This window comes from Symphalangus syndactylus, chromosome 3 (genome assembly GCF_028878055.3).
Source record: "Symphalangus syndactylus isolate Jambi chromosome 3, NHGRI_mSymSyn1-v2.1_pri, whole genome shotgun sequence".
Classification (NCBI taxonomy): domain Eukaryota; kingdom Metazoa; phylum Chordata; class Mammalia; order Primates; family Hylobatidae; genus Symphalangus; species Symphalangus syndactylus.
In genome coordinates, this window is record NC_072425.2 from 9479987 (window position 1) to 9622277 (window position 142291).

Below are 142291 nucleotides of genomic sequence, written 5' to 3' on the forward strand. Positions count from 1 at the left end.
GGGCACCAGAGTGCTGTTTAGGAGAACGGGGGCCATGTGGTGGGGAGGCCCTGCCACCGCCTGCCTGCTGCCACCTTCACTTCTGGGGGTTTAGGAAGTTATGACTAGGGTAGTTACAGTGCTTTCTGGAGTGGGCAGCCACCTGGCAAAGTGATGACGGGGAGACCATGGGCTGCCCTCCAGAGCCCGAGGTTGGCCAGGACTTGGCCCTCCCTCCTCACAAGGAATCCAAGTCAGTCCTCTCAGCCCCACGGAGGTCGGGGAAGGTGTCCCGTTATCTCTTTTGCAGATAGGGACCCGCTCAGGGACACCAGGTCAGGGAGAGGCAGAGTTAGGCCTGGACCCAGCCTGTGGCACTCGAGGGCCCGCCCGGGACCTCCAGGTACACAGACCCTGCCTCACCTTGTGACCCTTCTCTGCAAAAGCTGACCCCGTCTGGGTGGGCCCAGCAGCCTCCCGAGGCCTAGAGCCAGTAGCCTCCCGAGGCCAGTCTATTGGAGCTGACAGCTCCTCCTGCAGGCTGAGGCTGGGAGGTGGATGCCCTGACCGCAGGCCTTAGCATGGATCCATGGGCCCCTCAGAGACTCCCAGTGCCACTGGGTGCAGCTGCCAGCAAGGTGGTTCTTCAAAAAGCCTCCCCTGAGTGATCTGGGTGGGGGTGGTGGCTTTCGAGTGTTGGGGAGACGCTCAATTAACCTGCAATGACGCCCAGAGTCAGGCTGCTCAGCACGTGTCACTCCTTGAATCTAAATTAATCAGAATTCAATACAATTAGAAATTCGGCTTCTCGGCTGCGCTGACATTTCAAGGGCTCAAAGGCCACATGTGGCTCGTGGCCGTCCTATTGGATGGCAGAGACCTAGAGCGTTTCTGTCACTGCAGAGAGCTCTGTTGGAAGCACTGGCTCTGGTGGCTAAGGCCTACGTCAATAGACTCGTGCCAGAAGCGGGCCTGGGAGGCTGCAATTGGAGTCAGACAATGCTTGGGACGGGTCCGGCTCCACGCTGCCTCTGGCTATGTCACCTCAGTCCAGTGCCTGGAACCCTCTGAGTCTTGGTTTCCTCATCTGTGACGGGGAGAACAGCAGTGTCTTTTTCTTCACGTCGCCACTTTTCAAGTCAGCTGCCACCCAGTCTCCATCACCATCCTTCAGGCCATCTTCCCCTTCCCCCTGCCACCCGAGAGGGGCTGCTATTCTTCCTCTTCTACAGATGAAGAAACCGAGGCTCAGAGAGGTTGAGGGACTTGCCCAAGGGCAGGCAGCTATTGCTGGCGAGCAGAACCCACCTGAATTTGAGGCTCATGTGGCCAGACCTCACCAGCAGAGCCCAGGGTATGATCAGCCACATGGTACAGAGCCTCCCTCTCTGAGCTGGCATCCGGCTTCCTGCTGTCCACCCTGACCCCTTTCCTCCCTGCTTCCTCCCCTTTGCCCACCCTGACCCCTCCCTACTGCCCACCCTGACCCCACCCCTCCCCGCTTCCTCCCCACCGTCCACCCTGACCCCTTTCCTCCCTGCTTCCTCCCCACCGTCCACCCTGACCCCTTTCCTCCCCGCTTCCTCCCCACTGCCCTTTATGCACATGAGGATGGCAACGCTCTCTCTTTTCATGTCTGCCTCTGGGTGAGTGCGGCAGTCCAGGTGGCATCTCCTTGCAGGTCCGATCCCCGCTTTCCCACCTGCGGAACCACTCAGCCCCGAAGCCTCCAGGGCATGCTCTCTGCTCCCAGAGCCGCGGGTGCGGGGCTGAGCTCCTGTCGTTGCTCCCGTGCCCAGCCAGACCCATCATGGCTGCAGGTGGGCAGAGGCTGGCAGATTGCATTTCACAGGCCCCAGGATTTCACGGGACCCTCTGTGGAATTCTGCCACAGCCCTACAGATTTCATGGGACACTTTGCCATCAGCCAGCCCCTGGAATTTCATGAAGCACCCCACAGAATCTCACCCGACATCGGTGAAATTTCACGGGGCACCCGAACACATTCCCCCAGTCGTTGTTTTGGTATGGGTGGCTCTGAGGCCGTTCCCCTGTGAAGCCAGGGAGTCGGGTTATCCGGAGGCGAAAGATGCCGACGATACCCGGAAGTTCTATCACTCGTTCCACACGAGACAGGGAAGTGAGTCTGCTGGGAGGCGGAGCTCCCCCGTGAAACGTTCAGCCCATGCGTGACCCTGGAAATGCCATCACCAGGGTTTGGACGAGGGACAGAAGGGGGCACTTGTCTCTCAAGGACTTGGCAACTCGGGGCTTCCAGGCTCAGGGCGCCTCCGCCACGGCCACAGGGACTCTTGGGGCCTGTCCCGGGGCCACAGACACAGCTCTGAGTGGCCTTCTTCCCATTTGCTTGGATCCCCCTGATGGCTCTGGCCCTGGGGAAGCAGCGAGGGCCGACTGCCCCGGCTTTGTCCCCTTGCTGTCCCATTGTCTGAACGCCCCCAGGCAGGCCCACACCTCAGCTGCCTCAGCGGTTCGCCAGCTCTTCCCACCTCTCTGAGCCTCAGCTTCCTCACCTGTAAAGTGGGCATGAGGATGGCCGGGAACTTGAGTGTTGCTGTGAGAGTCAGTTTAGATATTCTCTGTCCACCAGGCTTGTTCTTCACGCCTCCTTCTTGTCAGGACACACTTGGAACAAGAGGACCAAGGTGTTTTCTTTTTCTTTCCTTTTTTCTTTTTTTTTGTTTGAGATGGAGTCTTGCTCTGTCGCCTAGGCTGGAGTGTAGTGGCTTGATCTCGGCTCACTGCAACCTCCGCCTCCCGGGTTCAAGCAATTGTCTTGCCTCAGCCTCCCGAGTAGCTGGGATTACAGATGTGTGTCACCACGCCCAGCTAATTTTTGTATTTTTAGTAGAGATGAGGTTTCACCGTGTTAGCCAGGATGGTCTCGATCTCCTGACTTCGTGATCCGCCCGCCTCGGCCTCCCAACGTGCTGGGATTACAGGCATGAGCCACCGTGCCTGGTGGACCGAGGTGTTTTCTGTGCTGTGTGCATTCGAAGCAGGCTGGATGGTGGCCTGTTGGAAGACGTCCTTTGTGCCAGCCACTCAAGGCCGTTTTGGGCTCTCATCTCTGAGGGCTCCGGACACTTGGCTGATTTCCAATGATGTTCATGAAGGTCCTTGATGTTGCTGATCATGTACCATGCAGTCGTTGGTCAGTTACAGTGCTTCCTGATGCCCCTGAAATGTGGGTCAGCTGTAGCTGTCTGTGACGTGGCATGCCCGCTGCTTCAGTTAGCTGCTTTTCTAGAAGCTAGAATTCAAAGTGAGTGTAGGAATTTGATTTTACACACCCTGAAAACGAACAAATAAATCAAGATTGTGGGGGTGGGGGACCATCTGTGGTTATGGAGCAAACGTGTGCAGTTGACAAAACATAACTAGGGGATGGCGGGGGTCTGGAAAATGAACTTGAGAAGCAGTGATGGGGCGTTTGGAAGATCAGCAGCCGGCTCCAAGTTTTCTGCTTTCTAGGGGGTTAGCCCAGTTAAAGAGTCTTGTTTCACATCCAGCAGGGAGTGAAGGCCCTTCCCACCCCAGCCCCACACCAGCCCCCACTGACTTCTCTGCAGACTTCTTCAATCCGTGGCCTAGGGACACACGTCCCCATCCCAGGCTCTCGGATGTGTGCTTGAGATGTTCCCACAGCACCAGGGCCATCCCCTTTCTCATCTGTGTCCTCCCCACTCTCCTACGATTGTGTCAAGTCCATCTCCCAGGAGGCTGCGATGGAAGCCCTGGCTGGTCTGGTGAAGGCGGGGGCCAGGCATATCCTGTTCCCCTTGGGTCCCCAACATGTGGTGGATGCTCCGGGGACGTTGGTGGTGAAAATGGGGGACAGGCATATCCTGTTCCCCTTGGGTCCCCAACATGTGGTGGATGCTCCGGGGACGTTGGTGGTGAAAATGGGGGACAGGCATATCCTGTTCCCCTTGGGCCCCCAACATGTGGTGGATGCTCCGGGGACGTTGGTGGTGAAAATGGGGGACAGGCATATCCTGTTCCCCTTGAGCCCCCAACATGTGGTGGATGCTCCGGGGACGTTGGTGGTGAAAATGGGGGACAGGCATATCCTGTTCCCCTTGAGCCCCCAACATGTGGTGGATGCTCCGGGGATGTTGGTGGTGAAAATGGGGGACAGGCATATCCTGTTCCCTTTGGGCCCCCAACATGTGGTGGATGCTCCGGGGATGTTGGTGGTGAAAATGGGGGACAGGCATATCCTGTTCCCCTTGGGTCCCAGCACGTGGTGGGTGCTCCAGGGATGTCGGTGGAGTGGATGTTGACGTCCATGGCGAAATCGTGCAGGAAAGTAGCAACAGGCTGTTGAAATACGTGCAAATAAGAACAGTTTCTAACTGTCTTGAAACGTGCTTTTCCATGAATCCCAGCCAAGAGATTTAGTGGGTTTTAAGCATTGATTTCTGACAGTGTTTTTCACTGGATAACACGGCAATGTGGGAGCCTTTCACCCCGGTAACGTAAAATGCAATTTTTAAGCCAATAGCACAATTGAAAAACCCTCTCTGAAGTAATCAAGAGCGGCGACAGCCTTTTTTTACTCACTGGAAGGTTGTCATGTTGACTCTGAGGGACTTGAGCAAAAACGCCTGCACTGGCGGCTCAGGAGGGAAGTGACGAACAGGATCAGCTCCAGCATCGATTGTTCAGAGGGAGAAAAACTCCACGCTCCTGCTGCAGGAATCAGGCAAGATGAGGACTTCTGTGGCCAGAGGCACTCACTGCAGCTGCTACATCCGCGGTGACTCCCCAGCTCTGGTCTGAGCGAGGAGCCCATTCCAGGCTTCCAGGGGCCTTGCTCTTAGCAGAGTTGGCTCTGGCCACAGTTGTTTGTTTTACTATGAGGTCAAACAGATCGAATCCTCCAAACACCCGGATGCCGCCTCAGACTGCTGCACGCTTTCAGCCAGGTCAGGGATCCCCAGGCAATGGTTTAGGGGCGGGGCTCTCCCTGCTGACCTCCAGGGCTTGATTTGGGGTCAGGCAGTGATTTGGGGCTGGGGGGTTCAAGGCACTTGTGTCTGGGCATCCAAAGGGGATGTGTCTTGTTCCCAGAGCGTTTTTCTTTTTGCTTGCCCTGCGTGGGACAAACCCTGCCATGACAAACGCAGCCACAGGAAGGCAGTTTCTGAGCGCCGAGGGCCTGGTCATGATGTCTTCCTACCAGGGCCCCTTGCTGGTGTTTCTTTGGCCCCTGTCCCCACAGCTGTGATTTTATGAAAGCGCCACTTCTGCTGGGCAGGGTCAGGGGGAGGCGGATGTGACTTGGGAAGCAGAGGTCAGAGTCAGAAAGGAACTGAAGATGCTGCCAGCTTTGAGGACGGAGGAAGGGGCCTTGAGCCAAGGAATGCAGGCACCTCCAGAACTGGGGAAGGCGGGATTCAAATTCTCCCCGAAGGCCTCGGAGGGAGTGCCTGGATTTAGCCTCGCCCTCTTCTCTGTAATGTGACCACTGTGTGCTGTTTGAAGCCACCAGGTGTTGGGACCTGTTGCAGCTGCAATGGGAGCAGGAGGAGGGGGATCCGGGGGTCCGGAGCGCACCAGGAGGGAGGGGTGTCACGTGACACGGAGGGTGGTGGGGCCAGATCCTTGGACCTCGTCAGATGTTTCTGAGCAGCAAGTGGCCTGATACAGATTGAAGGACAGAGGGCCGGTTTGCTGACTACACATGGCAAGAGTGGAAGCAGGGGGCCGATGGTGCCACGGCTCTGCCCAGGAAAAGGGGACGCTGGCGGCCTGGCCAAGGGGCTGTGGTGGGCTGGTGTGTGACGTGTTTTAAAGGCCTAGCTCCGAGGGCACCTTGACCAATTGTCTGTGCGGCAGGAGGTTGGAGGGGTTGGGAGGTTTCTATAAGGACTCCCAGCCCTTTGACGTGAGCATCCCAGTGATGGGACACTAAGGCGTGAAAGAGCACGACTGAGTGTGGCTATGGGGTTGCAGGAGGATCCACGGGTTCTGCCTTGTTCCCGTCACGGAGGCACCTGGGGCGTTCTCAGGTGGAGGCCTCCAGGAGGAGCGAGGGGCTGAGGAAGCCTGGGCTAGGGACATTTTTAGTTTAGGGAGCCTTTAACAAATAGGTTGTATTTGAAGAGGCGGGAACAGGTGAGGTGTCCAGGGAGAGAGAATGGCTGAAGGCAGAGCCCTGGAGGCTGCCTTTGTTAGGGAGGCCAGGGAGGGAGGAGGAGCCAGCCAGGGGACTTAGAAGGGGCCACCACTGAAATAAGAGAGAAACCCAGAGAGTTGGGACAAATGCCTTCTGGTCCCCAATACAGCTGTGACGCCAAGTCCCCTCCCTCCAGAGCTGAGACGGTCTCTGGCATGATGCATTGTGTTTTCCAGGCTTCACCTGCCAGGACATCTGGCTGGGAGCTATGTCCTCACCCAGAAGTGGTGCTCCAAGCCAGTTAAGCCAGCAGTTCTGGGCTTTCCATGAAAGCGCTGGAAGTGTGTGTTCTGGCAACGCTGTCACTGCTAAGTCGTGTCTGGGAGAACAAGTCCTGGTACTTCCTCCTCAGGCCTGCAGGAAGGCCACTGGCTGGTCTCACCTACTGCCAAGCGCAGATGGCGGCTTACACCCTTCACCCACCATGAACAGTGAGAAGGGGCGTTGCCCATGGTGAAGGCTCCCACTCTGGATGGCATGCCAGGGTCCCCGGGGGACCAGGCTTGCTCCTCTTTCCAGTTTTGAAATCCTTGCTTCTCCTGGTTATTTCCTCCATGAGCCTGCAAGTATCTGAGGGGAGGGCCCTGGCCCAGAGGAGGACACAGGGAGGTGGATCCAGGGGACGGAGAAGCAGGAAATGGAGCTACCAGTTTTTTGACCCTTGCTGTGTGCAGGACGCTGATGGCCGTTCCCCTGGACTCTATCCCTGCAGGCTCAGGACAGCTGGAGGACGGGCACATTGCTCTTCCCCCGCTTTGCAGATGAGGACATGGAAAGAGGAAAGAGGTGGCTTGGCCAAGCCCACACGGCCAGCCTGTGGTGGAGGTGGGCGCAGACGCCAGGCTGTCCCGTCCAAACCCTGAGTGAGGCTCTGTGGAGGCAGACGTGGAGGGTGGGTAAGTGCAGGACCCGCAGAGCAGAGGAAAAGGAAACAAGATGGCTTTCTGCCAGCGTTCACTCTGTCCAGGAACGTTAGTCAGGGTTTTCCAGAGAAGCGAGAGAAGCAGAATCACAGGAGATGTATAAAGGAGACTGACTGATGTGGGACTCTGCTCCTGTGACTCTGGAGGCTGAGAGGCCCCACCCTGGGCTGCCCGCAGGCTGGAGGCCCGAGAAAGCTGGGGTCCAGTTTCAGTCCGAGTCCCAAAGCCCCACCCAGAAGCCGAGGAGCCAATAGCACCAGCCCCAGCCCAGGGGCTGTACAAGAGCAGTGTCCCAGACCAGCCAGCAGGCAGGAGGAGAGCGCGCACGTTCCTCCTGCCCCAGCCGTTTTGCTCTATTCAGGCCCTCGCGGACTGGATGAGGCCCACCCGTACTAGGGAGGCAAGTGGCTTTACTGAGTCCACAGGCGCAGATGCCAGCCCCATCTGAAAACGCCCCACAGGCGCACTCAGAAACCACGTTTAACCTGGGCACCTTGTGGTCAGCCAAATTGACATAAAATTAACCATCACGCCAGGGCAGCCACTGGCCTTGTCCCTGCACAGGGCTTCACAAGCCTTTGTCTGGCTGGGCTAGGTGCTCCAGCCCACAGGCATTAGTAGGCATCTACATGGACCAACCCCTTTGTTTGTGGGTGTGTATATGGACCAGTTTCTTTGTTTGTGGGTGTGTACATGGACCAGCGCCTTTGTTCGTAAACATGTATCTGGACCAGCCCCTTTGTGGGTGTGTACATGGACCAGCCACTTTGTTCATGCCTGTGTGTATGGACCAACCCCTTTGTTTGTGGGTGTGTAAATGGACCAGCCCCTTTGTTCATGGGTGTGTACATGGACCAGCCCCTTTATTTGTGGGCATATATATGGACCAACCCCTGTGACTGTGCACTATGGGTCATTCACTCATTGGTTGCTCAGAGGCAGCCTCTCACACCCTGCTAGCCTCCTGCCACGTGCTCTGTCCCCAGGCTGTGCGGCTCAGAGATGAATCTAATACAAGCTTCCGTCGGGCAGCAGCCCTGAGTCCGTCCCAGCTCTCACCAGCCCTCTTCCCCAGCACCTGCCCCTGGCCAGGGCCATGGATGATCTGTCTTCTCTACTCTACTTTTAGAGAGCAAGACCCATGGTCCTCCCACCTTAGGGTCCCCAGTGTCCAGTATTGTGCTTGGCACAGAGTAGATGTCATTCATTCATTCATTCAACAAGTTGAGGGTCTACCATGTGCAACACACATCTATGAGATAAATAATTAAAGAAACAAATTAATGTTTGAGAAACAAAATCTAAGTCAGGTTTTTCTTCCCACCCTGACCAATCTGGGTGACCTTGAGCAAGGCTGGGCCTCAGTTTCCCTTCTGGAAACGAATGGGTTTGGACTGATGAGTCTCATGATCCTTCCTGCTGTGCCATTTTGGGAGTGCCCAAAGCACAGACGCAGGAGCAGATACCAAGGTTTCCTGGGGGGGGTGGCGGTTGGATTAGATTTCAGGGCTCCTGCCTCTCTGAGCCTCAGTTTCTCCATCTGCGACATTGAGTCCATCACGGTGCCCCCTCCCCGGGCCCTGGAGGAGTGGCTGCGGAGACCATATCCCTGTGTCACCATCGCTGGTCCTCACAGCTGTTCTCAGGAGCCACCCTGGGAGGCTCAGGCAGTTCCCCGCCAGATGGCTCCTGTCATCATCAGACAGACTTCCGACGTCCTTCTGGCACCCCGCAACCCTCCCCAGCCCCGCACTTCCTGAGGGCTCTTTCCTACCCAGCATCTCTTTAAATATTTAAGCCGGAGTGATGCAATGCTCAGGCTCTGATGGCCTGGTCTGGTGCTCACAGCACAGCAGCGGGCTTTCAAGGCTTCATTTTCATATTTTGTTGGAAGAAAATTGACCCAGAGAGAAAGCTGAAGCTTTTAAGGCATTAAGATGCTGAGAGAAGCTTGGATAGACCCAGCATGAATTACACTTAAGGGGAAAAAAATGTTTGCTCTCCGAGCCTCCCGGCCAGGTGCCGCCCCCGGCGCAGCTGCTGAGGCAGGACTGTGGACCCAGCTCTTCTGCAGTGAGTGCATTATAGCCTGCGATTCAGGGCTGTGATGGATCAGGGCTGCCTCGGGCCAAATGGATCCCTAATTGGAGAAGGTGAGAGTGTGGATAGCACTTTGCAGGCCGCATCTCTGCAGAGGCTGCTGGGACCATGGGCTGTCCAGGTCCTTGTGTGTTTTCTCACCAAGGTCGGGGAGGACGGGAAGAGGGCAGGCGTGTTGGATGGTGGCTGCAGGTCCAGGGGGCCTGACTTCTGGAGGGAAAGAGGGAGCTTTCTTCAGGAGAGAGCCTGGCTCTGAGGAAGGTCCCTGCCTGCCCCTTGTCTTCGATGGAATAAGATATGTGTGGCTGCTCTGCAGGCTGCGAGGCAGCTCCTGGCTCTGCCAGGCCCGGCCACTCTCCAGGCATGTGCCTCAGGACAAAAACATCATCTGCCTGCAATGCAATGTCTGCCCTGCCCACCCCACTGCAGCATGATGGGGCCCAGAGTAGCTCGGAAGTCAAAGGATGGGGCTGACCTTGGGGTATGTCCCATTTCTGCTTCCTCCCACCAGCCCTGGGACCCTAGCAGGCTGCTTAAGCTCCCCGATCTTGTTGTTTCATAGGTAAAACGGGGATAATGATGATGGTTATTTTGTAACATTACTGAAATTCCATGAGCTAATTCACATCCGTCAGCACAGTGCCTGGCACAAAGAAACCACGCGGAAGTTACGGCCATGAAATGTGCCAGTGAAATGTTGCTCCATAAAAACACAGGCTGGCACATGCTGCTGGAGATGAAGATGCTTCAGAGCCTTCCTCGAACCAGAAGGAGAGACCAAAGGTGATCACACCCAACCCATCCCCAGCAAGGACATGCCTTCTAATTTGGGATTATTTAAGAAGGTTCAGAGTCAAGATCGAACCTTGCTTAGCAACTAATTTCTCAAGACATTGCCAACTCATTATGCCAACAAGTTTAATGGGATAATAGAAAAAAAAAACCCAGAGAGCAAAATGATCCCCCCCCCAAAGCACTTAATGTCTACTTGAACCACAAGTCCCTTAAGTGCTAATTTCCATACAATTCTTATCTGTTAATTCAGAAAGTCCTAGAGCTGCATGGAGTTCTTTGCAAGCCCATAAAGGAGGGCTTTTCTAGCAACACGTGGTTGGACTATCTCGTACCCCTGGACGTGCCTGACATTCAACAGAGTGGCATGTCTTTAAACGTCTTCCACGCTGTCTGAGAATGGAACCTTCCCGCCCGAGCCAAGCGCGCCAGTGATGCTGGACTATGCCAGGCTCCGGGGGGCCCGTGCACATGGGATGATGCGGAGAGGCCTCTGGCCAGCAGCGTGACGGTTTCTCAGCATCGACACCTTGGCGGCAGCCCTGCTTTTTCTGGTTGTTAATGAGATGGTTGGTTTGGCCTGTAAGCGAATTGTACAGCTAACTAATGTGTCTGTAGCTTGGAATTATTTATTGCCTGTGATTGCTCTGCCTCAGTTTTCAATACATAATTCATATTTTGGGGAGTTGTTTTTTGTTTTTTGAATTCAGGGCTGGGAGGAAAAAGCAAACCTAGAGTTGAGGCTCTGTGTGAATGTTCTGAGCAGGGGGTGGCTGATGAAGTGTTTGGGGCTGCAGGCTGTCTACTGTCCAAACTGGGGAGTGGTGCTGGCTGGAGGGGCCACGGGGGCTTGAGAGAAACTTCTGGAGCTCACAGTCCAGCGCTCAGTTTCTCAGGAGCGCACTCTGTGTCTCTGGAGGTGAGCTTGCCCTTCCTGATTCTCCTAAACCTTCTGCCTCCCAGCTGGGACCCCTCCCTCCACGAGCAGACAACAGGCCTGCCGAGCAGTGCGGGTCTCAGCAGGGAGGAAAATGAGTCCTAAAGCAGGAGAAACTGCGGTGAGACTCACTGCTGGGCCTGGAGACAAGAGCAGGGCTGGGGGCCCTCTGGTTCTCGCAGGCCTCCCTTGCTCTGAAACGGCTCTACCCGAAGCCAGCGGCAGGTCTTATAATCCAGTCATTATAAAGTGATCACCGTGGGCAAAAATGCTCCAAAGAGCAAATATAATAAGAAAGGAGGCTTTGAACCAAATCGTTACCAAGAGATCAAGCAAAATTGGTTTGGGAGGTTTTCTAGAGGAGGGCAGCGTTTGGCTCACCCTCAATGATAAAAGCCACCAGGGCCCAGCCGCTGCTTCAGGTCTCGGCTGTAAATATCTGCTTCTGTCGTTTGCATTCATTTTCGTGAAACCTCAGCCTCAGAAGGACAGCGGATGCCACAATAGCTCAGCGAGGATGCGAACAATGATATTAGGGATGAAAAGGATGTGTTCTGGGCGGTGAAGGATTGGGGTGAGCGGGGAACAGAGTGCACGGAATACTAAAGCCTCGCCATGCCGGAGCCACACACAGATGAGTAATGCGAGAGGCCACATCAGATTCCATCAAGACATCTTAATCTCAGCTCATTTTTCTCCTGCAGGCGAGATGAGCCAGGAGGTGGCGGGGCAGGAGAAAATGGGAGTAATCCTTTAAAGCAAGGTGTGTGTGCAGGTGCACGTGTGAGCATGTGTGCATGTAATATGTGCAGGTGTACACTCTGTGCATATGTGGTCATATGCATATGTGCATGTGTGTACGGTGCATATGTGGGCATGTGTGTGGTGTGTGCACTGTGTGCATATGTGGGCATGTGTGTAGTGTGTGCATGCGTGCATTATGTGTGTGGCATGAGCATCTGTGTGGTAGGTGCATGTGCGCATACGTGGGCATGTGTGTGGTGTGTGCATGTGTGCATATGTGGACATGTGTGTGGTGTGTGCACTGTGTGCATATGTGGGCATGTGTATGGTGTGTGCACTGTGTGCCTATGTGGACATGTGTGGTGTGTCCATGTGTGCATATTTGGGCTTGTGTGTGGCGTGTGCACTGTGTGTATGTGGACATGTGTGTGTGGTGTATGCATGTGGGCACTGTGTGTGCATGTGGATGTGTGTGGTGTGTGCATGTGTGCACTGTGTGCATATGTGGGCATGTGTGTGGGGTGTGTAGGTATGCACTGTGTGTGTATGTGGGCTTGTGTGTTGCATGCATATGTGCACTGTGTGTATATGTGGACATTTGTATACTGTGCATGTATGTGGGCATGTATGTGGCATCATGTGCATGCATACCCTGTGTGCATATGTGGGCATGTGTGTGGTGTGGGCATATGTGTGGTGTGTGCACGTGTGCACTGTGTGTGTATGTGGGCATATGTGATGCATGCATGTGTGCACTGTGTATGTGGGCACGTGTGTGGAGTGGGTATTGTGTGGAGTGGGCATGTGTGGTGTGTGCATGTGTGCAGTTAGTTTTTATTAGAAAATTATATGTTTTTAAAATTAGCTTGAGAGTTTGGCTAAATGAACTGTGTGTATGTGGGCATATGTGTGGGCAGTGTGAACAGGGGTACAGGCATGGATGCATGGTGTATGTGCATGTGAGCATGTGTGTGTTGTGTGTGATGCGTGTGATGTTGCTAAGATAATGGAAGGAGACACCCATGCATTTTAAGGATGCTGCCCTAGGACTCTGTCCCATGGGGGCACCCAGGGCCCTACCTGATCCAGCAGACACCTAAATTGTCAGCCCGGGTCAGCCAGTTGCTTTCAGTTACAGATGGGCTTTGGTTTCCACACAGGAGGCGATAGATAATGTGCCCAGAAAGGGACTTCCTTGCACAGGGGCCCTGGTTCCCCAGCAGCCCTGGAGTTGTAGAGCCTGTTTGTGCCCAGGTCTGAGGATGCGTGTGGCCTTCCCATGGTGTCTGAGCCTTGAGGAGGGAGCATCACTCCTGGGCATCAGGGGATCACCCCTTCCTCTGGTCTGGATCAGGGCCTCTCAGCCTTGGCACTGCTGCCTTTCAGGTTGGATGAGTCATTGCCCAGGAGTGTCCTGTGCGTGGTAGGCTGGCCAGAAGCATCCAGTCCACTAGAGGCCAGGGCACTCCCCCGTTGTTACAACAAAAAAATACCTCCACAAATGACCGACTGTCCCCTTGGAGGAGCCCGCTGGTCGGGACATGCCCCTGTTCAGCCTCAGGCCCCAGGCACAGGGCTCTCTTAGTGAGGGGCAGGGAGCTGGGTTTGTCTTTGCTAGAGGGGAACATGCAGGCTATCCGGGTCTCCAGCTCTGTGCTGGAAGTCACCTTGGAGGCTGTGGGTGACCCCAGAGCCAGTAAAGCCAGGCCCAGCCCTAGGAACCCAGGACCGCGGGAGGGCAGGGTCCCCACTCATTGTTTGGACATCAGTGCTGTCTCCTCCATCCCAGAGGCCAATTTTTGTCCCAGTCTGGCCTATCCTGGAGGGCGGAGCAGCCCCATCCTCTGTGCCAGCTCTAAGGCTTCTGTGCCCAGGGCCCTCTGTCCCTATTCTGAATCTCTCAAGGCCTTAGCTGCTGTCTACTTGAGTCATTCCAAGGGCCAGCAGAAAGAATGCTGGCTCGGAGCAGCCCACAGGGGTTTGGGGATGTGTCCACATGTGGGCCACAGTGGCTTCCACACAGCTCAGGGCTGGATACCATAGTGGAGAGAGTCGTAATGAGTGTCCTGATTCAAAGCAAAGAATATGACGATGCCCCAATGAGATACAGTATCCAGTGCACCCCGTCTTGTGGGAGGACTCCGAAGAAGAAAGTCTGCACTCTCATCCAGGCTGGCGTTGACTCCGAATTTTCCTGTCCCCGTCTCTACAGCCAAGACAGAAAAGGCCTGGTTCCTGGGCCACCCCGAGACGTTATCCCGAGCCCTGGAAGCTCTGTGTGGCTGGCCCAGCAGTTGCAGCCTCACTGGGCAACGAGTGCTGAGCCCTGTGCTAACTCTGTGACGCTGCACGGGAAGGCCGGCCACGCTGAGAGGCAAGGAGTTCACCGGAGAAATGCCGGCTCCAAGTCTTTACAATTTGCTTTGCTGCTAATTCCCCTTAGAGTGCAGAGGATCCAAGCAAAGATGTCAGTAGTTAATTCAATAATTAAAAACAAACACTGCTTTATTTGAAAAGACTCTGTCCTTCCTGGTTCTGGAGCCGGGATTGAGGCTGGGCGACAGTCAGAGGGGGGCTGTACCCAAAGATGCCAGCTAAGCGCTTGCTTCTAGTGAAAAGTTTATTTCAACGGGAGGGGGCGGGGCAGCAACTGGGCTCCTAATACGAAGGAGGAGAGGATGAGGCGAGACCGAGGGGCCCTAGGTTGCATTGCTCTTATGAAATTACCGCTTGATACTGGACTCTGTGTCTGCTAATGGGGTCCCAAAGGGTAAGAACTGTGGATCTGAACCTGGAAGAGGGGTTCTTCCTGCGTCCCTGAGAGCCCCCCGCCCAGAGGCCAAGTGCAGCTCCCAGACAGCTTTTCTAGAGCAAGCTGAATCTCACGATGCTGCCCTAGGGGTGTGGCTTACCCACTCATTACTCAGGGCACAGGGCCCCTCGTCTGGCCACACAGGAAGTCCCTTTCTGGGCACATTATCTGTCGTCTCCTGTGTGGAAACCAAAGTCCATCTGTAACTGAAGGCAACTGGCTAAGACAATTCCAAAGGGGCAACGTGAGCAGTGCAGGCCGTGCTCGGGCCTCATACGGAAGAGTTCTCAGCGGCGTTTAAAGCCTTCATGGAATTGGCATGCCGTCATCCAAAGTCCGATCCACTTTTCTTGAATTAGCCCCAAGCTGTGATTACGCCACGTCTCCTCACATGGTTATCAATGCGGATGCTTGGGCAGGCGCCTGCCAACTGTGTCTGATGAGCCATTTCAGGAGCCCCAGAGGACCCGGTGGCAGAGCCAGGGAGGGAGGGGTGATGGGGAAGGAAGGTGGTTGGTCCTCACGGTTCTGGAAATGTAACCCTCGTCCTGCAGGAAGGCGTGGATAATTCACTTGCTGCCTCCAGAGGCCTCGCCTCTAAGGAGGCCTCTGGGGCATGTCAGGGTGTTGGGGGAATCTGAGAGGACCCAGACTTGCGCTCCCGGCTGCATTGCTGCCTTTCTGTGCAGCTCTGGGAGACCTGCTGACCTCTCTAAGTTAGAAAATGCACTTTGCAGAGCGGGGACAGCGAGAGACAATACATGAGGCTGTACTTTGACAGCTGTAACGTGCACTCAAAGTGTCTGTTCCTGGTGGCAAAACCCAGTGGGTGCAGTGGGAAAGGCGCCAGCTAGAGCCAGGGGTCAGGATTTCAGGTCACCCTCCATTGTGAGTCCAAGAACACGCACGTGACTTGAGGGACCTCAACTGCTGTCCACAAAGTGGGTTCCTGAGGCTCCTGCGGCTCCCAGGGCAGGACAGGGCATGGGGGAAAGGGGGACAGGGGAGTGACAGGAGCCAGGAGGACATGAGGGAGCAGACGTCCTCCCAGGGGCTGCTCGAAGGCCCTGCTGCTGGCTGTGACTCCGCATGGGCCAAGGGCACAGCCGTCTTTGCTCAGGGAAGCCCTCACGCTGGCTGTGCCCCACCCTGGATGGGGGGAATCGGTTATGTTATTGGTAATTGGCCGCCATTTGATTGAGCAGTGAGCGTCTTGGGGAATGAGCTTATCATTCCGTTGTTCATATAACCAGTGTTTATGAAATCTCAACTCTATAAAATGTCCTGTGCTCAGAGCCAGAGTGGGAGCAGGACAGGACAAGAGGGAAGCTGCGTGCTGCACGGGCTGAGATAGACAGGAGACAAGCTCAAGGTTGAGCATCAGAATTCAAGAGAGTGAGCATGCTTGGAGGCCAGGAGAGAGGCCGAGTGAGCTCTGGGAGGAGTGAGGATTCCAACCCGGAGAGGCTTCCAGGAGAAGGCAGCCTGGGAGGGTGGATGAGACTGGGAGATGCACTCCTCCCTTTTACAGTGGAGGAAGGGAAGACCCTGCCTCTCCACACAGCCATGAAGATACACATGCATGTATGTGTCTGTATGTGTACACATGCACTTGTGTGCAGGTGGGTGTGTATGCAAGCATGTGCGTGTCCACACGTGTGTGTATGGAGGGAAGCAGTCACAGCTCCTGGCTGTGTTCTACTTTGCATACCCATGACCCCCTCACCAGCAGCCTCCTGGCCTGGGGAACGAGAGGGGTGACGGTACAAAGCCATCTGATGTTTGCCCAGTGCTCGTGGGCTGGCGTCTGCCTTCTGCTGGTGAGAAGCTGATGGGAGGTAAGTTGGAGCCTCAGCAAACCGTGGGTCATCCCGGCATTATTCAAGGTAAGCCCTGTCTGATGGGTCCTCACGCCATAGCCGGTATTTTAATTCATTGAGGAGATAGAGGCATTTCATAATTTAGCATGTTGTGAGTGTTGGAAGTAGGGGTGCCTCATTTCAGGGCCCCATTCTCCTCCACCCTTCTCCCTCCTTCCGGAGGACTTGTGGGGGAAGGGTTTGTCACAACATCGTGGAACAGGATGAGAATTTTCTGAGCGTGGCGGGCCGGGGGACAGGCCTGAGAGACAGTTTAGCGTCTGATCATCTTTTCCGGGGTCTGTGCCAGTTGGCGCGAATCACGCGGCAGCCCTCCCACACTGGGGTGGTGAATTCTGTGTCAACTTGCCTGGGCCGTGAGGCCCCGGGGGCTTACCTTGGGTGTTTCTGGGTAAGATTAACATTGGAATGGCGGGTCGAGGAGCGTGGATACCCTCTGCCATGTGAGTGGCCTCTGGTTTGTTTCACTAAACCCCAAGCTGGAGTCACCCCAAAAACGGCAGCAGGGAAGTTTCCATGAGAGAGTGCCCTGAACCATCCCACAAAGGGGCCTGTTGACACCCCAAAGAAAGAAGCCCTAAGTGAGCACCAGGGTGATCAGCCCAAGACATCTGTTAGGAGAGCTCACAGCTCGCGTGCAGAGGGCTGCAGCACCCCGAGACCGACAGGCAGAGGAAGGGAGGTTCCACCCATGCCTGTCCACAGCCAGGGGTCAGGTGCAGCGTTCATGGCACCCACGCCTGCCCACAGCGAGCGGTGAGGTGCAGCGTTCATGGCACCCATGCCTGCCCACAGCGAGGGGTCAGGGTGTGGCGTTCATGGCACCCACGCCTGTCCACAGCGAGGGGTCAGGGTGTGGCGTTCATGGCACCCACGCCTGCCCACAGCGAGGGGTCAGGGTGTGGCGTTCATGGCACCCACGCCTGCCCACAGCGAGGGGTGAGGTGTGGTGTTCATGGCACCCATGCCTGCCCACAGCGAGGGGTGAGGTGTAGTGGTCATGGGGAGATTTGAGGAATTGGCTCAGGGCTAGGGCTGGTTTCTTTCGGTGTTTTGGGCAATGACCCAGCTACCTTTATTAGTGCCTGGGAATGCTCAAGGCCTGGGTTTGGGTTCAAGCTTGCTGGGAAAACCTGCAGAGTGGTCAAGGCACTCTGATCTTGGGTCAGAACACAAAGAGAAGGCAGGGGACCCTGCGGCCTGAAGAGAACAAACAGGACGAGTAAGGGGAGCTGCCCCTGCCTGCCCTGCCTGCCGTGCCTGCCTGGCTGCTGGAGCTGGGGCGTCCGTCTTTTCCCACCTTTGGGCATCAGGCTGAAGCTGCACCATTGGGTCTCCTGGTCTCCAGCTTCGCTGGCTGCAGATCTCAAGTCTCCTCGAGCTCCATAATCCCGTGAGCAGCTCCTAATCCTGAGTCTCCTCCTCTATGTGGGAACACATGTCCTGTTGGTTCTGTTTCTCGAGGGACCCCTAATAAAGACACTCAAGGACAGTTCCCTGGACCTAGGACTGCTCCCTTGCATGCCCATCCAGGCGGCAGTGCTGTGCCAAGCCTGGGCCAATGACCCACAGAGAACAGGGAGATGAAGCCCTTCCTGGGGAGCTGGCCGTCCTGGTGGACACTGGGCAGGTCATTAGGACAGGACGAGGGGAAGTGCAGGATCCATCTGGGGTGGCAGGAGAGGACAGGGATGGGGAGAGGGCAGGGAGGGGGAGAGAGAAGGGAGGGGGAGAGGGCAGGGAGGGGGAGAGAGTAGGGAGGGGGAGAGGGCAGGGAGGGGGAGAGGGCAGGGAAGGGGAGAGGACAGGGAGGGGGAGAGGTCAGGGAGGGGGAGAGGGCAGGGAGGGGGAGAGAGCAGGGAGGGGGAGAGGGCAGGGAGGGGGTAAGGGAAAGAGGGGAGAAGGCAGGGGGGGAGGGGGGAGACAAGGGAAGGGGAGGGGGCAGGGAGGGGCAGAGGAGAGGGAGGAGAGGGAGGAGGGGGAGGGATGGGAAGGGGAGGGGGGAAGCAAGGGAAGGGGAGGGGGAGGGATGGTGGAGGGGGAGGGAGAGGGAGATGGCAGGGAAGGAGTAACGGAAAGAGGGGAGAGGGCAGGAGGGGGAGAGAGAAGGGAGGGGGTGAGGGGTGGGGTAGGGTAGAGGGTAGGGGGAGGGAGCAGGGAGGGGCGAGGAAGGACCTTGGGGCTGTGTGGATCTGAGTAGAAGAGCTACACATCTCCAGGCCAGACGGTGAACCAGGATGGCGAGCTCTTTGCCTCAGCTGCTGGGAGGGCCAGAGTAGGCTACCCACAGGAAGTGGAGGGCACTGCCAAGGCCACCTGTGCAATGCCAGAGAGTGCCAACTGTGGACGGCAGCAACAGGGTCCCAGTGAGGGCCAGCGCCGCTGACTGCGTCTGAGTTTCAGGTTTCACCCTCAGTACAGCCCAGCGAGGCGGGTTCTGGAGAGGAAACCGTGATCTGCCCCAGCACACACTTGGTAGGCTCAGGCTTGAGGGGTTCATCTCCTGTGCCGCTGAAAGAAACTAACACGAAGCTGGTGAGGTAAAGCCACAGAAATGCACTCTCTGGGTTCTGGGGGGCAGAGTCAGGCATCCAGGCTGACAGGGCCACGCTCCCCATGGAGGCTCCCGGGCGAGGACCCTGCCTGCTTCTTCCTGGTGGCCCAGGTGCTCCTGGCTGGGGCCGCGTGCTCCCGTCTTCACAGACAGCATCTTCAGTCTCTCGGCTGTCTCCATGTTGTGCTACCCGAGTGTCAAATCTCTTGCTCCCTGCACACCCTGTCCTGCCCCGAGCCGGGCCCAGCCCGTGGGGACTCCTCTGAGATTCCTCCTGCCTCCCTGGGGCAGAGGCCTCCGCTTCCTCCCGACCTTTGTGCACTTGCTTTCTACCTTTTATGGGGCGTGACAAGCTGCAATCGCAGGCTGCTGTGGCGTGGGACTGTGTGCAGGCCTCCATGGAGCTCTGTTCCACATGCCCCGTCCCGTGGGGTTGCCGACACTGGCAACTGAGCCCGGTGCTCTGAAGGCAGGGAGCAGGACATGGCTCCTTTGTCGTGACCGGCAGGGATGTTTCTCGGGTGATTACAGGCCCTCTGGAAGCCTCACTAGGAGTGTGGGGGTTCCCGAGGGAAGCCTGGCCTCTGTCACAGGCAGCAGGGCCCAGGCAGCCCCGCTCCATCATCCTGCAGCCAGAAGCCTGGAGCACGCTGGAACACAGCCGTCACTTACAGCATTCGTGAGGACAGCACGGCTCCTGGGCCCCTTCCTAGCTCCTTGACAGCCGCTCTCTGTCTGCGCTTCTCTCCTGCTATCCCTGTCCCCACTGGTTTCGTCCCCAAGGAAGAAGGGTCTGTGGGCCCAGCAGTCCAGGAAAACCAAGTCGTCTAAGGGAGGATTCGGTTCAGGAAACACTAGCTCCTAATGACTCACGGTGCCGCTGATGGCTTTACCTGAGCTAATGATTTCCCCCACACTTTCCGAGGACGCCTGGCTTTCAGCCTGGAGGCCGTGGGTGACTCAGCAGAAGAGGCACCTCTGTATCCCTAAATACTTACGGTTGCCCAGCACGTATATAGGGGTTGCCAGGGGGTGCCCCACTGGCTCGTGATGTTAGAGGGACCTGGAGAGGTAGACATGCAGAGACACAGAGATGCAGACACAAGCAGACATACACAGACACACATAACACACATAGACACACTCAGAGAAGCATGAAGAGAAACATGCAGAGGCATAGACACATGCACACACACAGACATGCAGAGAGACACACAGACATACACAGACACACAGACATGCAGGGAGACACACAGACATACACAGACACACAGACATGCAGAGAGGCACACAGACATGCAGAGAGGCACACAGACATACACAGACACACAGACATGCAGAGAGGCACACGGACATACACAGACACACAGACATGCAGAGAGGCACATAGACATACACAGACACACAGAGAAACACAAACACACAGACACATAGAGAAACACACAGACACACAGACACACGCAGACACACACAGAGAAATATGCAGACACACAGACACAAGCAGACACACACGGAGAAACACAGACACACAAACACACACAGACACATGCACACAAGCAGACACACAGAGACACACACAGACACACAGAGACACAGATGTACAGAGACAGACACACACACATATAGACACAGACACACACAGAGACAGACACACACAGACCTGCACAGACACACAGACACACAAGCATACACAGACACACAGAGATACACACACAGATACACAGACACACAGATACAGATGCACATACAGAGACACACATACACACGAACACACAGACACAGAAACAGAGACAGACACATAGAGACACACACAGATACACATACACATACATAGACACACACAGACATAGACAGAGACACAAACAGAAATACACAGACACCGAGGCACACACACACACAGAGACACACACAGACACATAGGCACACACATGCACACATATACACAGAGGCACACATGCAGAGGCACACAGACACACACACGCATATACGTGCAGAGATGCACACAGACATACAGAGAGTCAGACGCACAGACACACATTGGCTCACAGAGATATAGATAGAGGCACAGGCACACACACTTGCTCACATGCACACACACAAAGACACACATGCTCCCGCCACCGCTGAGAAAATAAAGTTGCCCAGTGCACGTGTGGAAAGGGGCTGCTGGAATGGCTGTACCTCCCGTCCTGCTTCCCAGTCCTCGGTCTGCTGGGACAGCTTTGCCTCCCACCCTGCTTCCCAGTCCTCCGTCCCTGTTCCCTTTCTTATTTTCATTAACCTTTTTATTTTGAGGTAGTTGTCGATTCACATGCAGTTTGAAGGAATAGTACAGAGAGGCCCCTTGCAGCCTTTACTCCGTCCCCCCCCCCGGGGGTAGTGTCTTGTGGAAGCCCGGGACGGCATCAGGACCAGCTGTTGGCACTGACATGGTGGACACGCAGACACCCATGCCCTGAGGACCCCTGCTGCCCTTCCATACCCACACCCGCCTCCCTCCGCCTCGCCCCTCCTTGGCCCCTGGCCCCCACCAATTGGTGCTCCATCTCTGCAATTTTGTCATGTCAAAAGTGTTCTATAAATGGGCTCGTCCAGGATGCAGCCCTTGGGGACCAGCTCTCCCTCATCCAGCCTGACTCTCTGGAGATGCGTCCAAGTGTTGCCTGTGTCAACGGCTGGCTCCTTTCCATCGCCAAGCAGGATTGTGCACCAACACGTGTGCGTGGCTTTTGTGTGAACATACGTTTTCATTTCTCTGGGATAAAAGTTCCAGAGTATAATTGCTGGGTCATATCGCAGCTGCAGGGTCAGTTTTTACAGGAACTGCCAAGCTGTTTTCCAGAGCGGCTGGGTTCCCATCCACACCCACCGGCAACGGCGGCGTGCCCCAGTTTCCCTGCCCCCTCGAAGCGTTTGGAGCTGTCACGATGCTTATTTTGGGAGCTTTGATAGGCGTGTGTACTTATTCTTCCCTCCTCTCTCCAGGCTTCAGTTTCCTCTACTGTGACATAGTGACATGACTCACCCTGACCAACTCAGGGAGCTTTCACGGAGCCCGTGGTGGCCGTGTCAGGAAGAGTTTCATGCTTTGTAATAGTACTATGTAGGGCTGGGTGCGGTGGCTCACACCTGTAATCCCAGCACTTTGGGAGGCCAAGGCGGGGGGATCATGAGGTCAAGAGATCGAGACCATCCTGGCCAACATGGTGAAGACCCATCTCTACTAAAAATACAAAATTTAGCTGGGAGTGGTGGCACGTGCCTGTAGTCCCAGCTATTTGGGAGGCTGAGGCAGGAGAATTGCTTGAACCCGGGAGGCAGAGCTTGCAGTGAGCCAAGATCATGCCACTGCACTCCAGCTTGGCAACAGAGCGAGACTCTGTCTCAAAAAAAAAAAAAAAAAAAGAAAAAGAAAAAAGAAAAAAAAGTACTGTGGAGATAAGAACTTGTTATTATTCCAAGAACCAACAAGCTAGAAATTTGGAAACACAGGTTTTTTATCTTTCCTTCTTCATTTGGTCATTTAATCCCACAGAACCCATAAGGAGAGGCTTCCAGAATGGTTGCTTTGTATCTGGACTCGAACACACCACACCCAGCCTCTCCTGGGGAAAGCAAGGCAGGCACTGGAGGCACTTTTACAGGGGGGGAAACTGAGGCTGGGAGAGGTAGCGTGGGCTGGCTGAGCACTTCTTCCATCCCTGTTCATGCTGACGAGCACACAGAGGCCCATTTCAGCTCCACGTGGCCTGTGCACACCGCCAGGCAGAGGCGACGCCACCAGCACCTGCCCCACGGCTCCCGGGGAGGAGTGTTCCACATACAGTCGGCACCACCGCCGTCGCCCCGTGCAGTGGGCACCACCGAGGTCGCCCCGTGCAGTCGGCACCACCGAGGTCGCCCCATTCAGTTGGCATCACCGCCGTCACCCTCCGACACAAGGCCTTTCTCCGACCATTTTGCAGATGAGAAATTGCAGGCAGAGCAGCTGGTGGGGATGGGGCGGGGAAGTGAGATCCCAACACCGGTTTTTCTGGCCCCAAACTGCTTGCTTCTTCCTTTTTCCACTTCAGAGCTTGGCCCTATAGGTCCTCAACAAATACTTCTGGGCCGGGCAGGGTTGCTCACGCCTGTAATCCCAGCACTTTGGGAGGCTGAGGTGGGTGGATCACTTGAGGTCAGGAGTTTGAGAACAATCTGACTAACATGGTGAAACCCCATCTCTACTAAAAATACAAAAAGGAGCCGGGCGTAGTGTCAGCACCTGTAATCCCAGCTACTTAGGAGGCTGAAGCCGGAGAATGGCTTGAACTCGGGATGCAGAGGTTGCAGTGAGCAGAGATCGCGCCATTGCACTCCAGCCTGGGCAACAGAGTGAGATTCTGTCTCAAAAAAAACCCCAGAAAACTTCTGGAAATGATATTAATTAGACTTCCGTTTGGTTCAAGCTGTCAGAGGCACCGTCTACTTTGGCAGCCAGAGAGGTCACAGGCCCTGGAATCACGTGGCTGGGGGGACCAGGAGAAGAGGCTGTGTGTGCTGGTGGAGGGGGTGGCTGCTGGGGCCTGGGTGGAGGTGCAGAAGCCAGGATTAAATGGGGCTGAACACATTGCTGCTTATTTGAGCCAAATGAGGAATTTCAAAAGAATTCCGATGCCTGGCCTGGCCCATCCCCTGGGAGGTGCTCTGAGGGGCTTGGATGGAAGTTGTCTCTGGGAGTTTTCAAGGCTCCTGAGGCCATGCTGAGATACAGCCAGGGAGGGGCCACGCTGGACCAGGGGAGGCCAGGGCTGCGGCTTGTCCAGCTCTATCCTGGTCAGGACAGGGCTGCTGAATCCCTCCCGCTTCTCCCAGGGTGGCCAGCTGTGCCCCTGCCATGTTCCTTGCCTGCACCCAGGGAGGCTGGCAGCAGAGTGGTCCCGTGCCAGATCCGTGCCTCCCAGACTGAAGCCTCATACTACCTGTCCTGCAGCCAGCTCTCCCCAGGGCCTAGGCCGCTCAGGAAGGGCACCAAGCCTTTGTGCATATCCCTGGGATGCAACTAGCTGGAGGGAGCCCTTGGCTGCTGGGAGAACAGCCTCTGCTCACCGCCTGCCCTCCCTATGCTGTGGGGCATCACGGAGCACTAAGGGCTGCTGCAGCACTTGGCTGTCAGGGCCGCTGAAGGACCAGGGTGGACCGGGGGACAAAGGCCCTTCCCTTCAGGGAGGCTCCCAGCAGGTCCCCCCCATTCCCGCATAGAGTCGTTGGAGTCCCTGGCTGGGCATCAGGGCAACACAATGCACCCACCACTGTGTGGGGCTCTGAGAACCCATACGGTGGAGGTGCCATGAGCCAGGAGCCAGGAAACCTCCAGCCCCGCCTTCTGTCAGAGGGTGGACGAGCTGCCAGTGGTTGGTGGGGGGTGCAGAGAGACATAAAGAGACACAGAGGCAGAGATAGAGAGGGAGAAAGGGAGAGGAAGGGAGGGGAGGGAGCCAGCTTATAAGCGAGACAGAATGACACTGGCCTTGGCATGGGGGAGGGAAGACACTTTTACAAAGAGGATTTAGACCCCATCATTGTCACCAATGTCACTTGCCGACTCTGCGTGGACCACGTGCGCGTGCCAGGCTGGGCTGGGGCGTAGGGGTCCCACCGAGAATGGGATGTCCAAGGTCCCCACTCACAAAGCTCATGCTCTAGCAAGTGTGCAGGGCGAGGGGAGCTGATAATTAACATGCAAATGGGAAAACTCAACTCGAATCGCCGCAATGCAGAGAACTCTGCCAACGCGAGGCTGAGCGCACAGGGCTGCATTGTCAGGGCAGGAGTCTCCAAGGAGGAGCCATCTGAGCAGCATCGTGAATGTCAAGGAGACAGTTAAAGCTGGGGAGGCGCGCCCTGGGCACAGAGGGTCCTGAGCGAAAACACTCCAAGGGGCTGCCCAGCCCTGCAGGGACAGAGAGGAGCCCAGGGAGGTCTGTGCAGGCCGGAGGTGGGGACTGCGCCCAGGTGGAGAGGAGGCAGAGGGCAGGAGGGGACGGAGCAGGACTTCGGACAGCTGTGCCGGGGCTGGGTCGGGGAGGGGAAGATTGAAGGACAAGGCCTGATGTTGAATTGTGTCGCTAAGTGGAGGGCAGAGCCTCCCACCCAGGTGGGGAGCATGGGGGCAGCAAGGAACCAGGAGGGGTCAGGAGATCTGTTTTGGCCACACGGAATTCATGCAGATGCATGAATTCAGGTGGAATCTTCCAGTAGGATCCAGACACCACACACCTGGAGTCCAGTGGAGGAGTCAGTGCATAGAGAGGCTGTTTCAGGCTGAGGGCCAGATCCTGCCCTGAGGAGAGAATGTGGAGGGGGCAGAGAAAGGTCCAGGACCCAGGGGCCTCTGCAATGGAGGATGGGGAGAGGGGCAGCGGGAGGGAGGGGATGCAGGGGCCACAGACACGGTGGCCATGTAGAGGGAGGGGCGTGTGAGTGTGGGGTCCAAAGGGCAAAGAGACAGATGGAGGGTGGACCATGGCGGGCACTGCAAGAGGCCAGGGAGGACGTGGACAGGGGTGCGGACTTGGTCCTGGTAAACGCTGCTGTTCCTGCTCCTGGCAGAGGCGTCCCGCTGGAGGTGGGAGGAGACAGGCTGGGGTGTGCAGAGGCAGGCGGAAGGTGTGAGCCACAGGAGGCTACGGTGAAGCCGTGTAGTGGCTTCCAGACGAGGCATGGGGTGGGGATGGGCAGCAGGTGGAGCCAGCACCCTTGGCCACCCCCAGGGCACCCCCAGCACCGTGGGCAGTTCTGCCCCTGCTGAAGCCTCTCTGCTCAGAGGCCCCAGGCTCTGCTGACAAGCGCCCGGCCGTGCTGCCCTCTGAGGGACAATTTACATGCAAAGTTCACAGAGGCCTGGGAGGGTCCCGGGGAACTGGTCTAAGGTGGTAACTGGCCTGGTTCCTTACACTTTACTGATGCTGGCCCTTTGGGCCTCACCCTCCACCTTGCTCATATTTCCGGGAGTCACCCCCATCTTGCTCATATTTCCGGGAGTCACCCCCCATCTTGCTCATATTTCCGGGAGTCACCCCCACCTTGCTCATATTTCCGGGAGTCACCCCCATCTTGCTCATATTTCCGGGAGTCACCCCTCAGCAGGTTCCCCACACCCACGTCTTTGTTTCCAGGTCCAAGGAGACAAGGCCTCTCTTGGGAGCGCGGAGGGTGCTGCCGGGTGATGAGAAGGATTGATCGGAGGCCTCTGATGAATCCCTTTCTGCTCTAGCCTGGCTGAGCAGGCAGGCGGCCCTGGGGCTGCACCTCCCACCCCAGGAGAGTGCACCCCAGCACCTGTAAGCACAGAGAGGCTTGCGGCCAGGGTGACTGGCTCCATGGAGGAACCTGAGAGTGAGTCTGCTGGCTCCAAAAGGCGCCAGAGCAAAGGGGCTGGGGCTACCATGGAACCCTGTGTGCAGGGAGGAAGGGGAAGCTGCGGCGACCTCAGCCCCCCATAACCCGAGGGGCAAGTGGAGGGGTGGGCCTGCGCTCTGGGCAGGTGGGGCATTCTCTGGAGCCTTCCTGGGCCCCTGCAGTGTGGGGTGTGGCCACGGTCCGCAGGAAGATGGATGGCCGAGGCATGCCGGGCCACTGGGGTGCTCTGCATTCCTGCTGCCTCGAGCTGGACAGGCCGGCCCTCATGTCTGATCCTGATTTCCAGGCCAGTGGGCAGGGCCTCCTTTGCTAAAAGATTAACTCTCTAATTGTCTGGAAGTCCAGACAGTGGCCCAGCCCTGCAGAGGGGACCGGAGAGATGACGCCGTCCAGGGGTTGACAACCATTTTCCCTTTCAGGTAGTTCCTTGCCCCATTTTCCTCCCCACTGGCTGGGTCCCACCGGCATTGCACCCTTGGGTCTGCTATTGAAGTACAGGGCAGCAGACACCAGGATGAGGACAGCTGTGTGCAGACTGCTCCCTCCATGCCTGGCCCCTGGGCACCAGCTGAGCCCAACAGATGGGCGGTGGTCTGGGTGGGATCTGTGGAAGTGGACAGCTGTCACTTACGGCCGCGTCCCCTGGGCATCCTCTCAGCCATCCTGGTGCTTCCCGCCACCATGAATTCTGCCCTCTGAGGTGAAATATAATCACGATAATTACGAAGCTTCCCTCACAGCTGAGGTGTAGGCATGAGACCTGGTTGTCAGCTGTCCCCGTGACAGTCTTGGGTATGAAAGGGAGCGGTTTGCTGCAGTGGCACGCATGGGGAACCTGACTTGGGGTCACCCCGGCCACAGTGGAGGCAGCAGGTGCTGGGACTGTCCTGGGGGAGGCTGGCATCTCCTGGCTACACGGGACACTCCAGCTCCTTGTGCCCATGAGACATCCCCCCCGTCCCAGAAATAATTTAAGCCATCCAGAGTCCTCTAATCAATCCCTTTCTGCTCACACTAGCTGGAAAAGCTTCAGTTGGTTCTCGATCAGCAGTGTTGACCCTTTGGGGAGTTAATTTCCTAAATGATTGCAGGCCACAAGTGCTCCAGGAAATGGGAATGGGTCCTCACCCTGGCAGGCGTCGAAAGAAAGCATTGGTGGACCAAAGAGGCAGTGGTCGTCCCCCGGATCCATGCTCCCTCCTTCCTGATGCAAGGCTGGGCAGCACCCCCCACACGCCATGCGGTGGGCATGGCTGTGATTCCGCCTCCTGGGCTTTTGCAGGCTCAGGCCGTAAATGGTGGTGGTGGCGGTGGCGGTGGCGGTGGCGGTAGTGCTCCCTCACGCCCTCATCTTATCTTACGGCGATCCCACTGTGGCCAGGCAGATGACACGGGAGCTGAGGGCTGCCCGACAGCATGGCAGCAGGAGGCTGGGCCCTGAGCGGCCTCTCCCTCAGAGTGGCACCTGCTGGAGAGGGGCAGAGTTTCAACTCCTCTGCTGCTGGCTGTTTTTGTTACTTGGCCTTTTATGCCGACTGCTGCAGACAGGAAGAGGAGCATGAGGGCCTGGAGGCTGGAGCCAAAGGATGAAGTAGATGTCCCCTTCCCCATCCCACCCCTGCCCCCAGACCAAGCATCAGGGGTGAGTCAGAGGCCATCAGCCAGGCCCCCCACCTCCCATTCCCCACCCCCAGTCTGGGCTGCTTGCCTTGGGAGCGCTGCTTTGCCTGGAGAGACAGCCCTGCCTGAGGCTTGAATGACACACACATCCTCCCTCCCCAAGCCTGGGTCAGTACCAGGTCTGCTTGGCCTTCTGTGATCCCCCACTAGGCCCAGGCCTGGCTCTCCCTTGTGCTGTGGCTTCGGGAGACTGGGAGTGACCAGGTGAGGGCAGGGCTTCAGATCAGGGTGTTAATTTCCTGCCTGTAGGCTGCCATGCCGAATCACCACAACCTTGGTGATTTAAAACCACACCGTTGGCCGGGCGCGGTGGCTCACGCTTGTAATCCCAGCACTTTGGGAGGCCGAGGCGGGTGGATCACGAGGTCAGGAGATCGAGACCACGATGAAACCCCGTCTCTACTAAAAAAAATACAAAAAATTAGCCGGGCGTGGTGGCGGGCGCCTGTAGTCCCAGCTACTCGGCGAGGCTGAGGCAGGAGAATGGCGTGAACCCGGGAGGCGGAGCTTGCAGTGAGCCGAGATCGCACCACTGCACTCCAGCCTGGGTGACAGAGCAAGACTCCGTCTCTAAAAAAAAAAAAAAAAAAAGCAAAAAAAAAAAACCCACAGCGTTTACTCCTTCGCAGCCCTGGCAGCCAGAAGCCTGGGACCCAGGTGTGGGCCGGCCACGCTCTCCCAGATTTCCTGCTCCTCCAGCTCCAGCAGCTCCCAGGCACTCCCTGGTGTGGGGCCTCGTCCCTCCAGCCTCTGCCTTTGTGCTCCTGTTTCTCTTCCTCTGTCTGTCTCTAGCCTGTGCTCCCTCTTTCTTAGGAGGCATTTGGAGCCCCCTGGATAATCCAGATGAGGGCTGCCTCTCTGAAGACCTCTGACCTAATCACAGCGCTCACTGTGTGAGGTGACATGAGGTTTGGGTCCGGGATCAGCACATGACGATGCCTTTGGGGTCATCCTTCTGGGCAGCCCCCTGGGGAGCTCTTCCTCCCCAGTCACCTGCGGGATAATTAGGGACTGGGGAGCCCTTGGTGAGCCTGTGTCCGTGAGCACGGGGACAGGAAGAAGGCGGCTTTCTGAGGGTGTCTGTGGTCCATGTTGCCGCTGCTGTAGGGAGGACAGGCCCAGCGGAGCAGCTGATGGACTAAAAACTGCCCATCTTTGATCAGAGGGATCGTGGATTTTTGCAACTTTCCTGGCCAGACTTCGTCAAAGCCCTGCCGGCCTGCTGGACACTGATTGATCAAAGATTGATCAAACAGCTGCTCCCCTCACTGAGGGCAGATGCTTGCTTCAAGGATCAAACAGCCTGGCTCTGCCAGGCACCGCCCAGCAGCAGAAGGTGGTGCTTTAAGTCTGCACAGCCCTCCAACTTTGGATGTTTCTTAGACCACTGGGGATGCAAGTCTTCTAGTCCTTTCTATTCAGACTAGCACTGATGGTGAAGGAGCTGAGGCCAGGGTTGGCCATGTGGGGGCGTAGGTGAGCGTGCGCCTGTGTTGTGTACGTGTGCATCTGTGTCACGCGCACGTAGGTGTGCATAGGCAGGTATGTGACCGCACGTGTGAAAGCGTGCATGTTCAAATGTGTATGCGTGTGTGTGCAAGACGGGCACATGCGTGTCACGGGTGCATCGGCAGGTGCACAGGCATGTGTGGGTGTCTAGGAATGCGTGTGAAGTGTGCTGTTCTGTGTGCACATTTGCGTGTCCATGCATGAGCTATTTTCCGTGTGTGCGTGTGTGTGCACCCGGGCTGTGGGTACGTGAACAGCTGTGAATGAAACTCCACAGGAAGTGGGCAATAAGACTTCTCATGTATTGGGATTCGGTTCCACACCACTTGGAGCACTGCACTGCCCTCTGACGCAGAGCCCAGGACCATGCCACTATGGGAAATTGTGTGGCACTGACAATTCAATGTGGCACTTAGAAAAGTGGCCTGAGATACTCAGCTAAGTGTCTTGAGGGGACAGTGCCGTTTCCCTGATTAAAGAATTGGCTCATTTCCTGCACCACAAGGCTGTGAGAGGAGAAATGCAGGGCTTCCCTTCCCTGTAGAACGCCCTCCTGGCCCCCAACTGCTGTCTTGGCTGAGCACAGGGACCCCATGGGGACAGATCTGTCATCTGAGGGGTCCCCTCACTTGCTGTGACAGCTGGCCCAGATCTGCGGGGCACATTTTGTTTGCTTTGCCAAAAGTCATCACCAAGAGGAAGGTCGTCTCTGTAGAGCCCCGGTGACTGGCTGGCCCCACATTGGAAGAGGCCCCGGATGACACAGATTTAGCCCCCATAGTCAAAACTGGTCCAGCCCCCCTGCCATCACCAACCTCCCAGAGCGGGGGCACAGGCTTGCTCCTTCTGGAGTGAGGAGGCCCTGTGGGGTCCTGTCCAGTGGATGCTTGGCCAGTGCCATCTGGACCCCCACTTCTTGCTGTGCAGGCTGAGGTCTGTCCTGCTTCCCAAATAGCTGCAGGGAAGTTAACCCCCTGAGCCTCAGTTGGCAGGTGAACATGAGTGGTGCTGGGATGTTGTCTCGCTTTGACTCATGAGGTTTCGAGGATCAAATGAGAGCTTATGGAGCACCTACCGCATGCCTGGCACTTGCGGGGAGCTCTCTGCCCAGATGGCCATGTGACCCACCGTCAGGCCAGCTGAGTCCCACTGCACCTGTCAGGCTGCTAAGTAGATGAGAGAGATTCAAATCCAGCTCTCTCTGGCAGCCCCTCCAGTGCTATCCAGCCTGGCTGAGAACACTCACCCTCAGCTGAGGTGCTGGAAGAACCCACGGGCTAGCTGGGTGCAGCCCGGCCCTCCCCGAATCTGGCGGAAGGCTTCCAGTGTCCTGCTGACCTGCGGCAGGGGGCCAGAGTGAGCACGGCACCTCCTTTATGGGCTCCACCCTGCTTCCTGGGAGAGGACCGTGGAGCCGAGATTGCAGGTCCCCCAGGGTCCCCTGAGGCTGTCAGATGGCTGTCCTGGAGTTTCACGAGGTGGCTCATCCTTACTTATGCTGGGTTGGGACAGTCTCCCTTCTTGAGCAGCCTCCAGACAGGCTCCTCTGAGCCATTTTTCAACTAAGCCTAGCCTTGGGCCTTGTCATTAGGAGTCCTATTTTATTTTATTTTATTTTATTTATTTTTAAATTTAATTTTATTTTTTGAGATGGAGTCTCTCTCTGTCACCCAGGCTGGAGTGCAGTGGTGTGATCTCGGCTCACTGCAAGCTCTGCCTCCCGGGTTCGTGCCATTCTCCTGCCTCAGCCTCCCGAGTAGCTGGGACTACAGGTGCCCGCCACCACGCCCGGCTAATTTTCTTATATTTTTAGTAGAGACGGGGTTTCACCATGTTAGCCAGGATGGTCTCGATCTCCTGACCTCGTGATTCGCCCACCTCAGCCTCCCAAAGTGCTGGGATTACAGGCGTGAGCCACTACGCCCGGCCAAGGAGTCCAATTTTAGCAAGAATCCTGCCATGTCAGTTAGAGAGGATCCCCACCCTCAGTATCTGATCACCCTTGATATTGGACCAATTCCTCATCCCCCACCATCCCCAGCGATGTCTGATCACCCTGGCCGGCCTCTGCCAAGAATCTTGCTGGCTCAGTTGAGCCAGAGCCCCCAGGACTCCTGATGCCCCTCAGAGTCATTTTCCACCCACTGGCCCCTGGCTCCTCGGCTGTAAATCCCCACCGGTCCTTGTATCCTGAGCGGAGCCCAGTTCTCCATGGAGCTCTGTTTCCCTCTGTTGTAATAGTGCCTGATTCCAACCTGCTTTTCCAGCCTTCGCTCTGATTCCAACCTGCTCCTCCGGCCTTCACTCTGATTCTCACCTGCTTCTCTGGCCTTCGCTCTGATTCTCACCTGCCTCTCTGGCCTTCACTCTGTCCTGCTCGGCTCTTTGGGAGCTGAGCCGGTGTCTTTGGATGCAATGCACAGGGCGGCTGGGAGCCCCTGCCCTGGGAATGCCGCACATGCGTTTCCACTCCGGCAGCCTTGTCTTCCACAACTGATGTTGGCCAGGCAGTGGAGCCGCCCACCCCACCCAGGGCGATCCACCTGGCAGCTGGTTTGGAGCCTTTGGGGTGGGGAGGGGAGACAGTAAAGTTAAGTGGCTGCCCGCACTCCTGCCCCAGTGGGTCGTGTAGCAAACAGGACCTGGGCATCGTCAGGGCAGTGAGGGCCAAGGGGAAGCAGGATCCATAAGCTCCTCTCCTCTTCCCTCTCCTTCCCTCCCCCTCTCCCTCCCCTCATGTCACTTCCCTTCCCTTCTCTCCCCAGGGCCCCAAGAATGGCCCCAGTGTGTCTCCCTCAGCCTTCCTTCCTGGGCCTTCCTGGGCCGCTGCCTCTTCTGGAAGCTGAGCCTTCCAGCCTTGGGAGATGCACTGTGGATGTCCACTTCAGTAGACACTTAGGCAGGGCAGAGTGAGGCTGGGTGGCATCAAGGAGGGCGAGGGAAGGGCTTTCTGGAGGCTCAGGGAGCCATGACTGCCCAGGCCTCATCCTCTTTGACAAGGACATTGTCCGAAGGTGGCCCTGAGGCAGGGGCCAGACACAGCGGTGGCTGCTGTTTGCGAGGCTCGGCTCCAAGCAGGAACGAGCCTCTTGGTTGAGGGGATTCGTGTTGGAGGGTCAGGCTCTGAAGCCACTGCCAAGGTCCAAGGCTGGTTCAGCTGCTTACAACCTTGGGAAATGACTGCGCTTCTCCATGACTGAGTCTCTGCGTCTGTAAAGTGGGGTAATAGCAAACCCTTCCTCACAGCACTGTGATGGGGATAGGAGGAAGGAAGGCCTGTGGTGCCCTCAAGGGCTGGCACGGGGTGGTGGCCACCCTGGAATGCTCGACAAGGATTCTCGTCAGTTTCTCTTCAGCGCTAGTGGCTTCGGCTCCTGGTGGGGTGCCCGAGGCCCTCAGGGTAGTGTGGCCACTCCGGGAGCACTCATGGAGCACCTGCCACCCTGGAGTTTGGGGCTGCCTCTAGGACTGACCATGGCCACTGCCTGGGGTAGCAGCCTATTGCTCCTGCCATAGGTAGAGAAAATAGCATGGGCCTCCTGCATTGGCATCCACCAGAGAAAGGGACCCTTTTGTCCCTTGGTGGTGGTCCGTCTCCTGCCTCGCCCTGAAGCCCTTGCTCCCCAGCGAGGGCTTGGCTGGTGCTCCCCTCTGAACAGCCCCAGGGTTGGAACAGCCTCCCTCCACGGTCTTTTAGAGTCCATGGGGGTGGACTCCGTCCTCAGAAGTGCTTGGGGCCTTGCCTCCTGTCTTAGCTCCTCCCACTGGGGTTTTCTGCCAGCCTCCACATAGCTCCTGTTACCCAGCCTTTGTTGCCCAATGCGGGCCCCATAGGATGGGAATCCAACAGCTGGCTTCTGGAGAAGGGAGAGGCGGAGTGGCCGGGACCCACGGGGCATCTGCAGTGCACATGTGTGCCTGTGGACATCCTGAGGCCTGGGATCCATTCCCGACAGCCAGGTCAGGAACATGCCTAGAAGCCTGGTTTGATGAATTTCCAACATGCCAACCCCAGATGGAGCAAAGGGAGGGTTTGCGGAGGCACTGGCTGAACTATTTGTGTTTATCTCCACAATGATCTTGTGGTTGGGGACAGCGTGGGAGACCTGTCACTCCTGCGTTCTGTGTTCCTCTCTTCTTCTCCATTTAATCATCATCTGACCCTCTAGGAGGTTGGTTCCTGCATTCCAGGATGGATGAACCACAACAAAGAAACCTTAACAGCTCCTCCCTTGCCTGGCCGGGTGGCCCTTCACGGCAACATCCACCCTGCACCGGTGTCCCGGGGCCTGGGAGTGAGCCCGCTGCAGCCCACAGGCTCCTCCCCAGGCACATGGGGACGAGGGCTCAGAACCTGGCACTGCCGACCGCTTTATCAGGGCTCCATGTGGTGGAGCAGGGCCAATCTGGCCTGGGGTTGGTGTCACTGATGGCCCTCAGGTCGGACGGCACCTGTGCCAGGGGCTGTAGACGGACGGTCCCAGCGTGCCCTACACACCCCTGCACCAGGAGGCACCTTAGCATGTGGCACCTCCCAGCACACCGTGCCTGGCAGGAGGCTCTGAGAAAGTCAGGCCCCTGACATCCTGGCCCAGAGGCTACCCCAGAGAAACCCAGTCCTGCAGGGTTCATTCCGGCATAACTCCAGCTCTTGACCAGACTTCCCTGACACCAGGAAGGGAGCACGTAGCACCCATCAACTCTCCTTAAACCCCCTCCTCTTCCTCCACTCCCCTTAGGGGCGATGCCTGATGGCTTTCGTCTGCCCCAGGCTTCTTGAAATCAACACAAAACAAGCCTGCTTCTCCCCGTCCCTAACTTCTCCCCAGCCTCTAACTTCTCCCCACTCCCTAGCCCTGGGGTTTCTCATCCTTGTTAATATTCCTTCCCTTCTGCTAAGTCTGTTTCAAAAATGGAAAAAAACAAAACAAAACAAAACAAATAGGCCTGCCAGCCATGGAAACCCCCTTGGAGGGTGGGGAGAGGAACACACACAGCAGCCCGCTCCAGTCTCCTGAAGACCCGGGGGAAGCCAGTGAAGGGCGCGCTGCTGGGGATTTGGGTGAGTTGTTGCTGCAGGATGAGGGGTGATGCTGGGGCTCCGCTGGGACGTGTCAGGACTCAGGGGGGCCGGGGCTGGCAGCCCCAGGGCTTCTCCATCACCCGAGGCCTGTGGAGCTTCACGTGTCTCCGGGATTCCTCTCCCTCCTCCTTCCTCTCTTGCCCCCCTCTCCTCTCTTTCCTGCCTCCCCTCCTCCTCCTCCTCCTGGTCTCTCCTCTCTCTCCTGCTCCTTGTCCTCCCCTCTTCCTCCTCTCTTGCATGTGGCCCGCACACCTCTCCTGGCTTCTCTCTTGCCCCTGACCTCTCAGGTCCCACGCCTGCCTTTACCATCCCATAGTCACGCTTCTCTTGCCCATACTCTGGGAGGAGAGGCTCCAGCCAGGCCAGCCCAGGCTTCCAGGGCTCCGTGGTGGGTCTGTACCCACTCTTGGGCCTCCCCGTTTGCTCATAGCGGGTGGGGGAGGATGAGCAGAAGGAAGGAGGGAGAACAGATGTTTGCCTCCTGCCAACCAAGCCTCCTGTTCACCTGAGAGGAGTGCTTCAGAGATCTGAGCGTCCCCAGCCACCCCCGGAATAGACACCAGCTCCATTGTGCTTCTCCTTGAACTTCGTGGCCACCCTGAGTCCCCACACCAAGAACACCCAGCCCCAGCTCCATACCTCCCACCTAGTTCCTGTCCTCCTGGGCCTCATGGTAGGGCCCGATTCTCCATGCAACCCATGCCCCAAAGCGTTCACCGGCCCCCATGGCCCTGTTCAGTGTGTCCTCTGTGAAGGCAGCTTCCAGATGTCTGTCCCAGCCCTGTCCTCCTGCTGCCTCAGCGATGTTCCCTAAGACCATTGATTATCCGCTTATTCATTTACCCTGGGAGATGGAACATCGGGGACGCACTGCTCCTCTCCTGCTCACACAGAACTTGAGGACAGAGGCTCTGTCCAGCATCTGAAGACCCAGCAAAGCCCAGCTCTGCCAGCAGCTTGCCAGGACCTGAGAAAGCCCCTCTCTCCCTAGACCTCAGTTTCCCCAGATGTACATGGAGGGATTGGGCTAAATGAGCTCAGCAGATCTCATGGCCCCGATCCTGGCAGGTTGGTGACTGGCTGCCCTGTCCCCAGCCCTGTGGGGATTCAAGGTGTGAGCCTTAGTGGGGGGGGGGTACACAGGGGCCCCCAAATTCGTGTCTATCCAGAGCCTCAGAATGAGACCTTATTTGGAAACAGAGTATTTGTGGATACAATTAGGTGAGCACCTCCAGCTGGAAGCATCCTGGATTCCGAGTGGGCCCCAAATCCAATGACTGCTGGAACAGACGCCAGAGCCACAAGGAGAAGCGGCCACGCAGAGAAGGAGGCAGAGGTTGGAGTGAAGCGGCCACAGGCCAGGGCGCGCCTGGGCCACCAGAAGCAGGACGAATAGAGGAAGGTCCTCCCCTAGAGACTTTGGGAGAGCTGTGGCCCTGATGACACCTTGGTTGTGGACTGCTGGCCCCCAGGATTGTGCAGATACGTTTCTGTTGTTTTCAGCCACACAGTTTGTGGTGCTTCGCTCCAGCAGCCACGGAACATGGATCTGAGCCCCGAGAGATTCCTGGACGTGGGAGACCCACCCTTGTTCCTTGGTGGTTGGTGAGGGCTGCAGGATTGGGGCTTCTGATGTTATTGTCCTCGGGACAGACTCCCTGGGCAGGATCACGGAGGGGGCAGACTGAGCTGGGACAAGGGGCATTCGGGCCTTGGGCAGCAGGGCAGGCCCTAGAGAGGCAGTCAAGTCATCACAGTGATTTCCCTGAACGGGGAATGTTTCTTTCCAGGCTCAGTGCCCTGGTGGCCTCAGGGAAGTGGAGAAAAGAGAGGGGCGCCAGGGTTACGATTTTCAGCTTATTGAGGTCCGATGTGAATGGCATGCAAGCCTGTGGCTGGGGCCAGCCAGTGCCACCTTCTGAGCATGTTCTGAGTGTTGACTCTGCGCCGGGCATGGGAGATGAGGCTCCGGCTCTGTGGAGCTGCATCTGGCTGGGGAGAGATGGACAAGAGACAGCAAACACCCCTGCGCCGGGCTTCACATGCTGAACCCAGGAGCAGATGGTGTGACTTGGGCAAAGGGCTCACAAGAAGGCCCCACCGGGCACCCCCGAGTGTCCCCAGAGCCTCGGCGTGTGCTGGGCACTGTTCCCAGAGCTGCCCCGAGCCAACCGCACAGTCACCACACCTCCCTTTGGAGCAGACATTTGGCAGACAAGCAGGCAGAGCGCAGGGTTAGAGTGATCACTGCTCCGGCAGGAAGCAAGGGGACCCAGGCTGGCCCGAGCGCGTCCTCCCACCTGCCTCTCTGCCAGCTGCTGCCAAGCTTCAGAAATGATCCTGGAATTCAGCTCCATCGGGGCTTTGCCTGGAGGGGCCATGGTCTAGTGAGCATTCATATTAATAGTACTCATTAATATTAATCAGGCCAAATGTGATGCATCTCATTTTGTTCTCACAACCACCCCAGGTACCACCTGTGACTCAGATTAGGAGACCAAGGCTCAGAGAAGCCGAACAGCCTGCCTACCTCACGCAGGGCGGGGAGTGGGGGCAGCGCCAGAGTCCAGAGTCTTGACCATGTGGTCCAAGGCTCTGATTGTCACCTGGACACGGTGCTGTCACCTGGACACGGCGCTGTCCCGAAGGCGCTGAGGCAACAGTGCCCGCACCCGACGCTCGAGCTCACTTCACGCTGCCAGAGGTGCAAGAGCCTGGGGTGAAGACCCGCTGGTGAGCAGGGACCACGGCACCTGGCCTGCTGGGCTGGGTGTCGGTGCTCCCCAAAGCTCCAGGCAGGCCATCCATCACCCGCCGGGAGGCCAGCTGAGCCACGTGGTGCCACTCGCTGGCTGGGGGCTCACAGCCAGGCAGCAGAGCAGGGGACTCGGGAACCTGGGCAAAAAGAACCTCCAATCAGGGAAAGATTGCTTCCTAACAGCTAATAGTCCATTTTGAAACCAAAAAAGTGTTTTCCCCTTTATTCCAGCACAGGAGAAATGGTTAGACACACTGGCAGAATTACAGCAACTCTTTAGATCCCAGAGGGAAGAAAAACCCCATTGCTATAAAATAAAACCACACTCAGCCCAGATCCTCGGTGAGTCACGACTCGGGAGGCGGGAGCTGAAACCCCCACCACGCGCCGGGGCCCCAGCCTTCCCCAGCAGAGCTGCCCACCAGGCAGGGTCTAGACAGGGTGGTGGATGGCAGCCGCCCACTGCCCTAGACCCATTGGAGTCAAAGTGCAGCTACAGCCAAGAAGAAGCTGCTAAGTCGGTCCCGGAGACCGGCCTGGGGGAGGGGAGCCCATGATCTGTTTGCCCGGATGCTGAGGCATGATCCGGGGCACTGCCCATCCAGCTGGTGCTGCACACACTTGGGCTGCTAGGAGACCGGGTGGAGAGGCAGCTGGAGCCAGAATGCGGTGTGCAAATGGAACATTGTGCCACCTAAATGCTGAGCCACATGGGTGGCAGGAAGGGAGACCCACAGGTGCAGGGGTCTGCATCACTGTCCAGGCTCAGACCCTGGTGAAAGAAGGTGCCTGGTTTTGCTGGAGCAACAGGAAGTGAATAGGGGCCGTGCCGGAAGCTGTGCCCACGGGCTCTGACCTTTGGGAGGGGTCGCAGCTCCCAGATTCCCAGGCTGTCTCAGGAGGTCCTGTGGAGGTTGAGACTGGCATTGGGGATCCCAAAGACGAATGTCTGTGGGTGCAGGGAGCGCGGTTTTGGGCTGCGAACAGGGCCTCCCTTATCAGAGATGGGCCATGAACACTCAGCTTGGAGTGGCTGGAAAAAGTCATCTGGGAAGGCTCACTGGCTGTCTCTGGAGGGAGTGAGCCGTGTGTCACTACAGGTATTCAAATGAACACAGTGATTGCAGTGGATCGTATACGAGTTATAGGAAGGGAGAGCTGCAGGGGACCTCAGGGATCATTCCATCTAATGCTGTTTCCTCTGAGGAGGAATTGCCCCAAGACCCCAGCTCAGTGCTGCAGGGTCATGGCTAAGATGCCGGCGTCCAGACCTGCAGCCCAGGGGCCTTCCAGATGCCCCTCCCGCCCTTCTACAGTGCTGCCTGCGCTGCCAGGGCAGGCATGGGGGCTGCCCTGGTCCCCCTCGTGCACATTTGGGCTGCTCTGCTGACCATAGATGGGCCTTGGGTCCCGAAAAAGCCCCCAAGATCATCTCTCCGGAGACTATGTTTCTGACAGCAGCTGAAATCTCACAACTTTCACTGGACACCTGCTGCCTGCCGGGCTGGAGCCAGGCCCCTTGCTCTGCTATCTCAGTCTCCTTCCAAGGCGGGAAGAAATGGAAACTCGGAGAGCCCAGGGCCACCCCCAGGGCGAGCCGCGGGGCTGGGATTTCCTCTGGGACCCGACTGACACTGGCGCAGCTTGAGCCCTCCACACTCATCACCAACTGCCAGCTTCTGATGTCCAAGGGAGGAGACAGTAGCCAGCAGGCAGGGACAGCAGAGGTCGCAAGGGCCCCGGGGCAGGGGCACAGATGGCCTGTGGGGCAAGGTGAGAGGCCAGGGGAGTGGTGCCCTGAGACCTGCGCAGGGGTTACCCAGGTTAGAGTCAGGAGTGATTCACACAGGGCGAAGGTTGAACAAATGAATGAATGAACGGCCAGGATGCAGGGGACAGCGGAGAGGCTGGAAAGGAGGTGAGGGCTGGGCAGTGGCTGGCGGAGCAGTGGATGAGGGTGGAGCCTGGGCACGCTCTGGAGGAGGAGGTGGGAAGTCACACAGGCTGCCCTGAGGCTGCGGGGAAGGAGCCATGCTCAGGCCATGCTTCAGGGAGAGGCCTGCCTGGGTGGCCATGGAGGGGACAGTGAAGAGGACAATGAAGAAAGGCCACCAGGCACTGGTCTGGCGGTCAGGGGAGCCTGAGCCAAGGTGTGGCAGAGGCGCCAGAGAGGTGGTGTGAAGGCAGGTCGGGGGCCTGGGGTCGGGGAGCAGGCAGCAGGAATGGGGAGGGCGGATTGGCCCAGGACACACACCAGACATTGGGGGTTCAGAAGGGGCACTCAGGGTGGGAAGCAACCTCTCCCACCCCCTCACATTAATCTCCACGCTTTTCCTCTAAGTGCCAAACTTCCCTGGCAAAGGCCCCAGCAGCCCTGGTAGCCTCTTCCTCGCCTGTGGCTGCCCGATGGCTCCTCCTGCAGGCCTGGGCTTGCTGGGTTGCAGGGTCAGGGGAACCATCCTGGCATGTCTCAAACCTGTGCAGCTTCATGGCACATGCCAGGAGAAGCTCTGTAAAATTCACGGGCTGGCTCCTCTTGGAGCATCAGGAGAAGCAAACAGAGAGGCAGGCCAGGCATTGAAACCACCAGCAGGCATCGCTCATCTCCCACAAATGTGCAGACAGCAGCTGTCACGCTGCAGAGAGTGATGGGCGATTTGTCGGTGGGAACCAGAATGAACTTGGATTTGTCCTTGAGAATCGTCTCACCCAGAGCCCTCAGGATGGTTGGCTCTTGGCCGGCTCAAACTCAGGGGCAGGGCAGCCACAGGCCATGGCCCGCACCCTGCCAGGAAGCCTGAGGTTTCCTCGTTTATCAGTCCACAAGGTGCTCAGCCCTTGCATATGGATTTGGCTGCGGCTAATGTATCTGCTGCACTCTTGGTTGAGTGGATCTCCCGATTTCCAAGTGAATTGCAACCTCTTATTTTTATAACATGAAAAAAAGCCCACCCTGGGCTTAGCGGCCTTTACATCCCCTCCCCCAGCCTGCTGGTCCTTTCCTTCTGACCCGGTTGGGGGCCTGCTGCCTGGTGGCAGGCTGGGCTCTTCTTCAGGAGAGCATCCAATCATCTCCATGCAGGAGCTGCCCTGGAGAGAGCCATAGAAGGCATTAAAGCAGAGATTCAGTGCCGACTTGGCAGGCTTGAAAATAAAATGGATCAGAGTGATCTCATGCTGGAAACTTTATGAAACAAGCTCTTCCCCGCCAGGGTTTATTGGGCACCTCCCGTGCGCCAGGCGGTGTCTCATCCTCACAGCCTCTCCCAGGCCTGACGACTGCTGCCCCTGTTTCAGCAAGAAGAATGTGGAGGCTGATGCCTTGTCCATAGCTGGATGGTAGCCAGGGAAGAGTGCGCCTGGCCCCAGCCCTGTAGACACCCAACTCTGAGGTCCTTTTACTAGGCTGATGGAGGTTTAGAAGAGATGACCTTGAACACCCTTGAGGTCATGAAATAAAGGGAGGGATCTAGAAAGCCGAAGAAAAGGAGAACCACTCCAAGGACCCTGGAAGCTTTAAAATGGACCCTCCGAGGCATGGCCAAAGGATTTTATTTCACACGCTTTCTTTATCTCTGGTGAATCTACCATCAATACTCCTGCTAACTAACCTTTCTGAATCACACCAGTTCCCAGTCGCCCACGAGGATGAAGGCCTTGGGAATAGTTGGACATTGGGATGGAGCAGAGATGGACATTGGGAGTGACTTTCAGCAGAGGGGTGGTCTGGGGGCTCCTGCCGGACGGACAAGCGGCTCCCCACTCTGGGGCCCCACGTTGCCAGGTGGGGGTGGTTGACTGGAGGCCGCTCTGACAGCCTGAGCCCGGCTTTATATTTAGGTTGAGTAGGTGGCTGCCTACTTGGTGTGATTTCACAGGCTCTTCAGGGCCTCTTCCAAACCCCAAAATACCTCCTCCACCTGCTTCCTGGTGCTGGAGCTTCTCTGATAAGAGAACAGCTTCCTGTTCCTAAGTTAGAAAGAAAGCTGGCTTGCCCCTTTGTGTGGGAGCCAGCACTGATCTAAGTGAGCTCCCCAGCGAGCAGCAGGTGCAACATAGTTTTGGGGGCTGAGAAGGCCACTTAAGGCCTTGTCCAGAAAGGCATTGCAGAGTCCCCTCCTGGTCCTCTGTCTCCAGGGAATGCGTAGGAACTCATGGCAGTTGATTCTTGACCCTTGCAGAGCCAGGCTGTCTCCCAAATGCAAGGTTTGATGCATCCCTGCCTCTAATGATGCCGCCTTCCAGCCTGAGAGGCCAAGGACACTGACAGTCTTATACATACACCATCACACATCAGGACATGCTGAGAGAGGAAAGAAGAATGTGCCACAAGGCATGGCCTATCAGATGAGGGCATTTGAGCTGAGGCTTTCTTGGGTGAATAGGAGTTCACTAGACAACTAATGGGCGAGAGGTTTCCACGCGGTGGGAACGGCGTGTGGGATGGCTTAGGCAGGAAGGGGCTGGCACGTTAAAGGGCACCATGGAAGCAAAGGGGTCCAGGCATTGAGGGGGGAAAGCTGGGAGATGGGGCAGAGAGAGGCAGATGGGAGCCAACCTGTACTCACAGTGGGGCCACACGCAGCAGCATGGCAGCTAATGACACTGGGCGTCTGTTAGGAATGCGCTCAAGGCCCCACCCAGGGCCCAAGCTCCAGGAGATCCCCAGGTGGATGGCCTGCTCTGAGAGCTTGAGAGCTGCCACCAGGTTGGGCAGAAAACTGGGCCTTCCAGCCTGGGTGAGTGGGTCCACTGGCTGAACAGCCACGTGCCTGAGCTCTGGGGACATGGCAGGTCCAGCTCCCATTGGCTTTCCTCACCCTTCAGGGCCCACAGGCCAGGGGAGCTCAGCACCCAGGGTGGTCAGTGCTCAGCAGAGGATCTGTACTTGTACTTTGATTATACCTGAGAGCATTTCAAGGACAAGGGACACACCTTTGGCCTCTGTGTATCCTTCAGAGAACCTGACACAGTTCTGGGCTCAACAAACACAACGAGGATGGATTGCAGTGCAGAAGCAACCCAGGCCCCGCACCCGTGAGGCCGCCTGCCGACCTGCGTCCCTGCATCCCTGTCCACCTGCTTTGCTTTTAAAAATATGTTTCAGATCATTAGGGCAAAAATGTTCAAAGCAGAGTAAAAACTCATTAATTCAGCCCCAGTTATTCGGGAATCTAGAATACACAGGTTCTGAGCATCTGGTTTGATGAACACATTTACAATGTAAAAAACTGAGAGTTCTTAGTTTTCTTGAACCAGCTACTGATTCCACCTGCTAACCTTTTGGGGTAAAAGACTGTGGATTTGCTGGAAAACATGTTCTCGTGGTAAAGGATTGGTGACTCTGCCTTCTGAGGCACTCGCGTGATCTGCTAAGGCGTGATCAGAGGCTGCAGCTGTTCAGAGCTGCCCTGGGCTCCCGTGTGGGACCTCAGACTGTGCCATTTCCCTGCAGTGGCCTCTGCTTATGGGCATCGTTAAAGAAAACATTAACCTGACACTTGTTAAAACGGCAAGGAATTGGGAGGCCGAGGCTGTTGGATTACCTGAGGTCAGGAGTTTAAGACCAGCCTGGCTAACATGGTGAAACCCTGTCTCTACTAAAAATACAAAAAAAATTAGCCAGGCATGGTGGTGCATGCCTATAGTCCCAGCTACTTGGGAGGCTGAGGCAGGAGAACTGCTTGAACCCTGGTGGCAGAGGTTGCACTGAGCCAGGATTGCAATATCGCACTCCAGCCTGAGTGACAGAGCGAGACTCTGTCTCAAAAAAAAAAAAAAAAAAAAAAAAAAAGGCAAGGAAGACTTTATTCAGGACTATTGCAATAGGTGTCAAGACAATCGAATCGCAATGGGGGAGAGAAACCAGGCTCAACTCTGAATGCCACAGGGCGGCTGGGATGCGCAGGCATTGAGTGGAGCAAGGGCTGGGTGGAAAGTTATGAAGAAGAGCCAAGTTAGACACCAAAGACTGGGGGTTATTGCTACAGGCAGGTCAAGGACTTTGATATCCAGGATAGAGGATGAGGAGCTGGAGCCAACAACCAGGGTGAGGGCTTAGCCCAGGAGGGTTCTTGGGCTATCAAGGGTGGGGGGACTTTTGCTAAGCAAACCTAGGGAGTTTTGCTAAAACCGGACTATGTGGCCGAAGATGAGGCCCATGAGTGAGGCCTCAAAAAGTAGGCTCAGGGGAGGCTGGCTGAGGTTTGGTCAGGGAGCGGGGGTCTTTGTCCTTGTCCTGGGAAGCTGGGAGGAAGAGTGAAACACGTAACGGGGTGCAGTCCTGGGGAGGCCTCCAAAATAATCGGCAGGTGGTGGGGGCCCAGCGGCCACAGCTGCAGGCTATGGAGCTGGAGATCTGGATAGAAGCCAGTTCTGCCACCCACCATGTGAGTCCCCTCTAACCTCAGGCCCTTGTCTATGGAGTGGGGACAAGAATTGCATCCTCAGGAAACTGGGGAAAAGCTTGGCACTGCAGAGGGCAAACAATATACTTCATTTGCCCTTAATGTTATTATTACACAAGCAGTGAACACACACATTTTTATTCTGAAATATTCAAGTAAATGTCTATAGAATAAAATTTGGGCTCTCTTTCCTTTGTGACTTGCTCCACATTAACCCCTGGTAAGCATATCATACGCAGCAGCATTGGGCATCATCGTTATCATCATCAAGATTATTTCAATCGAGTGGGATCAGATTCAGCACAGCCCAGCCTCATTAATAGGGCTCAGAAGTCTCTGCATGTCAGTGTGGTTGGTAAGTTCTATTCATTCTTCTTCCTTTTATTTTTATTTTTTTTTGACACAGGGTCTCACTCTGTCACCCAGGCTGGAGTGCAGTGCACAGCTCACTGCAGCCTCAACCTCCCAGGCTCAAGTGATCCTCCTGCCTCAGTCTCCTGTGTAGCTGGGACTACAGGCATGCATCACCATGCCTGGCTAGTTTTTGCATTTTTAGTAGAGACGTGTTTCACCATGTTTCCCAGGCTGGTCTCGAACTCCTAGGCTCAAGGGATCTGCCTGCCTCAGCCTCCCAAAGTGCTGGGATTATAGGCGTGAGCCACAGCACTGGCCTCATTCTTCTTAATGTGAAGCAGCTTTTGTATTTTTATGGACTGGTTCCCTTATTGATGGGCATGTGGTTCATCTAGTTTTTCACTTTTTCAAATAATGCTGCAAATAACATGCTTGGATCGCCAGTGTAGTAGAGAATCTTGCCTCCACACTCCCAAATCTGTCCACACCCTCATCCCCAGAAGCTGTGACTATGTCGCCCTGCATAGTGAAAGGGACTTGGTAAATGCAATTAGGGGTCCAGACCCTGAGATAGAAGATGATCCTGGATCAACTGGTGGGCCCTTGAAAGCGTTGCTGTAAGACCTGCCAGCACTGTGATTTTAGACTTCTGATCTTCAGAGCTGTAAGAGAACGAATTTGTTCTTTTTAAAGCCACTCAGTTTGTGGAGATTTGTTACAGTGGCAATGGGAGACGAATGCACTCATCTTTGTGCACCTGGCTGGCTGCTGCTATAGACTAGAGTCCTAGACATGAATTTGCCCCATTGAAGGGTGTGCTCACTGTTCATTTCTATTGACACCGTGAAGTTGTTCAATAAATACGCTTTGCACGTGGACACTTCCATCATGTGGGGCAACCCTGGTTTGTTGCTTCCCCACCCTGGAGCCAGGACTGGATGTTTTTCACTACTTAAAATTTTCGTTGGCTGGGTGCAGTGACTCACGCCTGTAATCCCAGCACTTTGGGAGGCCCAGGCAGGTGGATTGCTTAACTCAGAAGTTCAAGTCCATCCTGGGCAACAGAGCTAAACCCCATCTCTACAAAAAATAAAAAATTAGCCAGGTGTGGTGTTGCGGACCTGTAGTCCCAGCTACTCAGGAGGCTGAGGTGGGAGAATCACTTGAGACCAGGAGGTGGAGGCTGCAGTGAGCCAAGATCATGCTACTGCACTTCAACCTGGGCAACACAGCAAGACACTGTCTCAAAAAAAAAATTGAAAATTTGGAGACAAAATATTATATCACTACTTTAATTTGAATTTATTTGAATTACTCTAATTGCATGCCCCCTACACCCTCAGTTGCTTGCTATGACCTCTGGTTATTTTTCTGTTGGGTTTGTCATAATGTTTTTCTTTGCTTGCAAAGGCTCTTCATATTTTCTATGAATGATAAGAATCCTTTGTTTATTTTAAGGATTGCAAATATGTTCTCCCAGTCTATTACTTGTCTTTTGAATTTTAGAAATAGTGCCTTTGGTCAAACAGAAGCTATAAAAACAGTTTTACGACTAAAAGACATTAGTTGTTTTCTTCATGGCTTCTGGGTTTCAGTTTACTTCATGTTTCCCTCTCCCAGAGAATATGAAAATGTGCTTCTTTATTTTCCTCCAAAACTTTTGTAGTCTATTAAAATACTGAACTCTTTAATTCTTCTGCTTTTTTGTGAACAGCGTGAGGTAGGGATCGAATTATTTTCTTCATGCAAGCTCCTTCTGTCTCCATGCCATTTGCTGAAAAGGTTTTGCCATTGGATTTACTGCATCTTTTTCTAAAATCAGTGGCCATATCTGTTTGGGTCTATGTCTGAGGTTCCTGTTCTGTCCCATTAATCCATGTCTATCTTTGTACTGGTTACTCATTGTCTTGAGTACTGTAATGTAATAAGTCTTGAAGTTAGGTCATGTAAGTCCTCTATCTTTGATTTTTTTCCCTAAAATTGTTTTTGCTATTCCAGGTCCTTTGCTTTTCTAAATAAATTTTAGAATATGTTTGTCAAATCCCATGAAAAAGTCTATCAGGATTTTGATTGGAATTGCACTGAAAGTATATATCAATTAGGGAAAAACTGATAACAACATTGAGTCTTCTAATTCATGACCATGGGATATCTATCTATGTATCTGTGTATCTACCTATTTATCTATCATCTATCTATCTATCTATCTATCTATCTATCTATCGATCTATCATTTATTATCTAATATCTTTCAGCTTTTTTTATCACTTTCAGTATGTAAGAATTGAACATATTTTGTTAAATTTATTCCCAACTATTTCATTGATGTTCTTTTAAATGATACTTTAAAAAATGTAATTTCTGATTATTATTATTGTTTCTAGCATATAGAAATACAATTGATTTTTATATATTGACTGTTATGGACTGAATTGTGGCTCCTCCAAAATTTATATATTGAAGTCCTAACCCCCAGATCCTCAGAATGTGGTTGTAAAGATAGGGGCTGTAAGGAGGTAATTAAGTAAAAATGAAGTCATTACAGTAGGTCCTAATTCAGCATTACTGTTGTTCTTATGATAAGAGAAAATGTAGACACACAGGTACAGAGAGAAGGCCATGTGAAAACACAAGAAGAATATGGCCATCTACAAGCCAAGGAGACAGCCTCAAATGACACCAAGCCTGCTGACACTTTGATCTTGGACCATGAGAAAATGAATTTATCTTGTTTAAGCTGCCCAGCTTGCAGCCCTTTGTTGAGGCAGCCCTGGCAAACTTGTGTCCTGGGAATTTGTTAAATTCACTTATTAGAGATAGTAGCTTTAAAAATAATCCTTAGGGTTTTCTACCCAGACAATCCTTTTGCTGTCTGTGAATAGAGACAATTCTACTTTTTCCTTTCTAATCTGTGTACATTTTATTTCTTGTTCCTGCCTTCTTGCACTGGCTAGGACCTCCAATACAATGTTGAATGAAAGGGATGAGAATGGACACTCTTGCTTCATTCTCAATCTTTGGGTCAAAGCAGTCCTTCACCATTAAGTATGATGTCAGCTGCATGCTTTTCAAGATGTCCTTTATCAGGTTGAGGGAGCCACCTTCTATTCCTAGCTGGCTAATAATTTTAATCATGAATAGATGTTAGATTTTTGTCAAAAGATTTTCCTGCATCTATCAAGATACTCATTTTTTTGTTGTTAATGTGATAAATTACATTGATTGATTTGCAAATGTTAAACCAACCCTGCATTCCTGGATAAAACCTTGGTCGTGGTGTGCATTATCCTTTTTATATATTGTGAGTTTCAATTTGCTAATATTTTATTGAGGATTTTTGCATCTATGTTCATAAGGGATATTGGCCTATAGTTTTCTTTTCTCATAATTTCTTCAGTTTTGGCATCAGGGAAATGCTGGCTTCATAGAATAAGGTGGGAAATTCTCCCTCCTGTTCTGTTTTCTGGATGAGTTGGTGTGGAATTGGTGTTAATCTGATAGAATTCACCAGTGGAACTATCTGATCATTGAGGGTTTGTGTGTATGTGTGGAGAGAATTTTAATTACAAATTCAATTTATTTAATAGATATCATTCTCTAAGTCTTCCCAAGTGAACTTTGGCAGCCTGTGACTTTCCAAGACTTTTGATATGTTGCATTTTTAATTTCCATTTAACTGAAAGTATCTTCTAATTTATCTCGCAATTTCTTCCTTTTCCCATCTAGAAATGTGTTGTTTAATTTCCAAATATTTGAGAATTTTCCAAATAGCTTCTCTTAATGATTCCTAATTTACATCTGTTGTGGTCAAAACACATTTTTATGACTTCAATCTTTTTAAAGCATTGAGGCTTTTTCTATGGAATAGAATACAGTTTGGTGGATGTTCTTTGTGTGCCTGTAAAAAATGTGTATTCTACTCTTGCTGGGTCAAATGTTCCAGAAATGTCAAGTAGGTTAAATTGGTTGATAGTGTTGTTCAAGTCTTCTATGTCTTAAATGACTTTCTGTCTACTTATTCTATCAATTATTTAGAAAGTGTTGTTAAAATCTCCAACTATAGTGTGGATTTGTCTATTTCTCCTTTTGGTTCTACCAGCTTTTGCTTCATGTACCTTGGAGATCGCTTATTAAATGCACACACATTTCAGATTGTTATGTCCTCTTGAGGAGTTGTCCCCTTTATCATTATAAATGACCCTCTTTATCCCTGATAAGATACTTTGCTATGGAATACATTGTGTCCAATGTTAAAAAGAGCACTCCAGCTTTTCTTTCATTAGAATTTTCATGGGTATATCATATTGCATCTTTTAACTTTTAACATCTTTGTGTCTTAAATTTAGGGTGTGTTTCTTATAATAGAACATGGTTGAATCTCACTTGTTTTTGTTGAATCTGACCATCTTATACCTTTTAATTGAAATGTTTAGATTATTTACATTTAATATAAATACAAATATGATTGTGTTTAAATCTATCATCGTGCTATTTGTTTTCTGTTTGGCTCATCTGTTCTTTTTAATCTTCTGGATTAATTGAATATAGACTTGATTGAATAGAGACTCTATTTGGTCTCTATTATTGGGTTTTTTTTTTTGTGGTTACTCCGAGGTTTACAATAAACATCTTTAACGTATCACATTCTAGCTAAAGATGTCACACCACTTCATGTGTAGTGAAAGTTTACTCCACGTATGGTGTAAGTTTCCTTGTTCTCATTCTTTATCGGGTTGTTGCCATGCATTTTATGGCAACACATATGAGAAGTCCCACAATACTTTGTATTTACTTTGTTTTAGACAATTATCTTAAATAAATTTTAAGATAATACGTATCATCACTTATTTACCCACGTATTCATTATTTCTGGCCCCATTCCTTTCTTTGTCAAGTTCTAAATTTGTAACTGGTATCATTTTCTTCTGCCTGAAATATGTCCTTTAACACTACTCACAGAGTTGCTGTCATGGTGGGCTCCCCCGGCTTTTGTATGTCTGAACACAGCTTTACTTCACTCACATTATGGAAATGTATTTTACTGGGCACCTATTTCTACAACTCTTGTGTTGACAGATTTTAAAATCCCAGTGCTTTAAACTGGTTCCTCTGTTGTCTTCGGGCCTGCAATGTTTCTTACAAGAAATCAAATTTCACTCTTTCTTTGATCTTCTGTGTATAATATCCTTTCCCCCTGGCTGCTTTAATATTTCCTCTTTATCGTGAGTTTTCAGCCGTTGGCTGGTTTGCAGCTCTGTGGTGTGGTATTCTCACATTTCTTCTGTTTGGGTTTTATTGAGCTTCTTGGATTTGTGTGTTTATAGTTTGTATCGAACGTGGAAAAATTTTTATCTTTGCTTCTTCAAATATGATTTCCGTGTCCATCCCAACCCCTGCCTTTGTTTGGGGCTCCAATTCCAGATGCTAGGACTCTTCATGTTGTCCCAGAATTTATGATGATTGGTTCATTTTTTTCAATATTTTTCTCTGTGTTTTATTTAGAATAGTTTTTATTACTATATCCTCAAATTCATTAATCTTTTGTCCTATAATGTCTGTGTTAGAACTCATTTAGTATTTTTTCATTTCAAATGTTGATTTGAATCCCTAGAAGTTTTATTTGGATCTTTTTTATATTTTTAATTTCTCTCCTGATCACGTTCACACTTTCCTCTATTTTCTTGAATATGAAATGTACTAATAATGGTGTTTTTAATGTCCTCATCTGAAAATTCTGTGGTATTTCTGGGTCTGTTTCTATTGATTTATTTTTCTCTAATTATGATTGCATATTTTGCTTCTTTGCACGCCTGGTCATTTTTTGATACCAGAGATTATTAATTTTACATTGTTTGGGGCTGAATATTTTTGTGTCTTGAAAAATATTTCGGGGCTGTATCCTGGGACACAGTAACATTGGAATTAGTTTGATGTATTTGAAGTTTTCTTTTTAGTGATGTCCACAATGATCTTTTGGTCTGGGGCTAATTTGAGCCCACTTCTGAGGTGGGCACCCCGTTGAGTCCCTCTCCCAGTGTCCGCTGTGCCAGGACGTCTCTCCACTCTGCCTGCAGGGGACATGAGCTATTCCCGATCTCCCATGTGAGCTCTGGGGATGGTTCTGTCTGCTACTCGGTGTGGTCTCTCCCTGGCCCCGCAGCCTGCTCAGGGGCATGCACAGCCAGTTGCTCCCAGGGCCTCTCTGCAGCCTCTGGAGCGCAGGAAAGCTTCCTCCTGTCCAGCAACCAGCACTTTGAATGCCTGCACCTTGGAGTCCCTGAACCCTGGGCTGTGGCTCCTCCAGGCAGTGGGACCGGGGCTCATCTGAAAACTCTCTCCAGGCATGAGGGGGCTCCTGCAGGGCTCACCCGTCTGCTGCCTGCTCTCTGGGATCAATGTTGTGTGCTGCTTGTTGCATAAATTGTCTGAAAACCACTGCTTCATATACTTCCCCGGTTGTTTTAGCTGCTTAAGGCAAGAGCATTAATCCTGTCTCTGTTATTCTATCATGGCTGGAAGTGAAAGAAAGTTCAGATTTATTGTTCCGAAATCAGTTTCTCTCTGATGGAATTTTGGGAGGGAAGAAAAGTACATGCATTTGCTCAGCCCATCATCTCAATTAAAACCTTTACATTTTCATGAAGAACCCCCAGCAGATTGGCGGTGACCCCTCCAATCGCTTCAGACTCTGTTGCTTGTCACCCCAAATGCTTTGTGATGTGGGGTAGGAGGGGCGTTTTCCAGCCAGTGCATTAGGAGTGGCTGGGGCCTTGCACACCGATGGGTGGCTGTCACGCTGGGGAGAGATGAGTCCCGCTGATGTGTGACACACGGAGCTCCTGTCCCATGGTCTGTCCCTCGCAGATGGTGAGTCCCCTAAGGACAGGGCTTGGGACCTCTGAGTATAGCCCCTGCGCAGAGGGGGCTGGCGGCACATGCCTGTGGAGTGAACAGATAAGGTGAGACAGCCTTGCTGGTCTGCACCTTCTATTCCCCTGAAGCATGGCACCACTCAGGCAGTGCAGACGCTTCACACTTCTCCAGGGAGGGAGAGAATCTGGATGAGCAAAGCTGCGGCTTATGTCATTGTGTCTCCCTGGGCATCCACTCCAGGGGCCTGTGGGGTCTCAGGGTGACTTATCCATGTCACCTGCTCACAGTGACATGGATGGCCTGCAAGGAAGATGCCCCTTGGTGGCTGCGTGTCAGGGGAGGATACGGCAGAAGCTGAGTCGTGGTGCATCTTTGAAGGCCCAGAGAGTGCTCTACCTGCCTCTGGTCCCATCCTGGGATTCCTGGGGAAAAAAAAATGCCTGGAGTTGGGCCGAGCCATGGGCATCCACACAGGGGCACGCGTTCACTTCCAGTGCCTTCCTCCCAGCCCGTGGCCAGGAGGCCCTGGTAAACATTCCCACTGCCTGCTCCTGGTTTACACAAGGGAAACCACTTGAGTTGACTCTGAGAGGCACGGGGAAGCAGAGACCCAGATGAACTGAGAGAACAAACCCTGAGGGTATCGGGGACAGCACACTAGCAGAGAGTGGTTCTGGGGCGGAAGTGAGCTGTGCAGCTGGAAGGGAGCAACGTGGCTGCAAGACCAGGGTATGCACAGGGTGGGAGGGAGGTGGCCCCAAGTCAAATGTCAGTTCACAACAGCCGGGAGGGGTCCCAATCTCCCAAGGGACCTGAGGACAGGAAAGGACAGAAAGGGACCAGACATGACTCTGGAGAGGGGCTGGCAGAGGGAAAGAGAGCAATGACAGCTTCATGTTCACTCACTTTGCCCAGCTTAACCTCAAGATGAAGACAGGTGGAGGGATGGTGCTCCTGGGACGCAGACCTGGGTCTGCCTCTCCCTCTGTGGGACCTGGGGCCTCCCACCTGCCCCGTCTACCCTCGTTTGCCCATCTGGAGCCAGGAATGCCAGCACGCAGACTCTTGAGGGGTTAGAGGCAGTGGGGCGCCCACACGGTCTGTCCTCTTTCAGCAGCTGCTATGGCCCCAGGCTCCTCATCCCGCAGGGAATGGGACCAGAGGCTCCACATGGGGCTCCTCGTCATGCCTGTGCCCCTGCTCGTCTCTGTAGTCAGGACACCCTGCTCCTCCCAGGGCAGAGTGGCTGCTGTCATATCCAAGGTGGCATTGGCTCCTGCAAGGGCTCACGGGGAAACTGAGGCCACCCAAGACCTGCCTGGAGCTCATTGCTTCTCTGGCTTGGTGGACCCTAGGGGTCCTCGGGCTTTGCCTCTCTGGAGCAGCAGAGCAGAGCAGAGCAGAGCCCCAGCTGGTGGGGGCACCTGTGGCAGAGGAGGCGGGCTGCCTGCGCCACCCAGCAGGCCGGCGTGGAGTCCAGCACCCAGCAGGCTGGTATGGAATCCAGGCCCGTGGGTGCTTTTTCCTGAACTCTGTATTAGAGGATGACACCGAACAGCTGAATGGCTGGAAATAGTATCCAGTTGCACAGTGGGGTTTGCTCGTACTTTCGGCCACGCTACCTGGTGGCTGTCGGAGGCAGGCCCAGAGGTGGCCCTATGAGTGCTTGATGCTGCAGGAGCCCCACCTGAAACACGGGGACCCGGCTGGCCTCCTGCAGGTGACAGCAAAGCCCAGGCTCGTGATTTTAGGTCCCCCACTGTGTGCCAGGGTGGGACCCCAGCCTGGAGCCCCCAACAGTTGCTGAGTCACTATTGCTTGGCCACGATGGATCCCTGCGTCCCTGGCTGTCCTCCCTGCCCAGAGGAGAGGAGCAAGTCTCAGTTCCTTTCTGAGTTATTCTCTATCTGCCCACCCTCCCCATGCACCTTGTCTTCCCACCCACTCTGTCCTGTAAAGAATCCGTCGGTCCCGAGGGTGAAGGTTGATGATCTTCAGAATTGCACAAGGAGATGACAGGTGCACTTTCTCCTAGAAAAGAAAAGGGAAAGCACCTCCTCTGCTCTCTGGCTCCTTTTCAGAGTGGGCCTGCCCGCTTCGAAGGCATCTTCCCTCCCTCCCCTGGCCGACCCCACAGCGGGGAGAAGGAAAAAGCCTTTCCTTTCGATGTGCTGTTTGCTACCCTGTCTTCTTTATGAAGAAGAATTCTAAAAGGTCAGGGAAGACAGGTGCTGACTGCTCAGCTCCCTGTCTTGGGAGCAGTTAGTGGGTGACCTCCTTCGACAGTGGGGCTGGGGCCCTCCAGACTGCTGTGAGCATGACATTGGACTCCTGGCTGGACCCCTGCACACTCGCGCCCACCAGGCTTCCTGTTGCCCATCACCCTGCACCATTCTGCCTTCCTCACCAACCACCCATGCTCACGGCTGCCTCAGGGCCTTTGCACAGCTGGGCTTTTGGTCGACATGCCGTGCCCCCAGTACCCTCATGGTTTGCTCTTCCCTGTCACTGGGGTCTCCCCTTAATTGCCCCTCTCCTGACCGCCCTGTCTCATCTGCAGCCCCTGCCCCATGGGAGGCGAGGGAGCCCCTGCTGCACGGGCCACGCCCCCTCTGCCTGCACGCTGCTCTCACCCTGGCTGCCCTGCTGGGGTGTCAGCACTGATGGGGGGATGTTCAGGTGGGGGATTGAGTGGACAGGGGCAGGGCTGAGGGAGGACAGGCGGAGAGGGGGTCGTAGGGCAGAGCCCGCCTTGGCCTTTCCTTCTCTGAGGGTGGATGCTGTGTTGCCCGTTCTCTGACACTCAGGTGCAGTGCCCAGCCTCCGTTCTTTGCAGAGTGAGAAAGTGGGCTGCAAATTGCCCTGAGAGGACACGTGAGCGCAGGGAGGCTCTGCAGCTGTTGTGGCTCCCACTTCCCTCCTGGGGGGCCCCAGAGGTCCCAGAGCCTGGGCCAGGAGGCTGCAGACAGCCATATGCCTCTTGTCTTATGTCTGCCCTGCTGTGTCTCTGGCTGACTCTCAGTGGATTTTCGGGGCCTTGGGCCTTGCCACGCTCCCAACAAACTCAGCTGACAGTGCAGACGCAACATCAGGCATCATCAGATGCTCTGGGTCCGTGTAGGGGCCAGTGGGGGTCAGCTTGGGGCTGTGGGCCATGGGCTGCTTGAGGCTGGGAGGCTGTGGGACCCACAGACTCCCTTTCCTGCCCTGATCTTGGCTGGATCCTGCAGGTTGAAGCCCCTTCTGTTGGCTGTGGGCAGAGCTGCCGAGGCAGATTCTTCCCCACCAAATGCAGCCTGTTCCCAGGATCGTGGCCCCAAACTGGAGAAGCTTCAAAGAGAACGAAGGAGGCACCACTGTCCAGATCCCTGGCCCAGGGAGGAGGAGGCACCAGTGGGTGGGCAGCAGGGCTGGGATAGCACCCCAGCCTCACGACCCTTGCACAGGCTGAGCCAGAGAGCCATGCAGAAGCCTCGTGGGTCCAAATTTGGGTTGATGGGAAGAGGCAGGCGTGGGTGGTTGGTGAGGAAGGCAGAGTAGTGCAGGGTTATGGGCAACAGGAAGCCTGGTGGGAGCAAGGGCAGGCCTGGAGAGCCTGGGCTTCACCACCATCCCACAGGGCAGTAGAGGAGACTGAGGCCCAGGACACAGAGCAGGTCAGAGGCCCAGTCACACTAGAACTCGGGACATCGCCCTCTAGGACACAGGGGGCTCTGGTGGGGACCAGGAGCTGCAGGAGGATGGTAGAGAATCTTGAACCCAGCCCGAAGGCCAAGTGGTCTAGGGAAGGAGGTGGTTCTGCAGGAGAGAGAGGACAGCATGTGTGTGTGTGTGTGTGTGAATGTGCATGAGTGTGTGTGAGTGTGCATTGGTGTGTGAATGTGTGTGCATTGGTGTGTGAATGTGTGTGGGTGTTCATTGGTGTGTGTGAATGTGTGTGCATGTGAGTGTGCATTGGTGTGTGTGAATGTGTGTGCATTGATGTGTGTGAATGGGTGTGAGTGTGCATTGGTGTGTGTGATTGTGTGAATGCATGTGAGTGTGCATGTGTGTGAGCATGGGTGTGGATGTGTGTGAGTGTGTAGGTGTGCATGTGGGTATGCATTTGTGTGTGCATGTGAATGTGTGTGAGTGTACATCTGTGAGTGTGCATGTGTGCATGTGAGTGAGCATGAGTGTGTATATGAATGTGTGTGACTGTTCAGAAGTGTGAGAATCTGTGTGAATGTGTGTGTACGCCTGTGAGTGTGCATGTGTGTGAGTGCATGTATTGTGTGTGAATGTGTGTGAATGTATATGGGTGTGCATGTGTGTGAGTGTGAACGTGGATGTGATTGTGTGAGTGCATATGTGTACGTGTGTGTATGTACGTGTGTATGTGAGTATACATGACTGTGCATGTGTGTGAGCACGTGTGGGTATCTGTGTATGCATGTGAAGATGTGTGGGTGTGCATGTGAGTGTATGTGTGTGCATGTGACTGTGTGAGTGCATGTGTGAATGTGTGTGACTGAGTGCATGTGGATGTGTAAGCATGTGTGTGAGTGTGCATATGAGTGTGCATGTGTTTGTGAGTGTGTGTGAGTGCATGTGTGTGAGCATGTATGCATGTGGATGTGCATGAGTGTGCATGTGTGTATGTGTGTGAGCACATAAGAGTGTGTGAGCATGTGTGCATGTGTGAGCGTGCATATGAGTGTTGTGTGTGTGTATGTGGGTGTGAGCATGTGTGTGTGAGTATGCATGAGTATGTGCATGTGTGTGAGTGCGTGTAGATGTGTGAGCGTGTGTGTGGGTGAGTGTGCATATGAGTGTGTGTATGAGTGTATGTGAGCATGTGTGGGTGTGTGAGCACGTGTGCATGTCAGTGTGCGTGTGTGAGAGTATATGTGGGTGTGTGAGCATGCGTGTGTGGGTGAGTGTGCATATAAGAGTGTGTGTGTGTGTGTGAGTGCACGTGGGTGTGGGTGTGCATGTGAGCGTGCCAGGCCCCCGGAGGTGTGTAGAAGGCCTTGTCAGCCAGCAGCTGCCGTTTCCCTTCCTGCAGAGCTCACCCTGCGGCTCCACCTCCTTCTTTCCGCTGTAAACCAAGCTCGAGGGGCCCAAGCCTCGTGGGGGTGCATGGGCTGAGGCGTGAGGAAGAGCAGGTGTGCCCACCCAGCGCCTGCCCATTGCCGCCCTGCTCCTTTCTATAAATTGCACGACGCCGTGTCTGACAGCATCCTTGAGGGACCAGGCTCCTGACTGCAGAGGGGGCTGGAGCCCATTATGCCCGAGCTGATGCAGGAATAATGAGGGGAAGACGCCGTAATAGGAAAGTCTGTATCTAATAAAGGGAAATTTATTCAGTGCGCTCCAGAGGAGCTGGGCGCCGGCTGGTCTTAAAACAAAACCACCGCCTGCCAGCCTGCACCGTTTGCTCCCTGACAAAGGCTGCGGTGGCTAGAGAGGACAGGTGGGGACGCAGCTCCCTGGGGGCTTGAATTAAGCAGATCCTGGGCCTGGCTCATGCCTGAAACGGGGCTAGGGACCACTGCAGGGCTAGAGCAGGGCCGGAGGCAAAAGGCATCAGGCGCTGTCCTCAGAGTGGGGGCTCAGCAGGGAGTGGGGTTCTGCCAGCAGGAGGCAGGAACAGAGTGGGCTCATGGACATGTGGGTTCTGGGGTAAGCCCCGCCCCTGAGTGCGAGCCCCACTAGGCTAGTCTGCAGCTGCAGGACCACCATGTGGACTGCGAATAGGGTGGATAAATATTGCCCCCAGGGTTTTTGTAAGAAGAGCAGGAATACCTTACTGCTAACTCTGAGGGCCTCTGCTCATGTTTCCTTCTCTGTGGCTGGCCCCCCTTGGAGTCGTGCAACACAGCAGCCGCTGACAGGGAAGGGCTCCCCACATGCCTCCATGCCCCTGGCTGTTGAATCCGGCAGAGCAATGACATTTAGTGCTACCTGTGCCAAGCACCCAGGGAGTGTGAGTTGGCTCAACCTGACAGTCTGGCCTGTGATCTGGGGCCTGGCCACTGTGCTCCCCCTTGGGAAGGGTGGGGAGTATGATCTGGACAAGTAGCTGGGGCCTGGCCACCATGCTCCCCCTTGGGAAGGGTTGGGGAATATGATCTGGACAGGTAGCAGTCACATGCTGGCTTTGTAGGATATTTAAGGCCGTGTTCTAAGAGACAGGATGGAGACCTGCTAGTGTGGGCAGAGGGCATCAGAAAGTCCCACGCCTGGAGCCAGGGTGCCCATAGGTGGGTGGGAGGCCTGGGGTGCCCAAGACAGGCAGACACAGCCCAGGACCAGAGGGTGCCCTCAGGACCAGTGTGTCCTGCTCCTGGGGTAGAGCCATCAGGGTATGCCGTCCTGAAGGCGGGAACTGTGGCTTGGCCCTTCCACACCCAGAATCTTCTCCGTAGCCTGGTTGCCGCTTCGTCGCTTAGTTACAAGCCCTGATGAGGAAAGAACCTCCTCCTGGGGCCCAGCTCACGCTGGAAGAGCCCAGAAGGCCTGTTCATGTCTCCCCTCAGGAGACTTTCAGAGAAGGGTTGCACCCCTGAAGCCCCCCTGGGGTGGCTCCTTCATTAGTGTCTCCCTGCTTGCTTGGGTGCTGCACCGCCCTCCAGCCTGCCCCCCATGCCTGCTCCCCCACCCCCACTCCTACCCCCGGAGTTACAGGAATAATCTTTCAAACGAGCACCCCTCCCTCTTACTCCCCTGCTCTTCCAACACCTTCTGTGGCTTCCCATTGTTTCAGGGTAAAGCCCACGGACGCTGGCCCTCCTGCACACGCCCTTCTCTGTGTCCTGTCCACCTCTGGCTCTCCTGCACACACCCTTCTCGTGTCCTGTCCACCTCTGGCCCTCCTGCACACGCCCTTCTCTGTGTCCTGTCCACCTCTGGCTCTCCTGCACACGCCCTTCTCTGCGTCCTGTCCATGCTGGCCCTTCTGCACACACCCTTCTCTGCGTCCTGTCCACCTCTGGCCACAGTCACTCTGCCCGAGGGCCCCAGCTGGACTCTGGGTTCCCAGCAAACAGGGCCCCTGCTTTCCTACCTGGGTGTCTCTCACAGGGCCCACACCTCAGAGGGGCTTGAGGCAGATTTGCTGAATGAATGAAAATGCAAATCACAGACACAGCGCCTGCGTTTTCGCCAGGGATGAGAAATTGCAGCCTCGGCAGGCAGGGCTTGGAGACGGCTTTTTCTCTTCTTGCAGTTTGGGCTCTGGAATCCTTGCCTAAGGGGCCTCAAGCCAAGGCCTGCCTTCAGGAGGTCCCCGGGTTGGGGTAGGGGCCTGTTGCTATTGGCTGCTTCCTTCACTCACCAAATGGAGGGAAGTCTGACTCGGCGACCCCAGCCCACAGCGGATGTGGCCCCCAGACCCCAGCAGCCACCCAGACCCTCCCTCCCCTAGCGCCTTCTGCCACGCTTTGCCACCCAGGAGCTTGTACTCATCCCACTGTGGCATAGTGAGGAGGGCCCCGTGTCAGGGAGCAGTTAGATCACGTGCGGCTCAGACGGAGGCCCCTGCTTCCAATAAGTGGATGGATGGATGTGAGCCTCTGGATGGCCGCGTGCTGTGCGCGCAGACGCATACGTGTTGTAATCTATTTCCAAAACATGACCCCAGCCATCTCACAGGGAACATCAATGAATATTTACTACCTTGTTTTTTTTTTTCCTAAAAAAAAATGTAATTTCACTGTCTGGTTATTAAATCTATTTTTATTGCTACAAAAATGCCTCCTATCCATTAAGATGAGGAAGCCTGGTGCTGGGGACGATTGTGTTTCAGGGCTGCTGTGCCTTTCCTTCTGGGAGGAGGGGAGGCTGGGTCCTTGCTGCATTTCTGGGGCCCTTTGCTCTGTGACTGCCAGAGATGCAGCTTCTCAGCTGAGCTGTGGTGGATGGGGTGCCTGGGCTGAGCCGCCTCAGCGCCGGAAGCCCCTGCTAAGCCAGGCCTCGCCTCCCTATCAGCACAGACGCTAACTTGTTTCCTGTCTCAGGCCAGTGGCCCCCAGGGGCCCAGTACTGTGGCTGGAACCTCGCTCCCTGCAGGAGGCCTGGCCCTGTGGGAGTCAGGGCTACTCAGGCGCACCCTGTGGCGGTAACCTAGGAGACAGCCTGACTCCCAGGCTGCTGTGGAGTGAGGGCTGGAATGGGGCATCTCCCCTGGGAATGCCCACCTCATGCCCGCAGGAGAGGGGGCAGGATGGGAAGGACTCGTCAAGTCAGCCCCTCTGCCACCTCTGCTGGTGGCTGGTGGCCCCGCATCTGCTCCCTGCGAGCTGCTGGTGCCTCAGGGCTGTCGGCATCCCACCAAACATCAGGCTCAGGGCTCTCCCGGGGAAGGTCTGGCTTTCTCCTCCAAGCCTAGTTCCAGGGTCAGCATTGTAAGGCCCAGGGCCGAAGCTCCTGCGTCCCAACTGGGGAAGGGAGAGCACAGCCCAGGGCCGTGTAAGGACAGTCCGATGCCCACAGACTCCCCGGGCTCTGGCTCCAGGGCCCCCCACATATGGAGTGAGACCCGGTCCCAGCAGCCGTGAGTGTGTCTGGAGGGAGCAGGGTGCCTCCTCTAAAGTCCTCCCTCGCCTCCCAGGGCAGGAATGCTTGTGTCACACAGGCCAGGTGGGTTTCAAACAATAGGTATAAGAATAGCAATATTTATTGAGGCTTCCTCAGTGCGTTTCCACCTACTGATTCAGTTCTCACACTCACTCTGGGCGGGAGGAGATATTGTTATTTCCGGGCTCAGAGAGGTCAGGGATGTGGCCCAAGGGGCAACAGCCAACAAGGGGCAGAGCTGGGATTTGACCCCAGACCACATGTTTCCAGGGTCTTGACTGTCCATAGCTGGAGCCACTGTCCCCGCTGGACCTGTGCCAAGCCAGGAGTGACCGGGGCCCTTCCACAGGGATTTCATTAACCCACAAGGTCACCCTTGGAGGCTGAGTCACAATCTCCACTTGGAGACACACTGAGGGTCTGTAACATGGCTGCAGCCACAGGCACGCCATCTTTGGGCACCTAACATCCGTCCTTCCTCAGCAGGCCTGGCTGTCCTAACAGAGGCCAGATCTTCACTGGCCTCGAGGCCCGTACCATCACTGCCCACCACAGCCCTGGCCATTCTCCCACGCTTGTGGTCCCCCAGTGGTCCGGGTGCCCTCCTGCTGTGGCCTTCGCAGACACCGTACCCACCCCAGCTCACCTGCCCGGGATCTCCCGCTGTGTCTTCTCAGCTCAGCACCTCTTGCGGATTTCAGTTCCAAGGCGCCTTCCTGCATTGCCTTTCGGGGGCGGGCCGCATCCCACACAGGAAGCCCCAGGCCTCCCTCCGGCGTGTGGGTGCCTGGAGTGCTTTCCAGCACCAGGGTGGGCTCCCGGCAGGCCCAGGGCCGTCCTGCTCGAGTTACAGCTCCCACGTCTCTGCCCCGCCTGGCACCATTCCTCTTCCCCGGGAGAATGCACGGAAGCCAGGTACCAGCTCAGGACAGCACCTCCTCTGCCAGCCCGCGAGAGAGCTGTGCTTCTCGTTTTAGATACAAAGCCAGGTCCAGAGAGGGTTGGAGACTTGCTGGTGGCCTCACAGCTCATAGAGGCTGAGCCAGGTTGACCCAGGTCCACGAGGTGTTGGACTGGGGCTCCGGACATCACCTTCCGGCTCAGACACCTCGCGTCTGTACCCTGTGGACTGAGCAACAAGGGGAAACAGAGGCAGTAGATCCTCCTCCTTCCTTACTTGCAGCAGGTGATGGGATTTGGGTCCAGTGGTGCTGGATCTGGGCCAGCTGCGGATTTGCTCCCCACCGTTCTATCAGTAGCCCATAAGAGGGGCCCGTGGAGGCAGCTAAGATCACCCCCAGCAGCCCTGCTGTCCACCTGCCCTCACCTCCAGCTCTGCCCCCCAGGTGGACCTTCCAGACCCAGGAATGATTCTGGCTGTGACCTTCAGGATGCCCTGGTCAGAGCATGGGGAACTGGCATCCAATGGCAGACAGGGGCCAGCTCAGGACCCTCAGGCACTGGGACGGTCACTCCTGAGGGTGGGTCAGAGGGCCTGTGTCTCAGTACTGTCCCCCCTTCCCCACAGAGGCTGAAATCTGCAGGGAATCCACCCTGTTTCATGGCTTTTCTGCTCCCATATGCCATGCGCAGAGTGTGGACATCAGTCTGTGGGACCTGGGCTCTCTCCAGTCACTCACGGCAGCAGATGGGGAAGTCATTCATTCATTCACTCACTCATTCATTCCCGAGGGCCAACTTCACACTTCCCAGTGTGGTGCGGCACCACCCTGTGGGTAGGCGGTGAATGTTCCATGGATGCCGACTTACTGAGCTTCAGGCTGGTTTTGTTTTCTAAGTTCTAGGTGTGGCAGTGAAAGGAGCCCCTTTCCCGTGGTTTTGGGCCTGGATGTCGGGCAGAGGAGGGGTGCTGGGGTGCTGCCAGGCCTGGGTGAGGGGGCAGCTGGAACAGCGTGGGGACTCAGCCTGGGTCCTGGGGCCAGCAGTCTGCCTTGCCATTTCCCCGTCGTGTGGCCTCCAGCTTTTCTGGCTCCCGGTCTCTGAGCCTGGGTTTCCTGATCACGGGATGGGACCACTGCATCTTCTCGGTGGGTGTGAAAAACAGGACAGGTTACTGGAGGGGGATGCTGAGCCGAGACCTGGGCATCTTTGATTGCTCCACAATGAACAAGGCCACGTACCCTAGGCCTGGGAAGGACTCGGGAGCCCTCGGTGTCCCAGGCTGGCCTCTAACCAGTGGCCCAGAAATGATGAATAATTAGGAATCTTTGACAGACTCGACCTCTCTCTCTGATTTTCTTCCTCTGAGGTCTGGGTTATTTGGGCTTGACATCAAACCACACATTTTCCTTTTTTTTTTTTTTTTTTTGAGACAGAGTCTCACTCCGTCACCCAGGCTGGAGTGCAGTGGCGCAGTCTCAGCTCACTGCAAGCTCCTCCTCCTGGGTTCACGCCATTCTCCTGACTCAGCCTCCCGAGTAGCTGGGACTACGGGTACCTGCCACACGTCCGGCTAATTTTTTGTATTTTTAGTAGAGATGGGGTTTCACCGTGTTAGCCAGGATGGTCTCGATCTCCTGATCTCGTGATCCACCCGCTTTGGCATCCCAAAGTGCTGGGATTACAGGCGTGAGCCACCGCGCCCGGCCACATTTTCTTATTTCGTAAACACAGGGGCCAGGGAAGTTTGTTAATTCCCCCCTTTACTCATTCAACAAAGCAACTTCGAATCTCCGCCGGGATGTGTGGGCATGGCGGTAGAAGCCGGGAACACAGTGGTGGATGAAAGGGGCAGGATTCCTGCCTGCTGGCGTCCCCAGGTTTGAGGAAAAACAGGCAAGGGGCAGAAGCACACAGACTTTTTTCGTGGCCATGCTGAGAAGGGGCAGTCCTTGCAGCTGTGAGTGAGAGCTGAGAAGGAATCCAAGAGATGGAACCATCCTGGGCTGGGGAGCTTTTCCAGCCAGACTGCGAATCAGAGCCACGCACTGACTGCCTGGAAGAGGAAGCTCCAGAGGCACAGCGAGGGTGAGAGCCAGGGCCTGAGAATGCCCCCACTCCACAGCCCACACCACGACTGCTCAGCCGGTTTCTCTGGGTCACAGCCAAATGACAAAACCAGATCATGTGGTCTTAAATTAAATTTCCCCTTAAAACAAAAGCACTCCCAGGGGAGCTATCTTTGCTTCCCTCGGATTCTAAGCATGGAGGCAAAACACACATTTTGGGAAATTAGCTCTTAGCTGGGCTGCAGCCGCTGATCCTGCTCATGCCCAGCTTTGCCCAGGGCCAAGGGCGGTGCCACTTACCGAGTGTCCACGGACTCCTCTCTCCCAGCTGTCCCGGGCAGGGCGCCTGCAGTGTGGCCAGACCATGACCAGTCACTATAATACATTACAGTCTATTCCATGATTTGCCAATCTATGTGAAGAGCAGTACTGTCAATCACTGTTTTTAATAATGAATGATTATCACACTGGGAAGTCACATGCGTGTCAAATAGCATATGCGGTTCCCCCTTCAGATGCCTCACACAGCATCACCTGGCATGGAACTGCAGCCCCCTCGGTCACCGTAGTAACCACCCCCCACAGGAGTCAGGCAGAACTTGGTCCCCTTTTAACTCTTCGAAGCAGGTTACTGTCCATGACTACACTGTCCTTTCTTGGCCCAGGAATGGGGCTGACACCATAACCCTGAATTCCCACTTGGTCGCTTGAGCCGCAGAGCCTTGGAGCTGCTCCAAGGCCAGAGCCCCTGTGGAGTGAGCTTCCACCTCCTTCAGGTCCCCAGGAAGTAGGTGTTGCCATCTGGGTCTAAGTTCCCTGGATGATCCTGGAGGAGGAGGGGCCTGGGAGTGCCAGCTGAGAGCCAGGTTATATTTAGGGGAGGGGACAGGCCGGTTGGGGCAGATCAGTCGTTAAACCACCTGAGAGCAGGTAAGAGTCATCAGGTAACTGGAAGCCACTGGGAAGGCAGATCTAATCCCTGGCGAGGGCTCCAACCCATCTGCCCAGGGCAGCCCGGCCCCTGCAGCAGAACTGGCCCCAGCTGAGGTCACTGGGCCCCACTCACATCTCCCCTGAATAACCATCCCGGGTTACAGGTACCTTTCCCCGACGTCCAAGGCCTCTCTTCACAGTATCCCAGAAACTAGGTTTATACGGGCAATGAAAGAAAAGGAAGACAGAGGTGGAAGGAGGAGGGGAGGAAAGAAGGGAGAGAGGGAGGGAGGGAGGCTGGGAGAAGGGAGCTGAGATGAGAGGGGAGGAGCCAGGACACACCAGAAAACAAGGTCGCATTTGTGAGTTTTCACAGGGTTCATCTAAAATATAGTCAGGGAGCGGGAAAGAAATCAAAACACGAAAACTTCCTCGACAGCTTCTTTTGTGCCAAGCAGAAAGTATTTTCAGAGCTCATCCGGGCATCCTGGCATTTCATTATGGCTGTGGGGTAATTAACGTCTGGCGGTGGGGTGGGATTGCTGACGGCTAAGTATCAGATTTCAGTTTCAACGTGTTAGGTTTGCCTGTAATGTTTTTGAATTTGTATTTTAGACGCTGGCAGGTTTATAAGGGCTTCGAGTCTCGCACGCGCCGACTTTGCCACGCTGCACGGGGAAGGGAGTAATTTCTGTTGGTAGCTGACAGCACCTCTGAATGATGCTTTACAAGCCTGGAAGTGTAGGGCCTGGCTACGTCTCATGAACAGATAGGAGCAGAGTTAAGTGCTTTTGCTAAAGCCTGAGGTCCTGCCAAGAGCAGGCAGCCCCGGAAGGCACGCGCCGCCCTTCGAGTCGTGCGTGTTTGGGGAAATTTTTAGGCCATTGGAAAGGCCGTCCGTACCTTATCACGTTTTCCTCCTTGTCTTCTGTGTGTTGATTCCAATGTGTCCCACGTTTCAGTGCTTTTTCTCTCTGTTGTGAAATGTCACTGGAAAACCAGGCTCCAGATGCACCCCCTTCCCCCTCCTCACTCACACTCACTCTCCTTCCCCCGAGGGCTGCCAGATTTAGCAAGAACGAAACAAAACAATGCCAAACAATGCTGGATGCCCAGTTATATTCGCATTTCAGAGAAACAACACATATATTTTTGTACAACTATGTCCCGTGCAATATTTGGGACAAACTTACATCAACACAATGATTTGTTGTTTATTTGAACTTCAGACTCCACAGGGCGTCAGGCCATACATCTGGCAACCCCACTCCCAGCCCACAACCCCCCAACACAGTCTAGGATCCTATTAAGCCACTGCATCTTGCTGGCTACCTACAAGCATGGGCAGCAATGGCTTCTTCCCCAGACCCTGACATGGGGCTCCTGGGGCCCAAGGGAAGGGAACCTGGAATCAGGCAGAGCCTGTGTGCAGAGTGCTGTCCCGGGGTCAGAGCACCAGTTTCAGTAGCTTCTGAAAAGGGTCTGTGGCTCACAAGAAGAATAACCACAGGGAAGGCTGAGGATGACCAGGGTGTGGACAGGTGGACAGTGGCCTGAGGTCCCCGCACCACCTTGGCCCTACTCCTTAGGCCACATTGTAGGAGAGGCCTGAGGGCAAGCACATCAGGCACTTGGCCTCCTAAACCCAGCGGCAACATTCTTGCGGAGTTTGACATGGGGGCCGTATTCCCTGCTTGGGGCTACCCTGTCCCTATTAAAAGGTCTGAGCCGGGGGCTCCAGCACCCAGGAGATCAGTAGGTCTGAGACCATCATTCCCGATGGGGAAACTGAGGCCAGAGCAGGGAGCCTGACACGTGTGTGTGGGAGGGGAGTGTGAGTGGACAGCAGATCTCTGGCCCTGGCGGACCAGGACCCGCCAAGGTGGAGAGTCCCGTCCAGCCGGGCTTCGGTGCCATCCTCAGTAACCACAGGGGGAAGGCCCAGGCTGGGGAAATCCAACACCTGGGGCCCGTGCTGGGCTCTCAGCCGAGCGCCAAGGGTGCCGTGGCTCCCGGGTTCTCTCCCTCTCCTCTCTGGCCACTCCCTTCCATCACAGAGAGCTTGGTACCTGTGTGTAGGAAGCTTCATTCAGACTCAGATGGAGCTGGGTTCAAGCCCAGGCTTTGGTGCTACTGTGCGTATCCTGCGGCTGCTGCACTAACCCTCACCAGGTTCAGAGCTGAAAACGATGCAGACGTGCCGTCTCACAGCTCTGCAGGACAGAAGTCCAAAATAAACCGCACTGGGCTGCAGTACAGGTGTCCACAGGGCTGGCTCCTTCTAGAGGCTCAGGGGAGGGTCCGCTTCCAGCTTCCAGAGGCTGCCTGCAACCCTTGCTCCTCACGCTGCTGTCTCCCTGACACTCCCTGGCCTGCCTCCCTCCTCTACTCTTAAGGACTCTTATGATCCCACTGGGCCCACGTTATCTCTCTCAAGGTCAACTGATTAGCGACCTTCATTCCATCTGGAAACATAACTCCCCCTTACCATGTAAAGTAAAATACCCACAGGGTCCCGATATTAGAATATGAGGTTGCTGTGGGTGATTTTTTCTGTTGCTCACGGGTCAGTGCTACCAGTAGGTCAGTGTTTTGCTTTTGTTTTTGTTTTGAGATGGAGTCTCGCTCTGTCGCCCAGGCTGGAGTGCAGTGGCGCAATCTCGGCTCACTGCAAGCTCCATCTCCCGTATCCACACCATTCTCCTGCCTCAGCATCCCTAGTAGCTGGGACTACAGGCGCCCGCCACCATGCCCGGCTAATTTTTTGTATTTTTAGTAGAGACGGGGTTTCACTGTGTTAGCCAGGATGGTCTCGATCTCCTGACCTCATGATCCGCCTGCCTTGGCCTCCCAAAATGTTGGGGTTACAGGCGTGAGCCACCACACCCGGCCAGTAGGTCAGTGTTTAACCTCTTAGAGCCTCAGTTTCCAATTCTGTAGAATGGGGGCAGGGTGATACCCACCCAGCAGGATTCTGGGGTCAGTGGGAACAAGACTGGAAGTCAGGCACACAGCTGCTGGCCTGGAAAAGGTGCTGGATCCAGGGAAGTCACTGCGAATGGCAACAGGAATGCTGGGAGGCCAGGGCCTGCTGCTCGTGGCAATCGGCTGGTATTGGAGAGGGAGTGCATGTTTTGGGGTGAGGAAAGGGCCATTGGAGGACGCTGGAGCCCCCAGACCTGCATTCAGTTCTACACTTGGAATGGGGGTGGGGGGAGTTTATGTTTTTTCAGGGCCCAAATGATCAGGCCAAAGGCTCCAATGTCCTCTCCTCCTGGCTTCATCCCACATGTCAATCAAAGGCCCTTTTTACTTGCCCCAGAAGACATTTAGCTCTCCAGAGTGGCAATGCACCCGGTGGCCCCAGGCTTCCTCCCACCCCCAGATGCTGCCCAGATCTGAACGTCCCCAGCGGGCAGCTCACCCGTCAGTGCTGCTGATTCTATTTGTCAGGGGCAAAATGGCCTCAGCACGTTCGCTGACCGCCAGTGACTCCCAGCAGTACTCAGAGCCCTTTGCCCCGGGGGGCTTCCAAAGCTCTAAATAGCTGCTCATTCTTCTGGGAAGCGGAGCCGGGTGAGGGTGCTTGTCTGTGCAGCTGCAGGCCTGCCCTATTCCCCGCCTGCAGTGGGCCCTGGACCAGCACCTTCCTCTGGGACCACGCAACTCTCCAGGCCTGTTCATCCATCCTAGCGAGCCCCTATTTTGTGCCAGAAAGCATGCTAGGCACTAGACATCGAACCCCGGCAGCCTCAGCATGCCCTGGCCCCGCTAATGCAGGCTACCGTGGGGGCCACTGCAGAGCTGTTTTTTTGTTGTTTTTTGGTTTTTTGAGACGGAGTCTCGCTTTGTCGCCCAGGCTGGAGTGCAGTGGCGCGATCTCGTCTGACTGCAACCTCCGCCTCCCGGGTTCAAGCCATTCTCCTGAGTAGCTGGGTTTACAGGCGCCCACCACCATGCCTGGCTAATTTTCGTATTTTTAATAGAGAAAAGGTTTCACCATGTTGGCCAGGCTGGTTGCGAACTCCTGACCTCAAATGATTTGCCCGCCCTGGCTTCCCAAAGTGCTGAGATTACAGGCGTGAGCAAACATGCCCAGCCAGGAGGGGGTTTATTTGTTGCTGCTCAGGAGGGATTTGCAGCGGCTGCATGGAGTATTCTGAGGGAGAGTGTTGGTGCTGGAATCACATGGATATATTTGTGGGGCCTGATGGATGCGGGGGCACTTTCTATCTGGGGACAAAAGGCCACGTTTACTATTGAAGGTGGAACTTGACTTTCCCCAGGAATGTGGACAGTGGCTTCCCAGCCCTGGCAGGAAGAAGTCGAAACTCCTTAATTTACCACCCAAATGTCTCTGCTGCCTGACCCAACTTCTCTTTCCACCCTAACCTGGAATTTCTCCCCTTCCAACTCTTGTTCTTCACCCAGCTGCCCTCCCCTCCATCCCTTGCCCATGCTCCTGGCTCTGTTCCCTGAATGGAGGCAGGAGGTCTCTGCTCACTGCAAAGCTCGTTCAGGACCCATTCCATGTCAGTCAGCATCCCATCGGGAGGCAGGTGGCTCACTCAAATCCCTGCAAGGGGCAGGCCTGGAAAGGGACCATTGCAGACCCTTGGGAGGCAGAAAGGGACACGCACAGGAGAGTGCAGGGACCCAGGTCAGCAGCAGCCGAGCTGTCACCACCCCTAACCAAAGGCACAAGGCAGGGGGCACCCCCAGGACCTGGGAAGGAACACGGAGAGCTGTCTGCCTAGACAGGGCCACTGACCTGAGGGACAGACCCATGGTGTCCCACAGGGAGGGCTCAGGGGTGACGCTTCCTGACCCTGCTCTCCTCCCTCCCTCCAGTCTCCAGCCTGAACTCCCCATTGGCCAAATACAACTAGAAACCAGTGGACTCAGGGTCAAGGTCTGTCCAGGCCTGGTGCCACTCAGCACAGCTTCCTCCACCAAACAGAGGCAGCTCATTCTCCAACAAAAGTGACATGTCCTTCCAGAAAGGGCACTTGGGTCCCCAAACAGTTTGTTTTCTACAGCAACTTGCAGCCTCAGCCAGGGCCCTCCCCACCTCAAAGCCTGTATTTGGAGAAGACATTCTGTCATTCACCATGCATAAAAAGCTGTGGCTAGGCCACACAGAGACAGTGCCTATGTCCTCAAGGATTCTCCAGTCAATGATTTTTCAGAATCAAAAACATTCAGGCTGCATTTCCTCCGGGAGTCCCTGCCCTTGAGGTCCCCAGGCCACGTCATGTGCCTGCACACAGCATGTGTGGGATGCATCGGTGGATGCCTTTTCTGAAGCTGTGAGTCTTTAGGGTTGTCCTCCCTCCACGATCCTGTCCACACAGCTGAGGGTACTTTTGGAGCTCCTCTGACAGCATCTCACATCCAGCAGGGCTCTGAGTCAAAAGCAGGAACACCACCTGCAGCAAACACACACAGAGGAACCAATTGAGGGGATGCTGAGGGCTCCCAGAAAACGAGGGAGTCCAGACAACCAGGCTGGACGTAGCTGCAGTCGGGACTGGTGCTTAAGTCTGCTGAAGTGCCAGCTTGCAAAGGTTAGTCTTCTCACACTGTTATGGGATCTTCAGAGTGTCAATTTTCTGGCCAGAAACCTCTGTGGCCAGTGGTGCCTTTGCCCAAGTGCTTATCCTGCTTCCAGGAAGAATGAGGTACACAGACAAGTGGAGAGTGAGCAAGACAAAGAGGAACTTTATGAGTGTTAGAACAGCTCAGAGGTGACCCACAGTGGGTAGTACTTTCTGCAGGCAGGTCATCCTGTTGAGTGTTCAGCTTTCAGCAGAAAGAAAGGAGGCTGTGGAGAAGGTAGCTCCTCTCTGCAGCTGGTCGTCCTGGTGTCTGCCCACCTCCTAGCAAAGAGGAGGCCCTGGAGTGGGTTGCTCCTCTCTGCAGCTGGCATTCCCGATGTCTCTGTGGGTCTTGAAGCTCTCGGCAGAGGGTAGCTCTTCTCTGCAGCTGGTCATTTCAACGTCTGCTCAGCTCCGGCTGAGCCCAGGGCTTTTATGGGCCTCAGAGGGGAGGAAGTGTGTGCTGATTGGTCAATGAGCAGCCATAGGTGGGCCCAGAAAAAGCACCACAAGTTCCCACTGTAGCTTGTGGGACTGGAAGCCCAGCCCCCAGCCTTCAGGCCCTCCCTGGCCTGAAGGTGGGGTCTCACCAGGCAGCTGCCCCCTTCTGCCCAAGAATCTGTCTGCCTCCCTCTGCTGTTTATGGTGCCCGGAATTAGCCCTGACTTTGCTCCAAAATCAGAGCAGGCACCGACAGAAGGAAGAAGCCAGGCAGTGAGAGCAGACACTTCTGAACCTGTGAGGGCTGGGGGGGGCCTTCCTGGGCCCCCAAGAGTGCAGGGATACCCAGGGCCTGCAGCTGCACCCAGGGGGGCTCCTGTGGAGTGGGAGGCCTGGGTCTGCAGCCTTGGTTTGGGCAGCTGCAGCTGCATTGGGGAGGGCAGAGCTCCTGCCTGCTCCCCTGCCTCCCAAGAGCACAGGGAGGCTCAGATCTGCAGCCACAACTTGGGTGGTTGCAGCCTCACCCAAGAGGATGGGGCTCCTGCCTGCTCGGTGGGGTGTGCAGTCCCAGCCACACCTCCCTGCTGCAGCTGGCATGACACTGAGCTCCAGATGCTGGCATTGGAACTGCTGTTCCTGCTGCTGCCCTGTTGTAAAAACTGGGTTCTGCACTGCCTCTCACTATGATTGGAAACCTGGTGTGGGAGCTTCCAATTGGTGACATCTGGGTCATGTGACTCACCCTGGCTGCAAGGGAAGCCAGGCATAGAATAGCTGACATTTTCAGTTCCTTTGATGGAGGGAAGGGCTCAGAGGATGGGTGACCAAAGTGGTGGGTTGGCTCTTTGCATTGACTGCTGCCTAACACCTTGTCTACCTTACTTCTAGGCTCCTTCCCATGTGCAGAGCCTGGAGAACCACTGGCATCCCCAGACTTCCTCACAGTGTGGGGGTTCTGTGTGGGGAAGGCCTGGCAGTCAGGTATCCTTGCAGGAGACTGGGGAAGAGGCCACACTTCTGTGGCTGCCTTGGTTTCTGCCAGCAAGCATGGTGGCACAGGCATTTCGTCTGGGGTCTTAGGGTCCCATTACTATCTTTGTAAACAGGCAGATGTAGGCACCCCTTCTGTTATTGTTGATCAGAGAAGATGCAGCAAGGCCAGTAGCTGGCAGAAGGAAGTCATTTTCTTCTCCAGTTGACTCCAGAATGTGAAGTCTTCCTAGCAACGTGGTGATGTGCGTCCAGAGCCCAAGATTTCCTGATTGCACCAGGGACGGTAGCTCTGTGGTGTGACATTGGGAGTGACCCTTGAAACTTGGCCTATAGTTCTTTTCTCAAGCAGTGCCCCTGCCCCTGTGATTATCGTAGCCATCAGTGCCCCACCATAAACATTTTCCTGCAGTAACAACTGGAGTGGATTCTGTTTTCTGCAATGGAATCCTGGCCAGTGCAGCTGCTGAAAAATGAGAAAGGTCACTTTTTTGTCCATCCAACACCCTTCATCCATATTTACTCTCAACCTAAATTATGAATACATGGCAATTCACCAAAGATATTGAGTTTATGTGTAAGTGTGCAGGGGCTTTCAAATCTGAGCTGCGCAGGCTATGGGGACCACCAGCATGTCCAAAGAGGCTGAGACAAGGCAAAGCTCCTAACGGCAGATGAGAGAACCACACTTCACCTGCTTTGAAGCAAAGAGAACCCCGGCTGCAGGGTCTTATTGCAGGAGTTGACATCAGTTCGTGCGTGGAGACAGCTTGTCAGGCAGAGGTTCTTGTGCATCTGGCCAGCTGTCCTCATGACTCATGTAACAAGCTGCAAGTTGGAAAGTCCTTGGGAAAAGCTCGTGCTACAGGAATATGTGCATAAGAGCCCTTCAGAGAGCGTTTGTGATGGCTCCTATCACAGGGATGTGTGCAGAGAGTGGGGGCCTTCTTAATCTCCTATTTTGTTTGGGTTTGACCCTAGTGACTCCATCTTGATTCTGATGATTTTCACATGGTGTTCTATAAGAATATTCCCTTGAAACCCCATGCAAACCACTTAGTCCTCCCCAGGAGGAGTTCTTAAATCTCATCAGCCACTGCTTCCCACTCCAGTCCTGTCCTCTTCTCAGTCCCCCACAACTACTGACTTGTTACATAATGCCCACCATTGGCACACGCTTTGTAATATATTGGTGGGATAAGGGCATGAATGGGAATGGCAGTGAGGAGGTGCGTAGGGGTCTGGTGGTGCAGTGCTTGGGTGAGGCTGTGCTGGTGTCTAGGACTTCGCTCCTCTGCCACCCTAGTAGGCCCCTCTGCCCTCAGCTAGCAGCTCATCTGGTGAGATTCTTTGTGTCTGTAGGGGAGATTCCACATAATCACTTCCAAGGGCTCAAAGCTGCACCCTAGGAGGACCCTAGCCCCCCTTGAAGAGCCTGCCTGAGAAATTCAAGGCTGCCAAGAGAATTTCCTATTTGTTTCAGCCAACACCTGAAGGCAGGACCCGTCTCCCAGCCTCTGAGGGCCGGCAGGGGCCTGACTCTGACAAGCACCAGTTAGCAAATCCAGATGGGCTTCCTACGGACCAGTCCCCCTTCCTGCTTTTAGTAATTTTTCGCTGACTCTCCTGAGCTCACCCCCTCTCTACTCCCTCGTTCTTTCTTTCAAACGGCAGCTCGCCTCTATGCAAATGGAAGTTGAGTTCCATTCACGCTGCCATCTTCGCTATTGCAATAGCTATTACTCATTGAAATCTGTCCTGACCACTCCAGTGTCTGGCTTTATCTTTGACACCATGCTGCAACTCTAGTTACCTTGAACTTTCAGACTCAGTCACCCAGCATGTATCTTCCCTTTGCTCATTTGCATGGCAGCATAGAGAATCTGAAATGGCCTTTGTGGCCCCTCAATGGAAGTGCTAGGTTCTAGTATCCCCAAACCAGCAGATAGCAGAGGCCTGAGGATGGGAAGCAAAGCTTTTACAGGTGGATGATTGTGTGTGGCTCCGACTTCCAGGTCTTGGTTATCTGTCCTTGTGTCCCGAATACCACATTATGAGCTGCTGGTAAGAGGCATAGGTTACATGCTACAGAAGCATATCCCGTCTGACTAGAACTTATCACCCAGTAGGGCCCCAGAATAATGAGTCTTCAATACACAATTCCTTTTCCTCTGCAGTTGGCTGCATAAGCCCCTTGCCTGACTTCAGTCACTGCAAAGCATTGCCTGGAGAGGCCTAAGGCTGTCGGTAGGTTTAGGTGGCTAATGGAAGCTAGGGAGAGAAAATCCAAATCCTCCAGTGTATTAGTCAGGGTTCTTCAGGGGGACAGAGCTAGAGGAATGTATGTATGTATGTATGTATGTATGTATCTATCTATCTATCTATCTATCTATGTATCTATCTATGTATCTATGTATCTATCATCTATCTCTATGTATCTATCTATCTATCATCTATCCATCTATCTATTTATCTATCCATTATCTATCTCTATGTATCTATCAATGTATCTATCTATCTATCTATCTATCTATCTATGTATCTATCCATCTATCTATGTATCTATCATCTATCCATCTATCATCTATGTATCTATTTATCTATGTGTCTATCTATCTATGTATCTCTATCTATGTATCTATCTATCTATGTGTCTATGTATCTATGTATCTATGTATGTATCTATGTATCTATGCATCTAGGTATCTATCTATGTATCTATGTATTTATCATCTATCTATCATCTATCTCTATGTATCTATCATCTATCCATCTATCTATCCATCTATTATCTATCTATCTCTATCTATGTATCTATGTGTCTGTCTATCTATCTATCTATCTATCTATCTATCTATCTATCTATCTATCTCTCTACCTACCTACCTACCTACCTACCTACCTACCTACCTACCTATCAATCAGAGTCTATTAGCTCACATGATTACAAGACGAAGGCCCATGATAGGCCATCTGCAAGCTGGGGAAGAGAAAGGCTGGCAGTGGCTCAGCCTGAGTCTGGAAGCCTCAAACTAGGGAAGCGACAGTGCAGCCTTCAGTCTGTGGTTGAAGACCTGAGAGCCTCCTGCAAGCCACTGGTGCAAGTCCAAGAGTCCAAAGGCTGAAAAACCTAGGGTTTGATGTCCAAGGGCTGGAGGAGTGGAAGGAAGTATCCAGCACGGGGGAAAGAAACAAACCAGAAGACCCAGCAAGCCAGCTCATCCCACCTTCTTCTGCCTGCTTTGTTCCAGCCACGCTGGCAGCCAATGGGATGGTGCCCACTCACAATGAGGGTGGGTCTTCCTCTCCCTTTCCCACCAATTCCGATGTCCATCTCCTCTGGCAACACCCTCACAGACATACCCAGAAACAATATTTTCCCAGCCATCTAGGCATCCCTTTATCCAATCGAGTTGACGCTTCATATGAACCATCACACCCACACACGCCCCGTCCACAGAGGGCAAGTTGAGGCCACTCCATTAAAAGGGGTGCCTGTTGGCCGGGCGCATAATCACGCCTGTAATCCCGGCACTTTGGGAGGGCGAGGCAGGCAGATCACGAGATCAAGAGATCGAAACCATCCTGGCAAACATGGTGAAACCCCACCTCTACTAAAAATACAAAAATTAGCCAGGCATGGTGGCGCATGCCTGTAGTCCCAGCTATTCGGGAGGCTGAGGCAGGAGAATCGCTTGAACCCAGGAGGCAGAGATTGCAGTGAGCCGACAGCGCCACTGCACTCCAGCCTGGCGACAGAACGAGAGTCCGTTTCAAAAAAAAAAGCCGGGGGTGCCTGTCATCAGACCACACCCCCCGGGTGGCAACAGTTTGGGAGGCTATGTCAGTTTTGGAGGGCTGCTTTAAAAACTAACACAAAGTGGGTGACTTAAACCATGACATGTATCTCCTCATAGTTCTGGAGGCTCCAAGTCCAAGATCAGGGTGTTGACAGGGCAGGTTCCTTCCGAGGCTGTGAGGGACCATCTGCCCCAGGCATCTCCCCTGCTCCTGGGGGTCCTGTTGCTGCCTCTGGTGCCCTCGGCTTGCAGGAGCATCACCCGATACCTCCAGGAAGAAATAGCTCTGCTGACACCTTGAGTTGGGTCTTGTGGGCCTCTAAGCAGAGAGACGAGCCAAGCCCCATGGACTTCTGACCTGCACGGCAGTGGGATGACGCATGCTGGATTTGTGGCAATTTGTTACGGCAGCAATAGAAAATGAATACCGTCCTTTGTGGCTACCCTGAAGCGCCCTGGAAATATGTTCAAGTATTCTGTGGGTTCTCAGAGCAGAGTGAGACCTTAGAAGCCACGTCATACGATCTCGGCACGGTCACTTCCCCATGGCAGGGTAGCACGCTGGTGAAGAGCACAAGCTTTGGAATTAGATAAATTTGAGTACTGGTTCTGGCACCTCACTCACTATCTGCGTGGCCTTGGTGACTTTCCAAAATGCTCCATGCCTCAGTTTCCCCATCTGCAAAATAGGAACAGTCACAGCAGCTGAAGATTCAAGAAGGTGATGCACATTAGTGTATGTAGCATAGGGCCTGGCCCCAGGAATGCTTGGTGAACGACAGTGGTTATCATCGTTACAGCATCTCTGAGAGGTGGTTGTCTGGTCTGCTGAATCACCTCCAAACCCAGAAAGCTCACTCTCTTATGAAATGACCAAGGTAAAAACCTCTGTCCCCACCTGGTCTATGAAGATGCAGGGATGCGTTTCAGGGGAACAAGGTGCCAGGCCTGGCTTTGGCACAGACTCACAAGTTGGGCAGGCCACACACCACCTCCCCACTGCTGGACCTCAGTTTCTCCATGTGTGAAACAAGAAGGTTGGATTTAGTTTCTTTTTCTAGTTTTGAGATTTCATGAGTCTGTGAATTCAGGACAGAGCTGCACTGTTGCTCTCGTATGTAATTATTTTTTCTCAGGATTACACATTCTTGAATAAAAATGAAATAAGGCCTTCAGAATAAGTGATGAAATACTTTTTGACCTAACATTAATATGCCACATGGAAGGCAGGAGAATGAATCAGTAAGATTAAAGATGTGGAGGCCCTAGAATAACCATGGGGCTGGGGAAAGACAGCAGGGGTGGGGGGATGGTGGCCATGTATATTTATTTGCTCTGACATTAGTGTGTTAAGCCGGTGCATATGTAACTTCTCATACAAAGCAGCACCCGTGGAATATTCCCCTGCTTGCCTATGCTGCTCTCGTCATCAGAGTCTTTCTCATTTCCAGTGCTGGTGCTGAGCTCCCCCAAATCCAGCCCAGCAGCTTGGGCAAGGCATACCTGTGGCAGATCCATCCTTCTTGGAAGACCTAATTTGGGAGGAGGAGGTGGGCTCTCTTAGTGGAGACTGATGGGGAGGGAGGAAGGAAACCAGGCTGGGCTTGGAAGGCAAAGCTGGAGGGATAAGGGACGCTCTGCCCCTGCCCCCCAACAGCTACAGAGCAGGGTCCTGGTCTGCAGAGGACCAGGGATGAGCCGGACAGACTCCACCCTGGGGAGAGAGGGAGTGGCACCTGTCATTCTCGTCAGCGAGATCGATGCCCTGGGGGAGGCATGTGGTGGTGGGGGTGGGGTCTCTGCCTCCAGAGAGTCAGGCCACGCAGGAGGCAGGAGTCACTTGCAAGCTGAGCCCTCTTCCCATCTTGCGAGATGGCCTGGTGTTCTCCACGGTCCTCACAGCTGAGCATCTCCTGGGCTTCAGGCCCTGGAGTCCCCCACAAGGCTGGCTCACCTAAAACCTGCAGCAGGTTCCCTGAGACAGAGTGGCACAGGGCGTTTGTGCTGGGGGAGAGGACTTGGAGCAAAGGTGCCAATCAGCTAATGGACCTTCCAGGCCCCAGCTCAGAAGCCTCAGCCTCACCTTGTCCAGACCAGCATAGTCAGGGGCTCATTTTAACAAGCTGTCCCCAGGAGACGGGTGTGCACCATCAAGCTTGCAGATGCCCTGCCCTCCATCTGAGAACTTCAGACCCTGGACCCCTGAACCCATGTGGTGGAGACCGCTGCCTGCCTTGGCTGACCCCATTCCCATTCCCTCAGGTGCTCAGAGAAATCCCCTGCCTGGCTGGTGCCCCCAGGTCCTCAGGCTCCAGGTCACCTGACACTGACTGAAGACAGACCCTCCTTGAGGTCCAGTCAGAATCAGAGGACTTAGCCAGGCTCTTGGAGCTATGCCAGGTGGGATTCCAGAACCAGGAAGGGGAGAGGAGGGCTCCCTGGGCCCGACAGTCCCAGGGGAATGAAACTCACTCCTGTCCAGGGGCTCTCATTCTGTCCAGTGAAGGCAGAGGCCGCAGCGTGGGTGAGTAAGGATGAGGGTCCCACAAGTACAGGTGAGAGAAGGGGCAGGTGAGAGAGGCCTCGGGCAGGTGCAGGCAACAGAGGCCTTGGGCAGGTGACCCTGGTTCCAGCTTCCCGGGGCTTACCAGCTCTTTCTGGAGGGCATGATCTCACTGCCTCCAGCAGCCTCTCCCAGTGCCAGGCATCAGCGGGCTCCCTGGGCAGGTCATGAGCAGGGCTGGTTAAAGCTGACACGAATATTTAATAACCAGGTGCCACCGTGGGATGACACATGTGTGGCGCTCTGCTCCAATGCAGTTTCACATCTGACAAGTGTATTACAGATTTGAAAGAAACTGAAAACCAAAACTGGCAGCCCGCTTTTTATACTGAAGATGTTAGGCTCCAAACACCAGCGCAGGAAGCACCACAGCCCGGCTGGGACTGCTGACTGGCTTGACGGTGAGCTTCTGGCAGCTGCTACCGGGCTGGTCCACCCCACAATCATTACTCAGGAGCCTGTACGTGTGTGTGTGTGTGCATCACCTACACATGCGCACACACACACACACACACACCCCAATGCTTGGAACCTGAGTTCTCCCCTGTCCCATTCCTTGGCTCAGCTGAGCTAGGCTGGTTTCTCCCCTCCCCACTTTTTTTGTTGTCATCAGGAAGCGAATAGACACGAGTTCTATACAGCCACACCTGGAATACTATGCAGCCTCGAACATGCATGCACTAGCAATTCACCTGTCCACATGGAACAATCTCAAAACTCACTACTAAGTGACAGTGAAGCAGCAGAGTACACAGAGCCATGTATTTCTACAGAGTTTCAAACACAGAAAAATCACTTCTTAGGGACACAATCACCCATAGGAAAACCATCAAGAAACGCATGGGCCAGCCTGACTCCACACGCTGGATCACAGTCACATGCATGGGGTTGGGCTCCCCCAACTTTCATTTTAAGCAAAAACAATCCCAATATTAGAGTAGGTTAAAAACAATACTGGGAACCAGATCAAATAATATAAAAAATCAGAGCAGTTTTGTTTCTTGGTTTTATCCAAATCCATCACGCACGTAAATAAAATGTGAGACAGCATTAAGGCAACGGGTTTAAGTCTTTGTGGAGAAATGGGACAGGCCTAAGGAGCAGAGTCAAAGCCCCAGGCTGAACTGTGTGAACCAGAGTGGGGGGCTACCTGCGGATCTGGGTTCTCCAAGAGTGGGTTGCCTGCTTGTGAACCAGAGTGGGGGGCTACCTGCGGATCTGGGTTCTCCAAGAGTGGGTTGCCCGCTTGTGAACCAGAGTGGGGGGCTACCTGCGGATCTGGGTTCTCCAAGAGTGGGTTGCCCGCTTGTGAACAAGAGTCGGGGGCTACCTGCGGATCTGGGTTCTCCAAGAGTGGATTGCCCGCTTGTGAACCAGAGTGGGGGGCTACTTGCGGATCTGGGTTCTCCAAGAGTGGGTTGCCTGCTTGTGAACCAGAGTCGGGGGCTACCTGCGGATCTGGATTCTCCAAGAGTGGGTCGCCCACTTGTGAACAAGAGTTGGGGGCTACCTGCGGATCTGGGTTCTCCAAGAGTGGGTTGCCCGCTCTGCCAAATGGGGCCTCCGCATCACCGTTGCCCACACATTGCTTTTCTCCAGAGTCCCCTAGATCTGGAGTGAGTGCCAATGACATGATTTCTTTCACCTCCATGGCTGATAGCTGATATGGTTTGGCTGTGTCCCCACCCAAATCTCATCTTGAATTGTGGCTCCCATAATCCCCATGTGTTGTGGGAGGGACCCACTGGGAGGGAATTGAATCATGGGGGTGGGTCTTTCCCGTGCTGTTCTCATGATACTTAATAAGTCTCATGAGATCTGATGGTTTGATAAAGGGCAGTTCACCTGCACATGCTCTCTCTTGCCTGCCACCATGTAAGATGTGACTTTGCTCCTCCTTCACCTTCCGTCATGATTGTGAGGCCTCCCCAGCCATGTGGAATGGTGAGTCCATTAAACCTTTTTCTTTATAAATTCTCCAGTCCAATAAGTCTTTATCAGCAGTGCAAGAATGGACTACTACAATGGCAGAAGAGCTTGCCAGCCCAGGCAGGAGCAGAGGCTTGGTCTAAGGCCCAGGGCTGGGCAGGGGCTTGTGGAGGAGTCAAGAGAGGCCAGCTGCTGCCGTCTGCACACGGCCCAGTTCCCATCCTCAGGCTGCAGCGCCCCTCATTGCTACTCCCTCTGGAATCTGTCTGGTTGGGGTTACTGGTTGAGTTAGTGCCCTCACCTGGCCAGAGGTGAGCACATGGGCCCAGCTGACCATATTCTCCTCCCAGAGCCTGAGCTTGAGAGGACAGACACAAGGGTCAGACGTGGCTGGAGAAGAGACGTCCTGGCAGTGACCCCTCCTCTGGAGAATTTGAGTGGTGGTCCCAGGACCCCTGGAGCTGCTCCAGGGTCTGTCCTTGTTGAGTCCCGCTCTTCAGTGTCGGCAGGGACACTGTGAACTGCTCATGTCCTCCAGTAAGCCCATCGTCCTTCGCTATTGTTGCTTAGGTTGTGCGGCTTAAGCTAGTCAATGTCAGCTTGTATTGCTTACAGCCCAGGAGCTGTGTGGAGGAGGCGTCTGCTGTCCTTGCTGGGCTCAGCAAGAATGAGTGGCCGATTGCTTAGTGATGTCTGTCCTGTGTACAGCATAAGAAGAGAGGACTGGAGCCAAATTCGGCTGTCCACCTTCATCCCTTCCGTCTTTATTCCACACTCTGCCAGCCTTCCTTGGTCTAGCAGGCATGGGGACTCTCTAGCCTTTTAGGAAGACCAGCTGCAAAACCTCTCCTTGCCATTCAAGACAGGTCTGATGGAAGTCCTTACCGACGTCCAATCTATGCCACACCTAAGCAGCTCTCGAAAATCAGCCTTCTTGTCCCTGTCAACAGAACATGCTGGAAGATGGATCTAAGAGGCTGATTTCACTAACTCCCAGGCATGCTAAGTCTCCTAGGGCTGACTTCCTTTCTCCCGGGTACCCTCCCCAGGGGGGAAAATCCATGGTCTGGGTGGGGAAGGGGGTGATTAACCCTCCCCAGTGCTGCAGCTATGGCCACACGAATTCCCCAGGCACCTCCCTCGCCTCTGCGAAGGGAGAAGAAAGCCCCATATCTGCCCTTGAAGGATGTGGTGGCGCCTCTGGGCTGTGGAGCTGCACCTGTCGGATGATGAATGCCTCCTTCAGTCTGGTGCTTTCGGCTTTCTGCATGGAAGCCAAGACACATGTAAGAGCCCTTTAAGGACACTCATTTACATGACAAGTACACAGATTACAAACCATCGTATTTCACCGGTTTCCAGCCAGCCAGCCTGGAGACCTGCCCCTCTCCAGACCCTTCTGCCATTAATCTTGGGCTGAACGAGCCAGTGAGGCGGGGCAGATTGCATTTGCTCTCCCATGATGTGCCCGAAGCCAGACTGAAGAGTGGCTCGTCTAGCATTTTTCATTTTCCACCTAACAGTTTCAATATTTTAACAAATCCAAGTGCTGTATACACGAAGGGGTGGCTTCCAAGAGGCGGCTGCATTCACCATGCTTCTGCCATGGGTCATTAATTGAGTGGCCTGTGAGTTATGGACTGCAGTGGCTCTGAGCCCTGGCTTGCTCTCCCTTTGGTGCTGGGCGGTCTGCAGGTTCCTGTGAGGTGTAGGGATCAGGGTATCTGGAGGCCTAAGAGCCCAGGGGTCTGTATGTCAAAGCGGGACCCTCGATGGGGGTTCTGGCTGCAGGACCACCTATTCACCCAGTTAGTCCTTACCCACTCACAGTTTGCAGCTTGCAGGGCTCAGGGTGACGCTCAGAGGGACACAGTCACAGGAGACACCATCTCCACCCTGGAGGAGTTACTCAAAACAGACGTGAAGCCGGCCGTTAAGTGACAGGGCAGAAGCTCTGAAGGAAGAGGCCCAGGATCCACTTTTAGGGAGGTGGGGAGGGAGGCCAGGCAAGCCTGTGAGGATGGCTCTTGCCTCTCCCTGCCTGCAGGTAGGGGCTCAGAGCAGTGGCTGCAAGGGGTGCAGCTGCGATTTAAACCTCCGTGCGGTGCACCCACACCCAGGTTCGGGTGCCTGCACCACCCGGTATGTGTCAGCCAGGCGGGGGCTGAGTAGGCTTCCTGGGGAATGGGCTAAGGTGGTGTTCGGAGGATGAAGAGGTGTCGATGAAAGGGAGAAAGAGTAAAAGCATCCCGGTGGGAGGGTGCAACGTAGCTTGAGCCAGGTGGCTTCAAGAACCTTCCAGAAGTTTGATTTGGCTGGAGACAATTCCCTCTCCTTCGCAGAGTAAGAAAGTGAGGCTGTGCTCTCTGTGCATGGGAAAGAGAAAGAGCAGAGAAGTCGTTGCCTGAGCCCCCGAGTCAGTTGCTGCTGTGAGTGGGTGCTGGCCCTGCACCGTGTAAAACCTGCAGGTCCGTCCTCCACAAGGAGGGAACCCGTACAGCTCTTAGTACACAGAACACAGCCCAGCTCAGGGACGCGACGTGGCTCAACAGGGCCCTGGCCGTTGCCTCTCCTACTGCCCAGGATCAGACCCCAACCCGGCTTTCTAAAAAGTAGACCGGATGGCACATACTACTGTTATCTTCACAGGGAGGTGGGGTCTTGCAGAGGGGAGAAAAGACTTTGACAAACACAGACGGGAAAAGAAGAAACTGGTCATGTGCTCCCTGCAGATGAGCACAGTGGTTTCCACCACAGATGGGGAAACGGAGGCATGAAAAGGGAAGCTGGCAGCCTTAGATCACCAGGTAAGCCAGAGAAACCTTGCAGTCTGGGCCTTTCCTTGACTGGTCTGAGAAACATGGACAGGCTGGGGAAGGGACAGCTCAGGCTGCCTTCCTGGGATATCCCCAGCTTCACAGTGTCTTCAAGCTCAGCCTCCCTGGCCATGCGCGAGTCTAACTCCTCATCTGTGAGTTTGAAGGGGCAACTCCACCTGCTCCCTCCGAGAGAGAATGCAGTTGCATTCCATTTGTTTTTATTTCATGTTAGTCATTTATTTAAAAATTGCTTCCAGGAAACATATAAGCAAGACTCCGTGTCCACAATATTTTCCATCTTTTGTGGGATGTCAGGGATGAACTCAAACAGTGACTCAGTATCCAAATGTCACAATTGGCTGGGGAAACGCTTTCCATATGAACAGACATGTGAGTCCAAACTGCGAACACGGAGGAGACATCTGTGCCTGGGGAAATGCAGAAAGGCAGCCTTGTTTATGTTTACACTGGGCAATTGCCTTCCCCTGAAATGCTGGGTTTAAATCCTGAATTAAAACATTTCTCCCACTTTAGGGTTATTAATAAGCAAATGCTGAATTTCCCAAAGTCTGTTTTGTGGGACTATCTCAGGGGGACATTCACAGCTGCACAGGTGGTTGGAAGTGCCCACTGCCAAGGACTCCCTCTGTCTGGGCGCAGGTGAGGGGGCATGCTTCACTGCTGGGGGGTGGGCACGACTTTGTGCTTTGCTTTGGCAATTCAGATATGGGAAAGAAAAATGGGAAGGGGAAATGGGAAGGGGAAAAGGGAAAGAGATATGGGAAGGGGAAATGGGAGGGGAAACAGGGAGGGGAAATGGGAGGGGAAACGGGAGGGGAAATGGGAGGGGAAACGGGGAGGGGAAATGGGAAGGGGAAGAGGGAAGGGGAAATGGGAGGGGAAATGGGAGGGGGAAATGGGAGGGGAAATGGGGATGGGAAATGGGAAGGGGAAATGGGAGGGGAAATGCAGAGGAGAAATGGGAGGGGAAACTGGGAGGGGAATGGGAAGGGAAATGGGAGGGGAAATGGGAAGGGGAAATGGGAAGACGAATGGGAAGGGGAAATGGGAAGGGGAAGAGGGAAGAGGAAATGGGAAGAGGAAGAGGGAAGGGGAAATGGGAAGGTGAATGGAAGCAGAAATGGGAAGGGGAAATAGGAGGGGAAATGGGAAGGGGAAATGGGAGGGGGAAATGGGAGGGGAAATGGGAAGGGGAAATGGGAGGGGGAAATGGGAGGGGAAATGGGAGGGGGAAATGGGAGGGGAAATGGGAGGGGAAATGGGAAGGGGAAATGGGAAGGGGAAATGGGAGGGGAAATGGGAAGGGAAAGAGGGAAGGGGAAACGGGAAGGGGAAACAGGAAGGGAAATGGGAAGGGGAAATGGGAAGGGGAAGAGGGAAGAGGAAATGGGAAGAGGAAGAGGGAAGGGGAAATGGGAAGGTGAATGGAAGCAGAAATGGGAAGGGGAAATAGGAGGGGAAATAGGAAGGGGAAATGGGAGGGGGAAATGGGAGGGGAAATGGGAAGGGGAAATGGGAGGGGGAAAAGGAGGGGAAATGGGAGGGGGAAATGGGAGGGGAAATGGGAGGGGAAATGGGAAGGGGAAATGGGAAGGGGAAATGGGAGGGGGAAATGGGAGGGGAAATGGGAAGGGAAAGAGGGAAGGGGAAACAGGAAGGGGAAACGGGAAGGGAAATGGGAAGGGGAAGAGGGAAGGGGAATGGGAAGGGGAAGAGGGAAGGGGAATGGGAAGGGGAAGAGGGAAGGGGAACAGGAAGCGGAATGGGAAGGGGAAGAGGGAAGGGGAAATGGGAAAGTGAATGGAAGCGGAAACGGGAAGGGGAAATAGGAGGGGAAATGGGAAGGGGAAATGGGAAGGGAAATGGGAAGGGGAAGAGGGAAGGGGAAATGGGAAGGGGAAATGGGAGGGGGAAATGGGAGGGGGAATGGGAGGGGAAATGGGAGGGGGAAATGAGAGGGGGAAATGAGAGGGGGAAATTGGAGGGGGAAATGGGAAGGGAAATGGGAGGGGGAAGGGCAGGCTAAGAGCCAAAACGGTTGGTGACTTTCCCTGTTCTGCCCTACTTCTGAGATGAGTGAGGGCGTTTGTGCAAGGAGGGAGCCTTCGTCACCCTGGCTTCCCAGCCACTTTAGCTGCTGAGCTCCTCTGCAGAGCCACGATGGATATGGAGCACATCTGGGAATGAACTGGAATTTCGCAAGCCGCAGGGCCTTGGGGGCTGTTTGCTGCTGACCTTGCCTGGTGGATATGATGAGATGCCTGCAAATAAGGGCAGCCACAGGTGTTCCTGCCGTGCTTGGCCTCACCAACTGGCTGAGTGTGTGAGAGGAGAATTTCCCGTGTTCTTTGGTCACAGGGCCCTCTTTTGTGGGAAGGGACCCACAGAGCATGCTCCGGAGGCCCCGAGCCCACCTACCCACCCACTGTCTACAGTGGTCCCAGGCTGTCTCACTCACCATTGCCATCACCCTTTAGACAAGAAGTGTGGGTCACAGCGGGGAGGGACTTTCCCAATGTCTCCCCTGGCAGTGCCACGATCAGCATCCAGGACCCCAGCACAGCGCCCTCTCCCCGGCGCGTGTCACCCTGGGCTGCTCCTGATTCTGTGGTTAGAATTTCCTTCCATGCCCAGTCATTCAAGGCAGAGGGACCTGGGTGGTGTACAAGTTCAGATTCCTCTCCCAGGCACTGTCGGTGACAATAAGCCCCTGTGCAAGGGGCTGGGGACACAGTGGTCAACAGGGCAGACAAACATCCCCCATCCCAGAATGCACATTCTGAAAGAGGGGTGCAGCAGTGACAAAAACAAGTGGCTGACAAGTGTTCAGGTGCAGAGTGTGTTGCAAAGTGGGAGTGAGGGGTAGGGGATTGTCATTTTAAACGAGGGGTCCATGCAACCCTGTGGGCAAGGGGCAATGGGGCAGAGACTTGAGGATATAAGGGAGGGCCGCATAGAACTCAGGGAAGAGCATGCCAGGCTGGGGTACGGCAAGTGCAAAGGTCCCAAGGCAGGAGCAATGAGGAGGCCAGAAGCACTGAAGGGAGGAAGAGGGAGAGCTGGGGGGGGAAAGAAGGTCAAGAAGCCGGGGGCAGCACTGGGGACCTCGAGGGCCAGAAGTTTGGCCTGACTCTGGGTGAGTGAGGGCCTCCTTTGGGTTTTGAGTTGTGAAGTGACTTGTCTGCAGGCTGAAAGCTCCCTCTGGCTCCTTGCCAAGCCTCTTCCGAACCACAGGAAAGAGGGACGGGCTGGTGCTGGGAGGAAGACGTGGAGGATGGGGCCCGGCCACCAGGATGGAGCCCTGCTCCCTGCGGAGGGAGGGCACAGCACTGTTCTCACTGGGATGTGGGCTCCTTGTGCTCCTGTCAAGGCCTGGGTGTCAAGTTCAGGAGGAGGCAGGGCGCTGCGGGCCGGGCAGCTTTAGCGGCCTGACTTCCCCAACAAGATCAGAGGTGTCGGTTTGATGGAGGAACCAGGGCCCTGTCAGTGGGAGAAATTCAATAATTCAGCCCGCCATCTGTGCCACCAACCAGAGGTCCCCTGAGACACTCCAGGGGCAGGACCGGTTTAAACTCTGGCTCTGTTGCCCACTATGACCTGTGATCTCGAGTGAGTCATGGCTTGGCGGAAACAGGAAGGATCCAGAGGGCACAGTGTGGACGGGAATGCTGGGAGCCCCTCAGTTCTGGTTTCCTTTCCTTCCTGGGCACCTGGCTGCACCCCAGGCCTCTCCTGTAGTCCAGAGGGGTCAGGTATCCATTTTTTGACCAACGGGATGTGGGCAGAAGTGCTGCAACCCCCAAATCCCTCGCAGTGGGTCAGCTGCCTGCTCTCTTGCCCATCAGGGCTGAGAGGAGGGGCTCCAAGGACCCCGAGACAGATCAGTCTTGAGGAGGGAGCTGTTGCCTACTCGAGTGAGATGCACTTTGCTTTAAGCCTCTGAGGCACGGGATGTTTGTCTCAGCAGCTGGTCTTCCTGACGCGTGTGGACGGAGCAGCAGGGAGGTGGCCGCTAAGCTCTGGGGGGAGGTGGTGGGAGCACAGTGGCTGAGGGTGGGCCAGGGTGGGACCCAGGCTGACCTCCAGCTCTCCCACTTTGGGACAGTCGCTGGCCTTTACTTTCCTCTCACCTAAGTGGGTGACAATGACAACGTCTGCCTCAGATGGTGGCCCTGAGGGTCCTGGTGATAAAGCCAGGCCTGGCCCCGAACAGGCCCCTACCGTGGGCCCTTTCTGTTGCTCTGAGTCAGTCCCTCCATCCTCTGTGTGTGGGGGCTGCAGTGAAGCTTTTGGGATCCAAGGTCCCTGCGGTCTGACCCCCGGCCCCACCAGTGGTCTGGCTTTGGGTTCAGTAGCTCTTTGAGCCTCAGTTTCCCTGCTTGCCACACTGGCTTGTACAGACTGGTGCTGGCTTCCAGGCTAGGTCTCATCCTGGCCAGGCCCCACGGCCCCCTCAGATGTGTGGAATGACTCCACTTTCTCCCCACACTGGGCCCCAGGTCACCCTCGGGCACTGGGACCATCAGGCCCTGGGATGACTGTCCTCTTTGAAGAGATGGCGCAGCTGAGACCCAGGCCACTGGGCAACTCTCTCAAGGTTGCACGGGCACAGTGGACAGCAGCCGCAGGGATGGGGCTCCCCCGACAGCCCCTGAGTCCAAGCACCTCGAATCAGCCCGCTGGGGTCCCTTCCTGCCTCTGCTTCACTGGCTGCATGAGCCCGTGCAGGTGGCCTGCATGGTCTGAGACTGGGTTCCTCAGCTTAATATGGAGAGACCACACCCATGCGGACGCCAACCTCAGGATGGCCCCCAGTGACCCTCAGGCAGGCAGAAGCTGCATTAGCCCCTCCATTGATTAGGTTATAAAAGGCACTGTGGGTCCCATTTTGGGTGTCTCTCTCTCTCTCTCTCTCTCTCTGTCTCTCTCTCTCTCTGTCTCTCTCTGTCATGTTCTGCGGGGGGAACCACCTACCACATCGTGAGTGGTTCGTCGGCGAGATGCGGGTGGTATGGAGCCTTTTCCCAACAGCCAGGTGAGTGAGTTTGGAAGCAGATCCTCCAAGCCACACAGAGCTTCAGGTGAGGCGGCCTCTGCTGCCTGTTTGACTGCAATCTCACGAGAGACCCCAAGCCAGAAGCACCCAGCTAAGCCGCTCCCCAATTCCTGACCAACAGGACACTGGGATGACAGACGTTCGCTGCTCTCTTCTGCAGCTGAGTTTCGTGGGTGGTCAATCTGTCCCGCGGCAGAGGCACCGCGTGGGTTGAGCCAGTGGGTTCCCGCAGGCTGTGGGTGCTGAGTGGCTGGCCCCCAGGCAGTTCTCATGATGAGGAACTTGTTAGTTAAGCTTTGCCTCTCTCTGCCCTCAGCAGTTGTGTGGGTGATTACCAAGTGGACGCAGACATTTCTATGAGGAGCTCTAATGGAGATGCCTGTGTTTGGATGAAGTTTGGGAAATTTACGAGTGGCCATTGAGGAAGGCAGACAGGTCTGCTTTGTGCATCGCAGCTCCTCCTGCCTTGACAGAGGAAACTTGTGGCTGTCGAGTGTGCACACTTCAGAGCAGGAAAGATGCAGAAATTGAATTAGTTTGCACATTTGGGTTGTTGATGGCTTTATTCAAAGCCCTTTCGCTTGCTCATTTTTAATCTCTTCCTTCCATTTTTAAACAGCTGGCAGCTAAGCGGGGCTCAAGTGCATATCCTAGGGGCCACTGCAGGCTCAGCCACATGATCATAACCCTCTCTCAAGGAGGCTGCAGCCTGCAGGAGCTGAGTGGAGGAGAGCTGGTGGCCACAACCAGAGGCTGGAGGGCAAATCAGAAGGTGCAGTGAGGGCCTGTGCACATGGTGCCGAGTGCAGGCCTCTGTGACCGGGTGTGCTGGGTGCTGAGTGTCTTCCACGGCTTTCGTGACTTCCCTTAGCGCAAGCACTCCCACGCAGAGGAGACCTAGCTTGCATTAGGAGTTATGACTGCTCAGTAAACTCAGATTGACCTCCCACAGTGGGCCAGGTCCTTGTCCCCGCCTCACACAGTTGGTGGTACAGTGCAGATACAGTATAGTACAGTACCGGGCTTGGCCCCTGCAATGGCTGAGAAATATATGCTCTGTGAGGGTTCACAACGACCACCCCCCAAACCCAGGGATGACTTCATCTCCTCTGGTCGGAGTATGCCTCCTTGAAAAGATGGAGGCTGAGCCTCTCTTCGTGAGTGGGTGGAGGAAGAATAAGGACTGGGGAACGGAAGAGTCGAGGGCCCAGGCACAGACCGGCCGGGAACGTCAGAGGAGGGAGGATGGCTCCGCTTATGCTTCTGGGACTATCTATAGAGTCCGTGGATGGCAGCCCGGGACATGGACTTCATCCCAGCTCCAGGGGATCCACAGAAGCCTTTACAGCAGGAAGTGAGGTCCAGGGTGTACCTTAGCCGGGCTAACCCAGCCATAGTGGAGGGGAATTACTGAAAGATGTAAGGCCCGTCAAGCGATGGAGACCAGTGAGGGGCTCCTGCCTGAGGGAGAGATAAGAATGGGCCTCGGCCATGAGGGAGTAGTGGGGTGTGGCATGGTGGGGGGTGTGGCATGATGGGGGGTGTGGCATGGTGGGGGGTGTGTGACATGATGGGGGGGTGGCATGGAGTGTGGTGTGGCTTGGTGGGGGGTGTGGTGTGGTGTGGTGTGATGGGGTGTGGCATGGTGGAGATGTGGTGTGGCATAGTGGGGGTGTGGTGTGGCATGGTGGGGGTGTGGCATGGTGGAGGTGTGGTGTGGCATAAATGGGGGTATGGTGTAGTGGGGGTGTCGTGTGACAGGAGCCTGGTGTCGCAGAGCTTGGCATAGCAGTGGGCAAATCTTGAAGTGGCGAGGGTATATGATGTGACGTAGTGGGGGAGTGACAGAGTGCAACCAGGGGATGGGGAATGTGGCATGGGGTGTGGCAGGGCACAGTAGGGGCATGGCAAAGGTGTGGCACGCTGGGGGCTTGGTGGGTGTGGCATAGGTGTGACATGGTAGGTGTGGCACAGTGGGGGGGTGGCAAGTGTGGCAAGGGTGTGACACAGCAGGTGCGGCACGGTGGGGGCTTGGGGGTGTGGCGAGGGTGTGACCTAGCTGTGGCATGGTGGGGACATAGCAGGTATGGGGTGGGTGTGACATGGCAGGTGTGGCACGGTGGGGACATAGCAGGTGTGGGGTGGGTGTGGCATGGCAGGTGTGGCACAGTGGGGGCATGGCAGGTGTGTGCAGAAGGATCGTGGCATAGTGGGCATGTGGCAAGTGTGTCATGGGGCGTGCCTCACGGAGGAGACAGCTGAGGTCCAGGCGCAGGGGCAGGGCTGGGTCGCACCCTCCTTTCCTCTCTCTCTGCTGCAGCATCTCAGCTCTCCCAACTGTGGTCCTGCCTGAGAAGCCTCCAGGGGAGGAAAGGACCCACTGCTTGCCTGGGAGAGGAGACCTTTGATTTGCCGAAGAGCTTTTTACCACCTGACAAGGAAAGTGGTCCCAACACTCATAGATCTTTAGCTGGAGATTCTGAAAAAAAATGAAAATCAAGGACCTACTGACAGATGGTGCAAAACCATGCTCAGAGTCTGTGAGCACGTTGAACTTTCGGTCAACGAGCACTGATGGTGTTTCCTGGTGCCCTAAGAAACTGCATTTCAACAGGAAGGATGGGCAAAAACGCCAGTGCCCAAGGAAGTTGCTTCTGCTCGAGGAGTGGGGTTGCTGAGTGCTATGTGGAGATCGGGGGAAGGGGAAACTCAATGAGTTAGGCCTGGGGGGATCAAGGAAGGTTCCAGAGAGGAGCCCGCATAGGAAGTGGCTTCTGATGTAGAAGTGGGGTTGCTGAGTACTGTGTAGAGCTCAGGGGAAGGGGGAACTCAGTGAGTTAAGCCTGGGAGGATCAAGGAAGTTTCCAGAGAGGAAGGGAACCACGGATGGTCTTGGAGGAGGGATTTTCAGGAGGGTGGAAGGGCACCACAGAGGCCCAGGGGAACAACTCACTTTGGGGAATAGGCATGTAAATGGGTGGGGGTGGGGTGTCGGGGACTGCAGAGGGGCCTTGGGGAGCATCAGAGACCGTGTGGGCAGCACAGGCATGGCCTGTGGGAGCTGCAGAGTCTCGGAGAGTCTCAGGCAGGGGACTGGGGCCATGAACCCGGCTCTGGCAAGGTCTCAGGCGAAGGACTGGGGCCTTGAACCCGGCTCTGGCAGTTGTGTGAACTGTGGTGGATGGAAGAGGAGAGGAACGTGACTCGCTGTGGGAGACAGTTCGGGGGCTGCAGCACCACCCAGACCCTGCCTCACCCGGCTGCAAGCAGCGGCGCCCTCATCCACAGCCCTACCTCCCTGCCGCTCCTCGGAGCTCTCAGCTCTCCCGAGGTTTCTGTTCATCACTGCTTCTGCAACTGAGGTCTGTGTGGGATGGTCCCCTGCCCACACCAGAGACCCCTTGGCTGCTGTTGATGTTGGTGTCAGAGATGACAGAATTTCTCTGCGAAGAAAACGGACTGCTGATGCTGTGATATCGGAATCAATCCAAACACACGGCACATACTTGGAATTAATGTGACTTTTTCTTTCTTTTTCTTTTTTTTTTTTTTTGAGATGGAGTCTCACTCTGTCGCCCAGGCTGGAGTGCAGTGGCGCGATCTCAGCTCACTGCAAGCTCCGCCTCCCGGGTTCACACCATTCTCCTGCCTCAGCCTCTTCGAGTAGCTGGGACTACAGGCGCCCGCCACCACCCCGGCTAATTTTTTGTATTTTTAGTAGAGACGGGGTTTCACCGTGGTCTCGATCTCTTGACCTCGTGATCCGCCCGCCTCGGCCTCCCAAAGTGCTGGGATTACAAGCGTGAGCCACCGCGCCCGGCCGACTTTTTCTTTTGAAAGCGATACAGGGTGCCTAATAAAAGCCTCTTCATTTGGGAAGACACATTCCTTGATTTAAAAGCTGATATGTATCCAGGTAACAAGACTAAAAAGCAAACTGGTATCCACACAGGCTTGAGATAGACACTCACTGGGCAGCCAGGGCCGCCACCCAAAGGGCTCGCGTGGGTTGGAGGCGGCTGGCGGGGTCAGGGCATCTGACTGGGCTGCCGAGTCTGGGGAGGGCTGGCTCTTCCAGAAAGAGGGCAGGGCGGAGGCAGGCAGCACATTCACCCCCACCCTGTGTTTCTCACTACGTTTCCACCTTTTAATACACGGGGCTATTTTTAACTGGCTTGCCAACACTTCTGTAGGTCTTTACCCCCCACAGTGAAAGCTGACAGAGAGGCATCCAGGAGGCACGATTCCTCCTTAGAAGCATGGAAGTCGTGGGAAGGTGCACGTGGGAGGAAGAGGAGGAATTTCAGAAGGGAGCCCGTCAAAGACGGGTGTGGAAAGGCATGGCCAGCTTGGAGGAAGCTGGTTGAACTCTGTCACGTGGCTTTGACGTTCAGGGTGGGATGGATGAGGACTGAGGTCTCCCAAGGACAGTGTTGCCCCTCCCATGGGCTGTTCTAATGTTCTAGGGACAGGTGGGGGAGTGATAGCCTTTCGTGCTCTGGACTCTGGATCGGGACAATCAGGGACATTGAGTCCCTGAGATGCATTTCTTCAAGGACAAAGGCAAAGGGTCACCCTGGCTCTGAGGCGGAGGTGCAGGGCAGGGTCCTCCAGGCCAGATCCCTCCTCTGCATCCTGATGAGGTCCAGACAAGCCCCTGACTCCAGCCCAGCCCAAGCAGCTGGCTCTTGCTGCAGGCCAAAGTGCTGCACGTGGTCACTGGCCACCCACACTGATGCTCTTGCCAGACTGGTTGCCGAATACTCCCGGGGGTCCAAAGTGGCCCGAGTAGTGGCGGGAGGGGTGAGCGACCTGTCCCCGGAGACACTGGGAGAGCCAGTGCTGCCGCTCCTGGAAATACGTTAAGGAGAATCTGGGCACTATCAGGGATGGCATGGGTGGGGGGCAGGGCACAGGGGAGGAGCCCAGGGGTGCCCTCAAAGTTCCTCCCAGCCAGGATTCACCAAGGGCCCAGGCTTTTGGAAACCCGAAAAGAAAAGATAAGGAAGTAATAACAGCAGGCTGAACTCAGACCAAGATAAAAGCCTGCTGCCCAATGTGCCCAATATTTCATGGGCATCTGGCTGGCCTTGAGATCAATGGCAAGATTCACAGAACACTGGGTTCCATGCGCACAGCAGGCTGTCCAAAAATGCCTGTTGAAAGACTTCCCACCATCTACAAAACCCGCGGTGCGTTTTCTACTGGATCTGCCCCCTCCTCTTATAAGTCAGTGCCGTTGATTTCAGAATGATGTTCACAGGACAGTGGTCGTGACCAGCCGGGCCTCTCTACCCATGAAGGTCCCAGCCTTACCAGTGGCCTTAGGGGGAAGCCAGTAACAGGGAACTCACCAGGCAGGCAGCTGATCCAGTGACCGAGTGGCTCTGGCTGGGTCACCAAGACCCCAAAAGCTCTTACAGCAGGTCCTGGTAAGCAGGAGCTCTGAGAAGGTTGGGAGGGCCAAGCAGGTTCAGCTCAGGCTCTGCTGCCAGGTGGCAGGGCATGGCCCCCTTCTTGAAATACAGTTCCTTGCCCTCACCTCTAAAATGGAAAAACTAGAGGTGGGTCCTGAGGTCTCATCCAAACTGGAGGCAGGTGAAGAAAACCCCACGTCCTCCCTCTTTGCAGGCAGCTCCCCTAGCTCGCCGGCTGCAGGGGCCCTATGTGGGGTGTCCATCTAGTCTGCGTTATGCTATGGTGACCTGAATCTTTGGTCCTTTCATGCACATAGAAACTGCTCTGGGGCCAGGCCAGGCCACTGCAGGTGCTGGCCTCTATGGCGTGACCTGGGCAGCGGTGACTCGGTCAGCCCGGTGCCAGACCTGCATTCGTCCAGGGGAGGGCAGGGAAGAGCAAGGCGCAGAGATACCTGGGCCCCGTCCTGAAAAGGGACTGCGCATCTCATTGGCCAGGACCGGCCACGTGACCCCACTTCCCCACCAGGCTGGTCTTTCGCCTCTCCCACTGCCCAGAAAGTGGGCTGGGAAACAGGACCTGGCGAGCCCCCAGGACTGCCTCTACCTCCAACGCTGTTGCTAAATGACCACATGACCACTGGTGAGGGAGTTGTGACTGAGAAAGCAAAGTAATTATTTAAGTGATGGCTCATTCCAGGTGGCCTTGCCCTTTAATCTCATATTAGATGCCTTATTACACTTCAATTAAATTCCCACTTAGGATGGCGCTTAAAAGGCATTTCTGGGCGGGCAAGCGGGACCTGGTTGATCCTGGCTTCCCGGAGAGGCGATGGCCTGCAATGACATGGCCCGCCGGTGATGAATTGCTCTGCAAGAGCACTGCCGACCCTTGGCCGAGGGAAGGAATGAGGTTCTCATGATGGATGACTTAAGGAGGGCTGTTTAATTTCCCGCAATCACCTGTCACTCTGTGGCCATCGGCAGTGGTGACTGCATCATGTTCTGTGTTTTGTCCATCCATCAGGTAAACATGAGGCCAAAAGTGCTTCTCATTTCATTGCCAGGGGAGACCTTATATGGGGAGGTGGGCGGGATGGGTGCCCTTCTTAGAGCAGGGAGGGGAGTTTAGCAAATGAGTGAGATAACCCTGATCAGACATAGGCGTCTGGTCCGGGGCTAGTTCATACAGCTGGAAAGAGCAGGGGTGTTTTCTTTTTAATTTGCAGATGTCCAGAGGCTGCCCGTGCTCAGTCCTGGCAGGGGACACGCTCGGGGGTGTGTGCATGGCTGGCACAGACCTTCTTGGCTGCTGGAGAGTCAGCTCAAGCAGGGCCTTGCCGGGAGGCTGCTGGGCAGTGGCACAGCTGGGCAGCATCTTCCCTCCACGTGTTGCTATTCCCAAGGACATGGTGTTTTTGTGCCCCACCCCCACCAAGTTGAGAGGGGGGCACACGTGTGAGTTTAATTCGGGGCTGCTGTTTTCTCTTTGTTGTCGGGGGGGCGAGGGAGAGGAGAAGGATGTCCCATACGTCAGTGACAAAGCTGTCCCATGGCTATCAGGGGCTGGCAACCTCCTCCCTTCTGCTCACACCCCCTCTGCCCTGGGCCCCTCCTCCAAGGGCCCCTCAGGTCCCTGCCCGGGGTAAGGGGTTGACGAGTCTTAGTCCCCTGGCCTTTCCAGTCCATTTGAGTCCCTAGCGTCACGCCGCTGAATTTAGTGTCCTCAGATGATTCATCTGCAGCCGGCTGCAGCCAGATATGCTCCCCGTCTCTAAGGTATCCATTGCCAGCCTTTAAAAAAAGCTTTATTATTTTCCCCTGATAATAAAACTAATACATAGTTATTGCAAACAAACTGATCAGAAAATGCAGAAAGTGTGCAGAAGGACATGGGGAGCCTGCTTAGCCTACCTCCGAGGGTCTGTGCAGGAAGATGTGCCCGTCTGCCACTAGAGTGCTTGCACTGTAGCAGCCAGCTCTTTTCCACCTAGGGTTCTGTGAGCATCCGTCCACAGCCATAAATGTAGTGCCATGTGGTCACTTTGTTGGCCACACTGAGTCTCCGTTGAGAACCTGGTTTTCAAATTAGGCCAGGCATGACCCAGGGTGAGACAGGGAACCCTCCAGGCTCTAGTTTTGCTTTGGGGAACTGGGTCTATAACATCTCCATCAGAGTATTGCTCCCGGGCTGTGGCGAGACACAGCTCTGTTTTGCACAAGGTTTGGCGCAGACCTTGCACCCAAACAGCATTCTCTATGACCCCCACTTCTGTTGGTTCCCGTCACGGACTCCCTGCACAGACACATGACCACAGCAATGCATTCATGTTGAAGGGTTTGTGAGTTTTCCGTTTTCCTCTGCTACGCAACGCAGCAGTAAACAGCCTTGCTGCTTAGTCTTTGCTCACTTGGCTGATTTAGCTCCAAGATAATTTCTCAAAAAAAGGAACTGCTGGGTCACTGGGTCACTCTTTGTATGACTGCGAGTATGTTTAAGAATCGGACCCAGGAACATCTATGTGGCTCTTAGAAAGAATAACTCAATGCCTGTAGTTTGCAAACAGGCCATGCAGCCCAGGGTGGGAGGGGCTGGTGGAAGATGGGCGATCGGAAGCCCACACCTTCTGCTGGACCCATGGCCCTCTGCAAGCTGCAGGGCCAGCAGCTAGAGGTACCACTACCGTCACCGTCTCTGACAATTCCCAAAAACTGGGGCCCACATTTTCTATGTTCCAGGTGACAAGTTAAGGGCCAGGGAGAGAGGGCACTCGGACGAGGGGCTGAGAAGGCCTAGCTGTGTCCGGGTGGGGTTGAGTTTCTGAAGGCCAAACCTTGCCCACGCTGCTTGCCCTCGGCCCACCTGTCCCTCCACTCTCTAGGACAGGAGCGTGGCTAACTCCAGGCTGAATGTGAAGAGGGAGTGGCCTGGTTCTGAAAACACGGAGACTACCGCAAGGTCCTCGCTGCCCCTGAGAGATTCTGCTGCTGTCTTTTTGCACCAACTAATGAATTAAGATGAAAAGAAAACTCTTGGCTGCAGCCTTGAGAAATGGCATCCACTTTGGATTCGCTGGGGCTCCCCGCGCCAAAAAGCTAGTCCTCATAATAGATCCATTAACCTATTAGGGCCTGGCTCGTATACCTCCTGCATGGCGGGAGCTCCCACATAGGCCCCGTTGCTTCACATCCTGAGCGGAGCCCTGAAGCCCATCAGCGCTGCGGCCTGGGCCACTCAACTGTCTCTGCCCTGACTTTCAGCCTGAGCTCTCTGGGTGCACATCCTGCCAATGCAGTGTGATAGTGACGTCTCAGGTGTGAGGACGTGGACTTGCTCATCTCCGTCCCCTGCAGGCTTGGTATAGGGTCTAATGGAATTAGGGGGTGACAGACTGTATTAGTCAGGGTTCTCTGGAGGGACAGAACTAATAGGATAGATGTACATATAAGAGGGTGTTTATTAAGGAGAACTGACTCATACAGTTGCAAGGTGAAGTCCCACGATAGGCGATCTGCAAGCTGAGGAGCCGGGAAGCTGGCGGTGGATCAGTCAGAGTCCCAAAACCCCAAAAGCAGGGAAGCCGGCAGTGCAGCCTTCAGTCTGCGGCCAAAGGCCCAAGAGCCCTTGAAAAACGCTGGTGTAAATGCAAGAGTTGAAACGCTGGAGGACTTGGAGTCCGACGTTCGAGGGCAGGACGCATCCAGCACGGGAGAAAGATGAAGGCTGGAAGACTTGGCAAGTCCAGTCCTTCTCCCCTCCTCTGCCTGATTCCAGCCACGCTGGCAGCTGATTAGATGGTGCCCACACAGATTAAGGGTGGGTCTGCCTGTCCCAGTCCACCGACTAAAATGTGAATCTCCTTTGACAACACCCTCACAGACATACCCAGGAACAGTACTTTGCATCCTTCAATCCAATCCGGTTGACACTCAGTATTAACCATCACACCAACTGTTGCCATCAATGTTCAGTCTCCAACCAACCCTGCTGCAACAGTGCCAGTGTTTTGAGAGCACTCGTTTCTGGCTTGCTTGGCGGTTGAATCTTACAGACGCCTGTGCTTGCTCTGCCTAACACAGTGGAGGAGCGTCACGTGTGTTCACCTGTGGATGGTGTTGGTGTGTCAGTGAGGTCTGGGATGCAGCCAGGAACCATAAGTGTAACTCTTGCATTCCTTCTGCACAGCCCCCAGAACTCACTCAAACCTGAATTTGGTGGGGCTGTGGGAAGACAGGCAGGGCTGGGCTGCTGAGCGGCCATGCACAGAGCCCTTGGACACCGGGGAGGGCAGGGCATGGCAGGGTTAACCCAACGCTGCGGCACACAGCCTGCAGCAGGATGAACTCAGTCAGCCCTCAGCTTCCCACAGGGTTGGGCCCTCATTTGCCCCCACCTTCTGGTGCACCAGCACACCCACCATGTTCAAAGTACCACAGTCTCTAGGCCTCTCTGTTCCCTTAGCCCCCAAGTCCCTCATCTGTCACTCCATGGCTTCCTTGAGGACATCATCAAACCCCACCGAGACCCACCCTGTCCCTCCAGCCCATGGGGACCCTTCCTGCCCAGTGGCTCAGCCTTTGGGTCAACTGGACTCTGGTGATTCAGCTGCATCCTGGAATGGCCCTTGTATCAACGGCATTGTGGCACCAGGCACCTGCTAATTTTCTTGGCATTTGCTTTTATAACTAGATAATAGCGATAGCTGATATTTATCACACACTTATGGGCCAAGCACTTGCTGAGTCCCATTCTTTATTCTGGAGAAGAAGCTGCAGGTGGCTGTCATTAGCCCTGCTCCAGGGATGACATTCAGAGAGCCAACCAGCTGTCCAGCCCCACAGTGGGAAGGGCAGAGAGGGTGTGCCAGCTGGGGGGTGGCCTTCTGCTCCCTGAGGGAGGGGCTGAAACAGTTGACCTTGAATATGGTCCACATCCTTCTCAGCCTGTGTGCTACTGACCGGGTGTGCCAAGGCGTGGAAAGATACGGGGATCCTGGGGTTGGGGGTCGACACAAGGTCTGTAGGGTCACAGGGTGGTCACTCTTAGGCCTTGGAGACAAAGGAGTGGAAACGGGCCACCCCCTCCCAACCTCCTGCCTGGGGGTCTGCTCACTGCCATTGTGTTGGGACAGGCTTAGCCCTAAGCAGGGATCTTGGAACTTGGCTGCTTCCTCACCAGCAGGAAGGCTTCTCTTTGGAAAGAACTTCCTCCTGGGGGGCTTTCAAATAGACCTGACCCAGGCAACACAACCACAGCCTCATTCTGGAATCTTCCCTCCCAGCAGAATGTAAGGATAGCCAAGCCTCCCACCCATATGTGAGACTCAGGGTCCTGCCTGCAGCTTTCTGGGCTCCAGTTGGCTCCAGAATAATTAGCACCATGTAATCCCAGGGACATTGGCCTCCAGAGGCCTCAGGCTGTGACAGAGGCCAGAATGCAGTTTAGCGTGTCCAGCGGCAGCTTCTCACCTCACTCCTCCTGTTGTCACTGAGAGCCAGATGGCCCAAGGCTGGGCTTTGCAAAGACATGGACACTTCTCTCCGAGGAATAGGAACACTGGTAGGAAGGACAGGTGAGAACGTTTGACTACAGCCCCGAGACCTCTAACTTCAGCACTGCCTGCAGCATCTGCTGTGGCTTCTTGAGAGCTGAGGCCCAGTGCTGGGATGGGGCAGGTGGCTGGACATCCAGAGGGACTGCCCTCTGGGGAAAGCTGTCCTTGCCCTCTGAGAAAACTGTGAATGTACGAGCCCCGGCCCTGCTCAGGCCATGCCACCAGTGAGGGACCTGCCCAGTGCTGGGCGCCACCTTCTCCTTTAATTCCACAACTGTGTGGTGACGTGTCTTTTTTGTAGATGAGAAAACAGAGGCTTGGAGGGGTGAGAACTTGTCCAGAGACACAGGGGGCAGTACAGGGGCCAGGATCCATATGGAGGAGCTGGGTCTCAACACCCAAGCCCGAGGCAGCTGTGCCCGGCGGGTTTGTGGGCTGGGATTGCAGACAGTCCCAAAGGGCTGGACAGAACTGTCCCTCCATCCAGCCTGCTGCGTGATCCTCCCGTGGGCCCAAGGTCCTGCTCCCAGTTGTCCACGGGGCCATGATGTAAGCACGGGTCACTATCGAGAGTGAGGGCAGTCTCTCACATAAGCACGACGCGATTGTCAGAATCAGGGGGGCGTCGCTTTTCACCAAGCTGCGGTCTGTCTGGATTCATGTTTGTTCAGGGGAGCCCATGGTTCCTGCAGAGCTCTCGTTCCCCAGTCCAGGAAGCAGGCCAGCATTCCCTATTGCACTGAATCCTCGTATCTCTTTCGCTTCCTTTGTTCTGGAGCATTCCTCAGCTGGCCTTCGTGTGGCCTGGCCCCCGTGTGGCCCGACCATGTGTGGCCCCGTGTGTCTGACCCCCGTGTGGCCCGGCCCCCGTGTGGCTTGATCCCCATGTGGCCCGGACCCCGTGTGGCCTGGCCGTGGCCTTCATGGGAGGCGTGGGTCAGTTGTTTTGCGGGCTGTTTCCAGTTTCCCTCGTCTTCCGTTTCCTGGCGGTGAGGACGTGGCCCTGCCTTTTTGGCAGGTGCACCCTAGAAGTGAGCTAATCTCTTTCTCAGTGCATCATCTCAGGAGGCAGACATGGTCTTTTCAAGAAACTGAGAGGAGAAAAACACCCCTTTCATGGTCTTCTACACATTTTCCCATGAGGGACTCCTCACTCCTTCCTGCAGATGGGAATTTCCATCTGGCGTCCATTCCTTCATCCTGAAGAGCTTCCTGGAACATTTCTTACAGTGCAGGCCGTGAATTCTCTCAATGTGCCTGGGGCAGGTGGCCCTTACTCCAGAGTCACCTGCTGGAGTGTCTACTCTGTTCTTGCTGGCGAGAGCTCCTGGTTCCCAGCATTCGGAATCTCCCCAGCAGCTGTTCCTGCAGGCCACGTGGAGCAGCTTCCTCATGCGCAATCACATATCTGGGTCCCCTGTGCAGATTTCCAAAGCTCCTCTGCGCAGCCCCGTTGTTCCTGGGCTCTGGCCTCTGGCCCCAAACTCCAGCTTCCGCACCAGCCCGAGCTCCAGTCCTGCCTCCCCAGCTCAGCAAAGCCACTCTCCTCTGCTTGAGAGGGGACGTAGCTAAGAAAAGAGAACCTTATGAGCCAGCTTGCAGGTGGGACCCCCAGGGTCCAGCAGGTGCCTCGGTCAATAGCCAGTGGCTGTGGCACTTATGGTCTATGTCTCATCTCTCAGAGCTTACGGTCCTGCGTGCTGTTTGATCTGAAACCCATTGCATGGAGCATTTCATCCAGTCTTATGGATGTTTACAGCAAGACAGCCAGTGTGGCACAGGCTCCTTCCTTACGGCTGGAGTGGAAGTCCTCTGCTGGATCCGTTGTTAAGCTGCAATTGCAGGAGGTGCTGTGAGGGAGAGAATGCAGGGTGCTTTGAGAGAGTCCAGGGGTTAGAGAAACCTGCTTCAGAGAGCAGTGTTTGGGCTAAAATCTTTGCACTGAAATCTGAAGCACTATCCAGCCAAAGGGGTGTGTATGGGTGTGGGTGTGTAAATGCTGCACATACATGTGTCCACGTGTACAGGTATGCATGTGAGATGAACAGACACGTGTCCACGTGTACAGGCTTGCATGTGAGGTGGACAGACATGTGTCCACCTCATGTGTACAGGTTTGCATGTGAGGTGAACACAGATGTGTTCATGTATATAGGTATATGTGTGAGATGAACAGACGTGTCCACGTGTACAAGTTTGCATGTCAGATGAAGAGACTTGTGTCCACGTGTACAGGTATGCATGTGAGGTGGACAGACGTGTGTCCATGTGTACAGGTATGCATGTGAGGTGGACAAACGTGTGTCCATGTGTACAGGTATGCATGTAAGATGAACGGAAGCACAGTCTCAGTAGAGGATACAGCATCTACAAGATATTTGTGTGGGTCAGGAAAGTGCTTGGTGTTTTCCAGGAGCTGAAAGGCCAATGTAAGTGGCCTCCAGCTTTCCCCCAAGTCCACACTCAGTGGGGAAAAGAAACCAGGATTTCAATGGCAGAGCCCACACCTCTGCCCTCTCACTGCCTCGACCATTCACCCTGGCATGCCATGCACCTCTTATTATGTCGTGTGTGTGTGTGTGTGTGTGTGTGTGTGTGTGTGTGTATGGCATGAGAAAGGTTGGAGACCCTGGACAAACGCACATGTGGGGAGAGGGAGCCAGACTGTGCTATCAGTTCCAGGCTGTAGAAAGTTGGGGAATGTGTCTAAGAGCAGCTGGGAGCCAGTGCAGGCTGTGGAGGCAGGGAGGAGCACAGGGACATGTGTTCTGGAGACACAGAACTGTGGTGTGGCCTGGTGACCGGGGGTCCCCACAAGAGGCTGTTTGCAGTCCGTTGGACAAGGAAGGTGGGCTCCTGCCTCGTGCCCTTCCCCAGGGAGCTCTTGGCAGCTCATTTCGGGCGCACCTGAATGTAACGGACCCAGGGTGGACTGGTGTGTGGATATGATTTTTTTTTCTTGTTTCAGACTAAAGAAATCCAAAGTCCTTGGTTGTGAAAGATTTCTGGGTACTATCTCCAGGCCTCACAGGCCCTTCATCATCTGTGACTATGGCGCCCACATCCACCCGTGCCTCCCAGAGTGACCCCTGACACTGCAGACCCTGGCATGTGGCAAGGAGCGATGGATTATTCCAGCACCAGTGCTGTCGTGCCGCAGATGCTGGGGTGGGGCAGGAGGGGCTGAGCTATGTGCCCCTAACAGTCTTGCAGATGGGCCTGTCCAGACCAGGGGCCCTGCCCCGCTGGCTGTCAGCAAGACCCCCCTCCGGGAGTTGTCTGGGGCCTGCGGCACCTCCATGGGTTGTTGGGATGAGTGCAGCACCGCCGGTTGCACAGACAGGGTTGGAGGAAAACGAGCTCGTGGTACGAGGCAGCACCGATGTTCCTCTGGAGTCCTCCGGGGCCGTGCACGGTGCCCTCCTGGGCCCTGGGCTCTGCAGCCCCGCCCCACACCATGGAGCCTCCTCTGACAGCCGGAAAGGGGGCTGGAAGGGGTCACTCTGAGGCTTAGGGAACGTCCGGGTCAGACGACACCACACAATATCCGCGTTACAGGGTTTCTGCAAAGGTGGGAGCTGCCATCCAGTGTCCTCAACGACTCCAGGCTGAGAGCACCTGGGGCTTCCTGCCGCTGGGACAGAGATGCGGTCATGCCTGCCTCAGGCCCGGAGCTTTGGGCGCTGGGAAGCCTGTTATTGCTGATGGCCAGTGACGCCACAGCTGAAAGCCTGTGCGTGGCCACCTCTTACAATGCTGGCATCAACAAGGGCGTGAATGACAAACCATTAGAAAGAAGGATGAAAAAGCAGCCATGGTTTCCACCGGGTTGCCGGGTGAGTTTTGGTCCCCAGGAGAGCCCAGATGCACCAGCTGTGTCACTCTGGGGTGGATCATCTTCTAGGAAGAGAGCTTGCTGTTCAGAGCCCTAGGGGGAAGCCATGGCCCCAGCTCAACTCTGGGAAAGACAGCAGCCAGCTGACCCTGGCTCTGGGGGCTGTGGGGACCGCCAGCCTCCTCCTGGATTTTGGAAACCAGCCCCTGGTATCAGAAGCTCAGCAATGGGGCTGAGGGGGGGTGGGAGTGACTGTGGCCTGATGGGGACTCAGCGGGGAAAAGGCCGTGCTCTGTTTTGTCAGAATGGGGCAAAGGAGGGCGAGAGGGGGGACCTGGCTCTCCAGCCCCTTTCACCTGTGCAACAGGTCAGAAGTTCCCTGGCCTTCAATGCCAGCAGCTTCAGTGGATTGGACCAAGGGTGAGCCTCCTGGCCGTGCTGGGCAGATCTGCACATGCAGCTCTGCCTAAGATGTCCTTCCCTGTTCAGATGACCTTCTTATCACCTTCAAGGCCCAGCTCCGATGCTGTCTGCTCTCCTGAGGCTTCCCTAGTAGCACCCTTTCGGAGACAGGGTTGATGTGCTGATCGAGTGCCTCTGTAACATTTTCTATGCCTGGACTGTACCTGGCACCGATGCCTTGACACGTTCAGTGGCCCCCACGGTGCCAGTGAACCATGGTAGGAGCTCTGAGAGGTCAGAGAGTGAGCACAGGCTACCTGCATGTCAGGGAGAAGCCACAGGGCTCCCAGGTCCAATCCCGGGCCATGGGCAGGACCCCCAGGAGGGGCAGCCACCAGGAAGCCCTGAGAACATGAACCTAGAGGGATGTTTCTTAGCTCAGGGTGACCCAGTGCAAGGCGGGGAGCTGCACGCTTGTGAAGATGTCTGAGTTACTTGATGTCAGCGCTGGGGAAATGTTCTGGAAGCCCCATGCTCTGAGACCAGCAAAGAATGTGTTCTGCGGCCTTGGCTGAAGTCAGGAGCCCATGCCCACAGTCTGGGATGCAGACAGGCTGCTGGGGGTGGCTGGAGCCTCCTGGTTGTGGCTATGTCCCAGTGACACACAGCACCTCCCTAAGGTATTGAAGGGCAGTGCCTGTCTTGGGACCCTCTGATCCGATCAGCACCCAGCACAGACCTGGCCACTGAAGGAACTTGGTAAGTGGTGGGGCTGGAATCAACTGACGAGCTTCCCACGCTAGGGGAGAAGGCGTGGCTGGAGAGCAGAAGGTTTATCCCTGAGTGCTGCTGACCAGCTGCCATGACATGAAGGCCAGTCATCCCACGGGCCTCCGTCCCGGGGCAGCAGCCTTCAGAGTCAGGGGCCAGCGGCAGCGGGTGGCCACGCTGTATCTCCAGACAGCACTACACTGCTTGAACAGTTCAGTGGCATTCCATCGGGGCGCAGGGGACTTGTGCCCTTGACCTTCACAGTCTCCTGACCAGGTCTTGTCACTAACCAGCCAGCCAGGAGGTGTGCAGGGAGGCCCTGTGTTCTCTCCTCAGCCCAGTGCCGTGGCCACGACAGCATCTTGAGTCCCTGAGTCCCACCCCTGATTCTGCTCCTGGCTCCCTGGGAACTGGGGCTGCTAGTGGATCCCCACGGCCAAGGCCACACTGTCACTCCCACCTGTCATATGCCCTGACCAGGGCCAGGCACAGGGACCCTGAGCTGAAGCCAGTATTGGAAATGCTCGAGAAACTCACGGATCAGTTTGTTGTGGGTGATTTAAATCCCCCTGAAGACGTGTTGAAGCCCTAACCCTGGTACCTGTGGATGTGACCTTATTTGGAAATGGGGCCTTGGCAGGTGTCATGAAAATGTAATTAGTTAAGATGAGGTCAGACTGCACAGGGTGTGTCCTTAATGCAACATGACTGCTGTCCCTACAGAGGAGCAGAAGACACTGAGATTTGTGCAGAGAGGAGACGACACATGCACACACACACACACAGACACACGGAAGTGGGAGGCAGAGGCCGGGGCAGCATCTGCCAGCCCAGGAACACCAAGGATGCTGGTGGCCACCAGAAGCTGGGAGAGCCTGGGAGCCCTTCTCCCTCACAGCCTGCGGATGAACCAGCCCTGCCAACACCTAGATTTTGGACTTCTGGCCTCCAGAATGGTGACAGAATGGATTTCTGTCATGCCGAGCCAGTCAGTTGTGGTACTTTGTGATGGACTGCCTGGGAGACGGTGCCCGCGGGCCCCCTGAGACCTGGTTCTTGGAGAGAGTGCATTAGGGGACAGAGGCAGCTCCCACAACACGCTTCATCTCCATATGCTTGCTAGCCCAAGCCAAGTCTGCTCCCCCTTGCTCTCCTCAATGCCCTGGCCACGCCTCCCCTCCCAGCTACTCTCCTTAGGGACAGCCGTAGAGCCGGGTGCCAGTAGGGGCTGAGAACCAGTGTGTGTGGTTTTAAGAGGATGAGTTCACAGGGTGAGAGGAGGAGAGGGAACCGTTAAATCTCCAGCCTGAACTAGAAAAGAAGAGAGGAAAAATAAAGCCTGCTCCTAAGGCAGGAGATTCTGCCTGGCCCCTCAGAAGCTGCCAGCATCTGACAGGGAGTGGGCTCTGAGTGGTCCTCACAGAACTGCCCTAATGGAAAAGCAAAATGTGGGTGCTGCAGGGGCATCCCCGCCACCTCCCAAGTCATGCCTCCACCCAGGGGGTTTCTGAGGCTGACTGGGGCAGGTTGAGGAAGCAGCTGGGGAGGGGAGATGCTGAACTGGTTGCAGCTCCCAGCCTGGTAGCCCCAGAGCCCTGGACGAGCTGCTGAACCCTTGAAGGGTCAATCCTTCATCTGCAAAATGGAATCATTAATAACGATCACAATAATGATAGCAATGCCTCCTGCAGGAGTGTAACAGTTAATTTCATTTATCAGCTACTGGGCCTTGCGGTGCCCAGATATTTGGCCAAGCATTGTTCTGGGTGTGTGTGTCACAGAGTATCCTGGATGAGGTTCACATAGGAACCTGTAGCAGTTTTCCCCTCCCTGGTGTGGGCAGGCCTGTCTGATTTGTGGAGGGCCTGAATAGAACAAAGAAGCTAGGTAAGAGGGAATGGACTCTTTGCCTGCCTTTGAGTGGGTTTGTTGGTCTTCTTGATGCAAAGCAGGTCAACCCCAAGATTGGGGCTTAGCCTGGGAGGGTTCTTGGTTTTGCCCCGGAAAGAATTCAAGGGTGAGTTGGTGGTGTTAGCAACTTCTGTTGAAGCTGAGGTGCTGCTCTTTGCTCAGCAGGGCTCCCCATAGGTGTGTCCAGAGCAGCAGCTCAGAGGCTATTCTGCAGTCATATTTATACTAATTTTAATTATGCACAAATTAAACATTTCTAGAAATGGGCCATAATTTCTGAGTGTTGCCATGGCAATAGTAAACTGACATGGACACTGGTGGGTGGGTCTGATGGAGAGGTGCTTTGGCCCCATCCCTGTTTTCGCCAGTCCTCAATTAGGCCTGATGTCCAAGCCTCGCCTCCTGAGTCCAGTCCCACTTCCTGCCTCATTCTGCCCTTGGACGTGGATCAGACTGCACACTACTGTCTTCCTGGTTCTCCAGGTTGCTGATCGCAGATCTTGACTTCCTAACTCCGAAACTAGGAGAGCCAATTCCTTATGATAGGTTTCTCTCTAAATATATGTTGTTGCCTCTGATTCTCTGGATAACGCTGAGAAATCCAAGGAGCTTGGTTGATAGTGAAAGGAGAGGGTATGGGGCCAGCCTCAGCAGTGAGTCGAGCAGGTGAGTCAGCTGGCAGGAGCAGTGACGGCCGAAACTCCCGGCTGCCCTTCCCTTCACTGGTGGTGTAATGATGGCCAGTGGTGGGATCCACCTGAGTCTCAGGCAGCTTAGCAGCAAGATAGGCTTCACAGATGCTTCCAGGAATGTGCTGAAGGTTAAATGCCACAGTACAGGGGTCAGCAAACCATGGCCCATAGGCCACATCAGTCTGGTTTTGGAAATAAAGTTTTATTGGCACACAGCTGCATCCATTCGTTCACTTAGCGCCTATGGACGCTTTTGTATTACCATGCAAGTTGAGTAGCTATGACCGAACTCTATGTCCTGCAAAGCCTAAAATATTTACCATGTGGCTTTTTTTTTTTTTTTTGAGACGGAGTCTCGCCCTGTTATCCAGGCTAGAGTGCAATGGTGCGATTTCAGCTCACTGTAACCTCTGCCTCCCAGGTTCAAGGGATTCTCCCACCTCAGTCTCCCAAGTAGCTGGGATTACAGGCACCCACCCTCATGCCCAGATAATTTTTGTATTTTTGTAGAGATGGGATTTCACCATGTTGCCCAGGCTGGTCTTAAACTCCCGACCTCAGGTGATCCACCTGCCTCGGTCTCCCAAAGCACTGGGATTACACGCGTGAGCCACCATGCCTGGTCCCATGTGGCCTTTTATGAGCAAGTTCGCCACCCCCTCCCAGGTATCCTGGGCTATGTGGGGACCACATCTGAAGTGTCCCATGAGCAGGAGCTGGCTTTGCTGCAGTTGTGGTTATTGGCTCTGGCCTCCCGGCAGTGGCAGCTTCCCCACTTCTCAGAAGGTCTCCCTTAGGCTCTGCACACAGGGATTTCCACGCTCACCAGGGCAGAGGCCCTGGCTCCTTCCTATCCTACTGGCCCTGGTGCCTCTCAATGGTGGCCGCACCACCCTACCCTGGTTTCTGCTCCCAGCGGGCTGCCCGCCTGCCTGGCAGAGGTGTTACCTATTAATCAAAGTGGCTGCTGGTAATGAAAGCGCTAGTGGATAATAAGGAGCCAGCTAATGAGAGCTAATGGAATGAGCCGTCTCAAAGAATTAACCTTTCAAAGGGGGTTTGAAAGTCATAAAAACCCTCAGAACCCCGAAAGCAGGAGCACAGCAGCTGAAACGACAGATCTGGCAGGAGCTGGAGGTGTGAGGGCAGCCGTTGAGACTGTGGCTTACGAGTGGGCGGCTCCCTGTGCACTACGCGGGCCCGCCCTGGGCCACAGCTGCTCCCAGAAGCAGCACTACATGTGTGGAGAGCTCTCTGCCGGGTACTGTCTGATTTAGTTCCCCAGTTTCAGTTCTGTCCTGTGCAGAAAGCTGTGGGATCCCACTGTACAGGTGGCGAGATTTGAACACACATCAGTCTGACCCCCGAACTCATGTTCTCCCCAGTGCTGCTCCCCTTTCCCTTCTCAGGACAGACCCCAAGACAGGTGAGGCTGCTGACTGCCCTGGGACTCTCAGTTGGGACCACTGCTCTGGGGCCCTGCTCTGGCAGCACTGGTCAGCCATCCTGCCCACCCCAGCCTTCCTCCAGGGCCTGTCCCTCCTGCTGCCTGTCTCCCGAGCACCAGGGCCAAGCACATTTCTACAGCATTGACTGCAACAAGAACTGACCGTGGGAGCTGGGGCAGCCTCTGTAAGGAAAGGAAAGCACTTCCTAGACCTGTAGAGAAGAAACTTCTCTGTCTCTCTCACATGTGCACACACACATGCATATACTTGCACTCATATCTGTGCACACATACACAAGCACACATGCATGCACATATGCATTCACACAGGCACGTGCACACACACAGGCACAAGCACACATGCACACCCGTGCACTCACACAGACACACATGCACAGGCACATGTACACACATCCACACATATGCACACCCATGCATTCACACAGACACATGTACACACATGCACAGGCACATGCACACATCCACACACATCCACACACAAGCGCAAGCAGACATGCACACCCGTGTACTCACACAGACACACATGCACACACATGCACAGGCACATGCACACATACACCCATGCACTCACACAGACACATGCGCACACATATCCACACACATCCACACACATGCTCACACACATGAACACACATGCACAAACACTTCCACGAGCACATGGACACATGTATACACACATGCACACGTGCACTCACACAGACACATGCACAAACACATCCGCAAGCGTGCAGACACACATGCACACACGTCCACACACATGTGCTCACACATGGACACACATGCACCAACACTTGTATGCACATGTATATTCTCATGTGCACACACATGCACACTCACACATGCACACACAGATGCAGAGCCTGTGAGCCCTTCATTGCCTTGGACCTCTCTGCTCTGTGTTTGGGTCTCTCCTCTGTCTCTGCTGACTGAAAGTACGTAGCAGTGATTGTTTTCCTGACTGAACAGGACTCCTGGAGAGATCACACACCCAAGGCCACTGTGCGAAGGATCCAGAAGTGGCCCTGGCTCTCAAAGCTGGGTCTGAGCAGGGCCTGCCCCACTGCCTCATCCAGAACTTTCTTCCTTCTGCACTCGGCTCAGATGTTACCCCCAGGACCCTCCTGCCCTTTTGGCTGGGGCTGGGCTTGCTGTCCCCTCCTTGTCCCTGTGGTGCTCTGGACCCTAGAGGATCTGGTCTTCAATTCGAACCCCCTGACCCCAACTCAGGCACTTCTCTTTCTCGCCCTTGTACGAAACACACTGGTTCCCACGGCAGCCTTTGTGCCTGCTGTTTTCTCGTGGGGAACACCCTTCCCAGATCTGCACACACTTGGCTGTTCCCTTTCTTCGATTCAACTCTAGCGGCTGAAATCAATCCCTGCGAGTATGTGGGTTTATGTTTCTTGTCTGTGCCCGTGCCTGAGTCTGTGGGGTGGCCATTGCCACACACACGGCAGCTGGGGTGGCTCAGAAACAGCACCTTTCCCACTGCCCTGGAGGCCAGGCATCAAGGGTCAACCTGCCGGCAGACGGTGTCTGGTGAGGATTCACTCCTGACTCAGACACAGCTTCTTCTCCCATGCCCTGCCCTGGCGGAAGGGGCACGGCAGCTCCCTGGGGCATCTTTGATGAGGGCACGGATCCCCGCTGGAGAGCTCACCCTCGAACTAGATCACCTCCCAGTCCCACCACACTGGGGCTTAGGTCTCAATGTATGGATTTCAGGGGACACAGACATTTGTCCACTGCTGCCCTGCTTGCCATGATGTCCAGGGCGACAGGGACTCTGTCTTGCTCCACCCGGTGCCTGGCACTGGTGGATGCTTAGGAAACAGTCCTGACCGAGTTGTAGGGAGTGCTGGAAGTCAAGATCACCGAGAGGAGGGCTTCCTGGTGCATAAGCCCGGCCCTCCCTGTGAGAAGGGGGACTTTGGACAAGGGGATTCTTCCTGTGCGGTGAGGGTCAAGGTAGAGGTGGGCACAGGCCTACCTGGCGGGTTGCTCCCACTGCGGGAAAGAGACGCTTCCCGTGGGAATAGGCCCGGCATTCTCTACGTGAAGCACGCTCGGGACTCTTGGAATTTTGATAGAAATAAAACCCCCTTCCGTATGTTATTTTCTGATGGAGGCTCTGCAGGCACTTCTGAAACATGCTCGGACATGGAGCGTCAGGGCCCTTCCCTGGGCTGAGGGTGTCGGGAGCTGATTGATTGGAATGAAAAATGGAACAAGGGGAGGCCCCTGACTGAGAAATTCTCCCGATAAGCATTTCAAGGCCTCCGCAAATTGATTTTAGATACCGAGTTCCCTGATCAAGTGGAAATTTACAGTCTTGCTGCTGAAATTCCTCCTCTGGTCTGTCATCCACTCAACAGATGGTACTTCTTCAGGCTACCTTTAATAGCCCCAGAAATTAAATTAGTAAAAAAAACGGAGAACTCCCATCATGTTAAAAGCCATCCGTGGTTTCAGGACTCTGGTAAATCTCCATCCACAGAGGCAATCATATGTGAAAAAGATTTGGAAGTGAGGCTTTTGCTGTAAAATGCAAATGTAGACCTGTCTCCACCCTTGGGGCTAAGCCCGGGAGGCCAGGGCTGCGGCTGGCAGCACTCCGGACCCGGGCTGCTGCAGTGGCAGCTGGGAGAGCGGGGTCCCCTGCCTTCTATGATCAATCCCGATGGGACTGGCTTGGCTTCTCCCGGCCGTGAGGATGGAGTGCTGGGCAGGCAAAGGTGGTCCAGTCGCCCAACCTGTGTGGGTCTCGCCAGTTACACCAGCCTGAAGGGGAAGCACAGGGCCTGACCACCTTCCTGCAGCCACACTGTGGCAGATACACAAAAGGGTAGGCATGAATATTCCCCGGTGAGGGACAAGGAAGTGGGGCTCCAGCTCTGTCCTGTGTGTGCCCGCCCAACTGTACGAGATGGGGGTACACCCACACCTGAGTGTTCTGAACCCTGAACCCCCGCCTCTTCCCCTGGCCAGGGAGTCCATCCACTTGGGGACCAGTGGGCAGGGCTCATGACAAGCTGGGACCACGTGGGTCAGAACTCCTCAATGCCAGGACCTCTTCCCTGGCCTTCTTCCTTCTTCCTGTCATCGCACTGGACACGGTGACCTCAGATGGCTCCAAGTGATGGTGACGCCACCACCGATTGACGTCTGGTCACAGATTCACGTCAAGCCATCTGCTGGGCCAAAAACTCTTCCTGTGAAATACGTCCTCACTGACATTTGCAGCAAGATCGTTTGGACTCCGGCAGATCGTACAACGACAAACCTCAGACCCCAAACTTTCCTCCAGCCAACAGTCTCGGAAGTATTTCAAGCTGTGTGGGATGTAAAAGCCAGATTCCGGCACTCTGAAAAACTTCATACACACCCTTGACGTGGTTTGGATAAGGGTTCAGCCCCCATATTTCCACTTTGATTATGTCATGCGTTCAGTTTGAAATTCGTAAGAATGAAACGTGTTCCATGCATAATGGGTTTCACGAAGGTGGTATTTTTCCTCTACAGATGGATTTTTATTTATCACAGATTCCTTTCTGTTTTATGCACGTAGCTAGTGTGGGATTTCCTAATGATTCATGCTTAAGGTTTTCAAACTGGACCAAGAGCCCCTCCCTCAAGAACCCCTCCAGGGGCTCCCTTCCTCCCCACGAGCCCAGGTCCGCAGGCAACACACAACCAAGAGATATGATAGGTCAGTTCTTTTGAGTAAAAATTCGCTGAACGCAAGAGGTCTCCCCTGACAATATCCTCGGGAAGAGGAGACCATCTCACTCCTTCCTCTGGTAAGAGAGGAAGATTCCCAGGCCCCATTCCAAGCAGACATGACTCACACACTCCAGGCGCCCTTAAGGCCCAGACACCCACCCTTTAATCTCAGCTCACAGCCTCTCCTTGGAGCTTTGGGGTTGTGGACACCTCGATTTCACCTGCACCTTCTTGCCGCTGGGTGGACTGCAAAACATCCGTACGGTTTCTGTGTGGAGCTGTCTCCCCACGTGCGTGGTCACGAGGAGTCTTCCTGGCCCCTGGATCCGTGGAAGCCCCTTCGGCTTGCCAAGGGGAGCCAAGTCAGCTCACTGGGGGGCAAGCTAGGGGGGGCCAGCTGTTGACCTCCCGTCATGCTTCCCTACTGGAAGCCGGGCTCCGTTCCTGGGGTTACAGCCATCACACGACACTCATGCAGTATTTGAGACTTAAGAAGAGGTTCAGAGGAGGCTGAACTCAGAATGGCATATTTCCTCGAATTTCTCCCACATCACTTCTGAACACCGCCTGTTTCTTCCACGGATGCCTCCCATGCAGCCACGCTGAGAAGACACATAGTTGCAAACCAAGCTCTCTCTTCGCCCACCTCCCCCCACGCGCCGTGCTGGAAATTGGCTCCATTCCCCAAATGGAAAGTTTTTATTCATTTCTGCCGGAATAATGAAGACAGGTACATTTTTCAGCCGGGCGATGTGGCCTCATTATTTTCCCATCAGTGGAAGCTGCCGATGTGTCTTGTTCCCCAGCGTGCACACACTTCACACCGACGTTCCCCGGTAGCCGCTGTCCACTTTGTTGTCAGGGGGACCAGGTAATTCGGGCCAGTGGTGAAAGCTTTGTTCCCAGTGATGTCTCCTTCCCCTGCCCTGCCGGGAAGTCTGGACCCCTGGCTGCTGGCAGCTTATCTTATCCACTTCCTCTCCCCAGGGATGGCCACTCTGGCTCCTAAGCACCAGATGGAAAGGAGTGTGAATTAGATCAAGACTCTGGCCCAAGCAGACCCACATCCAGCGCTGGCTCCAGGGATTCCAGGCTGCAGGCCACGCCATGCTTCTTGGCTTCTCTAAGCCCCAGTCTCCTCATCTGCAAAATGGAAGATGAATCACTCCCAGGCCATAGGGCCCTCGTGCAGATGAATAGGATCGTGCGTTAGAGCGTTTCCAGAACCTGGGATGCAAGTTGGACTCCGTAGCAAGGATCTGACCCTGTTATGAGGCTTTGGCCGCACAAAACGTAAAATCCAGCTCTAACCAGCTCAAACAACAATGCGAGCTTCTCTCCACTTCTAACAGAGACACCGGAGGCCCCCGGGTTTCAGAACAGCACGATCTGGTCCCTGGTCCTGCTTCCCTGTGGTTCTCTCGGCTCTGTCTTCTCAGCCTTGCCTTTGTTTTGCGGCTGGCTGTTCTTATGGTCACAGTGTGGTTGCTGGGAGCCACCGCTTGGCTCAGACCCCCTTTCCCATTGAGGAAGAGCAAGCACATCACTTCCTACAATCATCAGTCGTGACCCCTGAGATTTACTTTGAGGGACCAGCTCTGTGTCAAGAGGGAGTGATGCTGGCTCACGCCTCTGTCCCTGCTGTCTGGGGGGAAGGGGGAGGGAACACACATTGCCCTCCTCAGTAATTAAGCACCTAGCTCAGCTCTCAACACCACTCCCGCCATAATCCTTGATGTGGTCCCAGCCTGGATTTGTGAGCTGTCATTATAATCCCTCCCTCAGCAAATTCACAGCCTGGTTGTACCCACTCACTGCCTCTCTCCCGCCTGCACCTGCAGAGGTGAGCGGTGACCTCAACCCGAGTGGGGAATCGGGAGCCTAAAGCTCTGACCACGGCCCATAGACTTCTTAGGATAACAGGCAATTTTCCTACTTCTTCACAAACGGAACCACTGATTTCCAAACCCACAGAACCATTCTTGCTCCCGTCTTCTTGGACATTCATGATAAACAGAGAACCTTGTGTCCACCTGTGGCCTTTTCCTTTGTCCGAAACTTGCCTTTTCTAAGGAAGGCTATGCATGGGAGAAGATTGTTGCTGAACGTGAACCCTGCACTTCCAGTTTTCCAATAGGCTCTGAGATGTAAAATTAATAATGCTTACCGGCATGACAAAATCCGAAACCAGCGGGCACCTTGATCTCCCGCAGCTCCTGCTCTGCTCTGACCCTGCAGGAGAGACAATTCCACCAGGTCTTCACTTATTAAGAAGCATTTCTCCTACACTCCACTGCCCTGGGCTGACGTGGGACAGACTCTTCTGTCCAGCAGGCAAATATCTCCCTCGGCTTGGGGGGGGGTCAGCCAAAGATCCAGCTGGACTCAGCGGGACTGACAGCTGCCCTCTGCAGAGTGACTTAGCACAAAACCTGCCACCCCCCATCCCCCGCATCGGCCCAGACAGCCCTTGTTCCTCTGCCTGTGGAGGGAGGGGGTCAGCCTGCTCTGGGACACTGAGTGAACCCTGCATTGCCCCCGACCCGAGGTGCCCCGGTTCTGTCCAGCGGTGGCTGGGAAGGATGGAGGCCGCTGCCCGACCCATGGACCACAGAGCAACGGGCTCCTTGCAGGTGATGTCATCGGCAGAACCACAGTCACATGCGGCTGGGAGAACCTCCCAGGGCCCCCATCTGAAATGACCCCACCCATCACGCCCCATCAAGCTCCCTGTTCTGTCCCTTTTGGAGCATCTGCCGAGGCTGAAGCTGCCCAGTTTTTGCTTCCACATTTCTTGAGATTGACCCCTCTCCCTGCTGCCAGTGCCCCCCTCCTGAGTGTGAGCCCCCAGCAGGCAGGCTGCTCGCCCCCAAGGTCCCGGCGGCAGGAGGATGAAGACTTGTGAGAGCTGAATCCCGGTTATCTCTGCTCCATGAGGAGCCTGTCAGAGCCACATCCTGGAACAGAGATGACACCTTGCAGAAAGCATTAGAAACACCAAGGATGCGGAGTTTGCTAGAGGCATCCCCTCCCATCCGCAGGAATCGGCCACCTCAATTCCCCTGCGCCTCTCTCGCAGGTTTCTGGCTCTTGTGTCTCTCTTTGGATGCTGCTATTTCTGGGGGCTCCAAAGGACCCTGGGCCTGGGCTGCAAGGGGCCCTCCTGAAGGAGACCTCTTGCATTTGGCGAATTTTTCCTCAAAAGAACTGACCTATCATATCTCTTGGTTGTGTGTGCCTGTGGACCTGGGCTGGTGGGGAGGAAGGGAGCCCCTGGAGGGGTTCTTGAGGGAGGGGCTCTTGATCCAGTTTGAAAACCTTAAGCATGAATCATTAGGAAATCCCACACTAGCTACATGCATAAAACAGAAAATGACTCACTTTTTTGACACCGTTCAAACATCCTCTTTAAACAGCCTTTCCTGGCCTGGTGTGGTGGCTCATGCCGATATAATCCCAGCACTTGGAGAGACCAAGGTGGGAGGATCGTTTGAGCTCAGGAATTTGAGACCAGCAAGCGAGACCCAGTCTCTACAAAAAATACAAAAATTAGCCAGGCGTGGTGGTGTGCACCTGTGGTCCCAGCTACTCAGGAGGCTGAAGCAGGAGGATTGCTTGAGCCCAGGAGGTCCAGGCTGCAGTGAGCCCTTGGGGTGGGTGCTTTGCCTCCCGCTGAGAAAAGAGAACGCCTGCTCCACTCTCCTGTCCACCACGAGTCCTGAAGATCTCCACGAGCCCTGTAGCAAAGGCAGCTGCCGGCCCTGCAAGTGTGTCCCGGGGAAGTGCTGAGCCCCAGCCCCCTTCCACGAGCCAGCCCGTCAGTCACCGTCTCCAGGAAGGATGTATTGTGACACCCCGAAAGGCCCCACCAGCAGCCTCATAAAAACACTAATTAGCATGTCAGAGAGCTTTCAGCTTGTCAAAGCTGTTAATCCTCTCATTACAACGCCTACCCAGACAGGCAGGCAGAAATCAGCACTGAACCTCCAGCATCGGTGAGAGTGGCCTCAGGGAGGTGGCCATGAAGTCCCCGGCCAGGGCACGGTCTTGGCATGGGGACCCAGGGCTTAAGGGTGCATCTATGCACACCCTGTCTTACCCCAAGGGGGCCAGATTCCACCAGATAACCAGCAATCTCAGTCAGTGGAGCCTCTTGCTCTGCACCAGAAAATTGGCTCCATGGGTCCTGCTTGGGGCCAGGTGGGAAGGGCAGCCGCCGGCTGGGGCATGAGGTAGGTCACTCCTGTGGATGATGGACATGGGGGAGGCCTCTTAAGGATGGCACCTGGTCCACTGGACGTCAGGTCCCATTGGCCAAGCTCGCCATAACAGGAGGGGAAAGGGCTCCTCCCTGGGAGGTGAGGGGTGGGAGGGAGGGAGGATTTGCTGAATAATGATCAGCCACAGCCTCTCTCTGGTATCCCATGATTTTCTGATTCTTTAATTCCAGGGTCGTGCAGGAGGGCAGTTGCTGAGCACCAGGAACCAGCACTGGTGCCCTAAGTGCCAGGCATCTGGGCTGCTGCCTTCCTCGAGCTCCTCGCTGGCCATCCACCTGTGCCTATTCCTCCCCTTGGTCCTGGCAGGCTGTGGGGCCCCAGAGACGAGGGCAGCCCAGTCCCAGGTACTTGGAAGGCGAGGAAGCGTGTGATGCATCCTCAGATAAATGGGAGGCTCAGTCCCCTACGCCTCCCTCCTTAGCCCCCAAATAAATGAGCTGCCTCTCCGCAGTGAACTGGAGATCTGTCTCTCTCTGAGCCTTACCGACTGCCGCGCTCTTGACACGCGGATCCATCTCCACACCTCCTAAATTTATAGATAGCTGCAGCACATCCCCTCCCAAGAAAATACATTAGCAATGATGAATACAGGCTCTAGCCTCCAAAACAAATGCCCTAGGTGTGTAGTTTAAAGCCAGGGTGGTGGAGTCGCAGGCAGAAGCCAGGCCCTCGGAGCTCGGGCTGTCCCTTGGGGGCCCCCTAGAACTCTGCGACCCATTGGAAGGGGGCCTTGTGCTTTGGCTTCTCTGGCCAGGTGCTCATGGTTGAGAAAGAAAAATGACCCACCTGGGCTGCCCAGGGATGTCAGATAACCTTCTCCAGGGCTGGCGTCCAAACACAACCTAAGCATTTCCTGAAATACACTTTAGGAGCACCGGTCCCCTGGGAAGCTCCGTGGAAAAACGCCCCGTTCTCAGTTAAGTGTGGGAAGTGCTCTCTGCTTCTTCCTGCCCTGGGCAACCCACAGGCCCCGCAGCCCTGGCCCACCTGTCCTTGGCCATCCCTGACCACTCACCATGGCTTGGCGTCGCCCTGTGCGCGAGGTGAACGTGTGTGGGGTGGGTAAGCGCTTCTCTCCCTGCACCTCCCCTCGGTGGCCCAACTGGGAAGGAGGCGCTGGAGCATCAGAAGGTTCTGATGGAAACCAGTCACTGAGGATGGGCCAGTCGGTCACGCTAGCCGCAGGGTGACAGAGTTTAGAGGCTCCCCTCCTCCTCCCACTGCCCAGGCCTGAGGAATTTGGGGCTGACGCCTGGCGGCAGGAAGACAACCCACCTTCCTAGGGTGGATGAGGAACGAAGGGAAGGTGATGTCTCAATTATGGCCTAGGCAAACAGGAAGGTTCAAGAAACGCCAGCCCAGAAACGGTGGCGCCAGGTTCCGAGCTGGCGGAGGAAGTGTGCTGTCACCAGAGAGAGGCCACTGCCTGGAGTGTGTCTGCGGATGATCCTGTGGGAACTGCATTGGTTGGGGTATCAATAGATACGAATTCTGCTTCCAGATGTCTCCTGTGTAAGGCAACCCTATTCTCCATGTCCCTTTCTGTAAAGCAGAAGGTCTCCAGCCTGCCTCTCAGAGATGCCATGTTAATAAACATTATGTCTGCAGCATGAGAAAGAAAAATTCAGGAGGAGTTTAGGCTCCTCCAATGGCAACCTTTGACCTGACCTCTGACCCCAGCTGCATGTTCAGATTTTGGTCATTTTCCGAGGCCTGCCAAGCAGGAGCAGGCTGTCTTTTTCTCATACTTTTCTCACCTCCGCATCCTTGACCAGCCATCTGCTCAAACAAGAATGCGTTGCACCCTCTCCATTGTTCAAAAGCAGGAAAATGACTCACTTTTCTGACACTGTTCAAATGTCCCCTTTAAACAGCCTTTCCTGGCCTGGTGTGGTGGCCCATGCCAATATAATCCCAGCACTTGGAGAGACCAAGGTGGGAGGATCGCTTGAGCTCAGGAATTTGAGACCAGCAAGCGAGACCCAGTCTCTACAAAAAATACAAAAATTAGCCAGGCGTGGTGGTGTGCCCCTGTGGTCCCAGCTACCAGAAGGCTGAAGCAGGAGGATTGCTTGAGCCCAGGAGGTTGAGGCTGCAGTGAGCCCTGATTGTACCACTGCACTCCAGCCTGGGTGACAGAGTGAGACCCTGTCTCAAAATAAAATAAAATAAGTAAAAAATAAGATAAAAAGCTTTCGTGATTGTCCCCGTCTCCCAAGAAAAATTCAGAGCTAATAGCTCTGTTTGACAGGGTCCTGTGTCCCCTGGCACAAAGGTCTCACCAGGAAGCAGGCCAGTCCCAGAGGTCACAGCAGGGACTCTGAAGTCAGAACACTCCGCTTGTTTCCTTTGAACATTTCCAGTGGTTGTCACAGAGTTCATCACTGACATTTTTAACTCACCACACACAGCCGTCCTTCATGTAACACTGTGCCGCTTCTCACGAGGATCGGGCCGCAGCGCCTGTGCCCATCTCCCTCACTGTCCTTGGTGTTACCACTGTGATCTCATGAGGGTTAGGCCGTGGCACCTGTGCCCATCTCCCCTCCCGTCCTTGGTGTTACTGCTGTGATCTCACAAGGGTCAGGCTGTGGCACCTGTGTCCCTCTCCCCCATGTCCCTGGTGCTACTGCTGTGATCTCATGAGAGTTGGGCCACAGCACCTGTGCCCATCTCCCCCCGTCCCGCCATCCTTGGTGTTATCACTGTGATCTCAGGAGGGTCAGGCCGTGGCACCTGTGCCCATCTACCTCCCGTCCTTGGTGTTATCTCTGTGATCACACGAGGGTCGGGCTGCCACACCTGGGCCATCTCCACCCTGTCCTTGGTGTTACCACTGTGATCTCACGAGGGTTGGGCCATGGCACCTGTGCCCATCACCCCCCTCCCTGGTGTTGCTGCTGTGATCTCACGAGGGTCGGGCCGAGGTACCTGTGCCCATCTACCCCCTCGTCCTTGGTGTTACCACTGTGACCTAATGAGGGTTGGGCCGCAGTACCTGTACCCATTTCCCTCCTGTACCTTGGTGTTACCACTGTGATCTAATGAGGGTTGGGCTGCGGCATCTGTGCCCATTCCCCCCCACCCACCCACCATCCTTGGTATTACCACTGTGATCATTTCACTTCCCTGTGCTGTAAACCCTGCCCTAAGCTTTTAATAAGTTTGCTATAAACAGACAATTGTATTTCAGAGAGAGCAAAACAATGAGAAAAACATAATTTCCCACAGAGCGATCCTGTCTGGCTCTCCTCAATCCTTAGTGCAGATTCAAATTTCCGTTTAGCATCATTTTTTTTTCTGCCTAAAGAATTTTCTTTCACATTTTTGGCAATAATTTTCCTTATTCTGCATGTCTAAGAAATGTTTCCTGCACCTTCTTTATTGAAAAATATTTTCTGTGGTATGGAATCTTAGGTTGGCAGCTTTCCCCCCATTTATGTGTTTGAAAGACGCTGCTCCATGCTCCCGGCCTGCATGAGTTTTGGTGAGAAGTCTGATGTCCTTCCTATTCATGTTCCTTTGTTTATCTCTGGCTGCTTTTAGCCTTTTTAAAGTCTCTGGCTGTTAGCAATTTGATTACAACATGCTTTTTTTTTTTTTCTTTTCTTTTCTTTTCTTTCTTTTTTTTTTTTTTTTTTGTGAGGTGGAGTCTCACTCTGTTGCCCAGAGTCTCGCTCTGGAGTGCAGCGGTGTGATATCAGCTTGCTGCAGTCTCCACCTCCTGGGTACAAGTGATTCTCCAGCCTCAGCCTCCCAAGTAGCTGGGATTACAGGTGCGTGCCACCATGTCTGGCTAATGTTTTTTGTTTTTTTTTTTTTTTTTTTTAGTAGAGACGGGGTTTCCCCATGTTGGCCAGGCTGGTTTAGAAATCCTGACCCCAAGTAATCCACCCAACTCGGCCTCCCAAAGTGCTGGGATTACAGGTGTGAGCCACCATGCCCTGCCTGATTACAACACACTTTGGTTTGATTTCCTTTGTGTATGTACCTCTAAAGCTTTATTGAGATCTTTAGATCTTTGGGTTTTATCATTTTCTTCAGATGTAGAGAATTTTCAGTGATTATTTCTTCAAACATTTTTTCCCTACTTTCCTCCTTGTGAGACCCTGAATCCAGTGTGTTCCATCACTGTGTGGGATCACACAGATCACACCCATGTGCTCTTTTATCCTGTCTTTTTCCTCTGTGTGCTTCAGCTGGATGGCATCTTCAAGTGACATTTTTCAGTTCACTGACCTCTTTTCTGTACCATCTAATTGGCTGATAACCTCCTCTATTGTATCTTATGGCAGCTAGTGTATTTTTCATCCCCATGGGTCTTTACCTCTCATCTCTCTCCTCATTATCTGCACATTCTCCTCTATATTCTTGGACATACGAAGCTATTTATAGTAGCTATTTTTATGTCCTTCTCCACTGATTTGATCATCTGTGTTATTTTGGGGTCCGCTTCTGTTGATTGATTTTTCTCCTGGTGTTGGGTTATATTTTCTTGCTTCTTTGTTGCCAAGTAATTTTTGATGGGATGTTGACAATTATAAACTTCGTTTTCATCCTTTAAAGAGTGTGGGACTTTCTCTTGATTCTCAGTGAAGTTACTCGGCGTCCGTCCACCCCTTTCAAGTCTTTCTTTACATGTTTTTAGGGTAGGTAGGGAGCAGCCTTTAGTCTGGGACTGGGGTGCTACCTTCCTAAGGCTGCTACCTGCCGCTGCATCCAACTTGGCTGAGAGAATCTGAGCTATTCCCAGATCATGTGAGTTCTGGGAGTTGTCTGGCTTCCTGCTTTCCAGGGGTTCTGTCCACGTCCGTGTGCAGTTTCATATAGACATGTGCAGATAGGAGCACTGCCAGCGGCGTGAGACCCTCCTGCAAGCCCTGGGACCTCTGTCTGTGTGTCACCCTGCTCCATGGTACTTTGCTCTGCAAACCCCAGCCACCTTGGTCTCTCAGAACCCTGTCTCTGATTCTTCAAGGCAGTGAGGCCACTGGGCTCTGCCTCCCAGCCATGGGGGTGGCAATCACTCAGAGGCCCCAGCTGCTGGTGTCCCGCCTCTCCGTGCTGGCAGCTCTCTCCTCCTGCCTCCAGTATCTGAAGACTGTAGCCCCACATGAGTGGAGAGGGGGGCCTGGATCACCACCTCTGAAGCTCAGCTTTGCCGTCTACTAATTGCAGGACTTTTGGCTGGCTACTTAATCTCCAAGCCTCCTTTCCCCGCTCAGTAAAATCGGAACATGGACAGCACTTCCCTAAAGTGGAGCTAGCACTTTGCACAGGGCCTGGCACATGGTGTCACTTGCAGATGAGTATCTGGGTACAGATCTGTTTTCTGCACCAGACTGCGATGTCCTTGAGAGCTGGGCAGTGCCTGCTCTGGCTCCGTGTTCACTGATGGAGGACAATCTGCAGATACAGGGATGTCTGATGAAGGGATCTGGAATGAAAGTGTGGGAGACGGGAAAGCCAGGGGGTGTTTTCCGTGAATGATTTTGACATTCAGTCGTCCCCCCATGCACACGTATCTTACACACATGCCTTCCTTCCTTGCCAGCATTGGCCCTGCAAAGAGGCACCCCAGGCTCCAGGTCCCAGTGGCCATCAGACAGCTGAACACCCAAAGACCAGCTGGGCATTCAAGTCCCACAGGTCTTCGGACTTGTCAAGTCTTATCCTATGTCCCTGTACAATTTGGCTGAATCCCCTATCTTTCTGTGTCTCAATTTCCCTGCCTTTAAAATGTAGGCATTTGGAGCTCAGTGGTTCTCCAGCTTTGTTAGTGGCAGAAATTTCTTTTTCTCCAAACTGATCTGAAGCAGAGAGTAGAGCTACTCTGGAAGAAGCAGGGTGGGGTCCTGAGGGCTTGGAAATGACCAGAAAGGATGTTCTCTTAGTCCCTCGGGGCTTCAGTTTCCCCATCTATAAAATGGGGCTAAAGAGGGCACCTCCTTCACTGAGTGGGTGAAAGGTCAGGGTGAGGCCATCCAGGTGAAGGGCCTAGGGCTTGCACCTGTGCTGGGTAACTGTCAGCCATCACCATCATAATCAGCTTCCCTCCTACCCAGGGAGAGACCCCAGGAGGGGAGGGGGCATTTCACATGGACCAGGTGCTGTACAAACTCAATGAACCCCAACTGCCCCTCCAAGTGGGCACTCTGTATTTACAGGCAAAATTCAGAGACTAAGCTAATACAAGGGACTTGTCCAAGGTCACTCCAACAGCCAGCAGCAGTGACAAGGTTCATAGCACATCTGTCTCACTCCAGACAGCCCCTGCTTTCCCCATCCCCTGCCCACTTGGCTCCAGCCTTTTTGAACATCTCCCTGAAGCTGTGATGGCCACATTGACCCATCAGCCTGCCCTCCATGATAAGCACTAAAATGACCGCCACGGGCATCCTCTGCTGGATGGGGTGAGTGCGCAGAGCCTCTGTCTGCATTCGGTTTAGTGGAGCCAGGGGATGCAGCCTGGTTGCACAGACTCTCATACCCTGGGACTCAGTGTCACCAGCTGTGGCAGAGCCTGCCCCTTTGCTGGAGTCAGCATTAGCAGACTTTCTTGGTGTCTAGTGGGATTCTGTGAATCGTCATAGTGAAGAATGTGCGTCTTGCCTGGAGAAACAGCAGTTCTTCATCCTCATGATTTTGAACAAGCTCCTTGCAGAAGTCTGGATGCCTAAGGACATCTGGAGCAAATTTAACACAAACTTTCACCATCTCCCCACTCCCAAGGAGGAGTGCGTGCATGAAGACCCAAGTCCCAGAGCTCGTGGAGTACCCGTGTCTCAGGGCTCTGGCTTTGGGCAAGAGAGGCCAGCCTTGGGAATGGAGCCCTTTCATCCTCAGGCTCCGGTCTCCTAAGACGAATGAACAGGGGAAACGGGTGTTTCCAGAGCACTGGGAGGCTCCACCTCCTCTCAGCTGCATAAAAACATGCCTGTGGTTCCCCAGCCTGCCAACCCGATGTGCCTTCATGTGTAACTCCGGACCTGCAGCCAGAGGCTGGGAAGAGCTGATTAGCCTCAGATTTTCCCAATTGTCCCTGCTTTTCACAAAGATCCATCTCAGATCTTCTCCTCGGTCTCATCACCCTATTCAGGCTCATTCTCCAGGTGAGATGGGACATGTTTACTCAGAGGCAAGTCACCCTGCACGCATCAGTCTCGATTCCAGGACCAGAGGACATAAATAACTCCACTTCCGCTCCCAGATGATAGTGGCTCTGCACGCAGGTCTTGCATGAACCTCGAGAACAGCAGACAAAACTGCCTGGGGCTTCAGCTCCAGATAATCTCTTCTGCCCCATCTCACCACCTCTCCCTGACCTTCGGGCAGTATTCCAGACATACCAGAAAACTTTCTGACAGATCACATTTCTAATTAAGTTTCTCTTTCCATGAAAAAACATACCTGATTTCTCCTCTTCTTCTTCTTCTTCTTCTTCCTCTTCTTCTTCTTCTTCTTCTTCTTCTTCTTCTTCTTCTTCTTCTTCTTCTTCTTCTTCTTCTTTTTCATTTTCCAGTTACCATTTTGGAACTTAAAAAATGTTGGCCAGGCATGGTGGCTCATGCCTGTAATCCCAGCACTTTGGGAGGCTGAGGCAGGAAGATCACGAGGTCAAGAGATGAAGACCATCCTGCCCAACATGGTGAAACCACGACTCTACTAAAAGCACAAAAATTAGCCTGGAGTGGTGGTGCACACCTGTATTCCCAGCTATTTAGGAGGCTGAGGCAGGAAAATCACTTGAATCTGGGAGGCAGAGGTTGCACTGAGCCGAGATCACGCCACTGCACTCCAGCCTGGCGACAGAGTGAGACCCCATCTCTAAAAACAAGTTAAAGGACCATTATGGCAAGATGGATATAAGCTAAGACTTTGCTGTCAGAGAGTTTTAGGTTTGAATCCTGGCTCTGCTACCCATCGGCTCTGCTGTCTTGAGCCGGGACTTACAGTCCCTGATCCATGAAATGGGGAGGTAATAATAGTGGCTTCCAGGGTTGCTGTGAATTACATGAGATAGTGCATGGGGAGCATTCAGCATGAGCCTAGCACAGACTCATGCTGGAGAAGCAGTGGGTGCCCATGCAATTTTTATGAAGCATCCTGTTATGAAGATATAGAAAGACAAAAGAAAAGGAAGGAATGAAAAAGAGAGGGAGGGAGGAAGGAAAGAAGGAAGGAAGGAAGGAAGGAAGGAAGGAAGGAAGAGAGAGTGGGAAGGAGAAGTGAAGGAGTAAAAAATCTCCAACAGGGCTATTTGGGAGGAGAGACTAACATAAGAACACTCTCTCTCATCTCAAATCCTAAAGTGGGCTTTAAATTGGATTTGAGCTCTGACCCTTTAAAGGAGCTATTTCTAGAGTCTCCCTCTTTGAAAATGGAAGCAAAGATAGGACCCCAGCTCTTCTGCCTGGACGCCTTGAAAGAGGAACGGCGGACTTGGACCTACGTGGGAGGCTGTTCTCACGTCCTCCTGCTCTTCACAGACATTCCTAATTGATTAGCTCATTCCCTTCCATCCAACTTGGGCTCTGCCCCACAGGCCTCATCAACTCGGAGAGTGGGGTCACGCTGTCACGTGGATAGAGCTGGAGAAGATGGGAAATTCTTGGCTCTTGGAGCTAAGACCTTGAGGAGGCTTGGGAGGTCAGCACCATGGACAGATCCCGCTGATGCGCTGGCTCTGGGACTTAAGGCCGCTGGGCGTTGCTGCTGCTTTTTTGCCTTTTCAGGGCCCTGCCAGCACCTAAGGAAGCATGGTCAGAGCTCTGCGTAGGCTGGAGGATCATCCCATGCTCACACCTTAATGACCACCAGGCTGCAAGCCAGAGGCCCGAGAGCAGCCAGAGAGGAGAAAATGCTGAGCTTGCCAGGCAGTGCTAATGAAACTTGAAACCTTTCCTAAGTTTCTGGAGACCTCTGTCCCTACTCCTTTTAATCCAGTTTTCACTTCTCCATGCAGCTTGTGGAAGTCCAAAATCTGGTTATTGCCGAGGAATGAAAAGTGTATATTTTTCCAATGTAGGTAAGTCCCATCCAAAGCTGGGGAGAAGATGCATTGTCTCTGGGGAGCCTAGTGACACCAGGAGCCTCTGCAGCGGTGGATTTATCCAACACAAAAGTAAATGCAGTTCTCTGATGTGAGCAACAGAATGCCAGCTACAGTCATCATCAGACGCCCCGTGCCAGGCCCATGCTAAGTGTTCCCTGTGCATGACCGAGGTACCTATTCCTGCTCCCTTCCACGCTGTTGATAAAGCAATTTCGGGAGGATGAGGGGCTTTCTTGTGGCTGTGCAACTAAAGAGAGGGGCTTCGAGGAAGTCAGATTTTCTTTTCTATTTTTCTTTTTTCTTTCTTTCTTTTCTTTTCTTTTTTTTTTTTTTTTTTTTTTTTTTTTTTTTGAGATGGAGTCACTCTGTTGCCCAGGCTGGAGTGCAGCCATGCGATCTCGGCTCACTGCAACCTCCACCTCCTGGGTTCAAGCAATTCTCCTGCCTTGGCCTCCCCGAGTAGCTGGGATGACGGGCACGTGCCACCACACCCGGTTAATTTTTGTATTTTGAATAGAGAGGGGGTTTTGCCATGTTGGTCAGGCTGGTCTTGAACTCCTGACCTCAGATGATTCACCCGCCTCGGCCTCCCGAAGTGCTGGGATTACAGGCGTGAGCCACTGTGCCTGGCCGGAAGTCAGATTTTCTTAACAGTGTGGGGTCAGAGCTTCCTCGCCAGAAGAAAACGCCTGCATGTCAGCCAAATGCAGACCCTAATGATCCGTGTTCCATCCTGTGGCGTGAGGAGCAGGCTGTCCTCTGGGAACAGCATGGCAGGCATGCACCCAGTATCTCTCCTCTCGTTTTTCCTTGGCAACAACATTTTGGTGCAGCAGGCCTGGCTGCCAGTGTTCAGATCTACACAGCACTGACGCAGGGACTGCCCATGGGACCCAGTTCCAGTGATGAGATGTAAGCAAAAGTCTACTGTGGGGAGCTCCTGGAAGCTACTGGTTTCTTGATTAGAGAAAGCAGACTCAGCTGCTCACATCTTTTGTCTTTTACCCTTTCCCCTTCTAACAACCTAGAATGTGAATGATGTCCGGGGCACTGCAGCTATTCTGTGGCCATGAGGCTGAGAATGGGACGATGAAGGAGCCTGCACCCGTGTTGTTCCTCTGGAGCCACCACAGTGGGCATGACTGCAGGCCTCTGGACTTATTGTTCTGTGGAAAAGTAAATCTGAATCTGGACAAGCCCCCACGGTCAGGCTTCTGTGACACGCAGCTGAATTCCACCTCGACCTGGTCCCCTATCTCACTGGAGCTGCTAATGAAGGAATATATTTAGACCACCCTCTTGGTCCTGTGCAGAATGAGTCCTTGGGAAACGGATGTGAAAACTGAACTGCTCCTCTTGACAATTGCCTGGACCAGTTCTTTTCATAGACAGAAGGATACGAGATAGCAATGCTTAGCTTTGAGTGGCAGAATTCACTGCAGAGTTTCAAAGAAGCCTAATCTCCATCACAGAAAAAAAGCAGTCTTGATTCTGGCCTTGCAGTTCATGAAGAATATCCTATCAGCCTGTTGGACTTGGAGCTACCTGCATCAGGATGACCTGGGGAGGCTGTGGAAATACAGATTCCTGGGTGCTGCCCAGGCTCCCTTCATCACAATCCCTGGAGGAAGGAGGCAGGAATCTGCAACTTCAACGAGCTCCGGCCCCTTCCCCTTTGAGTCCTATACCTCTACAGTTGAGCTCCTGACCTGCTCCAATGTCTGTTCCCACGTGGGAAGTCCCCTAAGCCTTACAAAACATGCATAGCCCCAGCCCCTCACCCAGCCCAGGGCTTCTCTTGCCATAGAATTTCTCTGAGCTTTCCAGGGAAAAGGCCCCTCGGCTGCTACTCTTCCCCATTGAGAACACTTAGCTCAGCCCTGAAAGAAACTGACATTAAACTGGCTGGAAAGAAAAGTGCTGCCCCTGCAGTTTCAGGCAAATGTGCAGCTGGGGACAGAGGCCCCAGCGCATGGCCCATCCATCTTCTCTCCCCGGGTCAGCCACAGCCCTCCTGAGCCAGCAACCACTGCCGGCCCTTGACCTCTCTCAAAGCACCTCCTGTCTGCACGCTGTGTGTGCGTGTGAGTGTGTGCATGTGTGCACGTGACTGCTCATGTGTGCATGTATGCAGGTGTGTACGTGTGCTCCTGTGTGTGCACATGTGTGTTTGTGTGTGTGTCTGGCCATGTCTGTTCATGTGTGCATGCGTGTCAGTGAGACAGCACACTAGCTGCTCTCCAGGCCCTCTGCACAGCCACGTGCGTGTGTGTGTGCACACGCATATATGTATATAAGATATATGTTAGCTGCTTTCCAGGTCTTCTGCACAGAAGCAGCGTGATGAAGAGAAAATCCATTCAGGCCATATTTCTATTGCGCAGTTAGCAATGTCATCTCCACAGCTGGTTACTGCATCTCTTTTAGGTGTTCAGCCCTGAGCTAGAAATTTTACAGCCCCTGTCTCCTGGAAGCCACACAAGAGCCTGGAGTGGCTGGTGTTGCTGTCCCCACTGTACAGGAGGAGACACAGGCTCAGCTGATGGTGTCCTGCCTGCGTCCCTGCTGGGGTGCAGAGGGGTGGGGATTGAGCACCAGCTGCCCTCCCTTCCTTACAGTGGGGGTGGTGTGGTCATGAGCACCAGCGCTGGTACACACCAGGCTCAGGGCTCCCCACAGCCCATGCACGACCCCCCAGTTATCACAACCACCTCACAACATCACTTATTAGCCCCTTTGACTGATGAGGAAACCAAGGCTCAGTGTGTTGAACTGACCTGCCCCAGGCCACCCAGCTGGATGTTGCAGAGCCACAGTTGACACTGTGACACTGTGACAGAGAAACTGACACAAGTCCTCAGTTTCTCTAGATCTGATATTTTCCACCTACCAGGCCTGCCCCACCCCATGGAGTTAAGTGGCCGGGCCCCACCTTGCTCGAGGCGCCGGGAACATGGCGGTGATGGAATGTGTTCACCACACAGTCACTGTGGCAGATGCAGTGCAGAGGGCAGGGAAGAGGGTGGTCAGAGGAAGGAGGCTCTGATTCCAATAATTCCAAACACCAGAGTTGCCAGCGCAGGAGCCACGGGAGGAGGCTCTGAGGGAGGGAGGAGGGAAGTTCATGCAGCAGCAGGGACAGCAAACGTGGGAAGGTCAGAGGCCAGCGGGAGGGGGAGAGAGGCCAGGGACGTCGAGTTCTAGAGCTCAGTCTCCCCAGAGTGGGATCTGGCCATGACTCAGCAGCCTCCATGATGTCATCATCACTTCTGCAGCCAGTTTCTTAAGCCACCAACAGGGGCGGGGGATGGATGTGCTCAGACCTGAGCTGAAGGTTAGAGTTGTCTGGCAGGAATGTCGTGGATAAAGAAGATGGGAAGCTGGGGCCAGGGCACAGGTGGAGGGGCAGCAGGGAGGGATGGAACACACCCGCCTCCACCCCATCGGCAGCCTCGAACGTGCTTCCCTGAAGCCTCCTGTTGGCTCCATCACAGAGAAAAAGGGGGAAAGACCAGAGGCTGACAGGAGCCCACCCTCCTGGCACAGGAGGGAGCAGGTGTGAATCACTCCAAGCCGTCACATAAGGCTGGAAGGGGACTCTGCTCTGAGGGGCAGAGCTGGGCCCTGGCCCCAGAGTTTGCCATCAGAGCCATGTCATGTCAGAGTGGGTGTGATCATGCTTGAGGAATTTGTCCCCATACCCAGATGGAGAGCAGACAGCAGCTGCCCTGGGAGCTCTGCCTTCCAAGAACAAAAGGTGTCCTGTTTTCTTGTGGGCACTAATATATTCATTTAACAGACACAGCCCCTGTGCCTGGGGCTCAGCTAGTCCCTGTCCTAGTTCCTGTAGTGGGGGGTGGGGGATCTTGCAAGTCCAGGAAGAGGGAGCACAGAAGGATGGAGGCATAGACACAGCCATAGGCAAATGTGTCAGCTCAGAGCATGTGGCAAGCACAGAGTCCGCGCCCTGTCTCTCCACAGCACCAGGCAAGTGAGGACTTTACTGCCTTCTCCCCAGACTCCAACCCCAAGGGGCAGAAACCAGCAGGGGGGAGAGGCTGCCCACCCTGGCTGTGCCCGTAGACCAGCCCCCAAGTTAGGGGGAGGAGAAACATTTAATGTTAAATCCGTGTTTAACACTTTAATTTAATGCTAAATCAAAGCTATTTTTACTATTGAGGCTCTCTTTGAACAAGGTAGGGAAAGGTGGGTCTCATTACCTAAGAATGACAGGAAATCACAGACTAGCCTGAGGGTTCATTGGGGGTGGAAGAAGAAATTTGACACTGAATTTTAAAGGGACCATTAGCTCTTTCAAAGATACAAACATAGATTTATTTTCTTGCTTATACTCCCGTGAGCCCTGCTTGTGCCACATCTGGGTTGCAGTGGTTGTAGGAGTCAAGGAAGGCTTCCTGGAAGAAGAGGCACACAAGTCCAGACCAGAGGGAGGAGCCAGTCTTGCTCCTTTGCTCATTGAAGGGACCCCCACAGGCCAGAGGGAAAAGCAACCCCAGAGCACCGAAGGAACAGAAGGAAATGCAGCCTGTCTAAGCTGTGGTCAGCAGGGGCGGAGCTGGTGCTGAGGAGGCTGAGGAGGCTCCGGCAGGGAGGCCAGGCCAAGGCCTGGGGGACAGGAGGTCTTTGGCTGCACTTTGGAAGATGGATTTGGCAGGGAGTCCCGGTGCAAAGATCCCAGTGCTGAGATGGTGAGGCTGGGACGAGGGCGGCCTGGAGACTGGGGGGATTCAAGGTTGCCTTTGCAGCTGGGATGGCCCAATGTGAGTGGGGGGAGAAGTAGACACTGATGAATCTGGTCCATGTGCCTCGGGTACTATGGTGCCTGGAAGAGCCCATCACGCAGTGGAATCCCATGGAGGGAGCATGGGGTGGAGGAAGGCAGAGCTGAGGGCGGGACGTGGAAGGCACCAGGTGCTGGCACGCTTGGTCACTGGTCCCAGGCAGGTCTAGAGCTCGGGGGAGAGGCCTGGCTGGCCATGCAATTTGGGGGTCACATCGCTGGCAACTGCAGCCGGGAAAACAGGGACTTCCTCCATGGCTGGCAAATCACAACGCATAGGGTCACTGAGCTGCGCCCACTCTTGGCGTGACCTTTGCCACCCTCCCTGACTGTGAGCTCCAGCGGCAGCTCCCTGGAGAGGCTCTGGGCCTCCGGGGTCCTCTCTAGCGGTGCTGGTCTCCGCCATCATATTGCCCATCCCACACTGATGTGTGTGGCCCTGTTCAAGCCTCGTCTCCCCCTGCCCTCTGAGCTCCAGGAGGCTGGGACTTGGGCCATGCGTGCCCCACAGCTTATCACCCTTTGCAGTAGGTGGAAGAACAGCCCCAAGATGCCCACGTCCCAGTCCCCAGCACTGTGAATGTGCTCAGCTGCACGGCCACGGGGATGACAGCTGTAGTTGGAATTAAGGTTGCTAATCAGCTGACCATGGGCTAGGAGGATTATCTGGGATTCCACAGGTGGGTCCCCTGTAGTCACAGGGTCCTTAAGAGTGGAGGAGGGACAGGAGAGAGCCGGGAGAGACATGGCTGCAGGAGGCACCTAGAGATGCGACGTCTCAGCTGTGAAGATGGAGGAGGGGCTTGGAGCCAAGGAGTGCATGACCTCTAGAAGCTGGAAACGGCAAGGAAACGGGCCCTCCCTAGAGTGTCCAGAGGGACCAGCCCTGTGCAGACCTTGACTTCAGCCAGGCGAGAGATGTTGGGCCTCTGACCTGCATGAGTGTCAGGTGGTAAATCCGTGCAGTGTTCAGTTTGTGGTGACTTTTACAGCAGCCCCAGGAAGCACATCCAGCTCTTTCCTTCCCCATCTCTAACAGTGAGTGCCCCGAGAGCGGCCTGGACCCACCATGTGGGCAAAGGATTACCCCGGTGCCGAGGCAAGAGACTGAAGGCACAAACTGTTTCAGTATAATAAAGAAAATAGTTAGAATAAGAATAGTCATAATACGAATTAGATATAGAGATGATCATGGATAATTATCAATCATTAGGATAAACATTATTCATCATTTACCTTTTAATATTACTCTTTGTTGCATTACAAATATAACTTAGGGATAACCGGTGGGTACAGGGTCAGGTGCTGAAGGGACATTGTGAGAAGTGACCTAGAAGGCAAGAGGTGAGCCCTCTGTCACGCCTGCGTAAGGGCTGCTTGAGGGCTCCTTGCTCAAGCGGTAATGCCAGTGCCTGGGAAGGCACCCGTTACTTAGCAGACCGTGAAAGGGAGTCTCCTTTCCTTGGAGTCAGGGAACACTCTGCTCCACCAGCTTTTTGTGGGAGGTTGGATATTATCCCGCCTGCCCGCAGTCATCCGGAGGCCTAAACCTCTCCCTGTGGTGCTTCAATGTTCACGCTCCTTGTCCACTTTCATGTTCTTCCCGTACTCCTGGTTCCTCTTTAAAGTTCGTAGTAGATAGCGGTAGAAGAAATAGTGAAAGTCTTAAAGTCTTTGATCTTTCTTATAGTGCATAGAAGAAAACGCTGACATATGCTGCCTTCCCTCTCTGCTTCGGCTACCTAAAAGGGAAGGGCCCCCTGTCCTATGATCACGTGACTTGCTTGACCCTATCAATCACTTGGACGACTCAGCCTCCTTACCCTGCCCCCTTGTCTTGTATGCAATAAATATCAGTGCGCCCAGCGGTTCAGCGCCACTACCAGTCTCTGCATCTTGGTGGTGGTGGTCCCCTGGGCCCAGCTGTTTTCTCTTTTTCTCTTTGTCTTGTGTCTTTATTTCTTACAATCTCTCATTTCCACACAGGGGGAAAACACCCACTCAGCCCTGTAGGGCTGGTCCCTACACCACCGGGCCCCCAATGGCCCCATCGAACCTGGGCCCTCCACCTGCTGGGCTGCAGTACGTCCAGCGCCCCCCAGGCCTCACCCTGAGCTCTGGGAGCCTCTCAGAGCCTGCACCTGTTTGCTGGGTGGACACCTCCAGCTTGGCACGCCCCAACCAAACTCCTGGCACCCTTGCAGCCCACACTGTCCACAGCCCTCCCGCTGCAGCTGGCAGCAGCCACACCATCCAGGCAGTGGGGCCAAAAACCAACCAGCCAGCCTGAACCACCCACCCACCACCAAGCACAAGTCCCGAGTCACACCTGGCCCCGCTGTCTCTCACACCTGCTCCCAGTTTATCAGGGTCACCCCTTAGGCTCAGCCTTCTGGGGCTCACTTCTCCCCACCTCCCCAGGGCCCCGCAGGAACTGCCAGTGCCTCTCTACTGCCGCAGCGGCCTCCCAACAAGTTGTCTGACCCCACTCGGCTGCCACCGTGACTCTTGAAGCTACAGATTAGGCCACGGCTTCAGGCTTCAGGCCCTGGGTGGTGCCAGGTCTCAGGATAAGTAAAAGCTGGGTGCAGTGGCCCGGGAGCTCCATGAGCCCTGCCCCCTCCCTGGCTGCCCTTGCCTCCCCTCCCCTGCCTTCATTCCTCGGCTCCTGCCCTGGGATATCCTTCCTTCTAGTGTCCAGCTTGCCACTCCCTCACTCCTCCAGGTGTGCTGTGGCTATTGCCATCTCCTACCACCCGCCCTGGCCACCCTGTGGTCACCTGACCCCCTCCTCAGGATACCTGGCCTATGGCCACAGGGATGAGCACCTCTAACTCCTATATTGTGTCATGTCCTTCTGACCCGTTGCTTTTGGACTCCTGTAAATGGCAGTGAGCCCAGCCCAAGGCAGCCCCCAGCCACTGCCATGTGCAACCTACACCGTCAGCCCAGGCAAAGGTTGGCCGCGCAGGCAGGGGTCCTGCAACCTGTATCTCTGGCTGCTTCTCCAGCACCCAGATGGAGACACACAGGGCAGGTGCTCGGCCGGTCTCTGTCAAATGGCTGCTGAAAGAATGAGCGAATTCTCTCCCCACCCTTGCCTCTGTCTGTGTACCTGGGGCACTGAGGGATGGGAGGGCTGAGAGAGCCGAGGGTTCTGGGGGACCTGAGATGCCCCTGGGGTCCTCAGTGAACCCTGCTGAGCTCAGCCTCAGAGCCGCTCTGGGCCCTGGGCTGCCCTGAAGGAGCAAGAGTCCTTCTCTCCTCCTCAGCCTCGGGGCCCAGTTTGCAGGCTGTGTCCAGGAAGCCTTGCCGGACCTCTGCCTCCCTCCCTTGTGCCCTGCTGTCCTCATCCTGGGCTTGTCATCCAGAGGAAACACCACACTGCGAGCACTGCCAGTGGGGGGCCTGGTGCACAGCAGGAACTGCCGACCTCACTGCCACCGGGGCCCTGCCCTCACCAGGAGCTAATAACCTGCGGGCTGGCAGGACCACACTGTGGAAGGCAGACAACGTCACCCGCTTTGCCACAGAGGTGGCCATGTCAAATATGCACAGCCAGCCCCAAGCCTGTGCACGTGTGCCCATGGAGCCCACAGACTTGCGACCCAGAAGGAGCAGCTCCTGGCACCCAGGGTCCTAGGTCCTGCCTTGGGCCAGCGATGCTGGTTTAACTCCTCTGCATTTTGTCCCCTCCTCTGGGAAGAGCAGAGAGCAGCAGCCCCATCGTGGGCACACTCTGAAGATGAGGCCTCAGCCAGTGAGCACTCAGCAATGGCATCATGGCATCATCTCTCTCCTGTAGCCCCTCGCAGGGCTGCCCCGATGCCCTGCCCATCGCCTGCCATGTGGAGCCTCTGCTTTCTAGGTGCCTGGACAGAGGCCGGGTGGGCAGGGGAGCACTTGGGGAACCTGCCCGGCCTGGCCCAGCCCAGCCAGACCAAGCAGCTGTCACATGGTGAGAGGACCAGCTGGTGCGGAACACTTGGGAGCCAGAGGAGGAGGAGGTCGGGCGCAGCCCTGGCCCACGGCCCTGTCTGTCCCAGGCTCCTAGCAGGTGCCCGGGCACACCTGCCCTGGGAGGGCACTATGGACAGGGGCTCCCCAGGGAAACAGCCGGCTCCCAGTTCTCCTCTCTCACTATGAGAGGTGAAAGTGTCTGTCCCCATTCATCTTTGTGAGAAAGCACCAGGCTGATGTAATTAAGCCCGTGCATCTGGTTGCCATAGCGTTCCTGCCAGTGCCAGGCCCATCAGCGGCAGAAGTGGGTCACACGTTTGCCTCCTCCTCATTCTTGGACTTCTGTAAAATAATGATGAATCAGATCCACGTGTGCACCTCGGCCGTTTCCTGAGCAGCCCGGGGCCGTGATGAGCTGCCAGCCGGAGGGGGGCTCTGCCCACTGGCTCGTCCCCTCTGGGTGCCAGTTTATCTCTGGGTTCCAAGGTCTGCTGGCAGCTTCCGCTGTGGAAGACTGCGCACCTCACACACAGCCATGGGAAGTCCTTCAGGGAGTCTGACCTTGTGCCTTCCCTGTGCTGTCTGACCCAGGCTGTGCTGCAGTGCATGGACCAGGGCAGGCCTGTGGATCATGAGGGTGGGTGGGGCTTGGTCCAGTGTGTGCTGCCTCTTCAATTGGCCTGGGGCTGGGGAGCCAGCATGGCCTCCTGCTCTCCGTCCTGCAGGGTCTCCTAGAGCACAAGGCTAAGCATTCACAGAGCATGTGCCTGGGCCAGGCATGGAGGACTCAAAGGTGAACAGCCATTCACTGCCTTCATAAGGGGGACTAACCTTTTGCAGCTCCAAGACGCTAGAAAATGAGAAGAAGAAAGCACAGCTATCCCCACCCAGCATCTTCAATAACCTTGCTGAGAAAGAGTCTTTGCAGGTGTAATTAAGTTATGGATCTTGAGGTGAGATCATCCTCGATTAGGTGGTACCAGAATCTAGCGACAAATGCCCTCATAAAAGAGAAGGAGAGAAGACCGAAGAGAAGAGCCCACATGAGGCAGAGGCTGGAGCGATGCAACCACAGCCCAGGAACCACCAGGAGCTGGAGGGGGCAGAGAGGACCCTCCCCTAGGGCCTCCGCAGTGAGCACGGCCCAGATCACAGCTGGAGTTCAGATCCTTGGCCTCCAGAACTGTGGGAATAAATTTCAGTTTTTTAAAAACCAGCAAGTGTGTGATAATTGGTTATGACGCTGCAAGAAACTAATACATACTCATACACAAAATTTTGGGGGCCTCTCAGGAGCTCCCCGAAACCCTGAAGGTCATCTGCGGTGAGGAGGAAGGGGGCTGCCCAGAGCTCAGGGAGGGTCTGAGAGGCACACTTTGTGTTATGTCTTTGGGTGCATTTTCTAGCTTCTCTGCTCTCTGTAGATTGAAGGTGCTGGCCTGGAAGCACCAAGATGCAATCAAAGCCCAGGAAGAATCCTAGGAGGCAGAGGAAAGAAAGGTCTGCTTGCCATGGGCTATGGAAAGTATATGGAGTCTCGGGGTCCACGGCCCTGCCATCTCCCGGTGGTACCATCTTGGGGAACACTCAATGATATCACCAGTTGACCAAGGGCCAATGGCAGGCCAAATGGTCTGGGCACCAACAGAGAGGAGACACTCCCTGGTAGAGTGTACCTTCCAATGGGATGGTGCCAGGGAACCAATACATGAACACAGGAACCCCAGCCAGGAACAAATGCTGTGTAGAGAACAGAGCAGGGCAGAGTGGGAAAGAGGCCTGGGGGAGTGGGGTCAGGGATGCAGGCTCCAGGGAGGGGACATTAGACTGCCATCTGAATGACAAGGAGGACTTCACCCCTCAGAGGTCTGGGGAGGGCATTCCAGGCAGAGGAGCTCTGGCTAAAAACCTGGGCAGGGCTGTGTCCTGGTCCAGGGTGCTCAGAAGGGCGGGTGCACTGTCAGCTGCCAAGGTGTCCAGGCTCCGGGGAAGCAGGAAAGGGTGGTCTTGGTGTGTGGTTGTGGACTGTGGAGAATGCATGATGGGCTCAGTGGGAGGGAGACCCATGGGGAGGCGTTGGCTTTGGGTGGGAAGATGGTGGTGATTTAGATGAGGTCGGAAGGAAGCTTCATTAGGTGGAGGGATCGGGGCGGATCTACAATGCACTTTGGGAGTTGAGTCAGCACTGATTCCTGCCGGGGTGTGTGCTGGGTGAGGGAGAGGGGTCAACAGCCCTTCCTGGGCTGTGGTCTGACCGACTAGAACATGGTAGCCAGCGGGTAGTGAGTGGGAAAGCGTGGGGTGCTGGTGTGAGACCTTGGGATCCGTCCTGGACACGCCGAGTGGACCTGACGTCACGTGGGAAGCTGAGTCTGGAGTGAGGCAGGGACAGGGCTGGACCTGATCTCTGAGTCCCTGGCCTGTTGTGGGTGTCTGTGGCCACACGCCTGGAAAGACCTGACTGGAGTAGGTGGTCAGTAGATGTGGGGTCTCTCTGTGTCCAGATTTTCTCCCCAGCCACAGGGAAACAGGGGAAGGGCTGGAGGTGGGTGTGGAGGGCAACTCAGCCTGGAAGAGCAGCACTGTCCCCAGGGTTGGCTCCAGCGAGGATGGAGCCTCCACAGAGCCGCCTGTGGTTTAGAGCCATGCCAGCAGGTTGCCGGAAAGGAAGGCCCAGGAGGTGAGCCCTCAGTGGCCTTCCCTCCCTTCCCTGCCATCCTGGCTCAGTGTCTCTGGGGCCCGCCTCTGGGCCCTGGCTGGAATCAGGGGATCTGACTTTTCCATCCAGGCAGAAGGCGAGGATGCGCCACGCCATCAGCCCTCTAGGCCTTAGCAACCCTCGTTTCTCCAGACAAAAGAAATAGCATCAGCCTTGGGTCAGACTCCCCCAGGGGTGTGCCCTACACCTACTGATCTTGTTCTGAGGCCCCCAGCACAGCTGTCTCCTGCAGATGCATTTTGGCTGCCACCATGGGGAGCCAGGGAGGGCAGCCTTCCCGTGTCTGACCTTGGCAAGCTAAAAGGGTGCTGACGAGACGTGGGCTGGGGCTTTCTAGGGAAACACAAAGATTCACAGTTTCCAAAATTAACACAAGCACAGCTCACCCTGGGGCTCCCAGCTGGGAGCAGGGCTGGTGGGGATCCTGGGGGACAGGAAATGAGCCATTTTCTGTTGTCTTGACCGACAGGCCAGCTCTCCTGTGCCCACATGGAGTGGAAGGGGCACGTGCTTCCGCCTCCTTCCTGGGCTTCAAGTCTTTCTGAATTTCCTTCTCGATGACCCAGACAGGAATCCTCTTCTTTGCTGAATAAAAGAGACTTTTGGAGGTGCCTGAGCGTGGATTTGGTGGAGGCAGAAACGTCCGTATCACACTCCAGCCAGTTCGTGAGATGATCTGGCGCTCTCTGGGCACCCGTGTCTGCCAGGCCTGGGGGGAGCCAAGGAAGCAGGATGGAGCCTGGAGACCCCGCTTGAGGGGCAGAGGGAGTGTCCATGTTGTGATTTGAGGGTAATTTTGTATCAGCCAAATCAGCAGGACTGAGTGTGACGTGGGAGGGCAGCAAGGGAGGGAGCAGGGGAGCTGGCTTGTCATGGGTTGAAACGTGCCCTCAAATCCACATGCAGTCCTGACCCCGAGTCCCTGAGAATGTGGCCTTATTTGGAAATTGCGTCCTTACACACGTTACTGGGTAAGATGAGGTCACGCTGGAGCAGGGCAGCCCCAATCCAACACGACTGCTGTCCTTTAAAAAGGGACAATTTAGGCTGGGTGCGGAGGCTCATGCCTGTAATCCCAGCACTTTGGGAGGCCGAGGCGGGCGGATCACGAGGTCAGGAGATCAAGACCATCCTGGCTAACACAGTGAAACCCCGTCTCTACTAAAAATACAAAATATTAACTGGATGTGGTGGTGGGTGCCTGTAGTCCCAGCTACTTGGGAGGCTGAGGCAGGATAATCATTTGAAGCTGGGACGTGGGGGTTGCAGTGAGCTGAGATTGTGCCACTGCACTCTAGCCTGGGCGACAGAAAGAGTCTTTGTCTCAACAAAACAAACAAACAAAAGAACAAAAAAAAAAGTGGGGGGCAAATTGGACTCAGAGACAGACATACACACAAGGAGAACCTCACGTGAAGATGAAGGGAGAGACCAGGTTGGGGCGTCCACAAGGCGAGGAGCACCCCAGACGGCCAGCAGACCGCAGACAGAGAGGGCCCTGGAGCAGATGCCCCTCCCGGCAGGAATGGAACTCATTTGTGTTGAATGAATGAACTGATAGGAACTACGGAAAGAGCGTGCAGCAGACTCCCCTAGATCGAGTTCTGGCTTGACCCCGATCCCCACTGCATGTCAGCTCGGGGGAAAAACCTTTCCAGGCCTATGTCCAAAGTAGCATTGTCTTCTGTTTGTGTCCCCTTCATTTCCTTTCAGAGGAACTCACCCTGCTGACACCCTGATCTTAGAGTTCTGGTTTCCAGAACTGTGAGAAAATACATTTCATTGATTGAGCTGCCCAGCTTGTGGTACTTTGCATGGCAGCCCCAGCAAATTAAAACTGAGCTACTTCCAAGAGAAGGGCCCCAGAGAGGCTTGGAGGTTCTGACCAGAGCTGCTGGGGGAACCCGTAGTCCTCCTGCACACTCCAGCTTTGACAACACTTTCTCCTGCTGCAAATATTGCTAGAGCTTCTATCGTGTGCCAGGACCTGTTTTAGACTCCGGGGATTTGGCAGAGAGCAAAACAAAGTCCCTCTCTCAGAGCTTACAGCTGAGTGAGCAAAGATGGGAAAGAATGAGCATGTAACATGGCTGATGGTGAAATGCACTGTGTGGAAGCTAAAGTAAGGGAAGTGGACAGAGACAGAGGCCGATGCTATTTTGGTCTTGGTTCTGGAAGGCTTCTCCCCTAAGGTGACATTCAGTGGAAGCCAGGCATCAACCCTGGACTCTGTTTGGGAGAAGAATCTTGTGTGTGTGTTCTTTCACTAGCTCACTCATCAATTCTTACATACAACAAAAGTTTGTTTTATTTCTCCTGTCTCAGGGCAGGCAAGCTCTGCAATTGGCTTAGCCTGGGAAGGATCTTGGCTTTCCTCAGGAAAGAATTCAGGAGGCAGTCGGTGGTAGGAGGAAGCAACTTTATTGAGGCAGCAGTGTTGCAGCTCCATGACTGCTCCTGCAGGGCACGGCTACCCCACAGGCAATGTGCTGAGAGTGGCTGAGGGCAGTTCTGCAGTCATGTTTATACTCATTTTTAACTATATGCAAATCTGGATAGACACATGAATGGATGAATGGATGAGTGGATGAGTGGATGAGTGGATGGATGGACAGATGATGGATGGATGTGGATGGATGGGCTATTCATCAATTTCTAGAAAAGGGGCAGTAATTTCCAGGTCATTGCCATGGAAAGGGGTGGTAACTTTCAGGTGTTGCCATGGCAATGATGGACATGTGTTATGGAAAGGTGCTTTTGGTGCCTTTTCCCTGTTTCAGCTAGCCTTCAATATGGTCCAGAGTTGAGTCCTGCCTCCTAACTCATTACTAAATGTTGGAGGCACTTTCTTAGGCCCTAAAGATACATCAGCAAACACAGCAGACAAGCCGCAGATGGGGGGAGGCAGATGGACAGTGAACAAGCACATAAGTAAACATCTAGAATCTGTGCCAGGTTGTGATGAGCCCCATGGAGAAGAATGCCACAGTGGATGGGGAAGGAGCCAGGAGTAAGTGTCTCCACTGAGTGGTCAGTGAAGCTGAATGGATAGGATGCCACTGGATGACTCAGCCCCATTCCATCATCCATCTGTCCATCATCCATCCATCCATCATCCATTAATCACCCATCCATCCATCCATCCATCATCTATCCATCCATCTATTCATCTATCCATCCATCATCCATTCATCCATCATCCATCCATCCATCATCTATTCATCCATCATCCAACCATCCACTCATCCACCCATCTGTTCATCTATCAATCTATCATCCATCATCCATTCATCCACCTGTCTTCCATCCATCATCCATTCATCCATCTATCCATCCATCACCCATCATCCATTCATCCATCCCTCTTCTATCCATCCATCGTCTGTCAATTCATTCATCAACCATCATTCATCCATCCACTAATCTATTCATCTATCCATCCATCATCCATCTTCCATTCATCCATCCACTCATCCATCCATCCATTCATCTGTCCATCCATATATTGATCCATCATCCATCCATCCATCCACTTATCCTTTCATCCATCCATCAGCCATACATCCATCCACACATCCTGTGAATAAATGTTTTTGTGTTCTGAGTAGATGGTATCATGAGTGTTGGGGATGCATCAGTGAACATGACAGAGCTGGCCCTGCTCTCATGGAGCTAGATTCCATTGGTGGAGACAGATAATAGAGATGAAATAATTACAAGTGAGAAGAGAGTGTTTCGGGACCATGGGGTGCCTAGCAGGGCACGGTTGCTTCTCTGGGTACCTTGATCACTGGTCCAGAACCCATTGGTCACTTGTCTATTTTCATCCTGCAGACTGGGGGCTCCTAGAAGCCAGAGGCCATGTTCTCTTCATCTCAGGACCCCCTTCACCAGCACCAGTCTTTCTGACCCCCAGCCGGGACCCAGTGCATAAGTAATGTGAATTACTGAGCCAGCTCTGGCTGAGCCTGGATGGTGGGTAAGATGAGGATCCACAGAGAAGCCAGGGCAGAGAAGGGCATTCTGAGCAGAGGCACCAGCCTGAGCAAAGATGGGAGAAGAGGCAACGCACACCTGTGTGCAGAGAGGGAGTTGCAGGGGAGAGCGGCCCAGGCTGGGACATCCTGAGGAAGCAACCACAGTGTGGGGTGGGGCCCAGAAGGCCTGGACTGCTGCCTGAAGAGGCTGGTGACAAGATGAAGCCCAGTGGGCGCTGAGTTGGTGGAGAGGTTCCCAGGCAGGACAGAGCATGTGGTGCCGTGTGGTGCTGTGTGGGAGTGTGGGGAGGGTATGGCCGAGTGCAGGTGGAGCGGCACCCAGGGAAAGAACTACCTGTCCCTCGCAGCACTCAAGTGCCTCCGTGTCCCCCATCAAAGAGCAATAAGCTGCTCCCTTCCTGGAGATGCCACCAGGGAGGGGGGGACACGCAGGATAATAGATGGGAAGGTCCTTTAATTGCCCGGAGGCCTCAGCCTTATGGCTGACACCAGCTTCTGAGAAGTGCCGTATGCTGTGCTCATCTGTTCGTGAGATAAGCAGATCTTGGGGAGGAGACAGATCTCCCCACATGCCCCCTTCCTTTCCCCTGCAGTGCTGGGTGAACAGCGCCCGTGGGAGCAGGTGGGGGCGGGGTGCGTGTCTGCATGCAGCTCACATGTTTACATTTGGTTCTGCTCCAAAGCAGCAATGGCAGCTCATGTCTTGTACCATCTCTCCACCCCTAACAACTCAAAACTCCAGCTGGAATTGCCAAGAAGCTTCTAAAGCTTTCTGAGACAAAAGGATAATTTACTGAAAAGCCCAGAAGCATGGAGGGGACTGGGTGGGACTGGCATGTGTGTGATGCCTCCCTCTTTCCCCTGCCTGGTTCCAGGCTCTATCTGCCCACTGGCTGGGCCCTGCTCAAGTCTGGTGTGAGCTCTGTCTGAACATGTGACAGGGACGCTGACCAAATATGACAGGGTGTGGGAAGGCTGGGGTAGATAGCTGTTCACCTCCTCCTCTTTTTCCCCAGTTACAAAATCCAGGGTTTTTGGCTGGCCTCATGACCACCCAGTATAAAGACTACATTTCCCAGCCTCCCTTGCAGCAGTAGGTAGTCATGTGTCTCAGTATTGATAAATAGGATATGCAGAAGTGTCATATGACAGCCTCTGGATACCATCCCTAAAAGGCAATTTGTGAATACACTGTGACTCTTTCCTTCTTTGCCCCATCCTTCCTGGAACAGAGATGTGGTGGCTTGAGCTTCAGCTGCCATCCTGTGCCGTGAAGACAAAAGCAACATATAGGGATGGCAGAGCTGATGCTGGAAGGCTCTTTTTTTTTTTTTTTTTTTTTTTTTTTTTTGCTGGAAGGCTGTTTGTCCTGGTAGCTGAACTGCCAAACCACCCCTGGGCTGCCAACAGGAAGCCTAATCTTCACAGAGAGAGTGTCTCCATGGATGTGACCTTGCTTCTGAGTTGGGCAACCTGGAGTGGAGAAAGCTCTCCCAGCAGAGGGAACAGCCTGAGCCAAGGTGTTCAGAGCAAGGTGTTCAGGCTGAGAATGGTTGGAGTCTGGGAAGGAGAGTGTGGAGGGAATGAACCTGGGTATTCTTGGGGCAAAGGAGGTGGGCGGTCTGTGTACCCAGCTGCTTTGGGGTCCCCCCTGCCTCTTCCATGCAAACTCATCCTCAGGAAAGGGTTCCATATAGGGCCTCTGCACTCACCTGCAATGTCAACATAAGTCCTGGGGTGACTCTCCCACCCCAAAACTGAATAAGAGGTCCTGTCCCCCAAGAAGGGCCTTCGGACTTCACCAAGGAGAAGTATTTGAGGGGGGCATGTCTTCCTGCCTGAACCCCATCACTAGCATGAGGCCAGGTAAAATTCTGGGCTCCAGATCCAGCCCAGCTTCTCAAGGACTTACATTAACAGTCAGCTCCACCCTACACCCCTCCACGGTGAAGATCAGACCCCACAACTGCTTCATGTCGGGTCAGCTGTGGAGGGAGTGGTTTCCAGGCACAGAGGGGCTCTCAGGGTCCCAAGTCACCGTGGCATTGCTGTGGGCCCCTCCACTCGTGGCTGGTAACCCAAGCGTCTGCTCTCAAAAGGGGCTGAGAGAACCTGCAGGAGCAGGGCCAAGAGGTGGGGTCTGGGTGGACCCACTCACTTCTCGGGGCCTTGGGGTCCTGGGCTGGTAGGAGGGAGTAGGGGGCGACACCTGGAGGGCAGAGGACTTGATGCAGCACAGGAGCTGGGGAAGCTGGCTTGGTCTCCCTGTCTCATTCTGTTTATTTCTCATCTGAACAGGACTTGTGTCCCCCTGGACTTGAGCTCTTTGGGGGCTGGGATGGGTTTGGTCTGTCCTTAGGCCCACCTATTGTAGTCATTCTTCCCAGAATGGGGGTCAGCAGATCTTTGTTAAGCAATTCGTTCAAAGTCAAATGCTGGTCCCTTTGTTCCGATCAGGGCTCTAACCATCTCTGCCTGCCTCATCTGAGCTCACATTCTCCATTCCTGTGTCATCGGTTTCACCCTCCACCTTAATTAACACACTGCAGCTGTGGCTGTTCCCAAGGTGTCTTCGTGGCCACACTGTAAGCTCTGAAGCACAGGGACCATGTATGTCTCACATGCTGTTTGAATGCAGCCAAATCCCCTAGCTCAGAGAGGTTCCCCAGATGTTGGGTGAGGGAAGGAGGCAGGGGTGGAGTTGTGGGGGTGGGGATGCTAAGAGTCCCTTTATAGAAGGAGGGCTTGATTCACACTACAGGGACAGCTGAGTTCTCCAGATTCTGCCTATTCTTCCCCCGTGTGGACCAGGCTCCTCCCCCTTCTGGGCCTCAGTGAGGCCACCCTATGATCTATACCACGAGGGGTGCTTGAGCTCCCCAAGACCTCTTCATACAGCTCCGCCAGTCAGGCTCTGGCTGCTGACAGCCCAGCACGTGGGGTCACCTCCCTGGTGGTGCACGTTTCTCTGAGCTGAGGGGAGCCGAGCATCACAGAGGATTTTTCCATTGCCTCCTCCTGCTGCAGCCTCTGCCT